The sequence below is a fragment of the Amblyomma americanum genome, chromosome 8 (assembly GCF_052857255.1).
Source record: "Amblyomma americanum isolate KBUSLIRL-KWMA chromosome 8, ASM5285725v1, whole genome shotgun sequence".
In the NCBI taxonomy this organism is placed as follows: domain Eukaryota; kingdom Metazoa; phylum Arthropoda; class Arachnida; order Ixodida; family Ixodidae; genus Amblyomma; species Amblyomma americanum.
The window spans coordinates 50895743-51008479 of NC_135504.1; the positions used below are offsets into that span (position 1 = coordinate 50895743).

Consider the following 112737-nt stretch of genomic DNA (forward strand, 5'->3'; position numbering starts at 1 on the left):
TCCTCCAAGCCGTGGACATCGTGCTGCGGCACGGACCATCGATCAAACTCGTGCCCGTCGGGCGGTCCTTCTTCAAGCCGCCGCTCCCGAACGAGAACAACACCCTCGGAGGTGGCCGCGAGGTCTGGTTCGGCTACTACACGAGCGTGCGGCCCGCTCAGTGGAAGCCCATGCTCAACGTCGACATGTCGGCCACCGCCTTCTACGAGCCTCTGCCGGTGACCAGCTTCATGTGCAAGCTGTTCAGCGAGGGCCGGCGCGAGATGTCGGCCGGAGACTTCAGGGATCTGCGTGACTTCCAGAACGCTCGTCTGAACAAGGAGCTCAAGGGTTTGCGCGTCAAGGTCACCCACCTTCCCTATCCGCGCAAGTACAAGGTGGTTCGCGTCACCAAGGAACCAGCCAAGAAGCTCTTCTTCAACATGGAAGACGGCTCCAGTTGCTCGGTGGCCGACTACTTCCAGAACCGCTACGGCCGCCTCTCGTACCCTAACCTGCCCTGCATCCAGACCGGTAGCGAGACCCATCCGGTCTACCTCCCGCTGGAGGTCTGCGAGATCGTCGCAGGGCAGCACTGCAAGAAGAAACTGGACGAGAACCAGACGTCCGAGATGATCAAGCGCACGGCCCAGCCCCCGGCCAAGCGTTTCAACGAGATCCGTCAGTCGGTGCGGGACCTGGTCAGCAGCAGCGACCAGTGTATGCGCGAGTTCGGCATCAAGATCGACACCGAGCCGACGCAGCTCAAAGGCCGGGTGCTCGACCCGCCGTCGCTGGTCTTCGAGAACAACTCCGTCGGCAAGCCCCGCGACGGCACCTGGGAACTGCGGGGCCGTCACTTCTACAAGCCGGCCACGCTGGCCCGCTGGACGCTGCTCAACCTGAGCCGGTTCGCGCAGCGAGAAAGCCTCGACAACTTCGTCAAGATGCTCATTCGCGGCGGCCAGGAACTGGGCATGCGCATCGAGCAGCCGCTGGATGTGACCACGACTGACGCGAGCCGCAAGCCCATGCGGAACGTCCTGCTCGAGGAGCAGCGCAAGACGGCCAAACTTGAGATGGTCATCATCGTGCTCGCCAAGAACACGAACTACGCCGAGATCAAGCAGGTAGCCGAGACCGAGATCGGGCTGCGCACCCAGTGCGTGATGGACAACAACGTGACCAAGAAGTGCAACGCCGCGCTCATCACCAACCTTTGCCAGAAGATCAACGCCAAGCTGGGCGGCACCAACAACAGCCTGCTGGCCCAGGAGAAGCCGGACATCTTCCAGAAGCCGGTGATCATCATCGGCGCGGACGTGACTCACCCAGCGCCCGGGGACAAGCTGAGGCCATCCATCGCGGCGTGTGTTGGTAGCTTGGACGCCATCCCGTACAAGTTCCATGCCTCCATTCGCGTCCAGATGGAGGACTCCGCCGCCACTTCGCGCCTGGAGATCATCAAGGACCTCAAGGACATGATGAAAGACATGCTGAAGGCCTTTTACCGTGCTACCAAGCACAAGCCGGAGCGCATCATCTTTTACCGAGACGGAGTGAGCGAAGGACAGTTCATGGAGGTTCGCAACCGCGAGGTAAGTTTCGAAGCCAATAAGTTATATCCCCACATCTTTTTGTGGGTTGTTTATAATAGCAGGAGGCAGCAGCATATTGTCTCGCGGATTCGACAACGAACATAATGGACTGCGGTAACTGGCGGTTCTTAATGAAATGCAACACACCACAGCGCTGGTGTTCATCGTACCTGTCTTGCACTGAGTTGCATTTTTAGCTGTCATGAATTACTTGGTAGCCCGATCAGACGCGCTTCCAAATACATATGGATTCTACCAGTTTTCCAAATACAATACCAATTTAATCACAGCTCCATAAGTTTCTCCTAACTTGGTGTGGAGACGACGGTTCGTAGCAGTTCTGCACGCCTTGGTGTTGTCCTGCCCACTCCCTGCGTCAAGCTCGAGAAACAGTGCTTTAACAAATTAGACGACCAGTTCAGGACTACAACTGGGCCCTGATCTTGGTTCCAGGTGAGCGCCATCCGACTGGCTTGTAAGGAGCTTTCCCCGAACGAGACGTACGAGCCAGCGCTGACCTTCATCGTGGTCCAGAAGCGTCACCACACACGTTTCATGCCCGCCAGCGACCGGGACGGGGTTGGCAAGTGCCGCAACGTGCCGCCCGGCACTATCGTAGACTCCGTGGTCACGCACCCGCTCGACTTCGACTTCTACCTCTGCAGCCACTTCGGCATTCAGGTGCGCAGTAATGGAATGCCGTCTGGGGCACAGTCTCAGTAGTCGGTGCTAATAGCCGTAGAGGATCACAGGGTCGCTGAAACTCCCCAATGGCGCAGAAACGAACTGAACGTGCTCAGAACTTGTCAGTGCGACACTATGGATGCAGTGAGAGGGAGTTTAGGCGCTTCTTACACACTATGGAGTACAGGAAGACTGTTAGCTCTGGGCCCAGATAGCAACTGCGCATGCGCCAACTTTGATGTTCCATTGCGTAACAGCCAGTAAAGGGTTCCCGCAAAGTGTAATGTGTTCCAAAAAGAGGACCACAAGAAAAGTAGCAAATTTTGGAGGCACTCAGTTCATCATCATCATCAGTAGCATAATCAGCCTGAATATGCCACTGGGCATAAAGGCCACTCTTATGTCTCTCCAATTAACCCTGTCCTTTGCCAGCTCCCGCCACCATATCCCCGCCAACTTCTTAATCTCATCCGCCCACCTATCTCCCTGCCGCCCCTTGCTACGCCTCCCTTTTCTTGCAATCCACTCCGTTGCCCTTAAGGACCAGCGGTTGTCTTCCCTTCGCATTACATACCCTGCCCAAGCCCGTTTCTTCCTCTTGATTACTAAGTTAAGACTGCGCAAGTCTTAGCGGGGATGTGACGCGAGGTCTGTCGTCTACAACTATAGGACATAATTGCTGCGGTTCCGCGGGTTTCACCGCCCCCTTGGCGTTTGCGGTGCAGGGCACGAGCAAGCCGTCGCACTACTACGTCGTGTGGGACGACTCCAGCTTTACAGCGGACGAGCTGGAGAAGCTGAGCTACTACCTCTGCCATACGTACGCCCGCTGCGCGCGCAGCGTGAGCATCCCGGCGCCAGTCTACTACGCGCACCTGGCCGCGTACCGGGCCAAGAACCACGTGGCGAGCAAAGTGGACGTGTCTAGCTCGAGCAGCGACTCGTCCGAGGGCAGCGCCGACTCGCTCACCACCAGGCAGTACGTGGAGGCCGTCAAGGTGCTCGAGTCCCTCCAGGCTGCCATGTACTTCGTCTGAGGAAGATTTGCTGCCGGGTGAGCGATGCACAAGAGTTCACTCAGCTGTCGTGACGTCACCGCGCCATACCTAAGTATGTCGTGGTGAATGTCTTTAACGTACCAAAGCGCCTCATGGGTTATGAGAGGTATTGTTGTGGACGGCTCCGTATTAGTCTTGGAACACCTGAGAGTTCCTTAGCGTGCTCTGCCTTTGCATGGCACACGGGGGTCTTCAAATAGCCACTGTGCCGTCACGGCGGGTCAGTTATGGGACCAATGTAGGCTATGTGCGTAATAACCAACGTCTCGACACGATGGCTCATTGGCGACGAGTTGCACTAGACGGTGCCGTTAATTAAGGAACTTGAGTCTCGTCGGCAAACAAAACATGGAAACGCGGGATCTAAGGCATGGGCAGGCTTGTTGCCCACAGTTAATGCTATCAAAGCTCGTAGATAAAATAATTATGCGATGTTTCGACTAAATTTCGAACGAAGGTGACTCTTTGGAAAGTCGTAGCAATCGCTACGGCGGCCATTTTGAAAGAGTCTACGCTCTTATACCGCGGCAGCAATTACTTTAGCTTCGTCTCCAAAATGACGGCCACGTAGCTGGTTTCTGCTTAGTTTCATTGCACCAAAGGACGAAGCAAAACAAAGTACCGGGGGCAGTGCAATAGCGCAGATGGTTCGAACTGAGCGCCGTAGAGATATTAACGCCTCGCCTGCTGACACTGAACTTCCATCATGTGCTGTAGCGGTTTGGCGGGAAATATTCTTCACTCTGCAGGGCACCTTCTCTTGCCCTTCGCTAGCAACTCGCCGTTGGCTGTGCCCACCAGATTGTACCAAGAAATTTTTATTAGCTAGAAAATTGATTTTGAGACTTATGCCACGGCTGAGTTTTTTCTCGTTAACACCTAGTTTAACGAAATCTTTCCTGCAGTTTCTGCCCTCCGTTAAACTTTCAGTTAAGAAATTCACAATTGACGTCACGTAACGGTTATGCCATTAATTTGGTTTTATAGTCATGTAAAGATACAGTGAACTAAATTTCGCGAGGACCTAATTTTTCAAGTTTTCATATCTCTTAAAAATTAGACCAAAACGTCGACTTAAAATTCGTGAAATTACCTTCAAAGAAGCATGTTGTTCTTACCTTCATTGCCTGCGTTCCTAGGAAACATATTGAACCTCCTTTCAATTCAGCGTTACTCTGATTTTGTTACCAGAAGATCTGGTAATTGCGTTGTCAGCATCGGTGCCGTGAGCATAAAGTCACGGGCATGGCTCTCGTAGGTTTTCTCCAGACAGCAACCTGTAGGAGGCAGGTGGGCCACCTAGGTGACGTTAAGGGTTACGCTATCGAGTCATACCCTTAAGAAGGACCTTGTGTCTCCTTTAGTTTTTCTTAGCAATGACTGCATAAAATCCGCGATTGTTTGAACATGCAAATTATTTCCCTGACAAATTTGATCATGTACAAATGAGGAGAAGTCTTTCGATGTAGTTGTGAGCAGCCTTCGTGTGCACGTCTTATGTTATTCGTGTGTTCGCCCAAATGTTTTGTTACCGCTTTAATGTGCGATGCTCCTGGCGCGGGAAGCTTCTCTTTCAAAAATGGTTTATAGACAGTATATAGACTTCTTATAGACTCTACTGCTTTCCTATTATTATTTTGTTTTGTCAATTCATAGTAGATAGACTGTCTATATATATAGACAAGTCTACTAAATGTGTATGGCCATAAATATATAGATTGTCTATAGACTGTCTATAGGTTTTGTGTTGCCTATAGACTGTTCTCTAGTTTTCGTCTATGGAGAGTCTATAAATATATAGACTGTCTAAAGAAACTTCTGTAAGGGAGGTGTGCTGTTAGCATGCAAGCTGGCAGGTTGAATCAGTGTCATGACGCTTGTGCTTGCGCGTTTTGTTTCTTTCAGGTCTTCAGCAGCAGGGCAGACTGCGACCACCCTTTTTTTCTTTTTTCTTTTTTGGGTGCAGTGACACTGAAGGGTACTTGTTTTGTTTAACTTTGAAATAAAGTTACTTGTGCTTGTTGCATAATAGCGTTGTTTTATTCACAACTGGCCGAGAGTAAATGAAATGACTCCATTTCCGATGAGCAACATATGCAGGGAGTAACAGTATGTAATTAAATGGTAGCGTTCGCACCGAGATGACACTGAGCAGCATGTTGTTCAGTGACGTGCGACTGATTGCTTCGGGCATCTCCAACGTTACTAGCCTCGTACAGTCAATTGTACCACAGCTTCTGACTAATTTTGGTTGCCTTCTCCTTTGTGTGCGAGCATGTAGGTTGTGCCGAGATCATCTTTCTTTTTTTTGTCTCATGTGTTGACATAGTGCTTTCCTGGGGCTCGTGTTGTGAGCTATTGCTCAGATTTTTAACTGACAAGAGGGCATGCTGACTAAATATGCTCGCAGCGCTGTGCTCGGTTTGTTTCACCTGCCACACACTTCTGTTTTAGTTACAAATGTTTCACTCTAGCTTATGCTAAGTCACTTGGGAGATGAAAGCAAACTCGCTGCCACTTTAGGCTGTTTCGTTTCTGTAGGCATTTTTCTCTGTGCCGATGAAGAATTTTGACTGGCTACATGCGAGCAAGTTGAGTGGCAGGATGCAAGCGAAATGCCTGCCAACCGGCCTTTGTTGCAACACTGCTTGTAGTTCGTTGCAAGCATCTCAATGACTGCATTTGTCAATATGTTGAGGCGGATGTAGCCCTGCTCTTTCTGAGCTGGCCATGCCTGCATTGGACGTGTGGTGGTACTTGTGTGGGAGCATGGCTATGTCAGTCAGGCTACCACACAAACGTTCGAGGTTTTATTTAGCGCGTTTCGAGTTTGTGAAACTTTGCTTAATGTTTTTTTCTCTCTGATATACAGTTTAGCTTGTTTTCCGAACTGCGCGATATGCGGGTCACTTTTTTTGCTCTCTTTTAATGTTGTGTGGAAGGTCATCAACCATGTCCCTCAGTCGGAGTTCGTCTGCATGTGTGTTAGTGGTGCAAAATCGCATCGCTTCTGTGTTGGATAGGGCAGTGACGTGTGTGGCAGACGTTGACGGTTATGCGGTGCTCGTGGGGCGCACTGCAGTGGAGCACGAAATGGAAGAAGTCGATGTGCTGCCCTCCGTGCTTGTTCTGGCAAAGTGGTTATGGAAGACTTTCAGGGCCATTCAGCGTTCCTCAGTTGGAGTCGGCACACTCATCTCGAAGTTTACAAGGGATAACGTATCTTCTTGAACTCGGACGATTCTGCAGAAGACCTCGGGCTGTGCTTCAAGTTCTGATTCTGTGCTGTGAGGCCACCTGATCAGTGTATGGACTGCCCAGAAGGCCGCCACAGTTATTGCTTCGGGAGTTGTTTGAAAGCGCGAGTAACCGCGACGTGTCTGTGGCTTTCTGCAGTCCCCCAATTTTGAAGCGCGTTGCAAGTGTTGAGTTGCTTGGGCTGTCACTGCCTGGACTGTTGGGGAAGCTCAGTGTCCTCTGCTTGGTGCAGCTAGAAGCAACGTTGGGCTTGCTTGTGTGCATCTGCGATTAAAAATCGCATCTGCACGTCTGACCGCGCAAGGTATCCGCTCTGCTTTCAGTGATGGCGGCCAGGATACCACTGGCAGTATCTGTCATTTGTGGCTTGGTGTGGCTCGAACCAGTGCAAGTTTGGCTTCAGGACAAAGACCTCCACTGTGACTTTGTCGAGAGCTTTGTCCTTGGAGATGTCAGATATGTGAATTACTAATCGCCATAGTTAAGCCTGGCTGTGACATCTGACAGTTTATGGTGACCTGCTTTCGATGAAGGAAGAGATTTAGAGAAGCTTTCTTTAGTCAGCCTATATTATAGCTGGACAAGATTGACACTCATCTGTGGGACTGTTTCCACACTGGATGCTTACTCTGCACCAGCCAGTAGACAAGTGTGGGTTCAGTGAGAGGACAAAACCTCACTGTAGGTACCATTGCCAGTGTACTCGTTTATGCTCACTTGAAAATCTGGTTCCGTTTGCAAGCAGTTCTGCAGCGGGATGTTTTGTGTCCTAGTATACCTCGGAGGGCTCTGGATATTCAGTGCAATTCTCAGTTGTGACGTGTGGCGTTTGCGTGGTCTAGGAGAGTGGTGGGAGGCTGTCTATATAGTTTTTCATACAGCTTCCAGAAGATGTGTGGCACAAACATCGCACTGTTGGGGTGTGGAAAGCGTGCAGGGCATGTATACCTCCTCCGGATTGTGCGTTGAACGATGTGGAGCTTGAAGTGAAGGTGGTAGTGAAGCTGGAATTGAAACAGACATGACCACATTTGTTGTTACCCTGGCCATGAAGGAGACGAGAGCCCGCCATTGTAACTGTGTGGGGAAACGTTTAGAGTGAATGGCATGGTACAGTATGGTACGCTTGAGCCTGGTTTGTGGTTGCCATGCCCCCATGTGTCTTCGTCATGCCAAAGCATCTTCATTTCTTTTTCTTTTTTGTGGAAAGGTTCTTCACAACTGTGATGGGTGCCAGCCATATTGAATTCTCGTTGCTACTGATGTTCTAACAACCCTTGTGGTCTTTTCCCAATTCTGCTGTTAAGTATAGGTCTTCTTTTTTGCTATTTTGCTTTTACAGGTACAGCACCTACAATCTTACCGCTTCCAAAAGTTGTGTTCGCTTGTTGCCCGACAGTCAGACACGTCCAGGGTATGTCATTGTTTGCGTGACGTCTCAGTTTTGTGGCGCTTTGCTGCCAAATTTGGGGCCAACCTGCCACCCTATTATTTGTATGGCCTTGAAAAGAAAATGTCCAGTATAAAGAAAAATCATTTAGCTTCCAAAGTGATGATGATAAAGGGCAAAACCTCTTGAGAGATCGTTAGCTTGGCATGTCTGTTTGGCATGGTATGGTTTTTCCTGTAGGTTGGAAGTAGCACTTTTTTGCACCCCCCCCCCCCTATCTTGCTTATATTTTGTCAACTGCACATAGGTGCTGGAGTGTGAACTCCAAGCCATTTGCTTCCTTGCTGTAGTTTGCAGCTACATGTTACCCTACCATGCAATAAGAAGAAGTAGAGTCAGTAGAGTCTATAAGAAGCCTACAGACTTCTTATAGACTCTACTGCATTCCTACTGATATTGCGTTTTGCCAATTCATAGTAGATAGACTGCCTATAGACAAGTCTACTAAAAGTGTATGGCCATAAATCTATAGATTGTCTATAGACTGTCTATAGGTTTTGTGTTGCCTATAGACTGTTCGCTAGTTTTTGTCTATGGAGAGTTTATAAATATATAGACTGTCTAAAGAAACTTCTGCAAAGGAGCTGTGCTGTCAGCATGCAAGCTGAAAGCACAGCTCACTTACAGAAGCAAGCTGGCAGTTTTAATCAGTGGCATATGACTCTAGAGCTTGCGCGCTTTGTCTGTTTCAGGTCTTCAGCAGCAGGGCAGACTGCGCCTATAGACAAGTCTACTAAAAGTGTATGGCCATAAATCTATAGATTGTCTATAGACTGTATATAGGTTTTGTGTTGCCAATAGACTGTTCGCTAGTTTTTGTCTATGGAGAGTCTATAAATATATAGACTGTCTAAAGAAACTTCTGCAAAGGAGCTGTGCTGTCAGCATGCAAGCTGAAAGCACAGCTCACTTACAGAAGCAAGCTGGCAGTTTTAATCAGTGGCATATGACTCTAGAGCTTGCGCGTTTTGTCTGTTTCAGGTCTTCAGCAGAAGGGCAGACTGCGACCACCCTTTCTTTTTCTTTTTTGGGTTCAATGACACTGAAGGGTACTTGTTTTGTTTAACTTTGAAATAAAGTGGCTTGCGCTTGTTGCATAGCTGCGTTGTTTTATTCACAATTGGCCGAGAGTAAATTAAATTACTCCAGTTCCAGTGAGCAATATGGGCAGGGAGGAACAATATGTAATTAAGCGAGTGCTGTGCCATATGGCTGCTCCTGTGTGGATGTTAGTAAGCAATTACTACCTAGACAGTGCGCAGTTTCCTTTCCTCAAAACCAAGCCAACCTTAACACCGTTCCCAGCGTTCTACGCCCCCCCCCCCTGCTTTCCTGCTAGCAAAACATTTCGACCCCTCCTTTAGCGGCAACTGCCCGCACTGTAGCGCGGTGTCTTCGGACACCTATCGCATGGTGTGGGCCTGCCCCTCCAACCCGGCCATTCCCCCATCCCCAACCCAACCCGGGAGGACTGGGAGGCGACCCTGCTCGGCTGCCACGACTTACAGGCCCAACAAGCCTTAGTCGGGCGCGCCCGGGCGGCGGCTACCGCCACTGGGGTCCCAAACTAGGGACCTCTACCTAGTGTTTGTAAGGATCGGTCCCTTACGGGCTGATCCAAACACCTCCTGTCCGTTCTGAATAAATGTTTTCACCACCACCACCTGATGTCGCACAGCACACGGGCGCCTTAGCGTTTTGCCTCCATAAAAACGCAGCCGCCGCGGTGTGGTTAGAACCCTGGAACTCCGGGTCAGTATTTCAATTCCTGTCACTATCGTGCTCACAGCCGGCAAGACCCATATGTTATGCTACCCGCTTATCGAGAGGCCGATCGGCGGCGTAGCCAGACCGATCGGAGCTCCGGGCGACGAATACCTTGCAGGAGCGATCGAGAGAGGCTCCGTCGAAACGTGTAGAGTGCGAACCATCAGCTTCCTGAAATGGCGTCTCGGACGAGGTTCGTGCTGGGAGGGCCGCAGTAGAGGACCGGAAGCGTCAGCGCAAAGCAGCCGCCGCCTCACGCCAACTGTAACTGAGCGGTTGCCTATATAGTTAGCGAATATTTCTACTCGTGTGCAATAAATTACAATATTGATGCCCTGGAGCTTATAATTAAGATTTCAGAGTACAAGGTACTCAATTGCAGTAGTTCTCCTGCATTTTCGAACCAGCTGCTCGATGCAAATTTCTTCCACTTGCTGCTTCTTGTTTATTGCAATTCTCAATAAGAGGGAATCTCGAAATAGTTAAATTTATCGAAAATTTGATATATACGAAATGACAACCGATAAGATTACCTTCAACGTAAGACTGTACTGCACGCAACTTAGTGACGCAACGTACCGTCCGCCGGCATGCTGGCAGCATACCGGTTGATAGGCGTTTCTAGGCCTAACCTGCTTCGCCTCGAAGCCACAGCGCACAGCTAGAGCTAGCAACTGCCCATAATTAGATTGTCTAAACCTGTTGCCAGTACACGATAAGTAGAAGGAGCGCTCATTTAGATTAAGGTACAGTTGATTTCTGCAAAGCCGCCGCGGTGGCTCAGTGGTTAGGGCGCTCGACTACTGATCCGGAGTTCCCGCGTTCGAACCCGACCGCGGCGGCGGCGTTTTTATAGAGGAAAAACGCTAAGGCGCCCGTTTGCTGTGCGATGTAAGTGCACGTTAAAGATCCCCAGGTGGTCGAAATTATTCCGGAGCACTCCACTACAGCACCTCCTTCTTCCCTTCTTCTTTCACTCCCTCCCTTGTCCCTTCCCTTGCGGCGCGGTTCAGGTGTCCAACGATATATGAGACAGATACTGCACCATTTCCTTTCCCCAAAAACCAATTATTATCATTATTGATTTCTGCAACGCCTTCGGCGGCGAAGCGAGCAAAGCACTCCACGCGAAGGTATAATTGAAAGTTAATTTTTGGGGAAGTAAAAGGCGCATTAATTATATGTCACATCTCGGCGGACACCTGAACCGCGCCGTAAGGGAAGAGATGAAGGAGGGTCTGAAAGAAGAAAGGAAGAAAGAGGTTCCGTAGTGGAGGGCTCCGGGATAATTTCGACCACCTGAAGGCCCACAGGCTCGCCCGCTCCTCTTTACCCCGGGGAGCTGTGGACACCTCAGACGAGTGAGAGCACTGAAGAGGAAACCAACGCCTTTAATAGCATCACAGACAACCAGAAAAACAGCAAAAGGATCCATCCTCCGGATAGATCCCTTAGCTCAGCTGAGGCCTATGACTGGAGAAGACTCCAGGCTAGAAACTTCGCATTCCCGCTCTGGAGGAGCTGGACAGGAGGTGACACGAGGGAGGATTCGGAGGTCTGCGACTTCTGCGGGCATACCGCTAGGCTCGAACACATGCTGTGGAAATGCCCCAGTGCCCCAGGGCATGGCATAATTAATAATGCAGAGGATTGGAAGACCACACTCAGAGGCGCCGACCTTAGTATACAACGCTACGCTACCCGTATGGCAGTAGAAGTTGCGCGACTATATCGTTGCTAGTCTTCCAGCTGCGACGCTGCCCCTCCTCGGGCGCCTGCGTGCGGACCCGGAGGGTCACGGGTCTTTTTCTGGCGGAAATGTGCACTAACATCGCACAGCACACGGGCAACTTTGTGCTTCGCCTCCATCGAAACGCGTCCACCGCAGTCGGGTTTGAACCCGGCTACTCCGGATCAGTAGCCGAGCACCCTTTATGGCACGCGCGTGTCACAAATGTCTTTCGTACATTTGAGAAAAGCTATAGGCTTGCTTTTACAAGTATGATCAAGACAACATGTAACGTTTAGATCAACGACTACGCCCTTCTTTCCCGCACAATTTCTTTCTTTATTCAATACTGCAAACCCTGTACAGGTCCAAGCAGGTTGGGTTAAATGGTAACAAAACAATAATAACAAAGTTAACAAACATGGTTTGGTTTATGGGAGTTTAACGTTCCAAAGCGACTCAGGCTAGGAGAGACGCCGTAGTGAAGGGCTCCGGAAATTTCGACCACTTGAGGTTCTTTAACGTGCGCTGACATCGCACAGTACACGGGCCTCTAGAATTTCGCCTCCATCGAAATTCGGCCGTCGACGCCGGGATCAAACCCGCGTCTTTTGGGCCAGCAGCCGAGCGCCGTAACCACTCTGCCACCACGAGGCTTTAGTTAATAAACGTCAAAGTGTGGCGAAAGGCAAAAAAGAGTCATTCCAATCGGTTACAGTGCGAGGAAAGAATGAAAAATTGGATAAATCGGTTCGCGCAAAAAAAGGCGTCAGAGAATGAGGATGATGGTGGCGCGTATGCCTAGACGTTTAAAGCGACAGATATGGAGAAGGGTTAATAGTTCGATTTGATTCCAATGAAAGAAAAGAAATTCCATACGTATACTTTTTCTTCCTTGTTCAAGACATTGAATACCGTTAACGTGCATTATTTCAGAAGGTGAGTCATACGGGGAAAATTTAGAGTAAATAAACCTTACTGCTTTTCTCTGTACCTTTTCTAGGCGGGTGATTTTGTGCTCGGTAAACGGGTCCCAGAAAACGCATGAATATTCAAGGTTTGGTCTAATTAGTGAAATGTAAGCAAGTAATCTCACTCTAGAGAAAGAATTTCTAAGCTTCTATGTCTTAAAAAGTAAAGTTTACGGAATGCGCGGAAGAGCAGATGTTATCTATATGCAAATTCCATGATAAAATATTAGTAAGTGTGACACCCAAATACTTATATTCAGTCTCTTCCAACAAAGGTGACTAACCTAGCCTGTAGTTAAATGAAAGCGGAAATTTTTTTGCGAGAGAAGCGAAGAAAGACGGTCTTATCAGTGCTAAGTTTCATGTCCCACGTATCACACCATTAAAAAAATCTTAGCCAGAGAAGAGTTGAGATGGATTTGGTCGTTAATTAAAGTTATTTCTTGAAAAAACACACAATTATCCGCAAACAACCTGACTTAAACATTCGGATCAAGTTCAGTAGTAATGTCACTAATATATAATAAAAAGAATAATGGCCCCAGCACACTTCCTTGGGACACGCCAAAGCCGACCGGAAGGCAACCTGATTGTCGCCCATTAACCGCTACAAATTGGTAGCGATTGGTTAAATAGTTCGATCTCCATATGATTAAAATTTCCTAGAGGCTAATGCGTCTCAGTTTTAATATTGGTTTGTCATGGGGAACTCTATCGAAAGCTTTGCTGAAGTCAAGAAATATTTCATCAATCTGACCGTTCTTATCAAGACCTGAAGCGAGTGAATCTATTATTGTCACTAGTTGTGCAATTGTTGAGTATCCTTTTTCTAAACCCGTGCCGAAAATTAGAGAGGACTGCGTGCGCGTTTAAAAATTCATTAATCTTGTTGGCAATAATATGTTCGATTAGTTTACAACATGATGATGTAAATGATATTGGATGGTAATTTTTTAATAATGCGCGGTCACCTTTCTTGTGTATTGGCACAACCATGGCTATCTTCCAGTCGCTCGGTAATTGTCCATGAAGTAATGAAATACGAAATATAATAATTAAAAAAATTGCAACAGTTTCAGCATATCGCTTCAAAAACACGTTAGGGAGGTTGTCGGGACCACATGATGATTTAGTTTTTAAATTTAGTAACATAGAAACAACGCCAAGGTATGAAATAAAATTTGCATCACAGGGGTGAAACACTGCGTCACTGGATGGACAAGTACCGGAATTTGAGAACACAGTGTGAAAGTAATCATTGAAGTGGTGCGCAATATCCCCGTGATCGGTAACTACAGAACCATCAGCCAAAATCTGCGACAGCGGTTTCTTTTTGCGCTTATATAATTCCAAAACATTTTTGGTTCCTCTAAGATGAAATTTGGCAGCACTGTATTAAAATAATGTTCTTTTGAAGAATGCACTGCGCGTGCAAGGCCTTCTTTTAAATCCTTTAAATGACCTAAATGCAAGCGCTGTTTCTTTAACCTTTTTATTTTTTCGCTTCAAGTGGATTATTTCACGCGTCATCCACGGCGTTTGTCTACTAACAAGTTTACGTTTGCTGGGAACAAACATATCTGTACAGCAGTGGCATATATCTTTAAAACGGCGCCAAAGTGTGTTCAAATCAGTATCATTAAAATCAATAACGCATGTTTCCAAATGTTCTATAATGGATCCATCATCTGCACGGGAGTAGTCTTTGACAGAACAACGATTCAAAGTAGCGTTATTAGATTGAGTACAAGCGACAAGGAGTAAGCGAACACTGACAAGCAGGTGGTCAGAGGTGCCTTCCACTACTCTAACAGTGTATCCATGTAATTCTCTAGGCAAAAATACCAAATCCAGTACAGATTTCCTAGTTTCTTGCACTCGTGTCGGTTTCTGAACTACTTGAATTAGGCCATGTGTTAACATCATGTTAAATACACTGTTAAAGTTATTACTGTTTTGAGGAAGGGATTCAATACGCTCCCAATCAACGGTCGCCAGTTGTAGGTCACCATTAAGTAGCGGTTTGCTTCTTTGTAAGCGACACATATGTTCTTCCAGTTTGAAGAGATAATCAGCTGAGGCATCATAAGGTCTGTAAATGGCAAACAGAATGAAGCTATGGCCCCAGCTTGAGATTTTTATGCACAAACAATCAAGGCCGGGAACAGCCTGTATATGGTCGTTAATTAGAACTGCAACGTCACCTCCCCTGAAAGGCCGATCCATACGAAAAACTTGGTAACAATTACCGAAGACATCCTCGTCGGCTATTTCTGTCCACAGCCACGTCTCGGTTATGACGGCAATGTGTGGACCATGTTCTAGTAAACAAACCTCAATGGGTTCCGTTTTGTTTACTACACTACGAGCATTAAGTTGATTATACGCAAGTTCTTGTCACGTTCTTTGGGAAGGCGTCAAGTCTCGGGCTGCTGAGAGCGTTGTTTATCTTGAAGCGCATGTTTTTTGCCTCATCCCAAAAGAACAAATCTTTATCGACCTTAAGTCTATCATGAAGTAGGTGTACTTTTTTACCCTCTCTTTGTTTTTACCCTCTCATTTTTACCCCGCATTGTCACGAATAGAGACGATGCTGTTGATAACCAGCGGTGGCTCGGTGTCGGTCTTTGTTTTCTTGCCTACGCGTCGGCCGCCAACTATTGCCAGGCGTTTGCCAGTGGTCGGCTGTTTTCATTTTGCCAACCACTGGCCGACATGGCAGTTGGCCAGCCGTTGCCCGACGCTGGCCCGAATTTAGTCGGCCGAGCACATCGGCTACCAATTGAAGACCGGAGACTTACCAGCCATCTGCCATTGGCCAATTTCTCTTAGGATGGGAATCGATCGACGCCATCATTGATGGGCACTGCTGGTGTTCCTATAGATGCTCCCACAAAGAGCAGAGTTGCGCGACTGTTTTCCCCGCGCCATTAGTAACACTATTCGTGGAGTGGCGATCACATGATTCCGCTGAGTCAAATGTTTCAGTTAGTTTAGGCTCACACACAAAGTATGAGCTGGAGGGTGCCAGCCGCTTCCTTCTTGAGCGGTGCGCTTTGCTATCCAACTTAGGGGTATTGTATAGCCACTGACGGGGGATGGAAAAGTGCCTCCAAACTGCCGTCTTGTGTGGCTCCCGCCACACGAGAAGCGGCTTTCCCACAGAGCTTGGAACACATTAGCGGACCTTCACGCAACTCTGCTCCCTGCAGGGAGAATATACAGGAAAACTATGCACTGCAGAGTACTTCTAGCTGAGAAACATCTTTACGATGAAAACAGCTGGGAAAAGTTCTGGGATCCAGTGCTTGAAATATATTTGTAACGTTATTTTATACTTATGGTTCAATGATTATAATAATGTTTAGAAAATTGTATTAAATCAATTTTTACTTAGAACGCTAAGTTACTTTTGATACAACATGTAACACTATCTGTTAATTTCTTTTACATCATAGTAACATTAAAAAGTCCGGGATAGAAGAATGTTTGCTTTTAAGGTGAAACTAAGAGCAGGACGAAAGGTAGGAGGTTAACCGGTAGATGAAACCAGTTTACTACCCTGCAATGTTTTCGAGTTACATGCCGAGAATTTCAGTGAACACTTTTAAAAATAAACAGATCTTTCTAGAAAAAAAAAACAATACAATTCCCCTACAGGAGGAAGCTCTCAGCTGCGGCGGACGTCAGTAATTGCAAAAAGTGTGCTAATTGCCTACCTAATAAATATAGTCGACTAACTTTTTGTTTAACGATGTTTGGCTGGTATTCTCAATGACGAGTTGCAGCCACGTAGGTATCGATGCCGTACCAGTTTTTGAAGCAAAGAAAAATGTCATTTTCTAAAGCCCAGCTGCGCTTGAAAATATTGCTTTTCCGCACTGAGGGATGTGGGGCTCGGAGTCGCTCTCGACGAAACCACAGGTCAGGAGCGACGCTTGCTCCGACCGCCACCACCATCAGGACAGGACTGCCGACGAGTTAAAGGAGTTGGATGATGAGAGGAAGATACGAGAGGGTTTATTTACATATTTACAGAAGGAATGAACACAATGGAGGATGCAAAAGGAGGCTTAAGGAGCATTGGGGTTGATCTTTAAATGGAGCATCAAAAGGGAGCACATAAGAGGAGCATGATTTTCACTGCACATCGGCGTCCAGTTTTATACAGTTCTCCGCCCCTAGATTCCCCTGGCTGAGGACGTCTCCGCCAGGGTGGGCGTCGCCTAAAACGCATTATCGCTCACAAACACGCACCACCGCACAGAGGGACACTACCTCGTCACGTGTCGAGCCAGGGAGAGAGGAGGATGCCCTGGTGTCCACGTCGACGGCGGAGGTAGATGATATCGTAGCCAGACGAAAGATCCCACGCACCACGGTCGGGTCCAGTAGCCAAAAGGGTCACTTCGTTCCTGGCAACACCTGCGAAGGCTGACGGACGACGCCCGCTAATCCGCCTCCATTTTCCCACCTTGACTGTCTTCTATCGGGAATGAGGCCCCATTAGTTCCCTCAGCTTAGTCACGGGCATTTGGGAAAGATAGTTGCCGCTGGCTCGCTGCGGCGGCCTCTCCGCTTCGCCCGGAGTCCGCCCGGGCGACGCTTTTCGGGGTACTCGGGTCGGGAACGTGGGAGCGATTCATAGCGCGTGGCTCGGGACCATCCCGAAGAAGCTTAGTGATGGCTTCCAACAGGTGAGCCTTGCCGACGACGCCGCTAATATGGTCGCCCGAATGTAACAGCTCCAAACCGGAACTGACTGGATGGGGAGCGCAGGAAGTGGCAACATCCGTTGACGACATGTTGCAAAAACTGTGGCACCCAATTCGAAGCTTTTGCGCGAATTTCCCCAACTAGGCAGCCTCGACACTCAGCTTAGAGAGCGGGTGGTGTTACTTTTTGCTCCGTCGATCGGCGCAAGAAAAAGGCTATAGTCATCATCGACTACGCGGTCGCTGATTTGAGCGCCCTGATAGCGGCTGGCCTGTAATTTTCTTTCTTTTTGCTTCGTCTCCGCCAGTTTTCATGCGACTATCAGATGGGCTAGATGTGAGGCGCCATCATCCGTTAATTTCGTCTCCGGGTTTAGCTACTGTTCGTGTGTAATTGCTGCGAATTAGTAAGGGCCTCAGACACAAAAGTTTCGTCCGCGACGCAAAGAGGCCGGCTGCTGGCGCGGCAGTGGTTGTAGGCTGTCTTCAGTGCTTCTTGTGGTTTGTAGCGTCAGTTTCACAAAAAGTCTTTGCCTTTGAGCTGCTTGCTTTGGTGGTGCGCGGGCGAAATGGCCGTTGCAGTGTCATATTACTTAAATGTGCTGAAGTACTATCTCGCACATAAAATGAGCGAGACTTCAACGTCACAGCATAAATTTTGAAGAGTGGCCGCGCGCCAGTGCAAATCCGATACTCTGCTGCAGAGACGGTGGAGATTGTGATCGCTTATGAAGGCGCAGATGGACGCGGCATCCATAGTGCATGCTGCACAATATCCTGACCGTCGTGTGCCGACTCGTCCCACGTTTATATCGATATTTAATCGATTTAGGACCACTGGATCAATCCATGTGCGGAAAAGGAAGTTGCCAGCCAGTGATACTGATGATTTTGACAATGATGACCTGGAGTGCATCTCCGTCAGGTTGGAAGCAGGCGTCAAGGAAAATGGCAGGAGCCCGACTGCAGTTTGGAGGTCACTTTAAAGACACAGCTGCCACCTATATGTCATGCGTGTGTTCACCAGGAGCAGAGACCAAGTGACTTTCAGAAACGGATCGATATTCGCAGCTGGTGCCTGATCCAGTGCGCCGAAGGCCAAGAATTTCTCCTCAGAGTGCTTCGGACTGAAGAGGACCAATTTTGCAAGGATTTGAACGTCAACTTGCACGGCGCCCATTATTGGTGCCACCAGAACCCACTACGCGAGCATAATCACCAGGTAGGATGGTCAGCAAATGTTTGGTGTGGCGTTTATAATGGCCGTGCTGTTGGTTCTTACTCCGTCTCTGAATTCGCCTCAGAGTTGCCTCCGACTGTGTTGGAAAAAAAAGAAATGTGGTTCCAGCATAATGCAGCCCCGCCACATTTTTCTTCATCAGCTCTCTAATTCATGGACGAGTTCCTTCCCCGACCAATGGGCGTGGTGGAACCAAAGTCTGGCCTCTTAGGTCATCCAATTTTTTACTCTTGGATTTGTTTTTCTGGGGATATGTTAAAGAATGAGAATTTTCAAGACGAAACCAGCCAACCTCGAAGATCTCAAGCGGTGTGTAAGAATATAATTTGAAAAACATTCCCAGACAGATGCTTTTATCTGCTGCAAACGTACCTACGTTATGAAAGACCGCCTTCTTTGTGCATTGCAGTGGAGAGAAAGCAATTTGAGCCCGTCATGTAAAAAAAAATTGGCAGTGGCTTAGCTCGGTTATGCCAGGATAGCGAAAGCATGGCATAGCTTGGTTCGCTTATCTTGATTGTAAGTCCAGGTTATTCTGGATAGTTGTCACGTGGTTCGTCACGTGACCAGTAACGTGGTGCGGTGCTTTCACGGTGGGAATGCGAGCACGGTGAAACTGCAAGTTCGTGGCCAATGTAGCTTTCGCTACAAATTGGTGTGCAGCCGTCCCAAATGATATTTCTTGAGGGAGTGCCCGAATCGGTCAGCAACAAAGTGAAACATTGAAATATACAAATTTTATTTATTCCTGTTTGTTCTACGATTTGGAACTGCTAAACACCTGTGATCAGAAAATTTCCTAATCATGGGCTACCACTTCTTGCAACAAATGAGACGCGTCTGCCTCCGCACGCAGCAACAGAATTGAGGCTCCTGGTTGGAAGCAACGTCCCGCTACAATGCCAAAAATTTTTCAGCCGCGGAGTCAGTCTAGTTAAATTTTGTTTTCAATCCGATACAATGTGAAAAAATAAACGCTTAAGAGTAATTACGCAATTTGTTCAAGAAACCGGCACCACTAAACAAAAAACATTTTCCTTTGTCCATTTGGTCTTCTGTCAGTGGTCACTCAGGTATACACGCGGCACCCAAGCGTCTGTGGGAAGCGACCCGGCCATTGGGTGGCTGGCGACCGGAGCTCACTATTGGCTGTCAATGACTGCAATATGCAGCCGCTGGTTGGGTGCATCGCAGCGCTCTTTCAACAGCAGGCGACCGGACCTGACCACTGGCTGCCATTGGCTGCAATATGCAGCCACTGTTGAGGTATGGCCGCCAACCACCCAATGGCCGGTTCACGTGTCATAGACATTTGGTTTATGGTTTATCGAGATTTAACGTCCCAAAGCGACTCAGGCAATGAGGAACGCTGTAGTGAAGGGCTCCGGAAATTTCGACCACGTGGGGTTCTTTTCACTTGCACTGACATTACACAGTAGCCTCTAGTATTTCGCCTCCATCAAAATTCGACCTGTCAAAGACATTGAAAGCCACCGGTATACCCGAGTGACCACTGAAAGAGGACCGATTGGACACGAAATGCACAACGGAAAATGGACAGCTTTTAGTATATGGTATCTGCACTATGTCACAGAAGCGTGGCATTATTCCTTTAACGGGGCTATTGCGGTGCGAAAGAAAGAAAAAAAATGCCTGCTTCCGGGGGCAACTGACAGAGCAGAGCGCCGTTGCCTATCAGAGTCCTCAAAATCGACGGCCGCGTAGTTGCCGATGACTATGGTCTTTTTATTGCGCCGAGTGAAGAAGCAAAAGATAAGGCCGGCCATGGTGCAAGCTCAGCGTCGATGCCTGCTAGCCAGGGAAAGTAGCACATAGATTTCTAATTGGCCTCCACAGTCACTGCAACACTTCACCAACGGACCCTGCGTTTGCACTGAACTTACGGCGCTTCTCATGCGCTGAACTTCGGTTTGGTGCAAAGGGGAGGGGGGGAAGCACGTGATTTTCTTGGGGTGCGGGGTTTAAGAAAAAGGCATTTTCTTCGCTTTAAAAACTGATCCGGCATCGTCTTCCCCATGGCTACAAGCTCGTCGTTGGCAATAACCGCCAAACTGCGTTTTTTTAAAGGTTAGCTAGGTAATTAGCACGTCATATACCAATACTAACATCCGCCACAGCAGTTGAGAGTTTCCTCCTGTAGAGGTTTTCTTTTTTTTCACTCTGGAAGTCTCAAGAATTTTATAAACCGTTCCTTGAAACACCTAGTAAAACGTTATTTATTAATTTTTAACAACGTTCCAATGCAACACATAACGTTACTGCAACCTACGTAACATTTTTATAATATTATTGAGCTCCTAAGCTGCACAACCTTCTGAGTAGCTACCTTGCACTAGGCCCGTGCGTCTCTTTGTACTTCCAGTCGTTCCCGCATGAAAGAACTTACCTCACCTGTCCTGTTTTCGCGCAAGACCCGCCTAAAACGTTATTAAGAAGTCCTCATCAATAAGGTTTGCGCTGACTCGGCAAATACACCATATACTCTGGCGAAATGGCTACGGCCCGACATCACCACGGTTATAACCAGAACAGCGCGCACTAAGACACGGACACGAAGGGAGACACGACACACACGAGCGCTGACTTTCAACTGGTGTTTATTGTTTGGAACGAGGCATATATACAGTTCCAACAACACAAGGAAACCAAACCATCTATCATAGATTCATAGTCAATTCATGCATGTCGCACTGAACAAGGATGATAACAACATTATCATTTTCCCTTCGCTAAAAAAGCCAATTCTTTAGGACTGATTGATAAAGAGGGGCTACTGACGCATGCGTCATTAGACCAGGCGATGTGCGCTGCTTCGATTATTTCGCGTGTTAATTGGTCACTGTGTTTACTTAAAATTTGTGTGCTAGTGAAGTCAGGGTGGCAAGTTTTGCTTTCACAGTCTCTACAATGGATCCCGAGATGCCCTTTTACTGTGTTATGCACGTTGTTATTGTGCTCCTTCAGGCGTTCATTGAGGCATCTCCCCGTCTGACCCACATACAGCTTGCCGCATGACAAGGGAATGGCATACACTACACCTTCTTCACATGATACGAATTGATTTTCATGCTTGATGTCGCAATCTCTGGGAACGTATTCAGTGTTAACCATTTTGCACATCTTCCCAAGCTTATCCGGACCCGAAAACATAACCTTGACACGTGCTCTATACCCTATCTTTTTTAGTCTGTGGGAGAATTGATGAATGTGAGGCACAACAGTAGTTTTTTTCTTTTTCCTTCCGCGTCTCTGCCTGCTCCCCTTTTCCATTTTTGCTTAAACAACTGAGAATAGATTCGGACACTGATACTAGTAGCTGCTTGGGTCTTAGTGCGCGCTGTTCTGGTTATAATGAGTTACCAACTCGCCCAAGCATCTGTTTTAACGAATCACCACGGTAACGCGCTCGCACTGCGGGCTCCACTGCCGCGCGGACTTCACCCATTTACTCTGGCAATGAACTGCATTTGAAACCGGGAGAATGGCCATACAGTCCCTCCAGCACACAGATTACCGTACCGCACAGAGTTGAGTTCAGTTGTTGTATGCTACAGGTGGGATTAGCCTTGCTTATTCTTCTGGCAATTGTTCCACCGTAGCGTCACTTATATGTTAATAACGACATAAAACCTGTCGGACCTTCCCCGCTATGCGCACAGTCACTTATACTAGTACATACTGCACTCCCACAGTCACCATCTATGCACACATTCACTCACAGCAGAACAAAGTCGGCTCTAAATGTCACCATCTGTGCACATATTCAGTCACAGTAGAACATAGTCAATTGCAGTGCCACCATCCATGCACACGTTCACTCACAGTATAATATAGTCCACTCCAGAAGACACCATCTACGCACACAATCAAAGTAGACCATAGTCTGTACCTGCTGTCACCGTTTAGAGACAAGATCAGTGTCCTGCATAAATGTTAAAAGAAGGCGTGCAGCCTCCCTTCTGCATGTCTGGTTTCCACTCGGGTAGACAATGTCCTGTACTGTACCGTGAAGGGCTCCCGTCTTCTTGAAGGAAGCGAACATCACATACCTTTCCGCGTTGTACTCTGGGCAGTACATAATATAATGCTCTATATCCCCGCACACACCACATAAATAACATAGCGGAGACAATGTCATGCCAGTCTTATGCATCCAGGCAGGAGTACGAGCAGAGCCCAAGCGAATTCGATGTTGTAGAGTGGTCTGGGATCGTCTCAGTCCCTTGATCACACATGCCTTGTGGGGCGCACTCCATAGGGTACTGAAATGATCGAGCACCGTTTTTCTGAAGAGTCTTTTTTCATCTTGAGGTACTTTTTTGATGAATTTCTTGACAGAGCTTTATGGGCGAGACTGTCTGCCACCTCATTGCCTCTGACTCCTATGTGAGGGGGCGCCCATTGGAAGTATAGAGTAAAGCCTCTGCTGTGCAGATTCTGCACCAAGCGTATAGAGCTTATAGACAAGGCATCAGTAGGGAATCCGCGCTTTAACGTCTGAAGAGCAGATTTTGAATGAGTTAGGATGACAACAGGTTGAGCCGGACAAGACCCTAACTTCCGTAAAGCCGCCTCAATAGCAACACTTTCCGCCGTTGTGGAGGATACGACAGCACTAAAGCGTACAGACCACTTACAGTCCAAAGAAGGAATGTAATAGGCCGCTGCGCTAGCTTGTTTTACCTTGTCCACAGAACCGTTCGTGAAAATTTGAAGATGGCAGGCATACTCTGTTTCCAAGTATTCCAGTACAAGCGAACGCGTTGCTGCCAAAGGAGAGCTGCGCTTTGCGCTCACATGGGGAATTGTAACCTCACAGTCGAGGGTCGGAAAAGACCAGGGGAGTCTCGACCATTTCCTTTGCCTTCGAACATTAAGGCCTAAAGAACTAACAGTATTAAGTGGCACGTAGGCCTTCGACTCATATCTCTTGCACAGCCGCTGGAGAAGGGATTGCCCAGCTACCGTCTCTCCTGGGCGGCCAAGATGTATTAGTAGTCTCTGAGAAGTGACAAGGCTAAGAGGTTTCGATAGGGACTCATGATGTACTGCCTTGTTCGCAGCCGGCTGAGGGGTGCCGACTAGAGCCCTTCTGGTCGCGTCCAGCCTTAGCAAAATGGACAGTACACTGACTCGGACCTCGACAAGTCACTAACGTTCTATTCCTACTTCCCCCACAGCGGCCTCGTGTCATCGACTTCAAAATAAAGGACCTTTAATAAATCTTAATCTTCGGTGTTACCTGGGGAGGCGATTGAAATCAACAGCCTAGATGTCTGGAGTGGTAGAAGGCCCCGGTGCGACCTCCTTATGGTTATCCGCAGCTAAGCCGGCAGTGCAGGCGGCGGCTTTGTACTCTTTTTCGACATGCCGTCTCCGGGGAAAAGCGCTCAGAGCAACGACAAAAGCAACTTGGGTCACGGGCTCGGCAGATTCGAAGCCCACGGTGCGACCGCCTAGCCGACCTTCTCCGACCCATTTCTTCCAAGCTGGCACTTCTCGCACTCGGCCGCCGCCACGAGCCGGAGGTGTGGGGGAGGGAATTTGGCGGCGACAGGAGGCTCCAGCGTGGTAACTATAGTGTACATAATTTTGCGAGTTTCGAAACTAAAATCTCGAACTGAGGGGTGCTAGCGGGAACTAGACACTGCACAAAGGGAGATGGGGAGGGGGAAGCACACCCTATTCTCTGGTAGGCGTGTCGAAGGGCGCTGACAAAAGTCGCCTCCGCCAAGCCTTTGGGGGGAGGGGGGATGGGGTGTCATAACAGGATTTACCGGACAATTGTCTCGCTCGTGGGGGCGCCACCATCTTGATGCGCGCCATGGTGCTTGCACAGACGTGCCGCGCAACTGACGTCATATGAATAAAAGCAAACCGCTCGCACTCGTACGCGATGACGCGTCCTTTACCGAGAGGGCGCGTGGTTCCAACACCCCAGAGGGGGACCATTGGTGCAACGGAAGCAATAAACAAACTGCCTCGCATAACGCTGCCAGAGAGGCCGGTGCTCTTGTGCCGTCGAGCCGGACTGGCTTCATTGCTTCAATGCTTAATTCTCTGAAGAGACCTCCAATAAACTGCTAAATTGCAGCTCTCGCTGTAAAAAAATACATTGGCTAAGCTTTTGCTAACAAGAGCAATTAAGCGAAAAGCTATACCCCGGAAGGCGTTCTTCTTGCTGCAGCCGCATTTACTCCGTTTCGCACACAGCGGCAACGCTGCCAAAGTTAGCGTGCCCGTTCGCACAGGCAAAGTCCGCGCCCAAAAAAGTAGTTTGCCTTGCAACCAAATTGAACAAAAGTATATTTCGTTGCGACAGATCTTAAGTGCCGTGAATGGCAATCTCCAGCACTTCGCCTTGCCTATTGCCACATTTTCATCATCCAACTCCTCAAGACTTAGATAAGTAAGAATAACTTCTGAATGGCAGTCTGATACGCGGCAGGTAGGGCAAATCGCCCTTAGCCCATCTGCACCTAAAAGTAGTTCACACTCAGTGAAAAATGCAGCCGGAGGGTTCAAGTATTCAGCCTCTCACAGCTTTGACCGTTAGTGTAAGTGTTACCACTACATTTTATACCGCTGTTTGTTTTCGGTCACACACACACCGAGACTTTGAGAAGGGCGAGTGGTATGTGGCGGAGTAATATGGTTTCGCGGACGCATTCACGATTTCTGTAGCCTCCGCAGCGTTGCTTGCTATGCATGAAACGGAGTACAGAGGGGCAGCAGTAGAGTTCGTGCTGTGCAAGTAAGGAAGGGGGAATTCCCTCCTGTAGAAGGGAGCTCAAAACGTTCTGCATGTAATTGACATCTCGTTTCCCACCCGATCGCAAGTCTTGGTTGTTGGGCGCGGCCTAGCTGAAGAGCGAAAATGTGCATGTTGTGTGCAGGGCTTAAAGTCATGGGGGTCTCGAGGGGCTCAGACTCCCCACCAGTACTGACAAGGGATTTAGACTACCTGCGCTAGAGTGCAGTAACTACATGAATCCGAAGCAGGCAGTTATGTTTGTCAGCAGTGTTCGGAACCATTCTTCCCCATCGTTTCGGAAATTTCAACGTGATTTGAAGAATCATCAACATGTTTTCTAAAATTCGATACGGAGAAAAATAAAAAGTCGGCAGCACTACACAAAGGCTGGAAGAAAAAATTGGGAGTGGCTTAGCTCGGCTACGCCAGGATATATATGTAGCGAAAAGTATACGTTTCCCTGGCTGAGCTTGTTGTGATCACTGTATGCTTAGCAATGAGAACCATTGGGTATACACATCTTTTGTTCATTTTGCTTGACAGAGACGAAGACTGGCCGATGATCATTGTAGTAGCATGCAGCAGTCTCAATTTTGTCTATATAGTACTTCGACTTTGTAGAGACTCTTTGGTATGCAAGGTCTATAGTAGTTCTTCATTGTGTAGTCTGGACGTGAGAGTCCGAAGCTAAATTAAAGTCCAACTTTTCTTTCATACACTGAGAGAGTCCTGTTTCCTGTTGAAATCATCCAAAGTCACACACAACTGTGAAACCGTGCCGTAGGCTGGTATACACGTGGCAACCACATCAATCGTCTGCTTGACAGATGTTCCCAGTGCCACGTAGACTCCTTGGATGATAATACAGCTTTCCAGAAGCCGAACACAGCAGGCTTCACCATTATTCACCGCGATCGAAGGGAGATGTATTACAGCGGTGAAACCTTGTTTCACGTACGCACAGACTCCAGCGTTCTTATTTGGTTCAAGCCAACTGCCAGGCGACAACCTCAGGATCGGAAGAGTTAATCTTCTCTTGTCTATACCGCCATGGACTTTCCTTCTCTGCATGCATGGCAAACGTTCTGACACAGACGCCCAATGCATCTCCGCCTTTTATACCCAATGCTGCGCATGCGACGCGGAGTTCGGGTGATCGAGTGGCGTGCGGCGAGGCGGTGACGAAAAACGCGGCGCAGCTGTGGGGCCTCTCTGGTTACCATGGTATCGGCGCATGCGCACAGCTCCTCATTCGCGTGACGTCACGCTCGGCTTTGACGGTGGAGCGGGCGCGGGGCCGCGGCGACGGCGAAGCGCAAGCCGCACTTTGCTCCTCTGGTTGCCATAATAACGGCGCATGCTCACAACTGGCCTCTCCCAAGTAGCGCGAAATGCTCGACTGGTAGCCCAGTGTAGCTCTCGCTACAAAAGGAAAACCCGTGCCCTCTCATCACGAGTCAGTCCTGAGTTGGCCACTCAGCTGCAAGGCTACAAAACAACGAGCAAACTGGAAGAACGTATGGATCAGTTGTTTCAGGTCTGTGTCAAACTGAGCAAACAACCAACTTCAAAAATAATTTCTCCTCTTCGTATGAAACAAAGGCGCTGATGTCCAGTTCCCATCAGCGCCTTTGTTTCATGCTAACGACTACGCTACTTCCTGCCAACGCATATGTAGTTCTTGTCTAGGACGCTGGAGAGTGTTTGCAGAAAGGCGTCGAATGCAAGGGTAAAATCGTCACATGTCCCTTCCAAGTACCTAGGTGTTCCTCTTGACAAGTATCGAGATAACGATGACTTTTGGAAGGAGAAAATTCAAGAACTGTCCACACGTAAACAGAAATGGTCGGGAAAGGAGATGTTTATATTCGCGCGCGCCAACATATGTAGCGTATACCTGGTCTCAAAACTGCTATTTGCTGCAGCTCCTTTTGTGCTTTCGACTTAACATTCAAAACTTTCATCGTCTCTTCGCCGTTTTTGTTTGGCAGTCCTCATGGGAGAGGACTAAACGTGATAATTTATTTCTGCGTTTGAGAAAAGGGGGCCTTTCTTTGCCACACTTGTACCTGAGGAACGTGGTGTCAAGATTTTTGTTTCTTCGAGATCCACGGGACCCTTACCTGCGGAATTTTATTCAAGTGAGGCTTTCTTCGTCTTTGCCAAACTATGTTATTTCCACTGTAGACGGGATGCGATACAGTGCAAGAAGATTTTTGAAAGAAGTCTTTGTTTTCCGGTATCTAAATGCTCGCTCGGTTTGGAATACCTTTCAGATGTCACGCGTAAGAAATTGCTAAAAGATTTGCTTGACTGTGTCTTTCCTGAGCCAATATATCGATCTCTGTATAGTGGAGGCCACGGAGGAAATGTTTTAAAAAGAGTGAGGAAAATGGTGGTGCCAGCGGGTGTGAAGACGTTTTTCTTCAAGTTGCACACTGGTACGTTGCCAGTTAAAAGCATGGATGGAGGAGAAGGGGTTGTTTTTACCATGGGGTGCTGACTGCTTGTTATGCCACAAACCAGAGTCAATAGAACACGTCTTTATTGATTGCTGGAAAGCGCTGCTCTTTTGGGACGTGCTCCAGCGTACAATAAAGAAAGACTTACCCTTGACGCCGTACGAGATAAGTTTGGTGGACGTTGAGCCGGGTCTTTATAACTACGATGTAATTTTCCTTCTTGGCCTGCAACGCATTTTGCGAATCAGAATGGCTGTACGACACTGCGATGAAGATGCGCGGTCTGTCCGAGATTACTTCAAAGAAAACAAACAAGGAGCTATGTTATGGTGATGAAGTTATCGAGTTGATAGGAGAGTTGTGTTCTTTGAAACAGTTTTGATTTTCTCACGTGACTGAAACACATGTCCCCTCTTGATGTTTGAGAATGTAGCGCATACAGAACATGTTTGTGATCTGTTGTAAACTGTCGAAACAGGCAATAAAGACAAAAAAAAGCGTAGTCGTTAGCATGTTCGGCTGCGGAACGGAAGGATGGTGGTTCGAATTCAATTGTGCACCGAGATTTTTTTTCGTATCAAGTTGAGGAGCGTAACGGACGGACGGTATGACGTCACTTCTTTTGTCGTGACTTCCGGTTGGCGATGCGACAGACGGACAAGATCTCGACCGGGAGTATGACCCATTAAAGGCTTCCGCCTTAAAAGGCAATTTCATTTTTGTTTTATTTTTTACGCCTACTCACAGCTCGACTGAGGCGTCCACCGGCCCAGTGAGCCACTTACACTTACTAATCAAACGCTTCATGTACATAGACACAGCCGCCGCGGTGGCTGAGTGGCTACGGCGCTCGGCTGCTGGCCCGAAAGATGCGGGTTCGATCCCGGCCGCGGCGGTCAAATTTCGATGGAGGCGAAATTATAGAGGCCCGTGTACAGTGCGACGTCAGTGCACGTTAAAGAAACCCAGGTGGTCGAAATTTCCGGAGCCCTTCACTACGGCGTCTCTCATAGCCTGAGTCGCTTTGGGACGTTAAGCCACCATAAACCAAGACACATACCATACATAGACACACACCGCTGAAACCCGGGAAGTGATGCTAGAAGTGGTTGCGAACTAAAAAACTTAAAACTTGATGTGGGAGAGAAACTTCATGAAGGAGCGACGAGCTTTCACGCTCTTCGCTGATCGGCACGAACATTTCGGCCGACGGTATACGTCGAAGATAATGTGCGCTGTTGTGAACGAAACAAACACGTTTTTATTTTTACCCGTGACAATGCTCGTTTATTGCCGCCATTATTTAGCTTGGAAGCTATGAGGAAGGCATCGAGTCAGCAATTCGGGTGCATGGTACGTTGAATGTAGTGCGCAAAGCTACATCTTGGATCGTAGTTAGGTAGCGCTGTCTGCTCTAGTGTCACCTGATATTTTTAGGAGTTCCCGTGCTTCATAAAGCGTAGCCAGCTCGGCGGCAAGATGCTTGTCGTCACACAACACGCAGGACGTCTTCATGTCGTCGTTTTCATTGGCCTCTTCGTCGAGCTGTTAAAATTGAATACGTTGTAATTAGATTCCTGCCAGATTACTCAACTTGTCAAGCTACCTGCGTGTGGCGCAGTGTCAGCTTAAATATTCCGCATCTTGCAGTTTGCTTAGTAATTAATTTTACGAAATACACAATCATGACCCGCCGTGGTGGCTCAGTGGTTAGGGCGCTGGACTACTGATCTGCAGTACCCGGGTTCGAACCCGACCGCGGCGGCCGCGTTTCGATGGAGGCGAAACGCAAATGCGCCCGTGTGTTGTGCGATGTCAGTGGGCATTAAAGATCCCCAGCTGATCGAAATTACTTCAGAGCCCTCCACTACGGCCCCTCTTTCTTCCTTTCTTCTCTCAGTCCCTCCTTTATTCCTTCCCTTACGGCGCGGTTCAGGTGTACACCGAGATATGTGAGACAGATACTGCGCTATTTACTTTCCCCAACAACAAACTTTCCAGTTCCATAATCATCATCATAAGCCTTACTACGCCCACTGTAGGATAAAGCACTTTCCCATACCTCTCCAATTAACCCTCTCCTTTGGCAGCTGCGGCCACAGTATCCGCGCAAACTTCTTAATCTCATCCGCCCACCTAACTTTCGGCCGCCCCCTGGTATGCTTGCCTTCTCTTAAAATCCACTCCGTTACCCTTAAGGAGCAGCGGTTATTTTGACTTCGCATTTACATGCCTTGCCCAAGCCCATTTCTTCCTCTTGATTTTGACTAAGATGTCATGAACCCGCGTTTGTTCCCTCACCCACTCTGCCCGCTTTCGGTCTGTTAACATTACGCCTATTATTTTTCTTTTCATAGGTCCCTGCGTTGTCCGTAAGTTAAACCCTTTTCGATAGCCTTCATGTTTTTTCCCCGTAGGTGAGTACCTGCAAGATACAGCTGTTATATACTTTCCTATTGAGGAATACTGGTAAAATTCTATTTGTGATCTGAGAGTGCCTGCTAAATGCGCTCCAACCCATTATTACTCTTCTAGTTATTTTCGCTCTCGTGGTTAGAATATGTAAACAGTACCTGCTCTAAGTAGACATATTTCCTTACAACTTCCAGCGCCTCGTTCCCTACAGTGAATTGCTGCTCCCTTCCGAGAGTGTTAAAAAACTACTTTACATGGTGAAAATATATGATGTCGACATCCTCATAAGAAATAAGTATGCTAATTAACTTTAAATGCTAGAATACTTTGAGCAAAAAGTGGCTCGATGAGGCTAGCCTAAGCTGTTTCAGCCCATGCTTTCGCAAGCCAGAAATATACTGGTTAAGAAACGTCACTTGCTGTGCAGCTGTCCCGCTTTATGATACGTGAGAAGAATTCGCACGTCCACATTTCTGCTTTGGAGTAACAATATTTGCATAAATGATAGCATCAATCTTAGCTGATCATTTAATAATATATGATTTCGCGCGACCACGAGCGGACAGTTCCTTTATGAAAATGGTCTATTGACTGTCTATAGACTTCTTATAAACAGTATTGCCTTCTAAAAGATATTTCCTATTGTCAACTCCTGGCCCGTAGACTGTCTGTAGAAAAAGTCTACTAAACGTGTATGACCATAAATCTATAGATCGTCTATGGTCTGTATATATGATTTGTATTGCCTTTACACTAGTCTATAGGATTTGTCAGTAGAAAATTTATAAGCTTTATAGATAAAAGTGTATGGACAGTCTACAGACTGTGTAAAATTTTTTTGTAAGGGTTGCGTCAATCTAATCGTAGCGTAAGTTTGGCGCTAGCTGGGCTCACCCCAAGTGCTTTTCGAATAATTTTGAAGCGGCACCAAAGCTTCCTAAATACTGGGCTTGTCAGACGCATGTTTTTTCTCGCCTCTTGAGCACCGCCTGAAAAAAAAATAAAAGACACAAACGAACATAAATATTCTACCCGAAATGCCAACCCCAGAATCCTTACACGCACGAAAACGAGTAGTTCCACTTCGTTGAACAAGAACGCCGCTTCTTTCAAAAACGGCCGAGTGAACGTCAAGTGAACTTAAAGTGAACGTAGTTACAGCTGGTCAAGAATACAATCCTTGAAAGGTGCTGTTCATTTTCATGGAACAGCTAATCAGTACTAAAGGTAACCAGAGTATGTCATTTAATTAGTTTATTGTAGGAAAGCGGGGTAACATCATTCGTCCGGCTAGCATCTCTTCCTTCTTTCCATCGCATACTTGGACAAGTTTTGCAGTGTATGGAATTCTGGTCCGAGCTATGATCCTTTTTATATTAGTGAGATGTTTACGTAAAGACTGGTCTACTTTGTGTACCAACCAAGGCTTAGCTCCCTAATAGAAACGTTCGGAAAGGTCGTTAGGAAGGACAGCTTAGTTTACTTGTGAAAAACAAATGACTTATTGAAGCATGACTTGACTGCCGTCGTCTCCACATGAAATTTGCTTTCCATAAATAGGCATTCATCTATCTCGACTATCTTGCGTAGTGAACTCTGCACTTGGCACTTATACAGTCGAACATCGTTATAACGAAATGATGGATATAACGAAGGAATGATGATTCCCGCTGAAAGCTCGGTCAACACGGGCTATAATGAAGCTACGGCTATAACGAAGTAATCACCTGGCCCGTTCAACTGTAGTAAATTTCTTGCGTGCGCAGCCAAGCGGTTCCTCTTTGAGGGAAAACTCTCAGCACATCGAGGACCTTTCTTTATGGAGAGAGAGAAGAGAAGAGAATGGCAAACAAAGAATTCTACGGAGTCCAGTTTTTAAGCTTGCGTGCCGGTGCAGAAATATCCTAGTCTCAACAATGTGAAACACGGTGTGCGTGATGCGTGTCCAGAATACAGGGGCAATATTCTGTGCAGTTTTTTTCCTCATCCATTCGTTTTCTATTCTCTTCACAACCCCCCCCCCCCCCCCTTCCCCTAACCCCGGCATGATACAGGAGCTAGGAACAGATACTGGGTGCTACCTATGAGAACTGAAGTCACAATTAAAGAGAAGACAGTCCCATGTACTAGTCAGAGGCTGGCAACTGCTTTATAAGAATTTTTGCTTACGGAATAGCAACAAAGGAAAGGATATAAACGAAACGACAGGGGCGCGGCTTCATCCTTCAACGAACAAAGCTGAAGCCAGGCTGGCTTTTATAAACAGCACAGTGCAAGGAGTGGGTATATGACAAAACCGAAGCGAGAAAAAGTAAATGGGCATGTCTGAAAAACGAAACAAAGAAGCAAGCAGCAAGCGTGCTGCTACGAGATTGGCAGATACCGAGATAAAACGCTGATACCACAGAACATGAAGGAGGAAGATAACAACCACTTTTACTTGACGCAATGTAAATGGCATAGCATTGTCAGCGGTGTAAGTACATCATAATACAGCTAAGAGGTGCTAACTGGCAGTATGGTTAACTAATATTTAATAGTTAATTTTCTGACAAGAAATGCTGTAATGGCGGCTAGTTGGTTTGTCATTGGCGGTTGGTTGGTTTGACAAAGTATAGCGCGCCAACCTGAAGGTGAAGAATTTTTTAACTACTATTATTAGGCTCCTTAATTATCGAGAGGCATGTAGCCCACCGCAAGTAACATTCATATCAGTTTTCGGAATTTCGGAAATGCGGTTACCTTCGGTGCTGTGGCCCAACAAATTTTGCCTACATCGCACCAAAATACATGCGCTTTCGGGAAGCTTGTCGGAAAAGCCACCTCTTCAGTGCAGGTAACTCGTCGTGAGCCAAAAAAGGGCTCATGAGTCGCCAACAAACAAAGCTATAAGAAGTAAAACCAGAAAAAAGTGAATAATATAAAAGATAAAAATGTGAACAAGCAACAGAGAGGAAAAATTGAAAGAGCTCTAAAATGATAAAGGTTGTGTGTATACAGGAAGATGAATGGATGTATATACATTATTAGAGAAGGGTGTGAGATTAAAACTTCAAAAAATATCGTGGTGAATGTGGCAAACCTTCGTATATCACCGTACAAAAGGCACTTTATTTCGATTAGAAAGAAATGACAGGCGCGTTAACGCACTTCCCTTGGAATAACTATAAAAAGACTTCCTTTTACAAATGTTTTTACTTTTCGCCAGTAAATGGACCAAACGCTTTATAGCAGTAAGTCCGGTCGCCTAGCTGGGCACTGAGGCGAGCATCCACTCACCTGTAGCCAGACTCAGGGCTGTCCCCAAGAGCATCGTGAGCAGCAGTCCCATGAAAGCGATCCACAAGAACGACACCTGGTACAGCGGGAAGACGTCCGAGCTGCAAAGAAAAACGAAACAAAAGAAAATTACAGCCGCTCACACTCAGGGTACGAGGCGTCATCAGTGTTAGCTAGTGCTCGAAATGATTTAACACAGCGATGACCCCATGCACGGTTGCCAACGCCACTGAACTAACACAGATAGCCACAATAGCATGTGAATGAATGGGCGGATCCGTGGGCGGAATCGTGACTGTCCGGGTTTGAGCCTCCGGGTCCTATTCGATTCCCGATTTTGTCTTTCGCCGAACGGTGGGCACTAGTGTGGAGTGGCCGTGTAGCCGAGCCGGCAGATTTCTACAAAGCTGTACAGTTATCTGTCTTATGAGGCATGCGTGCGGCATGCAGACGGGACAGCTACGACGACAGCGCGAAACCAGAGGAAAGAGGAAAATACAGCTGGCGGGGCCAACAGTGCAACGCGCCGCCTACGCGACCGCGTAGAATGCGTGACGACGACCAATGCCAATATAAGGGCAATTGGTAATTCTCTACTTTACACCGTAGGCAAGGGAAAAGCAGTTCTCAATTGCTAGCGAGGTGCTGGAAGTAGTAAGGGAATACGTCTACTTAGGGCCGGTAATGACCGCTGATCTGGATCATGGGAGGGAAATAACTAGAAGAATAAGAATGGGGTGGAACGCATATGGCAGGTTCTCTCAGATCATAATTGTCATTTTACCAATATTCCCTAAGAAAAAAGTGTACAACAGCTGTATCTTATCGGTACTCACCTACGGGGCAGAAACGTGGAGGCTAACGAAAAGGGGCTTAAGTTAAGGACAACGCAGCGAGCCGTGGAAAAAAAAAATTAGGTGTAATATTAAGAGAACGGAAGCGGGCAGAGTGGGTGAGGAAACAAACTCGGGTTAGTGGCATCCTAGTTGAAATCAAGAGGAAGAAATGGGCTTGGGCAGGGCATGTAATGGGAAGGCAAGATAACCGCTGGTCCTTAAGGGTAACGGAGTGGATTCCAAGAGAAGGCAAACGTAGCAGGGGAAGGGCCGAAAAGTTAGGTGGGACGACGATATTAAATTTGTAGGCATACGGTGGGTGCAGCTGGCAAATGACAGGCTTAATTGCAGAGACATGGGAGAGGCATTTGCCCTGCGGCGGGTGTAGGCAGGCTGATGATGATGACATTCGTAGATCGCGGGCGCCTTCGTACCATTCCTGGTGCCAGTGGTGCAGCGGTTAAGCGAGAAGCCACTGCTTTCAAACACTGCCATCGGTGGGGTTTGCGAGACCCTGGTTGCGCTTCCGGAGCAACCTGTCCCGGCCAATCACTAAGTGAATTGCCACCTCACGCATTGACACGGTGGGACCATGCAGACAGGCTCACAACTGTGAAATCGGTGAGTGGGGTACTAGGAAATCTAGTCACCACCACACCGTCAGACACACATCTGTAAAAACGATTAAAGAGATGAGCCTTTATTGCCGAGATGTCTTTTGCACTGTTCCGCAACACTTTGGAGCAGTCGCTGTAAAACTATGCACACACATTCACACGCACTGTGCGCAGCGTATATAATTATGTGCGTGCCACCCATCTCCCTGCGCACCGCTGTGTGTCGTCTCTTCTCGGCATATGGTTCTGTACGCTCTGCTCTGTCTTCCCTATTCATTCTCTCTCTCTCTCTCTCTCACTTCCCTCTTCTCGTGTTCGAAATGGAAGGAGAAGAGACGATCACCCCGACGACATGGAAGGACACGGTGGCCAGGGCAGCGTGAAACAAGGGCAAATAGACATTGTTATACCAGCGCAAAGACCGACAAAGAAGAAAAGGGATAACGCGACGCTGCCAGGAGAGGGCTCAATACTGAAGGGTTGCTGTCGTCAACTTGCTAGCCTATGCTCCACGCAGCAAAGCAGATGGTTGCACTCTCGATCAGCCCCACATCCCTCCCAAGCCCGGCACTCTTCAGGCCCTTGGCCTCCCCCGTACTCCAAGCTCCGCATCGTACCCTTTCACCGCAACATGTTCCCGACCTTTCACTAATGAGTGAGTCCAGGTTATAACGAGTCAGCCATTGGGAAACACTCGTGAAGGAAAGAGAGACTTGCGGATCCAGCACATAAGCGTGGCGCTGACGGTCCAGTGCATAGACAAGCTCTCCCATGTGCGCTACTTTTGGGAGCCGGAAAATTCAGTGGTCTGGCAGTGTTTATCAGTCAATCGAGTTAGTGCCAAATGTCGCTTGCACTCCCAACTCAACCTGACGTAGTTTCTGACGGCATAACTTTTTGACCGCCGCGCATCGGTGCCGTGTGGTGCCGCTATATAACAACGTTCCAAAACTTCGTCACTGGGAAATTGGTGCACTGACGTGTGAATAAATCCGAATGCCTACGGTTTGAGTACATAGCTCTCGCGTGCTACGTGTGCTAAGAACCAAACAATCTAGATTAGAGCATGCGAGGTGCGCAGTAAGCGCCGTAGTCACTTATTATCTGCGTTGAAAGTTTGGGTACGGCACCAACCTTTGGGGCAGTGACCCATCTACCCGCGCGGTGACACCGGAGCCTTCCTCGGTGTGGTTGGCCTCCAGTGGACATCGGTCCAGCGTCCCTGGTATAACGACTGAGTGCGACGCGCCGGCCAGCATCCGGCCCACAGCGTGCCACATCTGGAACGCGCACACGAGCAGGCATGCGCATGCTGTTCCCTGCAATGTAAAGCATCCTTTTAAAACATGTTGCCCTGTTCTGAAAACAGATACATCGGTTCGCATACTCCAAACAGCATAGTGCGGCTGAACAGTGGGCACAGACGTTTGTGCTGTGCAGTAATAAAAACGTCTACAATCCGGCTGCCCCATGCAAGGCGAGCAGAGCATGCGCAACAGCCGCATCACAACTCACAGCGCATAGGGCACTCAAGACACACATCAACCGTGACCGGCCTAAAAAAGCGAATTCTTTTTTGAGTAAGCGCACCGAGGTAGTGCTAATGCAGTCCTGGCCTGGCAAACTGATATGGTATGTTTTCAAGATTTCTCGCTCTTGTTTTCCCTTGCCTCTACCAAGAATTATTACATTGCTGAACAGTGGATAACATCCACATTCATTGCAATGGCGAGGCAAGTCGAGAAGGAATTTCATTTTTAGGCCGTTCACGGTAGATGGGATATTTTGTGTGCCCTATGAGCTGTGAGTTGTGATGCGGCTCTTGCGCATGCTCTGCTATCCTTGCTGGGGCTATGCTTTGTCTAATTAATCTCAGTTGATAGTCCAGTCGTTGTGGCGTGAACACTCCTTCTCTCGTCCCTTGTCTTTTGTGACTGTTTTTTTAAAGTTATTATGAACCAACGGGCCCGCATTCCAACGCCTATGCAAGGCGGATTTAGGTCCTGCGAGGATCAACGATTGACGGATCCTAAGAAAACTCCTAGCACCGTTGATCTTAGGTGTTGTGGTTGGCCAAAAGCGCTTTTACCAATCATTTTATTCCTGAGAAGTCGAGCACCACGAAGGAGAAAAAACTGGTGGGTGCACGGTGGCATAGGTGGCCTTACAAAGATGTAAGGCGCGGATGCTCAGACCACTTGGCCACCGCTGCGGTACTCAACGAATCTCACTGCAAGCACGGAACTTTGAAGAACTCGTCAGGACATGAAACACAGAACGGCGATGGGCCCGGCGTGGAGTCCTGGTGTTTAATGTATACTGATAGTGCAGCCTGGTGAGAAGACGCAGCAGATTTCGCGCATTTTTGTGGCGGCTAGTAGATGTGGTGGCCGGTGACCATCGAGCGCGTGTTACGACCGTGTGGTGTGTACCCTGTACTGCGATCGTCTCTTGCAGTATATCACATCGGTTCTCTTGAACTCCCTTCAGAGTAGCGCTGAAAAATATTCTTAAGGACATACTCACGCTGTAGATGGGGGAAATTTTTAGGCCACGCACTGTCCAGCATTATACGCATCTCGTCAGGGGTCGAAAGTTATTTCAATGGCTTGATGAGATATGCTACATTTAATTACCAACCCTTTCGTTAGCCCCAGCCCATGAAATCTGTACAAACGCTTCCAGTTTGCGCGACCGCTGCCTTGTGTCGAATACTGCTGAACGCTCAAAATCACGGCGGGAATTTGGAATGTTGGGTACAATCCATTGATTTTCTATGGCCATCAAAAATGGCTGGTGAGAGCGAAGCAACCATTCTACAGGTCAATTTTTTCAGCGAGGGCAACTGCGTAACTAAATAGGGATATTTTAAACTAGTAACTTTGAGAAAATTAGAGAGTCCTGAAAGATCCGAAACGGACATGGTGATTATCGTGGGTCCGTCTTCCTCATCGCTAAAAAAATTGATCTGTAGAATGCTTGCGGCGCTCTCACCAGCTATTTTTGACGGCCATAGAAAATCAATGGATTGTACCCAACATTCCAAATTCCCGCCGTGATTTTGAGCGTTCAGCGGTGCCCTCCACTACGGCACCTCTCTCTTCCTTTCTTCTTTCACTTCCTCCTTTACCCTTCTCTTACGGCGCGGTTCAGGTGTCCAACGATATATGAGACAGATACTGCGCCATTTCCTTTCCCTCTAAAACCAATTATTATTATTAATATTATTATTAGTTACGCAGTATTCGTCCCTGGCAGTCAAGAGGTGGCGCAAGTTGCTGATGTCAGTTAAAGTGGGCGAAATTGAAAAATGTTTTTTTTAGGAAAGGAAATGACGCAGTGTCTGTCTCACATATCTAGGTGGACACCCGAACAGCGCCGTAAGGGAAAGGGTAAAGAAGGGAGTGAAAGAAGAAAGGAAGAAAGACTTGCCGTAAACTCGGGAGAATAAGGCATCGGCGCGGTGGTGGTGTTGGTGAAACTTTGTTACCAGCGGATACAGAGGACAGACCTGAAGCCGCCCCCTATAGTTAAACGACGGCCGCTATCCGTGGGGTAGCAGCGGCGGCGTCTTCAACCAGCTGGAGGAGTTTTATCTGTGTCCCCGGGTCGGGGCTGAGCATTATAGCCGCCCAACGATCGGAGTCGGTAATGAAGCGACTCGCGGGATAGGGACTGCTGACAGTTCCAGATCATATGATTTAGATCGACTTTGCTATCACAATTTTTGCATTTGTCGGCGACGCGGGTTAAACGGGAACGTTTGTCGCAGTGAAATATGGCAGTGTAAGGCACTAATATGCCTTACTTGCATATGCCCACTTTGTCAATATTAGAATGCGTTCTATTTTTTTTACTCGATCACGTTTGCATGGTTCTGAGTGTTGTTGAGAGGCAACAAATTGATTTTACGCAGCCGGCGAGAAGCTGTGCGTCAGCTTTGGTAGAGCTGCATGCGAAGTATGATATCGGGTGTGAGTATACGTCGCTGAAGCATACCTTTGCGTTGACCCAAGGCGACGACATGGCGAGCAAGACGAGGCCCGCGAACGGACCCCCAGCGGTTGAGTACAAGGAAAGGAAGAGCTGCCGACAAAAAGGAACTGAGTTCGGAATGAAAGAAAGGCAGCCACGGGTAAACAGCGCCTGTAAAAAGAACTCCCGAGAAGCAAGAAATCCTACGTACCTTGGCTGCAGCACCCATGTAAGGCACAGCAATGGCAAAGAACGTCATTATGATGCCACTTGCGAGGGCTGAAAAAATTTCTTCCTTGTATTAAATTGTTTGCACAACGTGTGGTGCAGGTCAAACATTGTACGAAAATCGCAATGCTGCCATACATTGGGAGGGGTGGCAAAAATACGAATAACTACGGCTTTTAAACTATTAAAATTAACAAAAGGAATGGGTAAAAATGTCGTTTCTAAGGTCGTATTGTTCCCTGAACGCTTCCTATCAGACAGTACCTAAAATACCAATGGTTCAAAACGCAAGACAAAAAAATATTATGGGATAACACTGCAGCTCACTTTGGTGATAGCTTACAGTGCTACGAGCATGGCGTCGGAGTAGGTAAACTGGTGTGGAGGCGGCACTCTACGGGTTGAATAAAAGAAGCAAATGTTTCAAATACTAATTGTGCCCCTGCTGCGACATGACCCCCCCCCCCTCCTGTGGTATCTGTGTTCGCGGCAGGCAAGCAGATTCCTTCTCAGCTTTGTTGTTATTTCGGCACTGTAGTAGTAATGCGACAGCATTAAACGCCTGATTGGGGAAAAAATGTGCCGTTGGTCATAAAAGTCCCCCATTCGCTGAAGAGAAATGATGTCACCAGACGGGATAATTTCCATTAAATGCGTTAGCAGCTTCTGATATTATCGCATTGCTAACACCTAAGGTAATTAGGTGTCCCTATGAGTTTTTCTATGTCTTTCTACATTTTCTGCTTTCATTCCGCGCTCACGGAGTCTTGTGCTTTATCGCGGTGTTGAGCCCGACAACAGATTCATCACTTCGACGCATAACTTCATTTTCTCTTTGTACGCGCCCCTTCGCATATACTCCCGAAGTCGCGGCGCAAACATGCCGCTCTGTAAAACGCCCTGTAAACAGGGAATAGCAGATGAAAGGGGACAGTCCCTTCCCTGCATTGTCCCGCTGCTCCTTGCATTGTCACGCTAGCAGGGTCACGAGAATCGACCGACGCCATTGGCTGCAAGGGGGTCCTTTGTTTAGGAAAATAATAATAACAATAATTGGTTTTGGGGAAACGAAATGGCGGTTATATCGTTGGACACCTGAACCGCGCAGCAAGGGAAGGAGGGAAGTAAGGGAAGGAGGGAGTGAAAGAAGGAACAGGTGCCGCAGTGGAGGGCTCCGGAATAATTTTGACCACCTGGGGATCTTTAACGTGCACTGACATCGCACAGCACACGGGCGCCTTAGCGTTTCGCCTCCATCGAAACGCAGCCGCCGCAATCGGGTTCGAACCCGGGAACTCCGGATCAGAAGCCGAGTGCCGTAGCCAAAGCCTCCGCGGCGCCGCTCGGCCCCCGTGGCGGGTGACCAGGAAAAACCGCTTCGTTCTTGAGAGAGAAAAAAAACTTTATTGGCGCCAAAAATTGGTCGATTCAGCGGGACCCGGGTGTATTCATGTTGAAGTTCCGAGTCTTCCATCGGTGGTGCCCTTATTCCAGGGCCCCACTGAGTCTTGGTACCTCATACGCATGCTGGACCAGTCCTTTTTGGACCGCCAGCACGCTGCTGGTGAGCAGGCTCTCCCACTGTTCCACATAGGGCTCTTTTAGTCTATGGAATGAGTAATTGTTTTTACACTCCCATGTTATATGGTATAAAGTGGGGGTGGCTCCACACCACTTGCATGTGTCCGCGTACTGGTTCGGAAACATTTTGTGAAGTATGTGTAAGTTACGAAAGCTTCCTGTTTGCAGTCTACGCCAACCGACTGCCTCATATTGCGTTAATAGCTGGTGTGGTGGAGGATACGCTATCCTCTGTCCTCTGTAGTGATTTAGGATTTCCGCGTACGATGGTTCCACCGTGTGGTGGGCTCAGGGTCACTTGATGTATCTGCTCGGTTGGTAAGCTCGCGAGCTAGATCGTCGGCCCTCTGATTCCCAGTCACCCCGGTGTGCCCCGGCACATAGAAAATTTTGTGTTGAATTTCTTTGTTTGGGGGTACCGCCTGGAGGATGGTGCGTAGCGCTCCCTTGCTGATCCTACCATTAGTGTAGTGCCTGCTTGCTTCTTTGGAGTCAGTGATTCTTGTGAGCGATTTATTTCTGCGGTATCCTTCAGCTACTGCTAGCGCAACAGCAGCTTCTTCCCCCTCGGATACTCTGCAGCCACTCTGTGATATACTGGTGACTAGGTCCCCTTGATGGTTCACCACCACCGATACTACTCTGTGTTCCTTCGTGTTTCTGTTCCATCGATGCAAAGCCGCATCTGTATATACTACATTTGTTTTTTCAGCTAAGTGGTTTTCTACTTACTCTGCTCTCGCAGCCCTTCTCCCTGCGTGCAGATTAGGGTCCATGTTGCGAGGGATTGGGCACACCCTGAGTGTTTGGCGAAAATCTGGTATGCCCGCAACCCGATCTTCCACTTCTTCACTTAAGTAACCCAGCCTTCGGAGGAGCGCTCGGCCGGTGGTTGACTGCTGGAGCCTGTACATTTGGGCCCCTATTTGAGCTTCCTTTAGCTCGTCAAACGTATTGCGTACTCCCAGCATGGGGAGCTTCTCGTCTGACATATTTCTTGGTAGATTTAGGGCCGTCTTGAAAGCCTTCCTGATTAAAGTGTCTGCTTGTTCATTTTCGTGCTGTGTCATCTTGGGGTAGGGGAGTGAATATGTTATGCGGCTGACCACCAGGTTCTTGACTAACTTGATCGTGTCACTCTCCTTCATGTCAAATCTTCTCGGTGATACTCTGGTGATCATTCTGCTGACCTGTTGCATTGATTGTTGGAGAAGGCTTAGGGTGTGGCTGCACTTCCCTCTGCTTTGGATCCACATTCCCAACATTCTGATCATGTTGCATTCCGGGAGGACCTCCCCTTCAATTTTTATGTTGTATATTTCTTTGGATGGTCTCTTTGGATGGTCTCTTGCCCACTCGTAGAATTTCTGACTTCTCGGTGGAGCATGCCAGGCCTCTCTCTCTGACGTAGTTCTCCACGCATGTGGCTGCCTGCTGCAGAAGATCTTGTTTTTGCCCTGGGGAGCCCTGGCTGATCCAGATCGTTATATCATCGGCGTACATAGCGTGCTGTATCCCCTCTATCTGGCTCAGCTGTCTGCCTAGCCCAATCATGGCTATGTTGAAGAGGACCGGCGAGATCACTGAGCCTTGCGGGGTGCCTTTGTTTAGTGTTTAGAAGACCTTGCTGCGTAGGTCCCCCAGTCCAACCGTATCTGTGCGGTTTGACAGGAAGGCCCTCACGTAGTCGTGTACTCTTCTTCCGCAGTTGGTGCTGGTTAGCCCTTCCATGATGGCGTCATGACTGACGTTATCGAACGCGCCCTTGATGTCCAGTGCCATGATGATGTTCTCCCCTGTTTTAGGGTGGCTTCTGCGACTTCCTCCTTGATCTGCAAGAAGATGTCCTGCGTCGATAGATTTGTTCTGAAGCCGAACATACTGTGCGTGTACAGATCTTCATCTTCCAGGTATTGGTGTATTCTCCTTGTGATGACTCTCTGAAAAAGCTTTTCTAGGCACGACGTGAGCGAGATAGGGCGCAAATTTTTTATCTCCAAACTGTTCATCTTCGTTCTTGAGTTGTATCCGACTATAACACGTGCAATTGAAACTCAGGCATACAACACATTTGCGTCCTTTTCAAGTGGAAATATAATAATAATAATAATAATAATAATAATAATAATAATAATAATAATAATAATAATAATATTAATAATAATAATAATAATAATAATAATAATTGGTTTTGGGGAAAGGAGATGGCGCAGTATCTGTCTCGTATATCGGCGGACAACTGAACCGCGCCGTAAGGGAAGGGATAAAGCTGGGAGTGAAAGAAGAAAGGAAGAAAGAGGTGCCGTAGTGGAGGGCTCCGGAATAATTACGACCACCTGGGGATCTTTAAAGTGCACTGACATCGCACAGCACACGGGCGCGTTAGCGTTTTGCCTCCATAAAAACGCAGTCGCCGCGGTCGGGTTCGAACCCGGGAACTCCGGATCAGTAGCCGAGCGCCCTAAGGAAATGGCGCAGTATCTATCTCATATATCTTTGGACGCCTGAACCGCGCCGTAAGGGAAGAGATAAAGGAGGGACTGAGTGAAGAAAGGAAGAAAGAGGTGCCGAAGTAGAACTCCGGTCGTGATTCAGGTCACCTATCTATTCGTGATGTTTTTGGACACTATGGAAGATCATTTTGGCGCTGCAGTGGCACTGTAATGCTAGCATGTCGGCTTAAGCCCCTCATATCTCTGAAGGATATTATTCGGTGATGTGCAGTAAGCTTCGCACCTAGCAGCCGCACCATGATGACCACCTTGAGCTCGCCCATTTTGACAAAGGGCGCGACCACATCGATGTAGAAGATGGCAGCGTGGGAGTTGACGACGGAGGAGACTGTGCTGAAAAACGAGATGCCAAAGAATGAAGGGTTCACGACAAGCTAATATTATGGCTATGCGATTTTTTTTTACATTGCAAATAAGATTTGGATCTGTCAGCTGAGGCCCACTTTCATCCCTTCTGAACACTGACAACAGTTTGAGCAGCAAGATTACTTCTGATGGCAGCGTCTATGGATCGCCTGATGTGCAACAATCTTACAGGAGATGAAAGCTTTGTCCTTACAGGGAAAACATTCTCTTTGTCAGTGCATGCAATCGCAGTCTCAATTATGGCCGTTAATTGTTTTCTGCACCAACCGTTATAAGACTTTCCGAGTTGTAGTTATCGGTCGTGGATTTCCTTTACTATTCGACGCGCCTGTTTCCAGGAACCTTGTTTCTGGCGTCACGAAGTTACCGGAAATGCAAGACCTTACACTAAACCTTGTACTCGAATATCCTGTAAGAAAGCATGGCCGAAATGCGTTTAGGAACAAATTAAATCATACCATTTGCTTGTAGCCCTCATCCAATACCCCAAATACGCATTGCCTTTCAGAGCGATGCGCGACTACGGAACGCACGTACTACACAGCCGGATGAAAACGCGATCACTCTCATGGTTGTTCTTCTAGTATGTAGCGCTACATAGACGCTTAGGCCTTACGGACTTAGGCAGCGCGCTCAACTTCACAAAATCTCCAAGCTTAACTGGCTTATAATGCCGTTGTGTTCAGCAAGACGCTATGGTTTGCTGGAGCTTGTGGCTAATTGGCAGAGCGAGTAAGCCAGGTAGTACATAATAATGTAGTGCTTTACCCGGTTTTTTGGTAGCAATTTGACACTCGAGGAGGGGTCACATCATAGCTATGACCTTATTATGAAAGCAGGGTAAGGAATTATCGCAAGTGTTTCCAAACGAAGCAAAACGCTTTAAGTCTTCGGCATCATTGTGCAGGAGACCGCGCCAGAGAAGACGAACACGAGGACCACAAGTAATCCGTTTGAGCTATACTAGGTTGTAAGGAGACACAATTGCACAAAACTAACTTGCGCGAAGACACACAGAGACAGAGCTGGCGCCAACTACAAGCAGAATTTATTTTTCGGAAAAAAAGCCATAACAAACCACACAGGTGTGGCGCCAGTCCTGTCTCTGCGGGTTCGTCCTCGTGTCTTCGCGCAAGTTATTTTTGTGCAGTTATGACAAGTACAAAGGAATGACTGTACCGAAGAAAAGCGTTCTACTGTTCCATCTTTGCTTTGTGTATACATCTTCGACTTACACTAAACACTATGGCGCAGTTTACAGCCCAATGAACAACTAACTAGTCGCCGTTATTTCACTCATGGGCCTCCAAATACCCTGGAGAAATTGCGATTTTGGTTATGTCTGCAGGAGGCAGAACCTTTGTTAGGACACGCATTCGACTTGTTACGTGAAGGATCGCTTAAATGTGGAATCACAGCAATTCGTTGGTGACCAGGACTCCAGGTGAGTGTATGTAGGAATCTTACCTTGTGGAAGCGCCAAGAAGTCCTGCCAGAAATAAGCCTCTCAGCATGGTAACTTCGGAGAGGCGCTCTTTTATAAAATATGGAACAATCTGAACCACGAGAGAAAAAAAAAACAAAGAAAAGATAACTTTAAGAGATAATGCTCGAAATTGAAGCCTCATTTTCGAGTAAGGAGCTCGCGAGGCCCGGTGTGGCATGGATGCTCCGAGCTCAAGTGCGTCGGACCTCCACACGAACACCCGGCCTTTTTACGATGGAGTGACTGATAACAGCGTGAGCCGACAGCTTCCAACTTGTGCGATTTGGTCGCGAAAGCGTGAGAAAGGTTCATTTGCGAGAGACGTAGCTTAGCGCTCATAGCTCCTAAAGCCGGAACCAACTCGAGAACAAAGTGGCGAATGTCCATAAAAGGAGGCTTTCCAGCCAATCCCGTCGACTGACTGTCATGACGTCGGACTTGTTCTTGCATCTTCTAGAGTGACAATGTGGGGACTTGCAAGTACTATGGGATTAATCACGGATGGAGTGGATAAAAAAAGACGTTTGGACAACTGGTCGACGTCACTGGCTGAAGGACTTCCTTTCAGGGGCATTCGCCGCTTCTTTCTTGCGTTGCAATTGGCCATTGCCTACTGGAAGACGTGAGACCACGAGTAATATGCACTTGCCCTCCCCTTTCTGTCTCCATTTTCCCTTTAACCAGTCCCGTCAAATCTTCCCTCAAGGCGCGGTTCAGGTGTCCACCGAGAGTGAGACATAATAACGAGCTGGTAGAAAGGCAAAAAGCAGCAGAAGGCGACAGCGGAAGAGTTGACTGACGTATGCACTATTTAATGTGTGTGCACAATAATAATAATACGGAATACACTGAATAGAGCCTTGTTAAAGCTACTTAAAGCACAAATCTGCAGTGGACTTGGGAAGGAACAGTTGCTTCAAGGATACGAATTGGTGATTTTCACAAAATCGACGCCACGCTGTGGCGGCGTCATGAACTAGTTTAATAAGAATCGGCAGCGCACGGAAACCTTTGTTTGCTCCTTTACTAGTGCTTGAAGCGTTCAGATGTTGTTACCATAGCTCTCCTGTTAAATATTGGGGATTTTTACGACATTGATGCCACACACTGCGGCTCGATCAATACTATGAGAAACACGTCCGGCAGATTCGCGCTGCGTGCTACCGGGGCCACGTAGCAAGCACGTCCTCGGAGCATCGTGACAAAAACAAAGCTCGGCAGCACTGCTGAGTGCCATTTTGTACGTCAACGAAATAGAAAAGCCAGGAGGTACCGTATGCCAATGGCCTATAGACAGTTCGTAGACTTCTTATAGACAATACTGCCTTCCTATAGATATTTCCTTTTCTCAATTCATAATCTATAGACTGCAGTGTCTCTCTCGAATATACTGAAGGGCTCCGGAAATTTTGACCACCTGGGGTTCTTTAACGTGCACTGACATCGCATAGTACACGGGCATCTAAGAATTTCGCCTCCATCGAAATGCGACCGCCGCAGCCGGAATCGAGCCCGTGTCTTTATAATCAGCAGCCGAGTGCCATAACCACTGGGCCACCGCGGCGGCTTATATACATGGTGCCCCGGCTAAATTAAGCTAAGGTTTAAATATATGCCATGACATTCTAAGACAACGGGACCAAATGCATGCTGCTGGCTATTGTACGTAGTAAGTCACAGTGTTTTTGTACTGTGCTTAATTGCATAATTAACGGGATTAATTAACCAAGTTCGCAAGCAACGAAGATAGGCGAAAAAGTCCAATGAAAAAGTTGTAGAACGGTACGCAAAACGTCCAACTCAGCAGTTTCTAACTTTCAATCTATTACGTATTGGCTTTCTTTCGCTCACTTCTGATGCCTGCGAAATAAAATAAAAAATACCACGTGACATGTCCGCTTCCGCTCCGCGATTGCAGTGCTCTCAAACGCTCCGCGTAGGAACAAACATCATTTAGCCCGGTGTGCTGCTGCCTATAAAGGTGATAGGGCTGCGACGCAGGCTGTGCGATTTACGCAAGCGCAAGCGATAAGGACTGTGTCTGCTTGTCGCTATCAAGGGCCACAAGAGAAGCATACCGCTGGCGTAAATCGCACAGCCAGCTGCTGCGTCGCTGCCCTGTCAGCCTGAAGTACTTGATAGCGGCGACGCCGTTTTCACCGTTTTAACGTGCGTATCCTATTCAAGCGCTGCCGAACAACGCTTATTGTTTCCGTCGATCGAGACTGGGATTCTGGGCATGCGCAGATACGTCGCACGTAAAGCGATTTGGGTGCAGTGTACATTCATGAAATGGGCGATCTGCGCACTGCAGATGCGATTCCAATAAGGAAAATAACAAGAGCCAAAATGAGACGCGCTCAGAAAATTGGGAAGATGACAGGATAGAGGGAAGGCGGAGGGAAGATCATCATTCCTGTCATCTTCCCTGTTTTTTGTGCGCGTCTTCTTTTGGCTGATGTTACTCTCCTTATTGCAAACTACCAACTAGCCTAACAACGTGTTTTACTAAAATGCGATTCCCTCTGTCGCGCGCATTCACTATTGGCTTGGTTTTATGAAGTTTAACGTTCCTCAGCGACTCGGGCAATGAGGGACGCCGTAGTGGAGGGCTACGGATAATTTCGATCACCTGGGGTTCTTTAACGTGCGCTGACATCGCACAGCACACGGGCCTCTATTGCTTCACTTCCATCGAAATTCGACCGCCGTGGCCGGGATCGAATCCGCGTCTTTCGCGTCAGCAGCCGAGTGCCATAACCAGTCAGCCACCGCGGTGGCTGCGGATTCACTATCGGTGGCACGTCCGCCTTTCCAGTACACCCGGTATCTTACAACTTTGCAAAGTACCTGCCATGTATAGACGAATGCATGAGACTCACCTGGTCGTAAGTGGTAATGGCACCGGCAAGGAGTGGATCGCAGTCTCTGTACCAATACAACATGGCTACGGCTCCAAGTATCACCAGGGCAAAGAAGGAGAGGACGCAAGCTGCACCTGCGACGGCAACCCGGTTGTAGCAAAACGCGGTAAGCGTGAACAAAGCTCGCTGAAAATTTTCATATGTCGAAAAAAAGAAACGCGTGAAAAAGAAAGATGTGTCATACGTGCCATCGTGCCTGTCGCAGCGTCTTCGCTGCCATGAACCTCTGCACCGGCATCTGGTCGAATCCTACGCGCACGAGACAGAAAGGCAGCGTCCCAGCCAGGCCACTCCAAACGTTCTCGTCGCTGGTCAGGTCAAACTCGGTGCTGCATCAAGGCAAAGGTAAATAGGGGGAAGGAGGAGAAATTGATGTGGGATTAGGCATACCCGACAATTCTCCATAAAAGCGTCTTTGAACGGGAGAAACTTTATGAGCGAAATTTTTTCATATATTGTAAGATTTGACTACAGCAGTCAATATAACCACAGATCTCCCTTCAGCAGGCTTGCATTTTTTTTGTTGCTATTAACGAGTTTTCATCATTAAAAGCGTTCCCCATTGGTTTTTTATGCAAGCCTTCACTGCTCGACGCGAGCGATAGAAACATTATAAAAGAAAGATTTTGCTACATATCGGAAAAGGTTCATTACCTTCGCTATTTCTATGCCAGTACCTTACAGTTTTCCAATATTCAAAATTGTTGTCAAAGAATGTTGGACATGTTCATGGATACACTGCACCCGATACGCCGAATACTGACACCTTCGCGGCAGCGTGGAATAAAAAACTCGGTCGTCTGAATGGAGGGTTTCCATTACAAATACAGCCTTTCCTGCTTATGTGTTTGTGCAGCACGACACAAGTTTAGATTTCGAAGCAAGGACCACACTCCAGGCTAGACGAGGACGGAGCAGGGCCTTCACAACTGGTGAAGGCGTGAGTGATACGCGTGTTCTGCTGCTGCGTGTGTGTTAAAAATGGGTTCACTCTCTGCAGGCGCGTTCACCCAAGCTCGCTACGAATCACGCGAATTTTAACGCGATAGCGTTAGGGAGCTCGCGTCACAGAAAATTCAACGTCGTCGGCGCCGTTGACCATGAGCGGAAAATCCAGAGTGAAGCAACCAATAGGAGCTAGGCGGGCCAGCTAGGTCACGTGTGCTTTTGACGTCATCACGAACGGCGCAACGGATTGTGAGGCAAGCTGTCCATCGTAACAGGTGGTAGGTAAAGGAAAGGTCGCTGGGAAGAAGAACCTGGAGCACACAAGTCCCACCTGTGGCAGCACCTTCCATCGCAGGGCAGTGGCGCATCGCCTAACCACTGCACCACTGCACCAGGAGTGGTATGAAGACTCCCAGTGATCTATGAGTGTTAAGTAGAGTGTGACCAATGCTGCATATATGGACACTAACTTAATATCTATCGCGTCTGCCCTTAAGGCGTAGCTTGAGCGTCCCCTCTAATCTTTATCTACAAGATCTTAGTTTTGTGGGCTCAAGGAAGTTCATAATACGCGTGAACCCAGAGAATCTCCTGCACCTAAAGTGCAGTAAACAAAGGTCAGTAAACACCGGATAAGCTTTCTAGGACAAAGTAGGACAAAGCGTCCTGGGTTGAAATTTTTGCTCCCACAACGACAAAATGAAACTGCATCTCTGAATTTACTTCTAGCATGCGCATCAGTGGCAGATACCATGGTGAAGGTACCCCTCAGGGGCCCTGTACTCCTACCAACCTTCGCAATAAAGCTGCTCCGGGTTTCAGAGGCATATTTAAGCTCAAGAATTTGTTCCAGAAGTGCTTACTGACTGTTCTCTACTGACTAAGAACGCAAACAGACATGACTGAGAAGGCAGCAAACTGTCCTCTAGCGAACACCCTTTTATAAAAGGGTGTGCCGAATATCAAGAAGGCAGGAGAAACTTAAGCCCACAACCGCCTCAGGCTTAGGACTCTCAAATGTGCTTCAGTGCGCCGCTACACGGCTTGCAAGCAAGTCCCGTGGGCTGCATATTTTTGCTAAAGACTGTACATGTAATCCATGTGGATACATGCAGTCGTCTATTGACAACATGTATCTTCTGTTCTTCTGGAGCAGTAAATAAAAGTGATATCGCAATTTTGAGGTTCGTTTCGCGCGGCTACATTTTCGCATACCCTTATTAACTTTGTACCTGCACAAATCGGGCCTGGCCGATTCTCTTTTGTGCCCGCTCTGTGCTGAACCCGAGGCTATTGATGACTTTTTACTGTACTGTACCGCTTCTTTTCTATAAGGACGCGCCTGCTGGAAATATCCTTTCAAATCTCTCCGCGTTTGTCTACTGAGGTTGTTTTCTCTCGCTGAGCTTCTTTGCTCCGACACGGCTGCAGGAATGCGTATTCCGCCGCACAAAACATTTTTTAGAATCAAAAAGTTGGTCTTCTTCACGATTTTCTTTACTCATAGTTTATATCCTACTGATGCGCATGATTCGTTGTTATTCAAATCCTAATATTTCATGGACGTAAAGTTCTCTTCCAACATTGAGTCCTTAGCCCTCCAACTTTGAGCTGTCCATACAATTCGTATTTAAGATTAATCTAGCAGTCGTCTGCTCCAAAATATTTTATTGTAAAATTCTTGTGGGCATCTGGAAACCAGGGCCTGTGTCTTCTCCAATACTGTGTATGCGCCATTTTTACTTGAGGGCTACAATAACAGCAGATGAAAAATACGAAAACTGGGGTTCCTCACACTGACCGTGATTAAAGTGACCGCTTCAGCAATGAGTGGCAGTATCTGCCTATATAAAAAGGTCAAAGGGACATCTTCCCTATTGTACCCAAGGAAAGATAATGCTTATCTAAGCAGTGACCGAACAAGGATGCTTATTACCGCAAAAATTGGCCGCTAGCCATTGGCGGCCAAGAGCAGACAACGGCTTAAGCTTGAAGGCTAAACCGCGAAACCTGAGATCAATATGAGTAAAAAAAAGATACAGATCCCAGCTTGTGGAAGAAAAAAATGCTGTTTCAAGGCTTTCCGCGCGCTCTAAAAGCCGCTTTCAGCTTCGCTTGAGCTCAGGCAATTTTCTAGCTCAATAATAATTGTGCACCGAGGGAGATTTATAACAACTTCTAGATTGGCCCGGAAGTCATGAGTGTTGAAACCCTGTCATCCTTATTTGAGGATACGCTGGCATTTTTGTTTAATTTCTGCGCATCGCCCGAAGTCATTACATATTTTAGCTCCCCGACTCGTAAAGAAGCATAATCGTGAGAAAAAAAAGAGAGGTCATGCAGGAGCAAGGATTGAATGCCCTAACCAGCAATTCACCACTGCTACCATCATCTTAATCACACCGAATTATTACTCTTCTTCTTTTGTTGCTGTTATTTCTTAAAACATTTGTTTATTGTTTGTTTTTCACTGCTGCTGATTGCCGCACAGACTATGTTCCCCTCTATCCATCGAGTAACACGGCACTCGTTGTTTCTATGGGGTTCCATGCTCCCTTCGCACGCGAAATCGCTGTGTTTGAATTTGACCTGTGGAACTTTTTTCCTGGAAATTTTTTTTCTGTTTGTGTGACGCAGGAAAACTGCACACGCATCGCTGGAATCTCTCACAGCGGCCGGTAATAGTAGCACATAAAAAATAAACCTGTGCAGTATGAAACACTCAGGGCGGTGAAAGAGTTAACGGAATTTACACACACGCACGCACATGTACACGCATACATACGCACACTCACACAGACAGTAAAAACATCCGAACTTTTAACACGATAGCATAGAGGCTTCCCTTCTGCAGAAAATTAGTCGTAGGCGTTGTGAGCGGCAAATTGGTCGGTGTAGGGTAGCCCAGGTGGTCACCTTATGACCAACATGGGACACAAGATTCTGCTGGGCGTCGGGCAGCCCACCATGGTCGAAAAATGAGGCTTTCACGTGGCTTTGTGGCGTCATCACAACCTGGCCATGGGATTGTGAGTAAACTTTTCCAAACACAAATTTTCTAAAAAAAAAATTCACGGGATGGTTACGACTATGTAACACGAGATTCAGCGTATATGTGTAGGCATTTAGTTTTGGCAGGTGGCTGTTCCAAGCAGAGCCATCCGTAGGCGCGTGCGACCCAGGTTGGCCGTGACGTAAGGTGACATCAGACGACGAGACTCAAGCAGACGCAAAGCATTAATAGAGGCCTTAACACATCCTACGTGGAGTCATGTGGGATGATAGCCATATCCGGGTTGCCATGGTAACCGGTGTGTGCTTTAGCATTGTTAGCATGGTAACGCACCCACAGGTTACGCCGACGGCGACGCGCAAACAAAGGACGGGCGCCTAACAGCTATCGCTGTAAAACATTGATCGATGCATATCGAAACCTTTCGTGTTTTACCGATAGGTGTCGAAACGTATTACTAGGATGGGGTCTCGATCGCACTCTTCTGCGCTGCAAGCATCGAAAGGTGGCGTGATGTTTCATGTCACACAGGATTGCGCGATAACAACAGCTAGGGCAGCCCTGTACCACGACGGAGCTCGTGGCCAATTCGCTCCGCAGAATAAATGCAATATAAATTTCAAGGAGGTAACAAAAGGTCCGCAACGGCTCGAACGGAAACAAATGCTCACCGCAACATGGAGTGCGTGACGTTGAAATCGCTGAGGGGCCTCAGCGGCGGGTCGATGCTGCCCGAGTCGTAGATTATTTTCCCGATGATGATTATGGGCGACGCAAGCATCACCAAAGCCTGGATGCAGTCCGCCCACACGACACTGCGCAGGCCTCCCTGCGGTGCGCATAAAAAAATTTACAGACGATTATGATAGTCAGTAATGGGAAGTTTGAGCGCAGCTCTTCATAAGCCACCTGCCACCGCTGGCAGGTGGTGGATTACGCTGTTGGCCACCCTCCGGGATCTTCCCGAGGCAGCGTCCTTCCGGGTATCTATTCCTCCGCTATCGCTGCGGCAGGTGGCTCTACGCTCTGAGGTTCTTAATTTCGATAAATCCAAGGGATTTTTGTTGGGTCATAGAGGTACGAGGCCAAGTCATTTTGGTGGCTTAAGCTGGGACTGCGGCGCCCTTCAGTACCTAGGGGTTCCTCTGCACCAAATTAGAAACAATGGAACCTACTGGGATTCGCGGGTAATGTCCATGAGGCGACAAACCCAGGCTTGGTGGGTAGGGAACTCTCGGTGTTTGCTCGGGCTCAAGCCTGCAACATTTCTTTATTTGCAAAACTAGCCTGTGTCCTGCAGGTTCTTCATTGTGCGAGGAAAAAAGTGAGGGTAATGCACACAATATTCGCTACTTTCATATGGCGCTGCCAATGAGAACCCATGCCTCTTGACAGCCTCTTCCTCTAGAGTCTGGAGGAATAGGCCTTGTTCACTTATTCGTTTATCAGCTTGTTTCGAGTTTTTTCTTTTTCAAATCGGAAAACCACCCTTTTTGAGTAGCTGGGCTATAATTATAATAATTGGTTTTGGGGAGGAAAGGAAATGGCGCAGTAAGGGAACTGCGCCGTAAGGGAAGGGATAAAGGAGGGAGTGAAAGAAGAAAGGAAGAAGAGGTGCCGTAGTGGAGGGCTCCGGAATAATTTCGACCACCTGGGGATCTTTAACGTGCACTGACATCGTACAGCACACGGGCTTATTAGGCGTCTCAGGGCTCATTTGCCTTTCTTATTCGCACCGATTGGACACACCCTTGAGGGGCCTTTATGGGTATTCCTTAAGGAAGTTGCTGATACCTTCAATTTTTTTAAATTGGTTTTTGGGGAAAGTAAATGGCGCAGTATCTGTCTCGTATATCTTTGGACATCTGAAAAGCGCCGTAAGGGAATGGATAAAGGAGGAAGTGAAAGAATAAAGGAAGAAAGAGGTGCCGTAGTGGAGGGCTCCGGAATAATTTCGACCACCTTGGGATCTTTAACGTGCACTGACATCGCACAGCACACGGGCGCTTTAGCGTTTTGCCTCCATAAAAACGCAGCCGCCGCGGTCGGGTTCCTCACTATGCGATTTTCTTGTATATAGCCTCTCCAGAAGGCAGATGTCTCAGGCACTTAGAGAGTATTTGTTTCCTTCACCGTTTTATCGGAAAATTTTTCTGTAGTTCCTTGAAACCAGTGCTTTTAAACGTGTTGAGCAAATGTGCATTTATTCTGCTGCAAAAGCGTTCTTCTTTAAACTGCACGCATCGAGGCTGGCTCTGAAGGCATGGCTTCATGCTAAGGAGATGTTTGTGCCATGGATTATTGTTTTATTCTGTGCAATGCTATGTTCTTCTGGGACATATTACAACGAACAATTAAGAAGGGCATTGACATCACAGCCTACAGTATGTTTTTTTTGCTTGTGTATAAAAACTGTGCTGTGCCATGTGATCTATTTATGTTGCTGGGACTATTTAGTCTCTGGAAGAGCCGCATGATGGACCGCTACGCCGAATCACTATGGTCGTCGAAATATTTGTTTCATGAGCAGTGCGCTTTGATGTGTGGAGTATGTGCTGCCCTGGAAGAGCCGCCTGGCTGGCTCCCCTATCTGGATGCATGTGTGTACCTCCCAGACTTTTGATGTTTGGGAAGGAGGGCTCACGCAGTGGGTATGGTGGCCTGGTGTTCTGTGGCGTAAGCGTGCTTACATTTTCCTTTTTGCAGCTATTTACATGCAAAAGAAAAAAAGAAACGGTGGCGATAGGCTAGTGCTCTCGCGCAGGGGGTCTGGAAGCTGATCTGTTCGCGCCGCCGCGGGTTCGACTCCCAGTCGTGGACGTAGATGTGATTTCCTTTTCTCTTTTTTCTATGCTCCCTAGGTGCGCAAACATACACTAGATTATTTTTCTAGGCTGTGAACCTCCGGATTAGTGCTTCCGCTCTGATAGCCTGCAGGGAAGGGCGCGGTGTGAGGAATGTCTTCGCAGTCAGTGATCCTTCCTGAGGAACTGAATATGTATTGTGTAACTGTTAATCCGGGGCGGAAACAGAGAGGATAATGTTAAAAAATACAATGTGCAGCGTTGTTTGGAGCTAGCGCCGACGCTCACAGGCTCGAGCTGGTTGTCTTCCAGGAGAGGCAAAGGCCAGACAGCTGTTTCCGTTTATTTCCATGTTCTTCGAGAGCTCCCATGCCTAACAATGAAGGAGAAAAGCATTCTTGAACGAGAAAGAGTTTATGAGCGCAGTTTTTTCATATATTCGAAGATTTCACTGTGTAATTGAGCGCATCTCCGGATATCCCGTCGGCCGGCTAGCATGTTTTTGCTATTTACGTTTTTGCGATCGACAAAAACGTTCCCCATTGTTTTTCAATGGCAGTATGAGCTGCTCGATGCGGGCAATGGAAACGCTATAAGAGAAAAATTTTACTACATATCGAAAGAATGGACCATTACCTTCGATATTTCCGTCTGAGTATTTTACAATTTTCCAATTTTAGAAATTTTTGTCCAAGGATGTTGGACATGTGCTAGCTGAAGATGAAAACTTCCCGCCCGCTTTGTAGATGCCAAGCGCAATGTTTCTACCTGCACATCAATCCGGTATTGTGGCATTAGTGACAGGAACACGGGATATGAAAAAAAGGCTCTGTGTCTAAAATTGAAACGTTACGGCTTTGGTTTTACGTCCGATACTTGAGTCAGAAACACTGTAGTTTCTGAGCAGAATCGTCAATATTTAGATTCGTTTTTCATGACCTCTGGGATCAAAATGCTTGAAAGCGTCGTTACCAGAGCTGTGTAAATAGTTCCGGCGAGACCAATGGCCATGTTTGAGTACAGGAGTGGTACTGGAAACACTGAAAAAGAGAAACGGTAAAAAGGCAGTAAGAAATCACTTGGAAACACTGAGGAACAGGGATGGTGTGTCAGGTGTGCTAGAAATTATAAAAAGACAAGAAAAGAAAAACAACTGCAACAGTGGACAGGGCTGCTGGTTCTCTGCCCGAGCAGCAACCTCACGCATTGCGAGCGACAGGTGATTCCAATAGAGCATAACCTGCGCAGCCGGGAAGACCCAGCTTTTCTGACATACGCCAGACGGCTTACAGCGACAGATATCGAATTAAACATAACCTATAGATCAAATACCACAACATTCCAGCAATCGTTTTTCCTAAAGACTACCCGCGACTGGAATGATCTCCCGACTGAAGTGGCGGCCATCACCAACCATCAACTATTCGAGTCCTCCATCGAGGAATTTTATTCATCAATGTAACCATTGTAATGAGGGAGTGATTATTCATTTATATCCACTCGAGCGCCGGCATGCGGCTACAAAGGAAAGCTATACAGCTATTACTTCATCATGTAACTATTTTCCTCCGTTTTAAATAATGTATAGTTATCTTTGCTGTGTTACCCCCACCCCTCGTGTAATGGCCCGCAAGAAATCTTTGAGGAATAAGAAATAAATAAAAGTAAATACCCTATATAGCGCTAACAATCGAGGTACAACGTAAAATCCAGAAAATTCTGCGAGGTATTTGATAATAAATCGATTAATTTTATTTTGAATGGCCGGGAAACAACTCTAAGGCTTTGCGGCTGGTAGAGCGCACAAAGAAACACTGAAGAGAAATTATTCTCCAAGAAATAGGGAAACAAAAACATTTAATAGTAGCAGCAACAACAAAATCCACAATAATATTACAATGACAGCAGTGCTACGGAAATGAGATGATAAATTCAGCGACAGTCGGTGCCCAACAGGAATATACTCGGGTCGGCATTCGGAAACGCCTGTCCGAGCATACAGCGGCAAGGTCGTTGCGTAGGGTTGTCGCGGAACCGCAGATGATGAGACACGGAGAAATTCTACACTCCAAACATGATTTAGGCTATATGGGATTAAAAAGGAAATAAGTTATCTTGTAAAACACTTATTTTTAGGGGCATTTAGGGTATACTGCCCCTAGATTTCCATCATGAGGGAATAGGTTTCCATCACTAAAAATGCGGAATACGTATGGCTGGTAACGGACACACATTTTCTCTTGATAGCATGCATGCGAAGTTGTGGCAGTTACGAAAATTTTTTACCGCATTTTAAGTTTCCTCTATTTGGTAACCTCGAAACCTGGTGATGAGGATGGATTTTTAACGGCGCAAGGCCATCTATGGCCAAAGAGCGCCATGGCACAAGATATTTTGTTCTACCTAAGGTGGCGCCAAAGACCTATTTCGCAAGAATTTCACCCTAAAAAGGCCGAGCACCAGACCAGGGGAAAGCTTGTGCGCATTGTATCGCCGGTGTGTACCTGGCGGTGCAGGGTATCGAACCCCGCACCTCCCGCATGCGACTTCGAAACCTCCGGTACCGAGCTAGATTCCTCTCCCATTGTTCACTGTATAAAGTAATACCCCTGTCACACGGCATTCCTCTAAGGCCTTTTCAGCAAAGGCATCAATTTTGACCAAAAGAGCGAAAGCTTAAAGGAGCGGGGACGCAGCTACACGGTGGAGCCCAAAAGTCAAATAGTCGTGGAGGCTTAGCACCCGCTGCTGTGCTACAGGAGGCTGAAGTGAGTGTTTTAAAATTCAAGTGGTGTGTTCTGTTCATTCGTTGTGCTCAGACATTTTTTTTGAAATTCTAACTGCTTCCTTAAAAGAACTGCAACAGCTAGACTCATCAGCAACAGCACGTTTTGTGTATTGCCTTGGCCACCAGGGGCACTCAGGGTTGCTGCAGCACTTTCAGTGTTATGAAATCTGGGCATAACATATAAACACCCGTACAAAAAGCAAAGTCAGACACACCTTTCGTATTTAAAAAAAATCTTCAAGCATTGTTGGGTGCAGATAATTTTTTATTGCTTTTTCTTTTTGACATTGGGCGGCAATGCGATCGCAGGTTCTTGAAGGCCGCGCCTTTGGGCTCCAAAGGTCTCTCACGGGCGCCTTCGCCTCTAGGGCCCTTAGCAGCAAATGCGCAACATTTGTGCTGTGTAGCTGCACTCCTTACGCCTTTGGATATAAGGACCTGATTCTCAAAGGCCTGCGCGGTGCCCGTGTGACAGGGGTATTACTGTGATCGCGGTAGGATTATGCCTCCGTCGCCAAGAGAAATAATTCCGCACATTTGGGATCTAAATTGACCCCTGGACTTCGGCAGCATACCGTGTTCCTAAGAGGCAGTGCCCTAGAGGACACCATACTCATTTTTGTAGCGGTAGCTACATTACGGTAGCATTTCGAACCTTCAGCGTGGCTGCGCGCCACCCTGTGGCTGCGCCACCACGTTGTCACGTGGTTGGTTACGTGGTGCAGAGCAGCTGCCGGCGGCGCGGTGCCGTGGCTGATCACGTGGTTGGTCACGTGAACAAGTTCCACTCGGCCAGCTGTAGCTGTCGCCTCACTCCAGGTTTAACCAGAGCTAAACCACCGCCAATGTTTGCTCTTTATAGGCTAATTCGTGCTTAGACTGTAACCAAACGGACTGTTCCGGCGCCCCTTGAGGAACGACTTCATTTTGGTCTTGGTTTTCGCTTGGCTCCGACGTGCAATTTTTTGGGGTTTGTGGTGCTTGCATTGTGGAGTTTTTACGATGAAGCCGCCTTGCCTAAGCTTCGGCGGCGCGCACTGTGGGGTCGCGAAGCTGGGAACTATTGGCCTCGCATTCTGCGCTTCGCCAGGTACGTTGTCTTTATGCGGTCGCCTATTCTTTCCTGCTATTCATTAACTTGTAGCACTCGTTCAGCAGCATGGTTTGTTGTCGCCGGCGGCCGCCAGGCGCCGAACCTGCTGCGTTGCACCACACTCATCATTTCTGTACATCAGTGCCGATCCGTACCATCTAAGCACTTTCTGTTTAGGGTGTAGTATGAGAGCTTGGTAAATAGGCGTGGCAAGCTAGCGGCCGCGCTCCTGTGTCGCGTGACAGGTCGTTGAACACCACAGCTCAGATACACGTACAATGCAATACAATACAACACAATACAATACAATACAATACAATACAATACAATACAATACGTCGATACACTTCTCGTCGGCGCCCTGCACAGCAGTCTGCTTTCTCCACACCAACCAACAGACGTATGTGGTCCGTGGACTTCTACGGCTTTTGATGTGTATTATGGCTAGCATAGATCGCGCATCTAAACTGGAGAGTTCAGCACGCAATGGGCGAGGGAAAGTTTTCTCCTGAAGTTTCACTGCCAAACAAGTTAGCCAATAGATTAGTGCGGCGTCGGCTGAAAAAACTTGTTTTCGAGTCCCAGGCTAATAAGAAGACAAAAGATATATCCCCGCCTGTCACTGTAAACTCCCTGAGTGGATCGAAGTTTATCCACATTTTGAACTTGTTTGCAGAGAAGTTCTCGGCCTTACCGCGATGAATTGTCTGAACATTAAAGGCAGTGGCTTTGGCATAGGCGCGGGTTGTTTGTACCCATTTGCACATTGTTTGCTTGCGAATTTTGGTAAAGAAAAGAAAATATTTGGTCAAACACATAAATCTTCCTGCCCACTTACAACGGTGAGGATGGAGAAGTTGGGAAGAGGGTGGAAGGTGACAGGTATCAAAGGGGAAAGAGGGAGAAATTTCCCTGTTCACTAACAGGGGAGAGGAGTACCTGACAGGTCCTGATTTACCTCCGGCTCTTGGCCTTTGCGAGATAAATTAGAGAACACGTCCGTGAAAAATTCTTTGCTGTCGCACCAGAGGTAACGCTCAATCATTCGCGGCACCACTTTCAACCGTTTCGTGACCTTCTTTATTTCTCTCATTTTTGAAATTGCATGTCGAGCTGTGCGCATGAAAATGTATTGCTGAGATCTTTTCTTTTTCGCTGGTAATCATCATGCTAAACGAGAAGTAACAGTGAAAGATCACAGATGAGCCACGTCCGTAACAAAAGTGCAGAGCGGGCGCAAAATACGCTGCATTCTCGTCAAAGTTCAGAGAACTTTAGGCGGCCGTTGCCTGGTCCGCAAACTTGCAAAAAGAAGAATGATTGACGATTTGCGTAGTTAAGCCAAATGCAAATTAGGTGCGCTAGCAGTTCGGTTTTCACTTCGGTTTCGGTGTTCAGATCCAGCGTTCACGGATGGCAGTTGTTCAGATAGCGGAAATAATGTAATTTCTACATAAGTTTCTACATATGTAATTTCTACATTACATTTCTACATAATGTAATTCTACATAAGACCTTTAAAAAGGCAAATTTATCATTTTGCCTTTTTCGCCTATCTTCTTTTCTTGCAAAGTTGATTAATTAATATCGACTAATTATGTAATTAAGCCCAATATAAAAAAGTGCGAGTTGCTCCATACAATAGCCAGCAACATGAATTTGGTCGCGTCGTCTTAGAGTGTCGCTGCATATTTTTAAACCCTGGCTAAAGTTAGCTGGGACACCCTGTACACATACAGCCACCAGTTACACGGAATGATACCTTCAAACATAGATTTTTTCCAAGGGAGATTAAAGACTGGAACGAACTACCAGATCCAGTTGCCATATCTTCCTCTTGCTTTTACTGCTGGTTTAGAGGCCCTCATCTTCTCTGATATGAATGCGTCTTAGTATGTAATTATGTTTCTTATGCGCATAATCCGAGCTTATTTTTGCCTTTGTTCACTGCATGTCATTTTTATAGATACTGCCACTGTTTTATATTGTCGTTTGTCGTTCGACTTGGAGCGACACTTAATTGTTGTCTTTCTTTGTTGTATTTTTTCCACTCCTGTAAGCGCCCTTACTTGGGTTGACAGTAAGGACAAACAAACAAACAAACAAACAAACAAACAAACAAACAAACAAACAAACCAACCAACCAACCAACCAACCAACCAACCAACCAACCAACCAACCAACCAACCAACCAACCAACCAACCAACCAACCAACCAACCAACCAACCAACCAACCAACCAACCAACCAACCAACCAACAAACAAACAAACAAACAAACAAACAAACAAACAAACACACAAACAAACAAACAAACAAACAGACTCATGTATAGTTTACTCATGCAGTTTGTTGCTCCTTCGCCATATGAAAGGCTTCTACTACGTCCCTTGTGGTCTTTTCTTCGGGGTGTGTGTGACGCAACAATGCAGTAAATTTTTCTTACCTCCCCCCCCCCCCCCGCCCCCTGGTCACGCTTTGCTGCGCAGACCTTTGACTAATAGGATTCTATGAAGACAAGCAGGCTTCGCTCGTGAACCTGGTAATGCAAAAAGTGTCTTCTTAATCCGAGAGTCCTAAACGCGCTTCGGTACGTGGTTCAATGGTTAGGTACGCACCCTATACGGGCTCGGTCGCGGCGGCCGCGTTTCGGTGAAGGTGACGCTTAAAAGGCGCCCGCGTGCTGTGCGATGTCAGCCACGTTAAGAACCGCGGGTGGTCGAAATTTATTCGTACACCTTCGCTACGGCGTTCCTCAAAACCCACGTGTCGTCTAGAACGTTGAAATAGATAATTTACAACATGCAATGTTTAACCAGAGTGCTATCTTCTTTGTAAGGCTTAGAGAGCATTGGGTGCCCTTCGTTTAGTATCATAAGTTTTGAAATAAAACATGAATTTAAATAATAATAATAATAATAATAATAATAATAATAATAATAATAATAATAATAATAATAATAATAATAATAATAATAATAATAATAATAATATTAATAACTGGTTTTTTGGGGAAAGGAAATGGCGCAGTATCTGCCTCACACATAATATTAATAATTGGTTTTGGGGGAAAGGAAGTGGCGCAGTATCTGTCTCATATATCTTTGGACACCTGAACCGCGCCGTAAGGGAAGGGATAAAGGAGGGAGTGAAAGAAGAAAGGAAGAAGTGGAGGGCTCCGGAATAATTTCGACCACCTGGGGATCTTTAACGTGCACTGACATCGCAGAGCACACGGGCGCCTTAGCGTTTTTCCTCCATAAAAACGCAGCCTCCGCGGTCGGGTTCGAACCCGGGAACTCCGGATCAGTAGTCGAGCGCCCTAACCACTGAGCCACCGCGGCGGGGAATTTAAAACTACGTTCGTTGTTTTTGTCGGTGTTCTTATCGCTGCTTTCTCTAACCCGTCAATTCTGGCGTAATCACGGATGTCCGGGCGACTCAAATATTTACCCATTTACCTTGCAGAAATATAATCACCCATAGACTGCTTTGCCATCACCGCTGAGTGGGCGAGTGACTCGAGGCGCGAGTTCGCGCTGCGGTAGGCTGTGGGTTCCGGTCCCGGAACGGGGTGGTCGGTAACCGTGAGGATGTCCACCTGACGGTTGCCTCCACTTCCCCCGGTAACTCGGGCCCACGCCGGTGGGATTCGCGTTGACGCCGGTCGGACGCGTGGCGTGATTGCGACCCTGGTTGGTCGCAGCTGCCACCCGACGGCCGAAGCTCGGCACACTGTCCGGTCGGCAGTGGGTGGCCGGGGAGAGGGAGAGATGTGCGCGGTGGAGGAGGAATGCGGTCCCGCTTTGTTTTATTCCTTCTTTTTGATGGCAGTTTCGAATCGTGAGCGAGTAAGGCTGAGAAACGCCAGGCGCCAATAGGTAATAGTATCTGTTAGAATATATTATATCCAGTTATAGTAATTATACTAAATGTTTTAAAACGCTATACTTTGCTAAAACACTTGCTCCGCTCCGATTTTGAAACGTGCTGGCGATTCTAATTGGTTTGAATCGCCCTGAATGGGCGATAACATTAGAATTAGTTCTGTAATGTCTTTCTGTTGTATATTGCTTTGACTAAAGGTTTAAATATACCTTTCCCTCACGCAAACAGTGCTACAGCAGCAGAGATACAAGTGCTCAAACTCATCATCGAAAGTGAGATGCAAGTTTGGATAGCTGGAAACGCTTAAACAAATACTTTCAAGAAATAACTAGAAGGTGGCTGCGATTTTTCTTTCAATTGGTAATAAATTATTTCGTTCCCCACAAGTAAATTAGGTGCTCCCAATACTCATTAACCTTATACTTTCCAATGTTGCAAATTCTATATGAAGCTCAATTTTTTATTTCCTCTCAAAATACAAAATGAAACATGAGAGAAAGCTTGCTTAAATTTAAAACAATCGAAAATATACTCACTAACGTGTAATTCATCGCTTACACTGTTGGCTGTACTGGCTGGACAGGGACGTCAGGATTTCCTGATACACAAGTCTTCGCTAATGGCTGGTTTTGTCAAAGAAATTAACAAGGGCGTCCGAGTACAAAAAAAAGGAAACATTTATCACCATTCTGCGCGAGGCAAGTGAAGCTGTATTTTCAGAGGGAAGTGTCTCTCTTACCAAGGAAAAAAGTAGCTATAGAAGAAGCGAGGGCTGATAACTGCGATCTCGACTGTTTTTGCTGCCTCTATTGCCACGCTGACTCGTTGGCGCAATGGTAGCGCGTCTGACTCCAGATCAGAAGGTTGCGTGTTCGAATCACGTACGGGTCACTATGTTTTTTTTTAATGAATGTAGAGAATCACGTTTTGCATGTATGGGAATTAACACACTGCGCTTTCGCGTCATACCCTAAAGGCAGAGTTTATGTTTTCCCTCCACTTATTAAGAGCGTTAACTCTTACTCATCACGTTTGGAGATTTCGCGGGGTTTTCCACCGGATGGATGGATGGATGGATGGATACGGCTGAACCCTTTACATCGGGCGGTGGCTCAAGCCACCTAGCCATGTCTTGTGAAATTTTACTCCTGTCTTGCTTGCTTGCTGTCTTGCTTACACCCTTACATCACAGCGCCATCTGTGGCAGCAACTACTCATCAGGTTTCTAGAATTGCGGTTTCACTACCACCGTGAGATCATAGCGCCATCTGTGGCAGCAACTAGAAAACAGCACATCTCGCATTGACACTTGCAGCCACGTCTACAATAAATAGATTCGTTCCGCTATATATACTCCGACAACAAGAGGCAGCCATCCGGGGACTTCTGTGTACCGAATTTGGTAGGCAAATAAAGCCCTACGGGTTTTGGAATAGAAACAAAACCACAACTAAATAATAGTTTTCTTCCTCCTTGTAATTATGAATTTCTTCTTTGAGCGGAGCTTCCCGCTGTTTAAATAAACGATGCGGACATACTGAGGTTGGCCTGTATTGAGAAATTGAGCATATATTGAATAAATTTCCTTTTTTTCCATCTATCTTGTTTCCTATTGTCTTACAATTGCAAGTACACAGTATTGGCTTTATATTTTTAATCCCAGATCTCTGTTTCATGTTGACGAAATTTCACTTCTCACGTATGAAATAACCTCTGTATGACGATGTCCTTAGTGACCAGGCTGTATAAGAAATTTGATGCTGGTTTCCCTGGTTCTGTTAGATTTAATCATATTTTTTACATGCTTATGTGACAGCCCTGTCCCCCCGCCAGTGATAACGCTGAAGATTTCCGGTCTTACAAAAGCGAAAAATATTGGGAATGAACACCTAATGGATTCAATTGTGGTTTGGTTTATGGTTTAGGGGGGGTTTAACATCCCAAAGCGACTCAGGCTATGAGAGACGCCGTAGTGAAGGGCTGCGGAAATTTCGACCACCTGGGGTTCTTTAACGTGCACTGACATCGCACAGCACACGGGCGCCTTAGCGTTTTTTCCTCCATAAAAACGAACCCGACCGCGGCGGCTGCGTTTTTATGGAGGAAAAACGCTAAGGCGCCCGTGTGCTGTGCGATGTCAGTGCACGGTAAAGATCCCCAGGTGGTCAAAATTATTCCGGAGCCCTCCACTACAGCACTTCTTTCTTCCTTTCTTCTTTCACTCCCTCCTTTATCCCTTCCCTTGCGGCGCGGTTCAGGTGTCCAACGATATATGAGACAGATACTGCGCCATTTCCTTCCCCCCCAAAAAAAACCAATTATAAAAACCAATTATATATATATTTCCCAAGCAATTAACACTAAAGAAGCCGAGCACCAGGCCAGGAGAAAGCTTGCACCCATTGTATCACCGGTGGGCAATAAAATTCCAATAAGGAAGGGGTGGCGGTGGTTTTTCGTCTGCGTCAGCCAGTGGCATACATGAAGGTGCGAGTTGCAGCCGTCAACATATCGGCCGGCCGCTGGTGCGATGCAGTCGAGTCAAGGCTGCAGGTGGTTTCGTTTGGTCAAACCACGCTTGAGAGCTGCCCGATCTTGCCGTGCAAGTGCGTTAGTCACGTGGTTTATTTTGTACTTCGCGGGCTTTCTTTGGAGCTGGGAAAAAAAGGCACACGTGAGGGTGTCCTTATCGTAAATGATGGAATGGGTGTTTCTGAAGGTGCTCTCTAACTCTTCAATTGCAATTTGTTGTCTACAGTAAATATTTATTAATTTAGATAATTAAACTTAATAACGCTAATAATTATTTGCGGAATCAAAAATTGCCTGTAGTGTGCAAGGAGGCTGTCACCAATACGCCACTGGTTTAACTCGCCTGTCTCTATTAGTCTATTCTTTAACCTCTGGATCAAGTTAGCTGGGACACCCGGTATAACGAATCAAATGTATCGGTTACTGTTACTACGTGGTATAGTGAGGTCACGTGGGAGCTATTTTGGTCAATTTCCCCTTCATTATAGACAGACACATCATTGACAAATGTAAGTAGTGAGAGCTAACGCTATTAAAAGCACAGTGCTGAGCACGGATGCGACACGAACAGGCTAATGCGCCGTCCGTCCACGCCACGCGGTCCACCCTGAAGGCGTAAACGTGGCGACGAGAGCCTGAGCCGAGGCTTTCCCTGACATTGCCAGTCACGTGTCACAGGTCACAGAAACGCGGCAGTTTCCTTCCCACGCCTATTTTACACACTCTTACACTGCACTCTAAGACCGAATTAGCCCATACAGGAGTAAAAAGGTAGTAAGCTGCACTCTAGACCACTCCATTTTAGGAGCAGGGCATGCTGCCCAAGCCCCGGGTAGATTTCCGTCGCTAAATATAAGGAGTACTGCAGGTTGGCATCGGAAACAAAATCCCTTTTCATAACATGCGAAATTGTAGCAGTTATGAAGATTTGAATAGAATTTTCAGTCTTCTCTATCTGCTGATCTAAGGACCTCTGGTGATGCGTTTAAAAGCCTCCTCTAATTGCTAAGTGCATGAAGTTACCAGGCTTTGCTTTGGGAATATGCCTCCGTCGCCAAGAGTAAGCATTCCGCGTATTTAGTGATCAGAATATGCCCCGGGATTTGTGGAGTACACCCTTCCCCTTAAGAGGGAGCGCTCTAAAGGGCAGCTTACTGCCTCTTTACTCCCGTGTAAGCTAATTACTGTTTAGAGTGTGCGGATGGGATCTGGTGGCGGCTTCGGTAGGGATATCTATATTACGGTCGCATTTCGAGCTTCAGCGTGGCGACGCCGCCACGTCGTGGCTGCGCCGCCACGCTGTCACGTGGCTCGTCACGTGGTGCGGAGCAGCTGCCGGCGGCGCGGCGCCGTGGCTGATGACGTGGTTCGTCACGTGGTTGGTCACGTGAACAAGTTCCACTCGGCCAGCTGTAGCTATCGCGTCACTCCAGGTTTAACCAGAGCTAAACCAGCGACAATTTTTTAACCCGCTTAGTCGCTACAGACCCCCACTTAATGGCACCCAGGTCCATTCTCAACAGGATAATAATAAAAGCTGTTAGCGTTGTAACAAAAAAGGCACACTGCATACATGGCGAAGAATACAATATATTTTGCGGGGATACCATGGCCGCAGCTGGCAGAGGGCACGGTTAATTGAAGAGATATCCGACAGGCCTATGTCGTGCAGTGCACTTATTTACGCTGATGATGATAAGGCTGATGACACTATATATATGGCTGTACAGGTTGGAGGACAGGTTATCCGTGATAGCGAAGTGAGGCCTGAACGATAGGAAGATAACAAAGAACATGATGGAAGTGAAAAATAAGGTAGGCGCGATGAAATACACAGGTTCCTGCGAGCAATATGTAGGAATCAATTACTGCAGCAGTTGATCCCAGTGTTCGCCGATGTGTATGAAGATTAAAAAAATATTAGTGCTAAATTATTTGCACTCAACAGAGATCGTAAATATTAAGTAACCGCTCAATGCGAAAGACCCCGCGAATTCAATGACTAGACATACGTACTGGTTGAGATCCCTACAGCCGCGCTGAAGATGCCCACGGCTCCAAGGGTTTGCTGGAATAAATAGATGGACAAATATAATGAAACGAAGGCAAAGAGGTCGGCCAGGAAGATTGATATCCGGCATGCTACTCTGCACAGGGGAAGAAGAGAAGGAAAACGGTCGTGATGGGTGACATGTGATGAGAAAAGAGGCGACAGTATTTGTGCACACATCTGATGGCATCACAACCGCGAGTCGAGGCCCCTCCCGCTCATAAAACGGGAATACGCCCGCATTACCGAAGCTGCTTGCCTGCTCTGCGGCCAAGCGCATAGCAGTAAGTCCTCCGAGAGTGGACTGCCGTCTTCAAGGAAGCAGCCAGCTTTATTCTTTGGCGCACATTTACCGGACAAACCACAAACACATGCTCCGCAGTCTCGGCCATGTAACAAGTGAAAAAGTCCGGGGCGGCCGCTCGTTCCACCAAATGTAAGTACTTTCGCGTGAAGGCGAGGTCTAAACGAGGTCGATGCATCAAGCATGCATGAGGCGGCGGAATTCCAAGTGATACCCAAAATTTCATATTCGAATCTAGTCTTTCAGGCGGATGTAATAAACTAGGATTGAAAAGTTCCTTTTGAAAAGTGTCCTCTGATAGTGTGAGAAAACCAACACGGCTGAATGTGCCTTACGCTTCAGTACGACAAAAACGCAAATGTGCAGAAACTGAGCAACGAGTAATTGTTGTTCCATTGCCCAATGAAGCTAACACTCATAATACGTTCAGTGGCCAATCAGATCACGCTGATATTTCATGGATTCCGTGTTTATTGAAAACCTATCCTACCAGGCAACGCAGTGTTACGCGCGAGATATTTGTTCACTGCGTGAACTTGCCACCTATAACAATACAAACCAAGTCAACAAAAGTGGTTTCTAACCATGCAACTTTTCCGTTAGGAAAATATAATCTGTGATGAGGCATTTTTCAAAATTATTTTCCTCGTGCAATGAAACACACAACACTGCTGATCACATGTCTCGATGACGCGCTTGAAAATTTCGGCTGTGCTTCAAAATCCTGTATTGAGATTTGCAAGACCTCAGTAGACTGAAGCTGACAATGGCCGAGCAAGCAGCGGGCGTTTCCTTCGGGATCAAAGCTTAGTGATTGCAGGCGTTAGTTCCCTGCACCTTAAGTAGTAGTAAACTTTTTACTACTATCCCATGTCCAGGAAACTCTGTCGCGTGGCTGGCGCATCAGTAAACATAACTGGTGTTCAAAGACGACGAGGTGGAGAAAAAGCAAACTACAACACGTGACGTTAGAACGAACAAAAATCTTTCAGTAGATGTGTATACTGAGGCACAGCTGGAGTTACCTGATTTGGATTACTATTTTGAATACTGATTTGGAATACGGACAGCCTAATTCACGCCTGAAATTGTAAATACGTCAAAACTGCCATTTCGGTCTCCCTTTCCGCACTCCTCAAATAGTACGAATACCTTTCTTAATAGGTGAAATTTCTTTCTGGACCTCTGTTATTAGCTTTTCCAATATTTGTTTTTTCTTCTTCATTCGTGCTTTTCTCGTTCAGTCATTATTTTTATCCTCTACCGTCCCTCCTGATTACCTCTTATTTCGCGCATTAACGCTATCATCCACTACCATCGCCACCTTCCGGTGAAAGATTCGTTCTACCAGGGAAGTTACAGCGACCTAAAAACATAATGAGACGGGACAAGTGACCACTCACTCATTAGCGAAACGTTGAGCTTCACATTCATGTTAAACACGAGAGAGCAGTCGGTAGGCGCTTGGTGATTTATAATGGCGGCACGAAAAAACACTACGTCTCAAAACAGCACGCGTCACAACAGCGTATAAAAAACAAAACAGCGACAACACAGCACAGAGAAAAAATGGCACAGCGACATAACAGCACAAGGAAAAAACAGCATGACGGCAAAACAGCACAAAACAAAAGCTGCACGCGTCAAAATAGCACACAGGATAAAACGGCGCAGCGGCAAAACAGCACAGCGAAAAAAGTACACAACGATTGAAGATTGATTTGATTTATGGGTGTTTAACGTCCCAAAGCGACTCAGGCTATGAGTGACGCCGTAGTGAAGGGCTCCGGAAATTTCGACCACATGGGGTTCTTTAACGTGCAATGGCATCGCACAGTACACGGGCCTCTAGAATTACTCCGCCATCGAAATTCTACCGCCGCGGCCGGAGCCGAGCGCCATAACCACTCAGCCACCGCGGCGGCCACAACGAAAGAAGAGCGCAGGAAAAAAATTGGCAGTGGCTTAGCTCGGCTATGCTAGGATATACGTAGCGAAAGCTAAGGCATAGCATGGTTAGCCTTGGTCAATCTTGATTGCAAGTACAAGTTAGTCTGGTTGTCTAGCTATGTTGTCGCATTAAAGACGACACAATTGTGGTTGCGGCGCACGCGAGCTCTCCTTTTCAATCCTCGGACATGTTGTCAGGCATGCGATGCACCTGGCGAAGTGAGCGGAGGCGAGCGCAACGAGGATGAACGCGGTGTGACGTCATACCAAACGGCGGCGGCGGGGAGCCGCACGGTGTGACGTCATGCCAGATGGCGCGGCGAGCGCGCAAAGCACAGTAACTATCTCACATATCTACACTGTAAAAACAAACCGTCATTTTGACGGCCACTTTTTTATCTATTTTGACGAGCCGCCGGCGTCAAACGGGAAAGACGGAGACTTCGCCGTGAACGAGCGGGCGAGGAGAAAGAGACGGAGAGCGCAACACAAAACGAGAAACTCTATTAGCTGGCGCGTAGGGGTACGTCATGTGAGACGTCGCTCAACGCGCGCTTCCGGCCCCCGCTGTCAAGGAAGGAGTCCGGTTGTCGTGGTTCCCTCTCGCTTTTCTTTGTGCGCGCTGCTTCTGCCCGGGTGTGCGTTCTGATTTTTGCGCCATTTTGCCTTTTTGTGTGCGACGCGTTCGAAGGCCGCGAAGACGCAATCAAGGAACGTATGGGCTGCAGCCGAAAATCAACTGCAGCGGGTAGAGGTAAGTGTTCTGCTTATATGCTTCGTTCGTGCAGTACGCGTTCTGTGAGGCACATAGCTACGAGGAGCACGCTAGTTCTCACGCGTAATGTATACACGCACCGATGGCCGTGGGCCCGAGATTGCCGTTCAGAGACACGCTTCTACGTAAAGCGTGAATCGCGGCCTCATGGTTCAGCCACGTGCAGCGATTTTCAGGGGCTGCGTGCGCCCACGTGTAAAAAAAAAAACTTCCTGTGAGGAACACTGAAGCGTACGAAGAGCATTGGCGCACGTTAATTGAAGAAAGTCGTTTATAGTATCTCTATCATGCGGGCACATACAATCGCGATCGAGCCTGACTTTCGGTTACGATTACTGCTACGCGGGCCAAGGATCGAAATCGAGTTGGTCGAGCTCTAGCGCGCCATGCGCCTCTGTTTAAATGCAGAACACGTTATGAATGGGCTTAATGGGCAGTAAAAATTGTCGTAAAAACCATTTTTTACATTTTCAGTTGTAATTCAGGCCAAGACATGTGCTATGACTACCATGCTGGCCATCTGCAGCTCCCTTGAATTCATGGTGTCGGCACTACTGTCGTAGGTTCGTAAAAGTATTCGTCAATAAAAAGCAGACTACTTTTCGTGCACTGATCAGCTTTTTTCTGTTTTATTTCTTACGCTCTCTCTTTTTTGTTGTTCCTCGCTTCCTGGCACACCGAGCCCCATACGTCGGTGTCCGGTGGCGATGGGGCAGCTCAGTGTTTAGTTCGTGTACTGATAGTGTGCAGTTTCATTCTTGTATAGCATTAAGATATGGACCTAATTATTTCAGCAATAGTTATTTCCAAATAAATTGTATTCATTTTTATAGCTTATTGCCTATAAGCCTCAAACAAGGGCCAAAAATTTCTTTCGACTGGCGTATCCATTAGCTGGGAATTATTGAATCAAGTAAATTTGTAGTCTTGTAATTTTATACCGCATTTTCATCCATTTCTGCTGAAATGATACTGTACCCGAGGTGTAGAAAGTGCCTTGATGACAGCAGGATCGTTGGAAGTATGGTTATGATTTATTATTGAGATACATGTATCTGATCACTGATGTTTTCTCTGGAGTCTAATAACATGTGGCTTGTGAATTCCCAGCATTCAGCTAAAGGGGGGCTGGAAGGACTGCCAACAACTCCGCACCTTGCTGTGATTGGTATGTATTTGTCATTTATAGAACTTTGGCTCAAAACATGGCTTGTACAGTGTATTTTATTATTCTACGATGTAACCTGATTTTGTGTAACTTCACTCTACTTAGTAGGACATATTCAAAACTTAGGAATGAGGCTAGCCCTGGATGAAAGGCTTAATTGCTGCTTCATCTTATGTATGTACAGTTTGTTTAATAATTAAACATGATAACAATGTGCAAGTTTGGCCAGTAGTTTTCCATTCTTATTAGAGTGTACAAAAAATTTGGAACTCAGTAGCAGTACTGTTGATAAGTGGGGAGGGTGGGGCAATCTCCGCACTATAAGGTGATATGCCAGAGTTCATCGAGACTAATGTGCGGCCTTTTGACTTGCCAAAAGCATGACGTTCTGCTAGAAAGCATGAACGAAGCTGAGCTTGGCTTTTCTCATCAATGTCATGGCAGGCTAGGTACAAAATGGAGGGCCTTTGAAAAGTTGCCTCGGTGCTTGCCCAAGTTTCGTTACCTCATCACTATTCCCCATTATTTAAAAAAAAAAACGAAGTATTCTGTCGACAAAGTTAATTCTTTTTTGTCGTGCAATATTTGTAAAGCTTTTTCCATAAACAAGTTCTATGTAGTATGTTTACATGAAGCAAGCATCTTCAACAGATATAATTAGTGGCGTGTAAAGCACTGATAAGGGAGGGCATGTTGCATGTGTCTGTCTACTGCCAGGGTACCATAAGGCCTAGCAACAAGACCCAGTATGGCTTTTTACGAGTACATTTGAATTCGGCTTCTCTCAGTGTACACATCGAAGGCCATAGAGTTACTCGAATTATTAGATCACCCCTTTAGTGGGTAGCGTTTGCGTGTGACTAATTTTTTTTCCTTGCAGGATCAAGCATGGGGGACATAAAGAAGATCATCGTTGCAGTGGATTCTACAAGAAGTCTTGAGAAGGCCATGGGCCTCCTCCTTGGTGCCTTCTTTGTGTTCAACGTTGCGTACCCTCCCGACTGCCCCCTCACCATGGAGCTTTTGCAGAGGTAAATGAGTGAATGTGGATGATGCGTTTGATAAGCAATCGGAATCCGAGGCAATAGTGTGAGCAGCAGGCTTCTTTTTCCTGAGGAAAGGCACTCGCCCTCCTTAGCCAGTGCCTGCAAATGATCAGTTCTGCCCTGTTCCCCTGAAATTCTGATGTCGTCACATACATTCCTCTCGTGCATTTCTTCGTTCTCTGGCACAGCACCGTGTTGCTTTTTTGGCACACCTGTATGGTGATTTGCCAGTCACAGGCGTCTTTAGAAAGTAGAATGGTAAGATTATTGACATAGTGCTGTTTGCCAGCAGTACATGCTAACAAGCCTTGCACATTGGCTAGCTCTGGCAATTGCGAGATGAAGGCCGGACTTTTAATTTTAAATTGCACCCAGTTCTGGTATTCTGACACTTGCAGAATTGCGGATTTGATCATTGTCATGTGATGAATGCACAAGCCTGGCAGTTTGCATTGCCTAAACTTGGTAACGTGTCCTGTGAGTGCATCTAGATAACACTTTTCAGTGTTTTGCTTATTTTTTTGGTTGGCTACTGCAAGAAAGGGGCTAGAATGAAGAACCAGATAGGACGGGCGACTGTCAATTATTGCTAAATGTAATGTGTGCAGCACTTTTATAAGTACCGACGTCAGGAAAAATAGGAGCGAGGATTAAGTGTAAATGCAGTTATTTTAAGTCGCTCTACCATGTATCGTGTCCACTGGCTAATGTCCTAGTGCAACATTACAGTGTGTCTGACTATGGGTTGCGTCCACACATGTGGCAAGTTGCCGGATGCCTCTCTGCACTTTTACAGGCCTCAGGTTCCCTTGTTACCATTGATGCAGTGCTCGCTGTAGCCTGTGTACAATCAGCCCCGAGAAAGTAGAGCTCTCTACCTCACCTTCTGGGCACTCAACAAACCTTTTGCAATGATGAATGTCAGATTTCATTTTGCATTGAAACGGGAGACGTGACACATAGGCAGGACAGCTTCACAGGTACTGTCACAACCATTACATGGCACTTTCCCCTTTCACCTGGTGATCTTTTAGGGGCTGGCAGGGTTATTAGCCCCTTTCAAAAAAAATTATGCTGTGATCCCATATTTGTCCAGAATTGCTCAGTACTTGAAATGGAAGGTGAAAGAGCCATCGTGAAGTCTGCTATGTTGGCACCTGAGAAGTTGGCCGCCCTTTGTGTCAACAGTTGCAGTGTAAAAGAAAAAAAATTAAGACATTCATCATCGTGACAGGTTTGTTTGCTCAGAAGATTTCAGGTGTGAAATTCCGCTTATTTGTGGCCAAGGGCACAGAAATTAGAATGAGCATTGTGCAAATGGTAAGATGATGAGGCATGATAGTGAGGTTTTTAAATGTATGCATGGTTGCCACATGTGCAATTGCAGCCTATACCTGGACATCAGGGTGTTACATCAATACTGACCTATGTTTGCAGCTGATAGCTGAAAACACTGAAATGCAGCAAAATGCTCTTGCATAGTTATGGTTTCTAGACTCTGTGTATGGTTCCTGTACATGATGAGCACCTATTGTTACTAGAAATACTATACGGTGTGTATGTGCAATTGTGGGCTGTTTTTACGAGTTATAATAATGGTTACATTTAGGTACATCATCTATTGTTAGTGCATGTATATGTAGCTACTTAAGCGCACTACTAGTGTGCTCACATTTGTTGCTACCTGATTTTAATCTCGTCTTTCAATTTCGTAATACTGTGTGTTGCAGAAGGTAGTGCAGTTCACACATTCATGGCATTTCACGCGTGTAGGCAGAGTATGTGATTGGCACAGTTTATGGAGCATGGATTTTTCCTATCCTCGTTTTGTTTCCAGGTACCTTGGGCAGAGCAACCCAACGAAAGGGCGCGGCAAAGGCAGGGCCTGCGGAATCGCACCAAAGTTGCTGAGCCTGCTGAATGCACTTTAATTTATGAATAAATGTGCAAGTAGAAATGTAAATTTGTTTTTGTTGCATGGTTTATGAGGTACTGCCCACTGCAAGTGACTTTCATGTGGTCAGGTTCACCACACTATATATTGACACAGAATTATGTTGAGACTTGTCGTGTTGGGCCATCATACTGACAACACAGTTGCATTTCATGTTGACAAGCCAAATTTTGGAATGGTTAAAAGCATAGTCATTTCGAAATTACAGCCTGCTATTACCTTGATGGCCAAATGCTGTACTGACAGTTATAGATAATTTCAAATTTGCAAAAAGTCTTGAAGTCATAAAAACAGTTTTAAAATTGACAGCTTGCCATCGCAGACAATCAGTGGTATAATTACAGTTTGGCTATATTTTCAAATCGATAAAAATGACATCGAAGTCAGGAAAAAACATTGTCATTTAGAAATGACATCTTGCTGTAACTGCTACGGTCAAATGCTATCAAATTGACAGTTTGACTGTATTTCACATTGACAAGAAAAACATCAAAATGATGGAAAAACTGTCATTTAGAAATGATGTCCTGCTGTCACTTTGATGGTCAAATGTCATCAAATTGACGGTTCAGTTGTATTTCAGATTGACAAGAAAGACGTCAAAATGATGGAAAAACTGTCATTTAGAAATGATGTTCTGCCGTCATTTTGATGGTCAAATGTAATCAAATTGGCGGTTCAGTTGTATTTCAGATTGACAAGAAAAACATCAAAATGATGAAAAAGCACCGTCATTTTAAAATGACGGGGTGCCATCATTTTAACGGTCAAATGCTTGGAAATAGAGCTGCCAAGGTATTTCCCGTCATTTTGACGGATTTTTTTTTACAGTGTAGGTAGACACCCGAACTGCGCCGTAAAGGAAGAGATAAAGGAGAAGAGGGAAAGAAGAAAGCGCGGTTCGGGTGTCCACCGAGATATGTGAGGCGCGCTTTGGGACGTCATGTGCCTCCTCGGAGGGCGCCACGGCGAAATTCCAAGTTCGCGGCTAGTAAAACTTTCCCTTTAAAAACAGCATGACGACAAAACAGGACATCGGAGTAATGTGCAGTGCTGCTGTAGGGGGGGGGGGCGGACTATTATGGCCATAGCCACAAACGATAAATAACATCACTTGCAGAAGCGACCTTTGGAGATAGCGAGTGATATATGATGCGCTCCTACAGGCAACACTAAGAAACTTGGCAGCAGTGATGAGATGCCTCCTGAGCTCAAAGCCCGCCTCCTCGCTTATCAACAATGTCAAATTCTGCACGCAGCATCTCGTTAAGTAAGCTGCGAACATAGCTCTCGCTTGGCATTCACACTGAATGCGGCAGTAGGTTGTATCATATTTAAAGCATCTATACAATCTGCAATAATACATGCCATCTTTGGCATGTGCAGATCGTGCCGAAATGGTAATAGTCAAACTTGAAGCCAAATGCTTACGCTGAAGACGAAGTATACGACGCAAGCGGTGATGCCGACCTTGTTGTCGAAGCGCAGCCGCAGGTACTTGAGACCATGGAAAGAAAAAAAAACAATTATTGGCTAAGCTAGCACCATCTGTTTCAAGTGTTACTGTCCCGACTTGTCTATTTTTTTTGTACATTTTTCAAACAATTGCTTTTCTTGTTTCGAAAGCGTAACAGGTGGGTCGCAAAGCGTAACAGACGGGTCTCACTCCAATGCTTATGTGTGCGCAAATACTGTGACTTGGCCGTTCACATAGTTTAATCAGAAGAATTGAAATCCACAGGCCTTTTAATTAAAAAGGCTCACCCCCACAGCTAAACAGTCATTGAGCAAATGCATTCGGAAAACATTGTGACTTCCCAGACTTCGATGTGTAAAAAAAGCTCATGCTGAGTGGTGTAAGCGCATGTTAAAGAACCACAGCTGGTCTAAATTAATCTGGAGCCCTCGACTACGCTGTCCGCTGTCCCTCATAGCCAGTATTTACCATTTTGGGGCCATTAAATTCAACTATTCACAGTTTTCTTCCAAGTGTTTGGACAGGCTTAAACGGACATACTGTGGGAATGAAAAGGTTAACGAAAACAAATGTTTGACTCCACGCACTGTCGTAATTTCAAATTGGAAGAACTTGGCACTGATTCTATTTCATCTAAAATCGCGGGAGTCGGGGCATCATTTTGTTGGTCCACAGTTAACAGTCCGATTAAATTCTCCAGATTGTGCAGTCAATGCCACTGTAAACCATTAAATCGCAGCAAGAAAGTACTGTCAGCGCCATTTGTCGTTATACCTGTTAATAGTGGTTGTACGAGGCACGAAGTAAGCCATCCTTCAGGTGCGGAAATGTTTCAATGACTATTCAAAATTTCTCCTTAGTCTCTAGCAGTTGAAAGAGTCGACTTCCAGGGGGCCAAAGCAGTCTCTATATTTCACTACTGCGTCTGGTGTGGCACCAATTACAGCTACACCAGGGTTGACGCGCAGGCCATGGTGATACGCTACAACCGACGTGCCCTTCTCAACATGTCACTGCACAACGCTCTCTTCATTTTGCAAGCCGTCCCTCATATATATGGTTTGCAAGGTACTTGATCCAAACCCATGCTTCAAAAACTTTCCATCTGCTGGCTTCTGGTGCTTAACAATGTCGCGAAAGGGCGATGCAGTCAGACGCTTTGCCCTCTCAAGGGGCAATGTTGCAGAGCTGCTCTGAGCTCTTGTGCTTTCTTCTGCCCACGCCTCTTCGAGTGTTACAGAGCGGTCAGCAAAATCATAGCATGCTAGCAAAAGCTCGCTCCAAAACACTTTTGTGGGGATCCTCAGCGTTAGCTTTGCAGATACTGTGTCCTGCAGGATGACTGGAAGGGGGATTGAAAGAAACCAGTTGTCTTGCTACGTATCACGCAGCATAGGGTGCATTTCTTCCTCGCACAGTGTTTGAGGCATTCATGTATGTCTCCTTTAGTTAACTCAATGCATGCAGTTATCTTCGCATGATTACTTCATTTTTGCTTTGTTGGACATTGGGCGGTTTCTATCAGAGACACCACTATAGGGTGTGTGTCACCCATGTTGCTCTTCCTGACCATACTCTCGCGCAGCTGGCGCGAAGCTCCTCCGAAATTACCCGAGCTTACCTCAGTACTGCCCGAGCTTACCCGAGTAACTCGGCTAAGCTCGGGTAGTAACTCGGGTTGCTAGGCAACGGCACAAGACCGCACGTACGTACTGTACATACGGTTACAAGATTCTTGGTCGGTGTTGGTGAGCGTATGAGTGCTTTCGCTCTAAAAATCTGGAGGTCACAAGGTCATCGAACAGAATTAATTGCGGGTGCTGCTGGTGGTCTGGATCCTCCCCCCTCCCCCCCCCCCCCCACACACACATCTTCAAAATGTGAATCACGCTTTAAGTTCCGAAGAACCGCTTACGTAGACACACAAGATGCGAGATAGTACGGTATCGCGGCAGTTAATATCGGTTGGCCATACCATAGCCTCCAGCAGTTTGCACCCCCAGTACATTTCGGTGGCACAAAACACGGTGGTATAAAAGACATGAAATGTGCCGGCAACGTTTGTACCAAATATGCAGCTGGATAATTAGCACGACTATCGTACGCGCTTGGTGGAGCATTTCTTGACAGAACAGTATTAAGGGCAATGTAGTCATTTAAGCAGGCCTACTGCGCATTCTTCTGAAGATACATCCACTAAGTCCAGTTCACAGCTGCATAAGTAGTGGTAATTCTATAAGTAATACAAGGCATTTGTTTTCACAAAGCAAGACTTTGGTATTCTGGATTTAAATGCATCATATTTTTCCCCGATTATTTAACCATATTTAGGCGATATTTAGGCCATATTTTTCTACGTAATCTCCGATGAAATCTATGGACTTATGCCAGCTAATTAGAAAAAACTTGTTTTCCCTAATGGCGCCACTCTACTGGTCTGTGTCTCAGCAAGGATATTACTTCATTGATGACTTATTTATAGTTTCTGTAGTCCATCCTTCAGTGGGTCAAAAAGATGGCAGTCAGAAGATGCGAGGTCCAAGCTGTACGGTGGAGGACGAAGAGTGCACTGAAGTTTTGTGATCGCCTCTCGGGTGCGCAGGCTTATGTGTGGCCTCGCGTTTTTGTGGAGAAGCAAACGATTGGTCACATTTTTGCAGCGACGAACACGCATGAATCATTTTGTTGAGTTTCCTAACAGTCTTGGAGTAGGCTGCGAAGTCGATCGTTTCACTATGAGAGAATACGTCGGTAAGGGTCCTCAAGGGTCCCTCAAGGGTAAGGGTCGGTAAGGGTCCCTCAGGGTCCTGAGTTTGCCATGAGTTTTCAAACGGAGGGTGCTGTTTTGCATTTCTATTTCCCGTGGTGAAGTTGTGTGGTGACACTTCAGGAATTCCAGTTTTATTTCAGGTTTGAAGTTATGAACTCATGTTTCATCACCTCTGACATTTTTCGAGAAAAAAATGATGATGACAGAAAAACAGACGCACGATTACGATAGTCGATAATGCGAAATTTTAGCGCACCTCTTCACGTATTGTCACGCCACCTGCCACAATTGGCAGGTGGCGTGTTAAGCTGCTTGGCAACCCTCCGTGATCTTCCCGTGGAAGCCACCTTCCGGTTGTCCATTCCACCGCTTTCGTCGTAGCAGGTGGCGTTTCGCTCTGCTACTACCTACCAACACGCCATTTGTCATACGTCTACACAAGCCACCTGTGAGGTGGCGTGTTACGCCACAAACGCCGACGACTACGACGCGGAACGCAGGAACGGGCGACTAAAGGCGGACTCACACTGGCGAGTCGCGGAGGTTGTGCGACCGGTTTAAATCGATTGGCTACGCTCCCTCCCCGCTTTCCTAGTGCTTCAGAAACCGTAACTAATTGCGCGAAGTTGGTCGTGCGACGTTTTCGACTCGCCAGTGTGAATCCGCCTCAAGAGCTATACGCTCGAAAACTGTCACCATTAGCCTCAAAACGAGAAAGCGAATCGGCATAGATGTTTAACCTGCCGCGGTGGCTCAGTGGTTAGCGCACACGGCTACTGATCCGGAGTTCACGGGTTCTAACCCGACCGCGGCGGCCGCGTTTCGATGGAGGCGAAACGCTAAGGCGCCTGTGTGCTGTGCGATGTCAGTGCACATTAAAGATCCCCAGGTGGTCGAAATTATTCAGGAGCCCTCCACTACGGCACCCCTTTCTTCCTTTCCTCTTTTACTGCCTCCTTTAACCCTTCCCTTACGACGCGGTTCAGGCGTCCACCGATATGTGAGAGAGATACTGTGCCATTTCCTTTCCCCCAAAACCAATATTTTTTCAATAGGTGTTCCTTCTTTGCTGCTTATGGCCCTCTGTTAGGCTGCGATGAACCCAGCGGACCCGACCTTTAGGTAGCCTAACTATAGACAGATGCGTCGGGGCTACCAAGAAATGTGTCAAGTTGTTCAGCGAATTGTTTGATTTCAATTTGTCGAACAGTTCGACTAAGAGTGTTCGCACGTTTTAAAGTTGCAGGCGTCAGAGCTATCTGCGAGCGGCCGGTGCGCGAGAGATCAGACTTCTTTGCCCTCGTGCTCGTGGTGACAGACGCTTCGTCCAACCTCGCACCATTGTTTTATACACTGCCAACTCTCTGTAGGCATCCTTGAAGCTCCTGTAAACATTTGTAATGGTCTCGTTTTCCGCTAAAAGGAACTAATTCATCACTCTGCTTGGAGGCTACCCTGACTTACAAACGACGTTTTGATAGCTGGTTACAGCGCAGTCGTCCATTGAAAAATAATTAAAATTCAAAAATGACATTGCAATGTTGAAGAATGTCTCGCGCAAATTTTTAAATGTTTTGAAGCAAAAATTGGAGGGGACACAATGCTTCGCGTTAAGGGTATGACGCAAATGCTGTAATGGGTTAAGAGGGTCTCGACCCGGTATCGATGACAGTTGCAGTCATTCTGTGTTTTGCCGCACTTTAACAAGCAAACGTACACGCTGAGGCATCGAACGATCCCGCAACAACTGCAGTACGGCGGCTCCAGCTCTGCGGCTTGACGGGTACTCTTGTGGCGCCATCTTTTCTCTTCCAAAGAGGAGTGAGGAGAATCGAACTATATCTGAGCCTACTGTTCGGCGGATTGTCAACACCTAAATATTTCTTACACCATGGAAATTGGCAAGTGGCCCATCTTCGCCTTGTAAGAGTATTACTCGAATGTAATTATGTATCGAAGAGTAGGAATTAAGTATGCTGTTTACCGTGTGCAAGTCATGGCGTTTGGCGCCACGTTGGGAACCAGGACCCCCAGACATCTACCGGCGAAAGTATGTTTCCATCTCTATATCTTCGCGTCTCATCATGCTGGCAGCACCTAATATACAAGCAGTCAGCGAGTCTCGACTGCTGCGTGAAGATTAACCATCATCGTCATTATCATCATGACGCAGCTCAACCAACAGAGGGCATTGCGACCGACAGCGAGGTGAACGAACAAAAAGCCATTTCCAAGGCCAGGGCGGTCGAAACGGCAAAACGCCGCCTTGAAAATTGGAATACTCTCAAATGATAGGTGGTGGTGATGACACGGCGGGACAGACTCCGCCGTAGTGTCTCAAAGCTGGCTAGGACTTTGGTGTAATGTCCGCCCGTTATAAAGGGACAAGCCCCACATCCAATCCAATCCAAACTAGTATAACCTAACCAATCCAAACTAGTATAACCTAACTGCAGGATTAAGGTATTTCTTGGTGGTACACAGTTACTCGCGCTTTCTATCGCCGCGGTCCCGTCATCTCCACAGATCTTTCTCTGCGTCATAATTCCACCTGACTGTCTGCAGCACCAGACTGCGCTTCATCCCTTTGGTATCCGCTGTTTAAATCACCGGGTATTTCTGGAGAAAGCAGCGGGAATCAGTTTATCAACACACTTTGCTCATTTATTGAAAGAAATCACTATAAGAACCAATATAATAAATAAATAAATAAATAAATATTTTGTTTTGGGGAAAGGAAATGGCGAAGTATCTGTCTCATATATCGTTGGACTCCTGAACCGCGCCGTAAGGGAAGAGATGAAGAAGAGAGTGAAAGAAGAAAGGAAAAATAAAGTGAATTAGCTCAGCTAATCCAGGATATACAAAGCGAAAGATGCCGGCGTTCACTGTGTTCGTTGGCGTTGAGAGTTTTCTAGACGGCGATGGCTTTGAGGAAAGGAAGGGCCCACAACTGGCTCCCTGGATATGTGGACGCCTCATTCGTGCTTTGAAACATGTGGCGGCGGTCTCCACTGGCCCACGGAGCCGTTTTTGCGCCTTTTCTTTCGTGAAAATGAACGGCCATTGCAAAGTTGGCAACGCCAATGAACTCTATGATCGCCGTCGGCTCACTTGTTTTGTTTGGTTTTTGAGGAAAAGAAATGGCACAGTAACTATCTCACATATCTCGGTGGATGTCCGACCTTGTGCCCAGAACCATTCGCCTCTTCCCTCCACATCTTCTCCCTCTGCCCGGTGGACCCTCCCCCGCTCGGCCTAGAGGACCTCAAGACCTGGGAGGACTGGGAGACCCTGCTGCACTCGGAGGACCCGGCCGTGCAGACAATCGCCACCGGCCGGGCTGCCAGTGTTATGGACCTTAGGGACATAAACACTTGAGTGCAGCGGGGTCGTGCGGAGACCCAGGGGCATGCCCCGACTTCCTCTCCAACAATAAAATTTCTCTCTCTCTCTCGGTGGACACCCGAACCGCGCCGTAAAGGAAGGGATAAAGGAGGGAAAGAAGAAAAAATAATAGAAAACTGAAAATTGAAAGTTGGATTTCGAGGAAAGGCGCGGCGCCGTGCAGCGGCGGAACACCTGTGGCTCGGTGCTACTAGTGGCGCATGCGCAGTAATGACTAGGGAGCGAGCGAGTAACGCGCGGCAGCTGCGAAAGGTCAGGCGACGGAGTCGGCGGCGGCCACCTGCGCCGTGCGTGACGTCACTCGTGCTCCGACATACGCCGGCTCGCGCGAAGCGCGGTGTTGAATAGCTTAGTGAAGCTTTTCGCTTCAAAAATTAGGTCCCGTAGCAGAGGGCCCCGGAATAATTTCTACCACCTGGGGATCTTTAACGTGCACTGACATCGCGCAGCACACGGACGCCTTTGCATTTCGCCTCCATAAAAACGCAGCCGCTGCGGTCGGGATCGAATCCAGGAACTCAGGATCAGTAGCCGAGCGCCATACTATCCTACTTCAGCACTGTCCTACTATACTACTTTCAGCGTGCGGCAGCGAGCGTGGTTCGGCTTGAGCCAGTAGGCAGGCCCGGGCACTTTTCTTCCTATCAGCAACAGCAGCAGCACCACCCTGGGATCCCAAACGTGCACCGGCATCGCACAGCACACGGGCGCCTTCGGAGTCAGGTGGAGAGAGAAGTCCTGGTGCTTGGTTTATCTAATCATTATCTGTATCTGGGTTCTTGCTGTCGCAACACACGGAACTTGCAGATTCCCAGGCCGCATACAGACACAACCTAAAGGGCGCGGCGATGCCGGCCGCACACCATATTCTTGTCAGAGCCACCTCTCTCGACCGAGCGGGTACTCTGTCGTGGATTCCTGGGCTAGCCTCGATCCCCGGTAATGAGCGCGTTCATGCTCTGGCCCGAGAATTCTTCTCCCGGACCGCGAACGATCAGGCACCCAACCCCGCGCAAAACCTTACAAAATTGCTGGTGGATCGGGCTTTATGTGAAGCGCAAGCTTGTGGACTCCTGGACCTGTAGGGGACCACCCTGGAAGATTCTTATTTCGTCTAATAAAAGTTGTTTCGTTCCATCCATACACATCGGACTTCTCTACATACCATCAAATCACGGCTTTCTACAAAATCAGCCGCATGACACTGCCACCACCCCCCAGTACCTTGTCGCCCTTATCCTGCGCCACATGGCGACAATTACCGACGAGCTGCTTTATTTCACCTTGCCGTCTCTCATGCTTTCACGTCAGCTTCCCCGCCCTCCCGCGCTTCATTGTAACACCTGCGGCGCACCCATACCCACACTTATGCACTACCTGTGGGAATGCCCTTCCCCATGGACAGTACCCGCATCCCGCATCCCACTCATTCTTCTTTGGAGGCTGCTTATAATAATAATAATAATAATAATAATAATAATAATAATAATAATAATAATAATAATAATAATAATAATAATAATAATAATAATAATAATAATAACAAAAATAATAATAATAAATCTTTATTTTTCGGTTCCCAGGAAGAACCCAAAGGTCTTGGTGCTGGTACACCATTCACACGCACAAAATGTAAATTTATTTCACCGCAAAGGAAGACACTCAGGGGAGGTAATGCAGCAGTCAAGGCGATAGAAAAAAAAAGACACATAAACTAGGCGTGACAGCAAGCACGAAGCAAAAAAGCGAAAACAAGAAAACAGCGAGAGCAGCGGTAAATGAAAACAGCTAGAACAGGCAACAGACATATAAATAACTAATGAAACAAAAAACAAGGAGAATGAACACAAGAACGACCGATAACAGTTAAGTACAGCATATAGCAAAATAAAAACAAGAATAATGATAATAATAATAATAATAATAATAATATCTTTTTGGATAAAGGAAATGGCTCAGTATCTATCTCATATACCTTTGGACACCTGAACCGCGCCGTAAGGGAAGTTATAAGGGAGGGAGTAAGAGAAGAGAAGGAAGAAAGACGTGCCGTACTGGAGGGCTCCGGAATGAATTCGACCACCTGGAGTCTTTAACGTGCGCTGGCATCGCACATCACACGGGTGCCTTAGCGTTTTTCCTCCATAAAAACGCAGCCGCTTTGAAAATTGGGGTTTTTGGGGAACGGAAATGGCGCAGTATTTGTCATACATAGCGGCGGACACCTGAACTGTGTCGTAAGGGAAGGGATAAACGAGGGAGTGGGAGAAGAAAGCAAGGGAGAGGTGCAGTAGTGGAGGGCACCACTCTTCCTGGGAGGCTGCTTTACGGATCGCTCCGCCCGCCGGCCGGAAATGGCTGGTGGATCGTGCTCTATATGAAGCTCAAAGGGAACCACCCTGTTAGATTTCTTTTTTTTGTTCATCTAATAAAGTTGTTGCCATCCATCCACACGCACGCACGCATGCATGCACAAATTGAGAAGAATCTCCGGACTGATTAACGCACTTCCGGCCTTGTCATCGTATTGGCTACGACTTCTTTCGTAGACGACTTATTCTTCCTGATCTGACGGATACGAATCCCAACCGTGGACACACGCAAAGTAGTAGTTCTCTCTTCCGGGAGTGCTAGTTTCCCCAGTTGCTACCTCACTTCACGCGCGGTTTACTTTCTGTGTCTTCGCTGTTAAGTTTACGGGGACAGATTAATGCGCGTGACGCCGCCTTTGGCAAAAAATCCTTATTCTGAAGGACTGCTCCTACCGCAACGGGCTCTGAACTCGCGCTTTTTCAGCCTCGAAATTGCGCTGACTTGGTGCTCTAACAGCAGCACGGCTTGGAGTACGGTGTGGAGGAGATTAAAGAAAATTGGAGAGAACAACTAAGCTCCCCCATGAGGGTGTGACGCGGTAGCGTACTGGGTTAGCGTTTCTGTTCTTCGCAGTTCGAAATCGAAAATTAAAAATTGGCTTTTTGGCGAATGGAAATGGCGCAATATCTGTCTCTCACATTTCGGCGGACACCTGAAGCGCGCAGTAACGGAAGAGATAAAATAGAGTGCCGTAGTGGAGGGCTCCGGAATAATTTCGACCTCCTGGGAATCTTTAATGTGCACTGACATCGCTCAGCACATGGGCGCCTTTGCGTTTGTGCACTTACCAGATGCTGCGAAAGCTGGATGCGCAGCAGCGACAGATCCTTCTGCAGCAGATCAACCTGGTGTGGGAACGCGGGGAGCTACCGGAGGAATAGCGAACCGCTGTCGTTTGTCCCATCCGAAAGGCAGGGCGCCCACCTACGGAGCTGAGCGGATACGGGCCAGTGGCATTAACATCGGCGGCAGGTAAGCTCATGGAGCATATGGCATTGCAGCGTCTCAACGAGCGGGCTGCGGAGGCTGATTTTTTTGACGGGCGGCAGACGGGTTTCCGTGGGATGCGGTGCACGGCTGATTCTATATCGGACGTTGTTACAGCACTGGAGCATGCCAGGGCGGCAGGCCAGGTTGCGCTGCTGCTACTACTGGATGTCTCGGGCGCTTTTGGCAACGTTCACCGCGCACCAATTCTCGCGGTGCTTGAGGGGGCTGGTGTGAGCGGGCGCCTTTTGCGATACGTTCATGGCTTCCTGAGCGGGCGCACCATGCGCGTACGAGTAGGTGGTAAGCTCTCCAAGCCTCGCCCGGTGGACATGGGCGTGCCGCAGGGCTCTGTCTTATCACCATTTCTCTTTAATGTGGCCATGTCGGTGGTGCCGGCCTCCCTCCCCACGAGCGGCCGACACCATGTGTACATGTCCATATATGCAGACGACATAGCTCTGTGGTGCCGGAGACCATCGGGCGAAGCGTTCCGCGTGCGGGGGTGTCTTCAGGGAGCTCTGACCGCAATCCATGTCAGCTTGCGTGGCCTTGGTCTGTCGCTGAGCGCGGACAAATCGGTGGCCATGGCCTGCGTTTCGCGCTCGCGCGCGCATCTTGCACCACTGTCACTGGATGGGATTCCGATTCCTTGGCGTAAATCGGTGCGGTACCTTGGGCTGGACATAGACTGGCGCCTTTCCTTCCGCCCCGCGGCGACCAAGGCCTGTCTGCAGATGAAGAGGATCACCGCCGCCGTGCACAAGCTCACCGCTCGAGGCAGGGCATCTCCCAGCAAGCCGCGCTGCGGCTATACAATGCCGCAGCTTTGGGGGCGGGGCTCTATGCGTTGCCGCTGGTCACGGTGCGCAAGCCGTGCTGGAAGAAACTCGAGCTTCAGCACCGCAAGTCCCTGCGCGTGTGCCTAGGCCTGCCCAAAAACTCGCAGTGCGCCGCAACGTTGGCCGAGGCAGGAGCGTGGCCACTTGACCTCCAAGCAGCGCGCAGGGCATTGAATCACATCGACCGGCTTCACCGCGCACCAGACGGCGGCTCGCTGCTGCAGCGTATGCGCTCGCACCCGCGCTCACGAATGGGCGCGGCGCTGCTCGAGTATGAGCAATTGACCCAAGGCCTACCCCCCTACGGCTCCTGCGCGCCCTGGCCTGCGGCCTAAGAGGTACAGCGAGAGATCGTCGGCATCGCGTGAAAGCGGAGGACACCCCTCTGTGCTGTGCAGCAGCTGGCCAGAGCCGTCATACACGAGGAGCGCCATCTCCTCGTGTACACCGACGGCTCAGTCGCCCGCGACAGCTGCTCCCTTGCTGCGGCGGCCACCATCCCCGCCCTGCGACTGCACAGCCAGCAACACGCAGCCTTCCTGGGCTCCTCCACCACGGCGGAGTTGATGGGGATCCGGCTCGGGCTGGACCTGCTCCTCACCCTCGGCCCTTAGCTGCCCAGGAGTGCTCTGCTCTGCGACTCCCGCGCCAACCTCAGCCGCCTGCAATCTAACGGCCGCGGTACCCCACTAGTGCGGGAAATTCGCTCGCGCATCGAGCGCCTCGCGCAGAGAGGTTGTGCCGTGCGTGCACAGTTGGTGCCCGGTCACTGCGGCATCGCCGGCAACGAAGAAGCTGACGACCTCGCGACCGCTGCACACCAACTACCTGCCAGCGATCTGCCCCTTGCGCTGGAGGACGGGCGTGCGGCCATTCACGACCATCTCCGAAAGCAGCACCCCGACCCACGCATCGCGGGAGGTGAGCGCATCGACAGTGTCACCGGCTGTCGCGCACTTACACGGTCACAACGTGCAATGATCCTCCGCGCGCGCATTGGCTGCGTGTGGCCTGGGGAACGACGGGTGCGTCACGGAATCGTGAGGAGTGATGTGTGTGACGGATGCGGTGCAGTGGAAACACTAGAACGCCTGCTCCTTCACTGTGCCGCGTTCGCCGATGCTCGTCGCGATATGCTCGCGGCCTATAGGGCGCAGGGCATACTACCAGACTCCATCAAGACGCTATTGTGGCCGCAGGGTAGTGCGCGCACTAGTGAGCGAACTTTGGTGAGCCTCTGTGCATTCCTCGAACACACGAGCTTGACGTCCAGTCTGTTCTCTGTCAGGTAGTTACACGCAGTGACCGAACGCTCCGCGAGTGCTACCTTGAACGATTAATAACTGGACGGCCCACTCTAGTTGTAGCCAACACAGTGATGTGCGGGTATGTGATTTAATTCCTCTAAAATGAACTAATCACGCGCACAACCTGGACACATTTCTTATTGTGTAAATAGTTTGTACATATTACTTCTCCCCCTATCCTCTCTTCCTGTCCCCTCACCTCTTTCTTTTCATTTCTCCATTCTGCCTGCTATCCTTTATTTCCGCTGCCCCAGCTCAGGTGCTTCAGTATCGATGGCAGATGCCGGGGCTAGCAAAAATCTTTTCCTTTCTTTTTACTATTATTTTTAATAAAACCACTACCACCACCGTTTCTCCATCATCTAAACGCGGCCGCCGCGGTCGGGTTCGTAGCCGGGTACTCCGGATGAGTAGCCGAGCGCGTTAACCACTGAGCCACCGCGGCGGGATCAACTTAATAATAATAATAATAATAATAATAATAATAATAATAATAATAATAATAATAATAATAATAATAATAATAATAATAATATTAATAATAATAATAATAATAATAATAATAATAATAATAATAATAATAATAATAATAATAATAATAATAATAATAATAATAATAATAAAAAAACAATAATAATAATTTTTTTTGTCACCGTCGGTAGCAAATACAGGAGAGACAGGGCGGTCTAAGCCTTAAAATGGCTTGTAGGACTGCCTAAAAAAATACATAGTGACAGAAAAGTATGACTCATGCGTATGTATATAGGAGAAGAAAGCAAAATAATAATGAACATGAAATAGAGCACACTGAATATTAGTAAGTTGATTCGAAACACAGAAAAGATTATAAAGGCGCAAAGTCTAATAAGGCGAAACATATTGCAGCAATCCTAAAGCTAATTTTTTCATTCATTCTTCAGCAAGTCTCTTGAGTTTGCTTCTAGAGCTTGCCTTAAATATTTCAGCTGGCAGTTTGCTGAGGGTAGTCGGAACATAAGCGCAACGCCTGGCCGCACCATTCCTCGTGTTGGACCGAGGAACAATGTAACGGTTATGTTTTCTAAGTTGTCGCATCGGGGTAGTTTCCTGTTTAAATTCACTGTAGCAATAGAGCTTGAGGACAACAGTATCAATGAATAAGGATACGAAGTTTGGGAGCCTTAGTTCACGGAAGATATTTTCAGCTGACAAAATCCGTGCGTTGTGCGCAACGTTTTTAGGAATATTCTTTAAAATTCTGTCGATCCTACACACCCAACGATCCGTGCAAAAGGCAAAGATGGTAATTCCGTATTTTAACACACTGTACGCCAAAGCATGTACAATCGTTTTTTTACAGATAAAAACAAAACATTTAATATTAAACAACAAACATGCCATTGACCTCAATTCACAACAAACATTAGATAGATGGTAATGCCAGGTTAACCTACTGTCCAAAGACACTCCTAAATACTTAACACATTCCACATATTCAACAGGTGAACATTTACAATAAACAGTTCGAAATATGCAAGTAAATAGGAATGTTAATAACAGTTGTCTTTGGTGGAGAACGAAAACAGACGAGCTGTGTTTTTTGTGCGTTGACAGCAATTCCATTGTCAGCAAACCAGCGCATTGCATTGTAAATGTCATTTTGCAACAAATCAGAGGTCAATTTGTAGGATATATGCTCTGGCAGTAACGCTGTGTCATCAGCATATTAGAACACTAAATAATTTGAAATAGCCAAAGGGAAGTCAATCACAAAAATGTTAAACAACAATGAAGATAAAATTGACCCCTGAGGCACACCCGCATTTAGTGGCAATTTACGACTGAAAACGCCCTTATCACCGGTAGCGACCACTTGATGACAATTTCTTAGGTAGTCTTCGAGAATGTGGTAAAAAGGCCCGCGGAATCCTGACAAATACAGCTTGCCTAACAAGATTTGATGGTTAAGAGTGAAATGCTTTCGCTGCATCTAAGAAGAGAGCGCACGTGAAAAGGTTCTGAACAAACGCTGACAACAGTTCATCCGAAAATTTTCCGAGAAGGGCAAGAGTACCGCGCCCAGAGACAAAGAAAAACTGGCGACCATTTAGTACAGAAAATTTGTTAAGAAAAGAAGACATAGTGCCAAAAAGAAATTTTTCCAAAACCTGGGCAATTACAGGTAGGATAGAAATTGGCCGATAGTTTTCAATCTTATCTTTATGTCCTGACTTGTGTAGGGGTAAAACAACTGCAGTTTTCAGGCGTTCAGGAATTTCGTCGCCCTCCAAAGAACCATTCAGTATGCAAAGGAGAATATCTGCCAGAACATTAAAATTTCTGCGAAGGATGCGTAATGGTATTCCATCATATCCAGTATGCTTGGTTGGGCGGAAACTGAAAAGAATCCCTTCCATATCACACCTCAAGATCCTAGGAAGAAAAGCGGACGCAGGTATGGACTGCATTAACGAACTAGAGCTAGTAGTTGGAGTAAGCGCACTTTGCGACGCTTTTACAAAGTGTTTGTTGAACGCATCAGCTACTGCTGGCGGAGGCTGACAAAAAGATTCGAAAACAGAACATTTATTAGAATTCATACCTCTGAGATAATTTACCAAAAACCAAGTTTTGCTCACATTATTTGAAGATTGCTGGAATTTAGAAAAGAAGTAACGGCGCTTGGCGCCGCGTAAAAGGGCGACAACCCTGTTTCTTGCTGACTTGACTTCTGAACGCAGAGCTAGATTTTCTGGACTTCTTTTGCACTGTTTCCACAAACTATCTCTATACGATATTGCATTAAGAATGTCCGGCCTCATCCAGCAGTGACCCTTTCTGACTGTGTTAGTTACCACCCGAGTGCACTGTAATTCAAAGTTTTTCAGCCGCATACAAAACTTTTCATAGACCTTGCCAGCTGAAACTTCCTTAGTTAGCGATGCCCAATAAAATGAAGCGATAAGGTTATCAAGCTTGGACTGATTGACAATGGGGAGTGATTCGCGTTGACCAAACCAGTGACCGTATCAAGGGTTCCAGGAGCGTCCTGTAAAGCAAGACGGCATGACACGAAATAGTGGTCGGCCAACCTTTGTAAAATCGTACACGACCGAAATGACCAATCAGGAGCACTAACCGATTTGTGATCTAGGCACAACTGTACTAGTGGTTATTAACTAATTCCACTCTAGTAGGAGCTCCAATTGTGCATTCTAGGCCATAAGCAGACAACCTCGATAGGTAATCACAAAATGGTACTTTCGTAGGGCATAAAATGTTAATATCAAGGTCACCAGTCAAACAGAAGTGATCCACGGCACTCCAACGCAGCAAAGTTTCTTCAGGCTCAATAAGAAATCGTGAAAGGCTGGAGGAGGGCGGTCGATAAAGAGATAACAGGTGCACAGAAAATGTCTCTTTACTGATTTTGAGCATTAGGGACTCAGCATGCTCAAAAGATGCATCTACAGGTGAAATAGCACAGTTGTCGCTCACAAAAACAGCAATACTACCGCCACGATGTCCATTTCGGGTAATATAATGGGCAGAAAAACCTTGCAAAGTAAATGAATCAATGCACGCCTGAGAAACATTGATTTCAGTTACTACAAACACGTCCACATATCCAGCGGCAGATTCAGCTATAAACTAAAACTCTTCCCAATATTTGCGTAAAATTCGAATGTTTACGCTCACAACCATGAAATAGTGATCCTAGTTGTATCCAAATTATGTTTTAAATGAAGTAAAATTGGGTAGTTAGCAAAACGAAAAAGGCATAGTGCTTTAACAATGTTTTTCAGGTCTTCTTACCCAACCAGGTCTCAGTAATCTGGTTCCCCGGTCACCTGGAACTACCAGGAGGAAACGAAGCCGCCCACAGGCATGCCCGAGCTCTTCTATACCGGACGTCTCCCCCTGATGACCATGAAGGGTGCCGCGACCTAATAGGCTTAGCAGTGTATGCTGACAATCTTGCGCCATACAGAACAGCCAGAAAGGAGTACCCAACACCACACAAATCCCTCAACAAGTTAGAAGAGAACACCCTTAGGAGACTACAAACCAACACCTACCCAACACCAGCTAAATTACACCAGTGGTACCCTACACTATACTCTCCACAGTGTCCACATTGTGGAGCAGTAGCTAACCTCTACCATATGGTGTGGGCATGCCAATATAATCCCTTAGTTGACCCCATTCCCAACCCCTCGGAGGAGCAGTGGGAGGCTATTCTGCTCAGCGATGATCCTGACCGTCAGCACTGGCTGGTGGGGAGGGCCAGCGCAGCAGCAGCAGCCAGTGGACTACCGGACTAGGCGGTCCACCCACATGTTCGGAGAACATTGAAGAAATAAAGACGTTTGTAATCAATCAATCAATCAATCAATCAGGTCTTCTTGTTTACCAATTCGAACAAGAGACGCTGTTCCGTTCTTTTTCACAAGTATTTTTCCTCCCTTCACCAAACAAAAGTGACAACCCTCCGCCTTTGCCTTGGTCCTTGCTTTCCAGAACAGGTCACGGTTAGCTTTAGTCAAGTTGTCATTGAAAAAGATCTTTGCAAAGGATTCTTCTTCACACAGCTGTCTCAGCTTACAACGAGCGTCAAACCATTTTTGCTTCCAGGCTATCATAATAATAATAATAATAATAATAATAATAATAATAATAATAATAATAATAATAATAATAATAATAATAATAATAATAATAATAATAATATTAATAATAATAATAATAATAATAATAATAATATTAATAATAATAATAAAGTTTTTGGGGAAAGGAAAGAGCGCAGTATCTGTCTCATATATATCATTGGACACCTGAACCGCGCCGTAAGGGAAGATATAAAGGAGGGAGTGAAAGAAGAAAGGAAGAAGAGGTGCCGTAGTGGAGGGCTCCGGAATAATTTCTACCACCTGGGTATCTTTAACGTGCACTGACATCGCACAGCACACGGGTGCCTTAGTGTTTTGCCTCCATAAAAACGGAGCCGCCGCTGTCGGGTTCGAACCCGGGAACTTCGAATCAGAATCGCAGATCTCTTTTTTTGCAGGTGGTTAGGGCGCTCGACTACTGATCCGGAGTTCCCGGGTTCGAACCCGACCGCGGCGGCTGCGTTTTTATGAAGGAAAAACGCTAAGGCGCCCGTGTGCTGTGCGATGTCAGTGCACGTTAAAGATCCCCAGGTGGTCGAAATTATTCCGGAGCCCTCCACTACGGCACCTCCTTCTTCCTTTCTTCTTTCACTCCCTCCCTTATCCCTTCCCTTACGGCGCGGTTCAGGTGTCCAACGATATATGAGACAGATACTGCGCCATTTCCTTTCCCCAAAAACCAATTAATAATAATTAATAATAATAATTGCAGGCTTCCATTTTTTGCTATTAAAGTTTTTTCTGACGTGAAAAGCGTTCCGCATTGTTTCTTAGTGCAGTCTCAACTACTCGATGCGAGCGATGGAAAAACGATGAAAAAGATTTTGCTGCTTATCGGAAGAATGGGCCATTACCTTCAATTTTTCCATAACAGTACTTTACAATATAATAATAATAATTGGTTTTTAGGGAAAGGAAATGGCGAAGTATCCGTCTCATATATCGTTGGACACCTGAACCGCGCAGTAAGGGAAGGGATATTCGAAATTTTCGGCCAGGAATGCTGGATTTGATCCCCTGCACGTGCCAATTCCCAGTTATGAATTTCGGCGGCACCAACTCGCGTTAATTTTCTGATACACGCCGATTTCTTTCACTTGACGCTGCAGCCGCCATTTCCGTCACATTGTTGACTGTGCTTTCTTTTGACTCTTAACTAGTTTCACTACAATTCAAGTTTTCGCCCAAGTGATAAGGGCTTGCATGACACATCGGTAGCACAGATACTTTTTCTGGGATGTGAGACATAATTAAAGTCATAATTACGACCGAATTCGTCGAGTGCTCACCTGAAATATGGACACCGTCCGAAGGTCGTACAGGAGTGGCACAAGCGCCACGGATGTGACCACCATTGACAGCGGCATCGAGAAGAGGAGCCAAATTATGTGAAAGCCGTGCCCGTAGAAGTGTCCTAAGAAGGTGATCACGGACATGGCGTTCACCGCTGAGGCCAGGATGGATACCGTGAGGGCCGATGCTGGGAGGCTGCGGCCGCCCAGGAACGCCTCCATCTCGGCATTGGCGCCTGCCGTGCTGCCGCGGGGCGCCGCCTACGATTAGGCAGTGTGCTCGTTTTGGCAGAGTGGTCTGCTCTGTGCAGGGATGCTAGAAAGTGAAGAGAACTAGCTGCATCCGCTGAGGCTTTGTTCTAACAGTAAAGGCCCGTTTAACTGTACCTGCACTATTGCGAATGCTTGCACAATTGGTTCTACACTTTTTCAAGAAATTTGCTTCGTGATCAGAAAAATTCCCGCATTGACGGGGAAGACGCCCTGGCATGGCGGGCAGCTGCCTGCAGAATCTCCAGGATGTGTAAAGCAGCTTCGCTCTTCTCAGGCCCGTCTTGAGCTTTCTATTTTATGATATAACCGAACCACTGCTTTTTTAAAAAAAGCGGGGCGCTTAGGTTACAGTAACAGTGGAATGCCATAGCAGTCGATTTCACATTTTTTGCAGTTTCTGTTGCCACGTCTGTGTGTGCGTCTGCTCGCGTCAAACTCTGCGATTGTCGGTCCATCAATCGCCCTAGTCGGACTGTTAGCTACAGTTGCAGGCACCCGCTATGCTGTGCCGCAAATATCACATTTCTGATGCGATAGCTCTAAAGGCCCCGCTACGGAGAAAATCCGGCGTCGGCGTTGCGAGCGAAAAATAGGGTGGCGTATGGTGGCCCAGGTGACCACCCGCCGAAGAAGCAGCCTATTTGAGCCACCAAGGTCACGTGACTTGCAGCAACCTTACAAGCTGCCCACCGGATTGTGCGCAAACTGACCATCGCGACAGGTGGCTGTTGAATTAATGATTCATCGCGACAGGTTGCTCTGGGAGAGCAACTTGGGTCACACATTAAGCCCCACCGGTGGCAGCGCCTGCCATCGAAGGGTGGTGGCGCATTCCTTAAACGCTGCACTATTGCGGAAGGAGTAGCGTCCTGACTCCCAGGAATGTATGAATGTAAAGTTAAGAATGACCAATTCCGCATGTATTGTCATGAACTGATTATGGCGTCATATCCTTACGGCGGAGCTGAAGTGTCCAGTCCAAAGTTTTTCTGATTTTTGATTTCAATTCTCTATCTAGGTTGCTGTTTAGCACCTATATGATGTTCACAACCCGGTGGGCAGGTTTCCATGACGTCAGAGGTCATTTGATTAATCTAGAACAATCTTTAATTTAATTGCCATCTGCCACACTGGGAAGGTTGCTTACAAACCGGTGGCCTTGTTGCCACCTTCCCCGGTGGGCAGGTTGTGACCACGTCGCAGGGTCACTTGACCTCTTTCGACCAGTCTGGGTGGGCCGTCTGGGCAGGTTGTGATGACGTCAAAAGGTGACTTGACTTATCTCGACCGATCAGCGCATTTCGTAACAACGCAGATCGGCGGCGTTCTAGTGTGACGACAGCTATACTGTTATCGTATTAAAAAAGTTTTCCCCTCTTTTTTCTTCTTTATTCACGCTCTCTCTCGATGAAGACCGTTAAATAAGTGTTGTCTCCTGTGCTTTATCTTTGTTATCAAGCGGTTCGATCAAAAGCTTTTGCATTAACGCTGGAGTTGAAAGAAAATCATAGTCGGCCTGAATGTGTCCCCTGCCGGACGAACGCCTCACCCATTAACTTTGAATTAACGTTGTCCTGTGCCAACTGCGATCCCCTTTTTCTGGAAAGCTCGTAACTATTGAAGTATACGAGTGCACTAAAATCTCTATATGCGAAACGAGGGCGCCTGTTGACATCTACAGCGCGCTTAAATCGTCACCCCTTATTTGGACTCTCATTCGTAGATGTTCATTCGTGTTTGTAAATACGGGGAGGCGAGGTCCTATCTGTAGCTGCACCCACCGTATGCCTGCAAACTTAATCTCAGGCATCCACCTAACTTTCTGCTGCCCCCTACTACGCTTGCCTTCTCTTCACGTTTAAAATACAACTTCGAGCCCACGAGACACAAGTTGTGAGCACTCCACGCGCTATATAGAAGGGTTTAAGGGAAACATGCCTTTATGTCATTCTTCCAACGTGCAGCTCGACGAATATTTGTTGTGTTTACTGAGGAGGAATCTGTTGAGTAAAATGATAAATAACTTTGATCGCTGAATACATCGTAGTGAGCCCAGATATTGTGTTTTGCTTGCAGGCAATGCGCACATTTGCCTCCGTGCTGATAGTACATGAAAAATGAAAATTTGTTTTTGAGGAAAAGAAATGACGGAGTAACTGTTTCACATATCTCGGTGGACACCCGAACCACGCCGTAAGAGAAGGGGTAAAAGAAGAGGTGAAAGAAGAAAGAGTTGCCGCAGTGGAGGGATTCAGGATAATTTCGATGACCTGGGGATGTTTAACGTGCTGCACTGACATCGCACCGCACACGGGCGCCTTTCGTGTTTCGCCCTCATCGAGACGCGGCCGCCGCGGTCGGGTTCGAATCCGGGTACTCCGGATCATCAGACAAGCGCCTTACCCACTGAGCCACCGCGGCGGGTGATGGCATGTCAACATTTCTGAAATATAGACTCTTTTTTCCACGTTAAAGATCCCCAGATGGTCGAAATTATTCCAGAGGCTTCCACCACAGTACCTCTTCCTTTCTTCTCTCAGTCCCTCCTTTATCCCTTCCCTTACGGCGCGTTTCAGGTGTCCACCAAGTTGTGAGACCTATACTGCGCCATTTCTTTTCCCCAGAAGCCAAAAACCAAAATCTTTGCCTCTGTTAAATTAACTTAAATCTGAACCTCAGAAACCAAACAACTATTAGATTGTTTTAAATTGGAAGGGCCATCTTTGATTTATTCGGGCTTCTCTTAATTCGTTTGGCTTTATGGTTCAGTTCTGTTAGATGGTTTTACTGCTGCACACTAAAGACTGCTAGAAAGCATTTTAATTCTTTAAAAGTGGTCATAAACGAGCGGGATCAGCCTTCTCCAAGATGTATCATCTTATAACTAAGCTTTCGGGATTCTCACTCTAATACCGGCATCTTAAAACTGCCGACCTGTCAGTAACGTTATTTGGAAGTAACGCAACCCGCTGTCCCAAAAGCTGAACTGTACTGTTCTTTCTGAGATGAATCGATGGTAGTCCATCCTTGTGTAGAAACGTACCTGGCACCGTTGACGGGCCACGGAGAAGTAGATGCCGACCAGGTACCCAAGGGCGGTGAGCACGCCGAACACGGCGCAGTCCGCAGCATCCAGACTCTTGGGGAGAGTCATGCCTCAGTAGTTTTTCTCCTCGCTATGAAACTACTTTCGCCTCTGTCGACCCTCACGTTTTCTCCCGTAGGCAAGCAATGCGGATCTGTCTTGGTGTCTACGGAAATGGATGATCGACCTTTGTACCTTTGAATCCCGTGATTGCTTTATGAAATGCAAACTTCCTTTCAACTGTTCTGACAGCACTGTCCAAGACTCTCTCTTGTTCTTTATCCTTCTGAAGCAGACTTCCGGGGATGTTTAATGTCCAGTTCACCCAACCTACCTGCTTTCTTCGGCACAATCGATTACTGTGTCCTGCCTGCGTCCGCCTATGTGGTTGCTGGTGGCTGTGTTTCTCTTGGTCCAAGCCTCTTGCGCCAGATTTCGCCGTATTCGCGAATCACGTGTACAATTCTTCTTCAGCGAGGTGGTGTCATGATGCCGCCCAGGATGGCACAGAAGCGCAGCAAAACATCTACTCAAAGGCTACCAGTGCCCTAATAGACGTCTCGCCCATGCACTCAGTCAGATGAACGCTGTCAATCTGCCTCACCTCAATCTGCTTGAAATGAAGCGGCCGGTGTCCTCTCTTGCAGGTTGCACTCATTGCAGTTGGCTACGATGATGACGTCAGCGGCCGCACAACGATCGCAGCGTAGGCTCTCCACAAGGCACTGTACCTATGCTATGGTATCGCACTGTGCTCTGTCGAGGCTGTATATAACCTTTCCCTAGGCTCTCAGTTGGTCACTTCAGAAGTGATGGGCTTAATAAGAGAGGCTCGGTGTAATTACTATCACAGTTGCAGGGAAAAAAAAAGCCTGCTGTCGGCCTCACCTGCTTTCCAGCTGACTATTTCCTCCCGAATACTGACGGGAAGAAGAAAGAAACAGTGCAACGCTGTATTCGCTTACACACAGGTGCGTGTGAGATAGCATGGTAAGTTGGGGCTGGTCGTGTCGTGTTTGTTTCTCTTTTGTCCCCATTCTTCGCGCCGTTTTCTTTGTGACTCATGAACCTACTATCCGAAACTAGAGTTCTCCTTTTTTAGTTGAACTGCCTTTGTATTAAACATGGCCGCAGTTAGGCGTGCTGCTCGCTTTCATTGCGGGTTTTGTGCGATATCGGACTTTAGAACTAGTAATTATAATTTATGCTGGAGCAACCCGATAATGAAAACTACGCAAATGAAAGTTGGCACAAATAATGCGCAGAAATAGCAGATACAAACGCGGCTTAAAATTTTGGCATCAAAAGCTTAGAATTAATTTTAGTGTACACCTTTACACGACTGTACCTTTTTCTCTGAAATTATTCTTCGCAACGCGCTCAAATTCCCAGTACGGAAAGGCAAATTTCTGTTACGGACCTGGAATTGTAATTATAGCCAACAGAAAGTACTGCGTTATCTAGAAAATTTTCTTTGATTTCAATAACGAATTCACTAGATTCTATTATAAACATGGTTTTTAACTTTCTGTCGACTTGGTATATACTCTATTTCCTTCCTATTCATATTCCTTTTGTCTGTTCATAGTCTATATACTGTTTATAGGTAATAGTCTTCTAAAAGTGCGCGGCCTTAAATCTATAGGTTCTCTACAGATTGTCCATAAGGCTTGCATTGCCTATAGACTGGAATATAGAATTAGCCTATAAAAATCCATATGCGTTAGTAACAAAAGTGTATGGGCAGTCTGTAGACTACCTAAAGAGACTTTTGTAAGGGTTGAAACAAGAGGAGAAGAAAAAGTTTTATTCTAGACTCTCATTCCTAGTTCGTGGTCTTTAAAATAAATAACTTTTCTGGCTGCTAATTTCAGGGGTGCGTGAAAATCCTTCTCATAGAAAAAGTAGGAATTTGTATACGAAATAATAAACATGTCAAAATTGCGCACATGTTTCTGACAAATTTTACGCTTTTTTTCAAATAGTGCATCTGTGGATTAGTACCAGTTTTAGTCTACTTAACATTCGTCGAACCTTTTCATGGTGAAAAAAGCTGTATGATTCAATAACTGATGAAGAAAACATACACTCGCCAAGGTTCAAAGAAAATAAGAATGAATTGACGTTTCGGCGCTCGTACGGGTGCCTTGATCACAAAGAAGCGAAGGACGGGCAGGTGGGCTATATATGGGCAGTTTTTTGAAGGGTGCGCAGGTATATCTCTGGGAGATTGCCACGGGTCCGGTTAATCGTGTTTGGCGTGGATTGAATGCACAATGATTCTATGAGAAGGCGTTTTGGTAATGATTTTTCCTTTGCAATTACACGTGCTGCGTCCCAGTCGATGGTATGGCCAGTTTCTTGATGATGTTGCGCCAAAGCGTTTGAGATAGATTTTCCTTTGGCGACGTCATTTTGGTGCTGTTTGAGCCTTGTTTTGAATTTGCCCGTTTCTCCGATATAGGAAGCGTCGCAATCATGACAGGGGATCTTGTAGATCACGCCTGGAAATATATCGATGTCAAGAGGGTCCTTGACTCGCAAGAGTCGTTGCCGAAGTTTGCACGACGGGACGTGGGCTACATGAATGTTATAATCTGAAAAGATGCGAGCAAGGTTCTCACTCACACCGTGGGCATACGGAATCGGCACCCGCTTCTTTGCGCATGCGTCAGTTCGGATAGTCGGAGCAGAGGCGCGTCGTTCCTGGGATCGTAGTATTTGGGCTGGGTAACCGTTCCGTATCAGGTCTTGCCTGACCTGTTTCACTTCTGCTGCTCTGCGCTTAACACTTGAGCATATCCTAAATGCGCGGTTGAACAGAGACGCCGCGACTGAGCGCTTGTGCCCGATGGGATGAGATGACTGAAAGTTTAGGTACCTTCCGGTGTGAGTGGGTTTACGATAGACGGTGGTTTGCAGAGAATGCGGTGAGCGTTCCACGAGGACGTCGAGGAAAGCGATGTGGCCATCCACTTCCTCCTATAGGGTGAACTGAATGCTTTGCTGGAACGTGTTGAGGTGCGCTAGAAACCTGTGTACGTCTGGCCGGTTGATGACAGAGAAGCATTCATCGACATAGCGTACAAAAAACTGCGGTGGGGGGTCGAATGAGGCAAGTGCTGCGGATTCTATTGATTCTAAGGCAAGGTTAGCACATACTACAGAAACTGAGGCACCCATGGCTGTTCCGAAAGTCTGTCTGTAGAAGTTCTTGTTGAAGGTGAAATAAGTATTCGAGAGGCAGAATTTTAGGAGTCGGCAGAGGTCGTCGGCTTCAATCGGGGTTCGTTCAGGCAAAGTCGTGTCTTCGTTCAGGGCTTTCTTGCAACACTCCACCGCAAAATCCACAGGCACAGATGTGAACAGAGACTTCACATCGAAAGAAGCCATTACTTGGGTGTCGTCAATGGGCACATTCTTCAGCTTCTCGACGAAGTCGCTTGCATTCCGGACGTGCGTGGCGGTTTTTCCCGCTAGAGGGGCCAGCACACGGTGAAGGTAGCCAGAGAGCTTGTTCAACGGGGACCGTGTAAAGTCCACAATTGGACGGAGCGGTGTGCCCTCCTTGTGCACTTTTGGTACGCCGTAGATGGCAGGAGCGGCGCCATTGTGACACAGTAGTTTGTTGTAGATATATTGACCGTCGGACGTGGGGACGTATTTGAATACATCAGCGAGAAGCTTCTGAAGTTCAGCTTCTATCTTTCTGGTCGGGTCCCGGTTTATCTTTGTATAGGTATTTTTGTCCTCCAAAAGTGCCGACATCTTTTTTATATATTCAGTCCTATCTAGCACCACAGTGGCGTTCCCCTTGTCGGCCGGAAGGATCACGACTGCCTCATTCTTTTGTAATCTTTTGAGGGCTTCCTTTTCAGGGCGTGGGAGTGCGCTGTCTTGTTCTTTTCGTAACTTGAAAGTGCTCCGATGGCACGAGAACGTGCTTGGTCGCGTAGGCTGGCGTCAATCTTTCGCACTGCTAGCTCAACGGCACATGCCATGCTTTTCGCATCAGGGACGGGTCCAGTGTTGAAGTTGAGTCCCTTGTTAAGAAGCGAGAGTTCAGCATGATCTAGCTTGTACGAAGACAGGTTGTGTACGCAAGAAGTTGCTGTCTCTTCTGTCTGCCGCCCTAGGAGCAACCGGAAGTTCGTTTCTTGATTCTGCTGTCTTTGTTCCTGAGTGTTCGCTGCCACACTGTTCGCGTAGAGCAGCTACTGTGTCAACAAGCTACTGTGTCACAATGGCGCCGCTCCTGCCATCTACGGCGTACCAAAAGTGCACAAGGAGGGCACACCGCTCCGTCCAATTGTGGACTTTACACGGTCCCCGTTGAACAAGCTCTCTGGCTACCTTCACCGTGTGCTGGCCCCTCTAGCGGGAAAAACCGCCACGCACGTCCGGAATGCAAGCGACTTCGTCGAGAAGCTGAAGAATGTGCCCATTGACGACACCCAAGTAATGGCTTCTTTCGATGTGAAGTCTCTGTTCACATCTGTGCCTGTGGATTTTGCGGTGGAGTGTTGCAAGAAAGCCCTGAACGAAGACACGACTTTGCCTGAACGAACCCCGATTGAAGCCGACGACCTCTGCCGACTCCTAAAATTCTGCCTCTCGAATACTTATTTCACCTTCAACAAGAACTTCTACAGACAGACTTTCGGAACAGCCATGGGTGCCTCAGTTTCTGTAGTATGTGCTAACCTTGCCTTAGAATCAATTGAATCCGCAGCACTTGCCTCATTCGACCCCCCACCGCAGTTTTTTGTACGCTATGTCGATGACTGCTTCTCTGTCATCAACCGGCCAGACGTACACAGGTTTCTAGCGCACCTCAACACGTTCCAGCAAAGCATTCAGTTCACCCTAGAGGAGGAAGTGGATGGCCACATCGCTTTCCTCGACGTCCTCGTGGAACGCTCACCGCATTCTCTGCAAACCACCGTCTATCGTAAACCCACTCACACCGGAAGGTACCTAAACTTTCAGTCATCTCATCCCATCGGGCACAAGCGCTCAGTCGCGGCGTCTCTGTTCAACCGCGCATTTAGGATATGCTCAAGTCCTAAGCGCAGAGCAGCAGAAGTGAAACAGGTCAGGCAAGACCTGATACGGAACGGTTACCCAGCCCAAGTACTACGATCCCAGGAACGACGCGCCTCTGTTCCGACTATCCGAACTGACGCATGCGCAAAGAAGCGGGTGCCGATTCCGTATGCCCACGGTGTGAGTGAGAACCTTGCTCGCATCTTTTCAGATTATAACATTCATGTGGCCCACGTCCCGTCGTGCAAACTTCGGCAACGACTCTTGCGAGTCAAGGACCCTCTTGACATCGATATCTTTCCAGGCGTGATCTACAAGATCCCCTGTCATGATTGCGACGCTTCCTATATCGGAGAAACAGGCAAATTCAAAACAAGGCTCAAACAGCACCAAAATGACGTCGCCAAAGGAAAATCTATCTCAAACGCTTTGGCGCAACATCATCAAGAAACTGGCCATACCATCGACTGGGACGCAGCACGTGTAATTGCAAAGGAAAAATCATTACCAAAACGCCTTCTCATAGAATCATTGTGCATTCAATCCACGCCAAACACGATTAACCGGACCCGTGGCAATCTCCCAGAGATATACCTGCGCACCCTTCAAAAAACTGCCCATATATAGCTCACCTGCCCGTCCTTCGCTTCTTTGTGATCAAGGCACCCGTACGGGCGCCGAAACGTCAATTCATTCTTATTTTCTTTGAACCTTGGCGAGTGTATGTTTTCTTCATCAGTATGAATTTTCCCCGCCAGACGGGATTCCGTCGAACCCTAGACTTCATGATTCAATAACCTAATACGGTTTGTCTTACAAACGTTATTCATTTTTTGCTAAATCATACATTTGTCACGGAAATGTCGTACAATATCTTAAAAATTGTATAGTATTTGCATGCCCTACAATACTGGACAATAGCATTTTTGAGTGGGAAACTGTTCATGAACGCAACTTTTTCATACAATGTGAGATTTCACTATAACAGTCGATATATCCGCAGATCCCCGACAGCAGTCTTGCAATTTTTTCCATTAACATTTTTCCAATCGTCAAAACCGTTCCCTATTGGTTTTCTTCGGCTTACTTAATTGTTTGATGCATTCCATGGAAACACTTTAAAAGAATGGCATTGCTACTTATAAGAAGAATGAACCATGACCTTCAGTATTTACATAACTGTATCTTACAATTTTCAAATCTTCAAAATTTTTGCCCGAGAATGCTGGACATATGACGAAGCCTGTATGAGGTTATTGCATCATATATATTTCTTGGAAGGGCTACTGCATCGTATTTTATTATTACTTTTTTAAGTCCCACCCCAACCTAAACCTGGCACTACTTTGCTGGGCATTACCCGTGGCTTGCAACACCTGCAGACTTCCTCCACCGACATCTGCGCCCACCACCGGAGGCCAAGGAGCGCGTAATGTGTGACTTCAGATGACTGGATATGCAGAGTCAAAGAGGGGAGATTATAATATTAATAATAATTGGTTTTGCGGGAAAGGAAATGGCGCAGTATGTCTCATACATCGTTGGACACCTGAACCGTGCCATAAGGGAGAGGATAAAGGAGGGAGTGAAAGAAGAAAGGAAGAAAGAAGTGCCGAGATTGTAAAATTAGTTCTGCGCACAAACGCGTATGCCCCGCCGCGGTGGCTCAGTGTTTAGGGCGCTCGACTACTGATCCGGAGTTCCCGGGTTCGAACCCGACCACGGCGGCTGCGTTTTTATGGAGGAAAAACGCTAAGGCGCCCGTGTGCTGTGCGATGTCAGTGAACGTTAAAGATCCCCAGGTGGTCGAAATTATTCCGGAGCCCTTCACTACGGCACCTATTCTTCCTTTCTTCTTTCGCTCCCTCCTTTATCCCTTCCCTTACGGCGCGGTTCAGGTGTCCAACGATATATGAGACAGATACTGCGCCATTTCCTTTCCCAAAAAACCAATTATTATTAAACGCGTACACGCACAACCACACGCCAGTGCCGCTTCATGCATCTTCATAGCGGCAGCGACGCTCAAATATCGCCTGCAGTTCACTCCTACGGCGACGAGCACTGCGTACCAAAAACCATTAAGCTCGCACCACCTGTTTGGTCCCAGTTCTGTTCACGATTACTTAACAGCGTCAACATCCGTACTCTTCGCATAGTGGATGCTCTAAAGAAAAGCTTGTATGGTTTTTGATAATTCTATGTTGTTCAAGAATTTTAATGTATGTAGCTTCTAGGTACATAATGCAAAGTAGTTTTGTGCTAGCATTTTATAATGGTGACGTAATCACCGATTAAAATCGCGACGATGTTCAGGCGTCTCCTCACTGGGTTTGAGAAGTGTGCGGAAACTTGTGATCACGTAATTGTTGTCGAAATTTGAGATGCCCGTTGCCTTCACCCATATGCTGCCGTGCGTAGTACAGTGCCGCCAACAAACAGTGCTTTGTGGCCTTTGCCTTCGATGGCGTTGGTTTTCTTCCTTGAAACAGCAGTTTCTTCACCGAAACGTATCGTTGAAACGTAGCGCCACCGCACGTGATATCGTAATTGTGACCTCTTCATCTTGCTGTGCACTGCAGAGAAGCCTTAACGCCGACGCGGCTTTGTCTGTCGATTACGTCCGCGTTTAAAATGCTAGCACAAATAAAAACTTTCCAAGGTTTATCTGCAGGTTTCACACATTCAATACCTTTAACCTCGTCGAATTCTAAAACCTCTACAGTTACCCTGTAATCCCCTAACTGTTGCGCATTCTTGCCGTTTCCGGTGCCTGAGGCAGGTGGTCGCTCATAAAAAAAAATACTTCCTGCCTGTCGATACTCTTTCCCTCCGTCGATCGCTTTGTGTTCTATCTTTTCCTACGAGAATGCTTTTGCTCAGCTGATTGGCTAGCCTGCTAAACGAAGCCCCAGTATCCGTGCTAAAAACTTGCAGTCCTGCAGTTGCACCGCTGTACCTGAAACTGAGTCCTGTGCAAAAGCATAGAATTCAGCGTAACTTCTTAGGTATTATCTGTCACCACTAAGGCTCGGTATGGCGGCAGCGTCAGGTTAATCGCGCGGTTCAGGCGCATGAACGGCAACACGCCTCGAGGTGGTCGCATAATTTCCTGTGCGTCGCAGCTGAGTTGGCAACGGAACATGTCTGCGAGGAAGAAAGTACCTTGTTGTAGCATTTGTGAGTTTTCACAATGGCGCCGCTTTGCTGGCACTCACAATTGCTTATTTTATTAATCGCTGCTTGTGATAAAAGTGTTTAGGCCGGCTGATAATTGTTGTACATGTCTAGCTAGCACTGCATGACAAAAATTATTGCCGGTGTAGCAAGGCATGAACAAAGACGTAAGCTGTAACCACAATTTGTAAGCTTTTGGAGGTAAACACGCCCGTGCATGACAGAGCAGTCGGGCGCCTGTCTTGTCGCGATGAAACCGCGCAAATTTCGTCTCATTATCTCCACGGCAACAACTGCAGTTATACGATACAACCCTTTGGACAGAAGGCACATACGACTATGGTTGACACTGAAGCGTTGTGTTCTAAAAAAAATTGTTTTAATTTTATTTGTAGAGAGAAACGGCTTAAAGTGCTGGAAAGGCCGGCAGGGGCAAGATTGCGGTTGCTTCCGCAATGGCTGGATTGCAATCCTGGTGCTAAGTACATGTTTACCCCACGTAGAGAGGAATACGCAGTTAGACAGGAAACCTTTTTTTTCTTCTTCCCATGGCTCCAAACTGAAAGTGCAGTCCATATATAATTACTGTTTGAGAAACAGGAGGAGGAAGTGCTTCACATCGGACAGTTCGAGCCCTGAGAGCCTCCGCCAGCTGATGTTAAACACGAGCATTGACTCCTTGAATTGACAAATTCTCCTCGATCATCGTGACCATCATCATCATCATCAGCCTGACTGCACCCACTGCAGGCGAAAGGCCTCTCCCATGTCTCTCCAATTAACTCTTTCATTTGCCAGCTGCGCCCACCCTATGCCTGCAAACTTCCTATCTCATCCGCCCACCTAACCTTCTGCCGCCCCTGCTATCCTTGCCTTTTCTTGGAATCCACTCCGTTACCCTTAAACACCAGCGGTTATCTTGCCTTCGCATTACATGCTCTGCCCAAGCCCATTTCTTCCTCTTGATTTCGACTAGGATGTCATTAACCCGCGTTTGTTCCCTCCCCCACTCTACCAGCTTCCGGCCTCTAAACGTTACACCTATCATTTCTCTTTTCGCAGCTGGCTGCGTTGTCCTGAAATTAAGCTGAATCTTTTTCGTTAGCCTCCACGTTTCTGCCGCATAGATGAGTGCCGGAGGTACGGCTGGGCAACTATCGCAAGTGGACACTTGATAATCGCTTTATCGAGAACTTTTGACACTTTTTTTAGCAAGGCTTGTCTACTCTCCTTCTAACTTCCCTTCATATCTATCCCCTCTTCCTTTCTCATTATGCCTCACGGCAAACATCTGGAATAAAAAAAAAAAGATCATTTTCAGAATACCAGGAGTTCAGTACGAGCGAATACTGGATCATATCTTTATCGGGCGTTGTTGAACAACCGCGCTGGCGCTCTCTAGCGACCCGCCATTGTACGCGGGCTGTAGCTGCGACCGTAAGTACCTGACTAGACACCATGCTGCTTATTATTTTTCCTCGTTAGCAAGCACATGGGTGTTATAGAATGTAACGTGCTGCCCTCGTCACAAAAACGAAGTGAGTTACGCGGTACGAGGTGAATTTGGACAGGAAACTACATCTCTTATTTAAAATGATTAGATTAAAAAATAAGCGATGGCATATTTCCACGTGTCGGTAGCTAAATCCGAGCAGGGCGGGCGGGATTAATTTGCGAGCAGGTCTACGTGGCACCGGGAACATCTGTCAAGCAGGCGACTGATGTGGTTGCCACGTGAATACCAGCCTAGGGAACGGTTTCAGAGTTGTGTGTGACTTTGGTTGATTTCAACAGGAAACAGGTCTCTCTTAGTCAGTGTATGAAAGAAAAGTTTGACTTTAATTTAGCTTCGGACCCTCACGTCCAGACTACACAATGAGGGACTACTACAGAGCTTGTATACTACAGAGCCTCTACCAAATCGAAATAGTGTATCGACAAAACTGAGACCGCTGCATGCAACTTCACATATCATCGAGCAGTCTTCGTCTCTGTCAAGCAAAATGAATAAAAGATGTGTATTCCCAATGTCTCTCATTGACAAACACAGTGACCACAACAAGCTCAGCTAGGGAAACGTACCTCTCGCTACGTATATATCCCGGCATAGCCGAGATAGGCCACTGCCAATTTTTTTACTGGGCGCTTTTGTCCAGGTCTTCGGCCGCTTCACTGCCGCCGAGATGGCGCAGGGTTGCCAGGGATACGATCAGGAGGATAGCTTCCGCCAAATACCATTGTTAAGCGATAAGATCGGCCGCCTGGCATAGACCATTGAGCTCGGTCGTTCTAAAAGAGGCCTTGAAAGCCGGCCGGTAGTGGGGCGATCTCATAATATCTTGCAATGGGTGGCTGATCAACTCTTGGATTTAATTTCCTGATGAGTGGAGATAGGGGACAAATTTTTGTTGTAAAGAAAAATTATTTCGCAGTACAAAAAATTTTTGGACATGAAGAGCTGAACTGCTGCGCTTACGCCTGCTCTTATTTTTGCCAATTTTGGTTACGAACAACAAAATACATCCGAAGAATACGTCTAAAAATTTATCTCCAAATCTATGACGGCCATATATAGTACGCACATTTATTTCTGATGAATTTTAAACTTTTTTTTGCTTGGTGGTTTTAATTTTTTTTTGCTAAACGTGGAGGTCTTTATTTAAAGAATAAGCTATAATCGCAAATATTTAACTCTCCAATCTACAGAAAGTTATCTACTAATTAACATATAACTCACCGACATATCTTTCAAGTATAAGGAGATATTATTACGCCTAGTTCAAGAAAGCATATAACCGAAAGAATTTTGTGTGGCGATTAGGACAAAAGAACCGTTTGTGATAGTTTATGTATTCTTTCTACAAATGGTACATTATATGAATATTCACAAGCATTGAATATGTTCCATAATATTATGGTTTAGTAGATAACAGTAACTCAAAGTGAGAATCTTTCTTACGCACGTCGTGGTTTTAGCGAACTCTGGTTGTAACTAGAAATCATCTTACAGGAACAAGTCTCAAAATTTCACACATTTATAATTACCTGATTGTGCGCCCAGTTAATCTTCTTGATCTGAAATTTTCGAAACTTGGTGCACAAAAATTTATTTTACAAGAGAAATATACTATCACGTGGTGGTAACAACACCTTGAATAACATACGAGCAGACTGGCGTGACAGGCGAACTCTCCACTCGGTTGAGTCGTGTCCACAGATACTTGAACTCGGCGGCGGCGATAGTACAAGCGTGCTCAGTGGTCATCGGTCGTCGAAAAACAGACTTCGCCGACGAAGAACATTCGGGGTAAGACGCGACAACCACCTGATGTAATCTTGAAAAACGCAGAAGTGGAACGTATACGTGAAATCATTACAGAAATCTCTGGCGACATCTCGCGTTACAAATAAAATGATAAAGCCTCGTTGCAGCTGCTTTGAGTATAAACAAACATTGTAGAAACAACTTGGCGCGTTTGCCTTCCTCTAAAATAAGCAACGAACCGATGCTCGAGAGGAAAACGGCAAATGTTCCGCATAAACACTGGAAATGGCAGCACTAGCGTACTACTTCAGCGCGTGCAATACCACAACAAAAACAAAGACTGAAAATGCAAACAGTAGTGTCCATTACCGCACGTAATAGGGTTCCAGGCACACGACACGAACAACTTCCGGGAGTGCGCGGGGCCGCGTCGATGCTATCGCGCCATCAGAAACGAAAAATAAACCAGCCAACAGACGAAGGACAGAAAAGAGACGAGGTGAGACAATGTGAGACAATTAAGGCGCAGTTTCTATTCCTAAAAAAAAAATTCAGGGGGGCACTTTGTTGACCTAAAGTGCGGTGAGGCAAAAGCCTTCAGCGCGGTGTTGCTGCTTGTGTCACTGATGGGTGGTTAAGATGAATAAGTACAAAATTGTTTTTGAATCCTAAATGCTGGAGACACTGGAGGGCATTTGGGAGGCATCCGTCTGATTCGACGCCTTTCCGCAAACACTCTCCAGCGCCCTAGACAAGGAGAACTACATATGCGTCGGCAGAGAGTAGCGTAGTCATTATCATGCTCGGCTAATGACGAATCCAATCGTGCACCCAGATTTTTTTTTCTTATCGAGTTGAGGAGCGTAACGGACGGACGGACGGTATGACGTCACTTCCGTTGTCGTGACTTCGGGTTGACGATGCAACGCGCGGACAAGATCTCGACCGGGAGTATGAGCCTTTAAAGGCTTTCGTCTTAAAAGGCAATTTCATTTTGTTTTACTTTTCACACCTACTCACAGCACGACTGAGGCGTCCATCGACCCAGTGAGCCAGTTACACTTACTTATCAAACGCTTCACGTACATAGACACACACCGCTGAAACCCGGGAAGTGATGCTAGAAGTGGTTGCGAACTGAAAAACTTAAAACTTTATGGGGGAGAGAAACCTCATGAAGCAGCGACGAGCTTCCACGCTATTCGCTCCTCGGCACGGACATTTAGGCCGACGGTACGTCGAAGATAATGTGCGCCGTTGTGAACGAAACAAATACGTTTTTCTTTTTACCGGTGAAAATGCTCGTTTATTGCCGCCATTATTTAACTTGGAAGCTATGAGGATGACATCAAGACATAAATTCAGGTTCATGGTACGTTGAATGTAGTGCGCAAAGCCACATCTTGGATCGTAGTTAGGTAGCGCAGTCTGCTCTTGTGTCACCGGATCTTTTTCGGAGTTCCCGTGCTTCATAAAGCGGAGCCAGCTCGGCGCCAAGATGCTTGTCGTCACAGAACACGCAGGAAGTCTTCAAGCCGTCGTTTTCATTCGCCTCTTCGTCGAGCTGTTAAGATTGGGTACGTCGTAATTACATTCTTGCAAGATTACTCAACTTGTTAAGCTACGTGCGCATGGCGCTGTGTCAGCTGAAATATTCCGCATCTTGCAGTTTGCTTAGTAATTCATTTTACGAAATACACAATCATGACCCGCCGCGGTGGCTCAGTGGTTAGGGCGCTCGACTACTGATCCGGAGTACCCGGGTTCGAACCCAACCGCGGCGGCCGCGTTTCGATGGAGGCGAAACGCAAAGGCGCCCGTGTGCTGTGCGATGTCAGTGCACGCTAATGATCCCCAGGTGGTCGAAATTATTCCGGAGCCCTCCACTACGGCCCCTCTTTCTTCCTTTCTTCTCTCAGTCCCTCCTTTATTCCTTCCCTTACGGCGCGGTTAAGGTGTCCACCGAGATATGTGAGACAGATACTGCGCTATTTACTTTCCCCAACAACAAACTTTCCAATTTCATAATCATCGTCATAAGCCTTACAACGCCCACTGTAGGATAAAGCCCTCTCGCATTCCTCTCCAATTAACCCTCTCCTTTGGCAGCTGCGGCCACAGTATCCGCGCAAACTTCTTAATTTCATCCGCCCTCCTAACTTTCGGCCGCCCCCTGGTACGCTTGCCTTCTCCTAAAATCCACTCCATTACCCTTAAGGAGCAGCAGTTATCTTGCCTTCGCATTACATGCCCTGCCCAAGCCCATTTCTTCCTCTTGATTTTGACTAGGATCTCATTAACACGCGTTTGTTTCCTCACCCACTCTGCCCTCTTTCGGTCTCTTAACGTTACGCCTATCATTTTTTTTCATAGGTCCCTACGTTGTCCTTAAGTGGAACCCTTTTCGTTAGCCTTCATGTTATTGCCCCAAACGTGAGTACCTGCAAGATACAGCTGTTATATACTTTTCTATTGAGTAATACTGGTAAAATTCTATTCGTGTTCTGAGAGTGCCTGCTAAATGCGCTCCAACCCATTATTATTATTCTAGTTATTTTCGCTCTCGTGGTTCGAATATGTAAACAGTACTGCTCTAAGTAGACATATTTCCTTACAACTTCCAGCGCCTCGCTCCCTATCGTGAACTGCTGCTCCCTTCCGAGAGTGTTAAAAAAACTGCTTTACATGGTGAAAATCCATGATGTCGTTATTAACGACATCGTCATAAAAAATAAGTATGCAAATTAACTTTAAATGCTAGAATACTTTGAGCAAAAAGGGGTTCTATGAGGCTAGCCTAAGCTGTTTCAGCCCATGCTTTCGCAAGCCAGAAATATACTGGTTAAGAAATGTCACTTGCTTTACAGCTGTCCCGCTTTATGATATGTGAGAAGAATTCGCACGTCCACAATTCTGCTCTTGAGTAACAATATCTGCATTAATGATAGCATCAATCTTAACTGATCATTTATAATTTATGATTTCGCGCGACCACGAGCATAATACAATGCTTCTTGGGCAGTTCCCTTATGAAAATGGTCTATTGACTGTCTATAGACTTCTTATAAACACTATTGCCTTCTAAAAGATATTTCCTTTCGTCAACTCTTGGTCCGTACACTGTCTGTAGAAAAAGTGTACTAAACGTGTATGACCATAAATCTATAGATCGTCTATAGACTGTATATATTATTTGTATTGCCTTTACACTAGTTAATAGGATTTGTCAGTAGAAAATTTATAAGCTTATAGATAAAAGTGTATGGACAGTCTACAGACTGCCTAAATTTTTTGCGTCAATCTAATCGTAGCCTAAGTTTGGCGCTAGCTGGGCTCATCCCAAGTGCTTTTCGAACAATTTTGAAGCGGCACCAAAGCTTCCTAAATACTGGGCTTGTGAGACGCATGTTTTTTCTCGCCTCTTGAGCACCGCCTGAAAAAAAATAAACGACACAAACGAACATAAATATTCTACCCGAAATGCCAACCCCAGAATCCTTACACGCACGAAAACGAGTAATTCCACCACGTTGAACAAATACGCCGCTTCTTTCAAAAACGGCCGAGTGAACGTCAAGTGAACATAAAGTGAACGTAGTTACAGCTGGTCAAGGATACAATCAATGAAAGGTGCTGTTCGTTTTGAGGGAACCGCTAATCAGTACTCAAGGTAACCAGAATATGTCTTTTAATTAGTTTGTTCTAGGAAAGCTGGGTAACATGACTCGTCCGGCTAGCATCTCTTCCTCCTTTCCATCGCATACCTGTACTAGTTTTGCAGTGTATGGAATTCTGGTCCGAGCTATGATCCTTTTTGTATTTGTGAGATGTTTACGTAAAGACTGGTCTACTTTGTATAAAAACCAAGGCGTAGCTCTCTAATAGAAACGTTCGGAAAGGTCGTTAGGAAGTACAGCTTAGTTTACTTGTGAAAAACAAATGACTTATTGAAGCATGACTTGACTGCCGTCGTCTCCACATGAAATTTGCTTTCCATAAATAGGCATTCATCTATCTCGACTATCTTGCGTAGTGAACTCTGCACTTGGCACTTATACAGTCGAACATCTTTATAACGAAATGATGGATGTAACGAAGGAATGATTACTGTTCAATGCTCGGTCAACACGGGCTATAATGAAGCTACGGCTATAAGGAAGTAATCACCAGGCCCGTTCAACTGTAGTAAATTTGTTGCGTGCACAGCCAAGCGATTCCTTTTTTAAGGGAAAGCCCTCAACACATCGAGGATCTTTCTTTATGGAGAGAGAGAAGAGAAGAGAACGGCAAACAAAGAATTCTACGGAGTCCAGTTTTTAAGCTTGCGTGCCGGTGCAGAAACATCCTAGTCTCAACTATGTGAAACACGGTGTGCGTGATTCGTGTCCAGAATACAGGGGCAATATTCTGTAGAGTTTTTTTCCTAATTCATTAGTTTTGTATTCTTCCCACTACCCCCCCTGGCGGTGATACAGGAGCCAGGAACAGATACTGGATGCTACCTATGAGAACTGAAGTCACAATTGTAAAGAAAAGACAGTCCCATGTACTAGTCAGAGGCCGGCAAC

At 47.0% G+C, this 112737-nt stretch overlaps 3 protein-coding genes and 1 non-coding gene across 4 annotated transcripts in view; 3 read left to right on the top strand and 1 right to left on the bottom strand.

Moving 5' to 3' along the window:
* LOC144100314 (protein argonaute-2-like) overlaps positions 1-3299 on the top strand; it is a 9284-nt gene extending 5985 nt beyond the window's left edge. The window contains exons 3-5 of the mRNA XM_077633298.1: positions 1-1577; positions 2031-2258; positions 2987-3299. The exon at positions 1-1577 is cut by the window's left edge and continues 460 nt beyond it. Of these exons, the coding sequence (XP_077489424.1) occupies positions 1-1577; positions 2031-2258; positions 2987-3298 (2117 nt within the window). The 3' untranslated portion in view covers position 3299. The remainder of the gene's footprint in view (positions 1578-2030; positions 2259-2986) is intronic.
* Positions 3300-33348: 30049 nt separating this feature from the next.
* LOC144102369 (putative sodium-dependent multivitamin transporter) lies at positions 33349-96750 on the bottom strand. The gene is made up of 14 exons (XM_077635660.1): positions 96647-96750; positions 93321-93567; positions 75650-75715; positions 66988-67039; positions 55644-55711; positions 52539-52696; positions 48098-48235; positions 47865-47997; positions 44964-45052; positions 43354-43463; positions 39020-39087; positions 38833-38919; positions 35968-36152; positions 33349-33481 (listed from the first exon to the last, which is right to left on the bottom strand). Exons 1-14 carry the CDS (start codon positions 96748-96750, stop codon positions 33349-33351), a joined length of 1638 nt encoding a protein of 545 aa, XP_077491786.1.
* On the top strand, positions 63259-63330 carry TRNAW-CCA (transfer RNA tryptophan (anticodon CCA)). Its single transcript has one exon. It is a non-coding gene; the product is annotated as a tRNA-Trp (tRNA).
* Positions 71106-74227, top strand: LOC144101615 (uncharacterized). The gene is made up of 3 exons (XM_077634757.1): positions 71106-71218; positions 72099-72249; positions 74102-74227. Exons 1-3 carry the CDS (start codon positions 71116-71118, stop codon positions 74193-74195), a joined length of 348 nt encoding a protein of 115 aa, XP_077490883.1. The 5' UTR covers positions 71106-71115; the 3' UTR covers positions 74196-74227.
* Positions 96751-112737: the final 15987 nt, after the last annotated feature.

Coding starts and splice junctions, on each gene's coding strand:
- LOC144101615 (XM_077634757.1), top strand. CDS start 71,116: ATGTTTTCTCTGGAGTCTAATAACATGTGGCTTGTGAATTCCCAGCAT. Junction 71,219..72,098: donor TCCGCACCTTGCTGTGATTG/GTATGTATTTGT, acceptor TTTTCCTTGCAG/GATCAAGCATGGGGGACATA. Junction 72,250..74,101: donor ACCATGGAGCTTTTGCAGAG/GTAAATGAGTGA, acceptor TTTTGTTTCCAG/GTACCTTGGGCAGAGCAACC.
- LOC144102369 (XM_077635660.1), bottom strand. CDS start 96,750: ATGACTCTCCCCAAGAGTCTGGATGCTGCGGACTGCGCCGTGTTCGGC. Junction 55,712..66,987: donor GGCTGTAGGGATCTCAACCA/GTACGTATGTCT, acceptor TCTCTTTTTCAG/TGTTTCCAGTACCACTCCTG. Junction 52,697..55,643: donor GAACTATTTACACAGCTCTG/GTAACGACGCTT, acceptor TGCGCACCGCAG/GGAGGCCTGCGCAGTGTCGT.